Below are 144,179 nucleotides of genomic sequence, written 5' to 3'. Positions count from 1 at the left end.
TGTTGATATCTACTGCTCAGAAAAAGATTCCTTTCAAAATATTACTGTTCATTGACAATGCACCTGGTTACCCAAGAGCTCTGATGGAGATATCCAAGGAGATAAATGTTGTTTTCATGCCTTCTAACCCAACATCCGTCTGCAGCCCATGGATCAAGAAGTAATTTTGACTTTAAAGTTTTATTATTTAAGAAATACATTTCATAAGACTGTAACTGCCATGGATAGTGATTCCTCTGATGGATCTAGGCAAAGTCAGTTGAAAACCTTATGAAAAGGATTTACCATTCTAGATGCCATTAAGAACATTCTTATTCATGGGAACAGGTCAAAATATCAACATTAACAGGGGTTTTTGAAGAAGTTGATTCCAACCCTCATAGATGACTTTGAGGGGCTTAAGTCTACAGTGGGGAAGTAGCTGCAGAGGTGGTAGAAGCAATAAGAGAACCAGAATTAGAAATGAGCCTGAAGATGTGACTGAATTGCTGCAATCTCAAAATAAAACTTGAACAGATGAAAAGTTGCTTCTTACGGATGAGCAAAGAAAGTGGTTTCTTGAGGTGGAATCTACTGCTAGTGAAGACGCTGTGAACATTGTTGAAATGTCAACAAAATATTTCAAATATTACATAAACTTGGTTGATAAAGCAGGGGCAGGATTTGAGAGAGTTGACTGCCATTTTGAAAGTGCTACTGTAGACAAAATGCCACACAACATTCTTACAGGCTACAGATAAATCTTTCACGAAAAGAAGAGTCAATCAATGGTGCAAACTGCGGTGTTGTCTTATTTAAAGAAATTGCCATAGCCACCCTCACTTTCAGCAACCACCATCCTGATCAGTCAGCAGCCATCAACATCAAAGCAAGACCCCCCCACCAGAAAAAGATTACAACTCCCTGAAGACTCAGATGATCGTTAGCACTTTTTAGCATTAAAATATTTTAAAATTAAGGTGTGTATTTTTTTCAGACATAATGCTACTACACCCTTAAGAGAGTACAGCATAGCGTGAACATAACTTTTATATGCACTGGGAAACCAAAAAAACTTCTGACTTGCTTTATTGAGGTATTTGCTTTATTGAAGTGGTCTGGAACTGAACTCACAATATCTCGGTGGTATCTCTGTGTAGACATGCTTTCTTTTCTCTTGGGTAAACACATAGGAGTAGAATGACTGGGTCATAAAGTAGGTGTTAGCTTAACTTTTTAGAACCTGCCACATAGTTTTCCGAAGTGGTTGTGCCATTATATATACTTGCTTGCTGCCTATGAGAGTTCCAGTTCTTCTATGTGACTCGGCATGACCAGTCTTTATCATTTTAATTTTACACATTTGTGTGTGTGTTTGTGTGGGGTTGGGGGAAGGATTTCTTGTGATTCTTTTGGGAGAGAGTCACTGAGGTGATAGGAACATTTTAAATATTTTGTTTCATGTCGTAAATTGTTTTTTTACAAAATTCTGCTTTCTGTTTACTTTCCCACCAAATATTTCATCTTATTGGCCTTCGCATCTAAAATCCCCTTCATTTCCCTCTAAATTCCTATACTGCAAGGCCCCGTGTACCAACCTTCAGTTGGGGTAGCACGTGTAGAGAAGAAAGGCTTTGGGGGGTTTCTTGATATTATGGTTGGCCTCCACTGTGGTCCCCAGCTCTTCCTCGAATCTTTTCAGGGGTAAAGATTTCAAAGCATAAGGTAGGATGCAGTTGATGAGGTAGAGATCAAGGAAACGCAGACTGTGGTGGGAATGGGAAGGTATTGTTATGAGCCTCCAAGGCTGATTTCCAGACTATGAACTGGTTTTTTGCCCAAGAGTAGGATTTAATTGGAGTTCCTAAAAGCCTGATTAAAACTGCAGCTTTTATTTTTTGTCTCTCGAGCACCACTTCAGTATTTGTAATCATGAATACACTTTTTAAAAATAATTGCTCCATCTATAATATCTTTTTGGAAAAATTCAGCCCAGGGGTTACATTAGAAGGTCATCTTTCATGTCATTTCCAGTTTTATGATTCTCCTAAGGCTATGTTCCCTTAAAAAAAAAAAAAATCAATGACTACTGCATCTGTCTCTTTAGCAGTGAAGGTTTCTGCCCTTGTACAGATGTTAGAGAACTTTATCATGGCTGTAGCCCCATCATCTTACCTGAGCACTGAGCTTGGGGATCCAAAGATTTATTTTTCCTGTCAAGTTTTAGCCCATTAGCATTCTTCATATGAGCAGTTTGGCAGAATGTGGAGGTTTATCTGCTTGGACAACTGGCTCAGCCCAACCTCTAAAGGACTGGATGGGATGATTCTTTTCAAGCCCCAGCCAGACCCAGCCAAGGGCCTGCACCAAGGCTGATCCCTTCCCAGCCTGGCTAGCTCACAATGGGGTCTAGGCAGGCGGAGTCTGACATGCCTCCTTGTTTCCATGGTTACAGGGTGGCATCTGAGTTGGCTTCTTCTATGCTTTGTAGGCGATGTGAGGGCCTTGACTTGGGGAAATATGGGAAGATACAGGACGAACTATTAATGCCTGGATGCAACTGTTCTTTTAACTTACGATTCAAGTTATTTATTTATTTATTTATTTATTTATTTATTTTTAGAAATGTTGGTCTCCCTCTATCACCCAGGCTGGAATGCAGTGGTTCGATCATGGCTCACTGCAGCCTGAGACCCCCGTGCTCACGTGATCCTCCCACCTCAGCCTCCTGAGTAGCTGGGACTACAGGCACCTGCTGCTACACCTGGCTAATTTTTAAAATTTTTTGTAGGGATGGGGTCTCACTGTGTTGCCTGGACTGGTCTTGAACTTCTGGCTTCAAGAGATCCTATGGCCAAATAGATGAATTTGTAAGATCTTCAATAGTCACCACTAGTAATCAAGATTCCTGAAGAGTCTCTGTCATGTTCTCCTTACCACCATCCTTCTGAAATATCTATGGGGTTATCTTAGTCTATTTAGTATTGCTATGAAGGAAGGCCTAAGGCTGCGTAATTTATAGAGAAAAATTGTTTATTTGGCTCACAGTGCTGGTGTCTGAAAAAGTCCATGTCTGGGCACCTGCATCGGTCAGGGTCTCAGACTGCTTCCACTCCTGGTGGAAGTTGGAGGGGAGCCAGCGGGTGCAGAAATCACATGGAAAGGGAAGAAGAGAGAGAGACAGAGGAAGTGCCAGGCTCTTTTTAACAACCAGTTCTTGCAGGAACTAATAGAGAACTCACTCACAACTCCCTGCAGGGAGGTTATCAATCTATTCATGAGGGGTCTGCCCCCGGGACTCAGCACCTCCCGTTGGGCCCCACGCCCAACATTGGAGTTCAAATTTCAGCTTGAGGCTTGGACAAACATCCAGACTATACCAAGTCTTTGTATTTAGCTAATACTTTGCTTCCAGAGGCTAAGCCTTTCTCAAGATGGCCAAACAGCTTACTTTAGGAGGTTTTCTTGAATTTTAGCATGAGTTTTCCCTGACAACGAGCCCTCTGCTGTAGATAGTGGTCCTTTCTTCTTTCCTCTTCTCACATTATCTTTCTCTCTCACCCTCTTTGGCCTTCTCTTGATTTCCACCTGCTCTTCATTTCAACCCATTATTCCATGAGTGGGGAGACATTTCCACTTATTAAAATCCCTCCCCCAGAGTTCCCTTCATCCAGAGGAATTTTATCTAGCTGAGTCAGCCGCCCTGTCTGGGTGGCCAGCTCTCAAAGGGGGCTGTGCATTTTCTGAGCCTACTCACCTTCCTAAGTAAAGCTTCGAACCGGAAATCCTAACTCCAACAGCTAAAGTCTGGAGAGGAATTTATTTCCCACAGCTGGTCTTTCCCGGCCATTTATCAGGTCACTCCAAGTCTTGCTTTAGCAAACTGAACCCTTGTGACTTTTTTTTACTATGATGCCACCACCACTTCAGTGTTTACATTTCCTCTGTTTCCTTCTGGGAGGTGGCAGGAGATACCATTAGCTCCACTTCAAATCAGAAGGAAACTGAAGGACATCAAAGTCCCCACATCATCTGGTTTACACGACTCAGAGGCTAAGGAAAGACCTAAGTTTTAAGTGTTCTATTCAAAGCATCATCTTAAATCAGTAGGCTTCATTGTGTTCTTTGAATCAATCTAACCTTTCCGTTGCCCGTGAGAGGGCTCTTTTTTCATATCTATACTGGGATTTTCAGCATGGACTCATGAGCATGGAGAAGGTCCCCACCACCACCTTTGCTTTCCTGGTGTTCTTCCAAGCCTGGCTGAAGGCAGAGGCTCCTTTGGCAGCCTGTTTTCACCACACAGAGGCCTGGGAGCGAGAACACGTCCTGTTGCTCTACAGGGGACACAAACAGTGCGGCAGGATCCCCATAGCCTTGCTCCAGGGACCCAGCCTTCCTGGTCTGTGGGTGCCTCTGAGTAAGCTTTGTCTTGCTGCTCCGCAGAAGGCTCTGAGAAGGTACGACTTGCTGAGTTCCTAGGGAAACAGCCTACCCTTAGAAAGTGGGTGTGAGAAGGAAAGCAGCAAGCTGGGAGTGGTCATGCACTGGTGTCCCCAGTGCCCCTGTGGCCCAGGGCGGAGGTGACTGCTTAAGTCAGCCTCATGGAATGCCTCCGGGTAACCCTCACCCCCCGTCAAGGTCGATGAGTCAGAGGATAGGAGAGAAGCAGTGAGCAAAACTGCACACCAGGTGAAAGAAAGGGAGGAAATCCTCATGGGTCCTTCACTCCCAGCAGAGAACAGGGGGTGAGTCACTCAGCTCCGCTCTAGGGCACAGGGCAGGACTCTTGGCGCAAGGCTTCATCCAGCGAGTCCAACATTCTCCTCTTCAAACAAATGGAAACTTTCTGCCGCTCTGTGATGGGTTCACTCTTTCTGGGCTCCTTGGGAGCAAGTGAGAAGAAACCCTTACCTGCACCAGCAGCCTCCATTAGGAAGGGAGCATCTGATCAGAGGTGGACAACAGGAGGCAGTGTCCTGCCCCTGGCACATGGGGTCAATCTACAAATATTGATTCAGGGACATGAAAAATGGGAGCTTTGCACTGGAAGCACTTTCCAGAGATCTTGCTTTCCAGTCTTTGCAAAGTCACGTTTTCTCAACAGAATAGGTTAGAACTTAAAAAAAAAAAAAAAAAAAAAAAAGGTGCTGGCTCAGAAATGGCACCGATGGCTCAGCACTTCCATTTATTTTATTTTATTCTGTTTTTTGTTTTTCTTTGACCTCATCTTTCCTTTGAGGCACTTCCAAAAAGAAGACTCTGGCAGCTGAGAGAAGATGATGGTGACCCTGATGGGGGAATATGGTTTGTGACCCAAAAAAAGAGTAGTTTCCACAGAGGTGGCACAGCCCTTCCTAAGTGGGCTCCAAGGCCATGGACCTGAGGCCACAGGCCAGGGTGAAGCTGTGGGGGTCCCACACTGCAGCTGAACAGTGAGGCTGCCTGGAGCCCTGGCATGGTGCCCAGGGTTCTAAAGCCACTGCTATGAGCAGGGCAGATCATCCAGGAGAGTGCCCAGAGGTGGGGAAACAGGCCTGCAGCAGGCGGGGACATCAGCTGGGCTTGCTGGCCTTTGATTCTCACAGTACTGCTTTTTGTTCAAATGTTATCTTATTTTTATTTTTATTTTTTTAGGGATAGGATTTGTTGCCCAGGCTGGAGTGTAGTGGCACAATCTTAGTTCACTGCAGCCTCGAACTCCTAAGCTCAAGAGATCCCTCCATCTCGGCCTCCCAAGTGGCTACAACTACAGTCATGTGCCACCACATGTGGTTAAGTTTTTTTTTATTATTTTTTTTTATTTTTAGTAGAGTTAAGGTCTCGTTATGTTGCCCAGGCTGGTCTCAAACTCCTGGGTTTAAGCGATCCTCCTGCCTTGGCCTCCCAAAGTGCTAGGATAACAGGCATGATCTACTGTGCCAGGCATGCTTTTACATACTTGGGTCCACACCATTCTCAGCACCCCTCATTCTACTGGGAGAGACCAATTGCACAGTCAGGAAGGGGTGAGTGGAGAGTGGTGGACTTGGTCTTAACCATGGTCAAGCCGTGGGGGGTTAGGTGGAGGAGGGCGCCAGCCAGGCAGAAATAGGTTCTCAGTGTAAGGCCCAGTCGAGTGTCTCATTTACAGGAGGAAAGCCATTGAATTCCGCCTTCCCATTGCCTCCTCCCACTCTCGCCTCTTACAACATCGAGCCACTCACTACGCTGGAATTCACCAGCATCCCATTGCCCTTTCTTTTCACATTGGCAATCTCTCCTCTTGTCAAGTATCTCTTTATCTTTCTTCTTCTTTCACTGAATCCAGCATGTAATTACCGCTGAGCAAGTACCATGTCCCAAACCCTTTATTAGGACCGGGGTGCAAAGTCCCAGCCTGCATGCGCTCCCAGTGGCATCAGGGAAATATCCCCGCATCATCCCAAGAGCCCAAGGTAAGTTCTGTGCTCCTGAGAGGGGAGCACAGAGGGCCAAGAAACAGGGACCAGAGGGGGACATCGGGAAGGAGGGGGTACTTCTTAGGGGAGGATTAAGCCCAAGCTTTGAGCTGAGTCTTGAAAGGTGGAGTATGGTTTTCCCAGTGACAAGTGACACTCAATCCAGGAAGAAGAAACAACTGCACAAAGGCCCAGAATTTGAGAAGCATGCGGCGTTTGGAGAGCAACGGCAGCTGAGGGTGCCCAGAGCGCCCTGAGGCCGAATCTGCGCCAGCTCGGCGCAGTGCTGGACTTCCCTTTCCGGGCTCTCCAAGGGGTGGTGAAAGCCTCATGTCATCCGTGAATCTGGAGGAGGCTGTGGGGAGCATCGAGAACTCTTTTTTTCAGCCGCCTCCTCTTCTTCTCTTCCAGGATCATTTATTTCTACATCCTCTCACCTGGATCCTGACTCACTCCTGCTCCTCCTCGATTTGACCCTGAAGCGCCACCTACCCTCCCATTTGCCCAGAGCAGGGAGGAAAAACTGAATGAGATCAGCAGCTATGTGAACGGAGAAACCAACCATGTCAGGAATCCTAGCAAAAGGGCTCAACAAAAGCAGGAAGGATTAAAAAAAAAAAAAAAATTCCTCACACAGGAAGTAGGGAGGCAAAAATTAGAAAGATAAAAATAAATTTAGGTCACCTGTGGAAACTACTAAGTTGTCTAATGAAATCCAGGATATGACAGCATGAATTAGAAAAAGCTGGGAAAATAATAATAGCTAATAATTACATAGTAGTTGCTATATAAATATATTTCTAAGCATAAAACATTTGTTAACTCATTTAAGCCTCACAGAAGTCCTATGAGTTGAATACTATTATTATCCCTGCTTTCCAGATGGGGAGACTGAGGCACAGAGGAGCGAACCTGTAGCTATATGCAATGGATTAGAATCAGTAATCTGGCCGGACGTGGTGGCTTATGCCTGTAATCCCAGCACTTTGGGAGGTGAAGGCCAGAGGATCACCTGAGCCCAGGAGTTCGAGACCAGCCTGGGTAACACAGGCGGACCCTATCTATACAAAAAATAATTTAAAAAAGCTGGGCACAGTGGCTCATGCCTGTAATTCCAGCACTTTGGGAGGCCGAGGTGGGCAGATCACCTGAGTATAAACTTTATATCCAAACTTCTAGACCAGTTTAATGGAGCACAGCCCTCAACGGGAGGCAAGAATTCTCTCCCACTTTTCCAAGGAATATTATGCAGCTCGGCATCTTCTCCCCAACCCTGAGGTTCCAGTATCTCTGCATCTGCTATATGGGCTCTAGCGTGTCTGCAGTGAAAGCAGCTAGTTGGAGGCAGTGATATCCAGCAGGGCCAGAGAGGGTGGCAGGGGCTGCAGCACCAGCAGCCAGGCGGTGCTCAGCTCGCGCATAGCCAGTGCACCCTGTGTAGCATCTGGGAGAGACAGCGCATCCCTACCAGAGCTGCGGAACCAAATACAAGCCACCTGGGTATCTGGAAGTGAGGGTGGGGCTTGGTAATAATTACTAAAGCATGCAGCATAGCAACAGCCAAAGAGAAGAAAGGGAAAACAGTGAAATATGTAATCTTATTCACAAATAAATATAAGAACAAATTCCACCGAATCCCTGAAAACAAAATGTGGGTCAAGGGCAGTAAACGCAACTGATTACTGTAAATGCAACCTCACCTTAAAAGATTACCAACTAGCCAAGCATGGTGGCCCATGCCTGTAATTCAAGGACTTTGGGAGGCTGAGGTGGGCGGATCATTTGAGGTCAGGAGTTCGAGACCAGCCTGGTCAACATGGTGAAACCCCCATCTCTACTAAAAATACAAAAGTTAGCCAGGTGTGCTGGTGTACATCTGTAATCCCAGCTACTCAGGAGGCTGAGACAGGAGAATCGCCTGAATCCCGGCGGCAGAGTTTGCAGAGATTTCACTACTGCACTCCAGCCTGGGTGACAGAGTGAGATCCCATTTCAAAAAAAAAATTACCAACTACTAGCCTTATGGGGGAATATTTAAGTTGTTTTTCTTTTGACTTAGACTTTAGGCTAAATCTGTGTTTTAACAAAAGAAAAATGTGTTCATAAATAATTATATTCCTCAGAAGAAAGAACATATTTTATTTTATCATGATGCCAACCCAAAGGAGAGCTCATGTTTAAAAAATCACAGTGTTAGTTCATGACCACCCTAAGCAACACAGCAAGATCCTGGCTCTACCAAAAAAAAAAAAAAATTATTAGCCAAATGCAGTGGCACATGCCTGTAGCCACCACTACTCCTCAGGAAGCTGAGGTGGAAGGATCACTTGAACCCAGGAGCCCAAGGCTGCAGTGAGCTATGATCATGCTACTGCACTCCAGCCTGGAAGACAAAGCAAAAACAACAACAACAACAACAGCAACAGCAACAAAAAGCAAAAATCATAGTGTGTCTTAGGACTCATGCCCGTTTTCACTTTTTTAAAGCTTTGCTAATTACTGATTAACCTTTTCTATTCCCTGTTGCTTAAACAATATTAGAATGTTTCTGTGGACAAAATCCAAGACTCAAAAATACAAAATAAAATTGGATGGCACTTAAGCAAAAATTTGTTACTCAACTTATTTTTCCCCTTGATTTAGATTCATTGTGATGTCGGAGGCATGACCTTATCTATTCATCTGAATGAAATTCTGTTTCAACAAAAGGGCGGTGCTCTCAATGTCAAATAATAAGATAGAAATATTTAATCCCTTTAGTCCTTCTGTGTACCTAGGTCATTTCAGTTTAGAGTGTATGTGTACAGAGAGTGTACTCAACTAACCCTCATAGTAATTACACTGGTTATACCTAATGCAACAAATACTATTCAACTTTAACAAAATAAGAATTTTATACTGTCTGGCTTATTCTTAATTCTTCCCTAAGGGCCTATTTGGTTTAGCATCAAATATGAGATTAAGAGACTCTAAACTTTAGCTGAACAGCCACTCAAGGGATTTAGACATGATCTCTTTACACAAAAGAGTTAGCATACATCTGATATCTCCTGCATGGAGAACACATGTTTATACACACAACAAATCTCCTTTCCCTATGGTTGATTATTTATTTGCAAGCAAAATGAAAAACAACCCTATATCCTCAAAAAATCTACTCTGGTAGTTAAAAATTTGGGGCAAGGTAAATGTCTATTAATTTGCACTGAACAAAGCAAAAAAAAAGTAAATGAAGATTGTAGGAACTATATACTTCCATTAAAATATATGTGTATATCTACAAGTGTTTATGTGTGTATTTATGAGTGTATTTACATGTACCTTAATATTGCATGACACAAATGAAATGGGTAAGCATGGAAGAAATCCTTAGGAGGCTAACTGACTTGTCAAACCTAGTAATAGCCTCAATAGGAATTCAACCGTTGATCTTCTAAGATCAATTCCAGTGCCCATTGCATTACCCTGTGCTGTAACCCAAACGGCAATAGAAACTTTTAGGGCAGAGAAGAAAAAAATGCAGGGTAATATTTCTTAGTCCTGCCAGGTGGCTAATGATTCAATCTTTTTGCACGTGTAGTGAACCACAATATGCATTTTCCTCGTATATTTATATTTAATAAAATCATTTTAAAGGTCTTAAAGAGATAGCAAGGGTAGAGAAACAGGAAAGGAGAGACAGATGGTAACAGAGATAAAGGGAACCTCTCTCCTTCTGTCTCTTTCTGCGGAGCAGCTTTTCTCCAGAGTTCCACAATTCCAAAATGTTACCCTATGAAGATAAAAACTGGAGAATCAGGCTTAGAAATAGACAAAGGAAAGGAGGAATGCGACAGGGAAGGTTCAGGAAGGCAGTGAAGGAGCAGGCAACAGCGTGCAACTTGGCCAGATTTGGCTGAGTTGGAAGAGTTCAAGTCACTGTCAGCGTGCCCCAGCAGAGCAAGCTCACTCTCCTAGTTTATTTGCATATGAGAGGAAATGTATTTTTTAAACATTTGGCTATTATTTTTGCTGGGTAAATGCAACTATTTGTATACATAAACACATTTAAACCATGCTGGTGTGATAGTTATGTTTTCTAGAATTCATTATTTCCATGTGCATAGTGCTTGGGTGCACATTGAATTGTCTGGTGGAGGGCGAGCACAGGAACAGTATACCAATCCTTCATTTCCAGAGGACGGAATGGATGTGGAAAACACATATGGTTTGCATATCTACAGCTTAAGTAAAGTTATATTTTTAAATGTGAGGGAGTTACTAAGCATTCAAAAATTATTTAGACTTTCTTGGCTTTCTTTGCTTCTCCAGAGCCCTAAGTGTTCTACAAATGGAATTAACGTGGTAGCCTTTGTGGCAACTTCATCTCCTCACCAATGCATCAGCTCTTCCACTCAGCAGGCCTCTGGCCCTGGTAAGAAATGCTAATCCTATGGCAACAGCAACCAAATAAAAGATTAGGTGATGTGGGGGAACGAGTATTAGTCATGACTTGGTATACATCCTGTTAGTGATCCCTCCTGATGCATAGTGTGTGACCGGAAACAAGGACGTGATAAAACACCTGGACAACTCCACCTCCGTGGAGAAGGCAGGGCAGTTGAGTGATTGCACACTGGGCACCTTGCCACATGCATGCCACACAGGAGGGGCTGAGTTCATTCATCACAGACCCCGCTGCACACAGCCTCTGCTCCGTTATAAAGTGCAGGTCTAAGAGGGTTTGATATTCAGGTCTGAGTCAACGAGCCAAGACTATAAACAGCCCAAAAGGAATGTCTTGTCGCAAGCCAAAATATTAGTTAAAAGATCAAGATGATAATTATGCAAGCAGAGAATATAGCATTGCTTATGCTCGAGGTCAGGAGTTTGAGACCAGCCTGGCCAACATGGCAAAACCCCATCTCTACTAAAAATACAAAAATTAGCTGGACGTGGTGGTGTGCGCCTGTAGTACTAGCTACTCGGGAGGCTGAGGCAGGAGAATCACTTGAACCCAGGAGGCAGAGGTTGCCGTGAGCTGAGATCACACCACTGCACTCCAGCCTGGGTGACAGAGTGAGCCTCCATCTCAAAAAAAAAAAAAAAAAAAGCATCCTTTGTTCATTCTCATTTTCCAGTTTATAAATATCAAGATCTAATCAATATACAGTAAGTCTATTTTTCCATATCTCTGAGTTTGTTAATGGAGAGTAAATAACTTAATTTTAGAATTCTGGCCAACCCAGAATTGCAGGTATCCTGGTGGCCTTCACATCTAAGTTCTCACCCAATGAAGGGTCACCCTCTCTAACGCCCCGGATCCAGTTACTCCCAGAATATCGCCAGCATTGTGGGCAAACCATGACCCAACCAGCATGTAATTCTATGTTCAAACAGTTCTAATGATTAAAAAGGACTTCTATGATAGGATAGGCTGATTTTGAGTATTTCTAAAAGGTTACATCTCCTTCATCAGGTATCTATGTGAATAAAGTGATATCATTGGAAGGTCTGTTTTGATCAAAAGGGAGAAGAGAAATGGGAGACAGAGAACAGAGGCTACATGGTTTCCTATCTAGTCCTTTGGCCTGGTTGGAACCCCAGTGGAAATAAGGATTAAGGGCCAGCAAATGAAGGACTCTGAGCACAGGCACAGGCATGCTGCCGTGGGACTCAGTAACAAACTGGCCAAGAGAGTCTTTCCCTGCAGCTGTCCCTGGAGGCCAGCTCTGCCCCACTTCATTGAGGAAGGGCGGCTTCGGGAGAACTGGGTGAGAGTACCTTTGCGCAGACATTGGGCTTGATGTGGGATTCCATCCGCTACAGCAAGAATGTGGCTCCTTCAAGTAGGCAGCTGACATGGGAAGAGGGGAGAGTGGGAAGTGAAGCATGTAGCTGATGTCTTGGGGGTACTGATGTAGTCAGGCTTGTTTGGTAGAAAAGTGAATGTCTGGAAATTCCCAGAAATATTTTGGTCGGGAAGGAGAGGGACAGGAGCACTTTATGCAGGGAACTGCGTGTGTGGAGCAACGTGGGCGGAACAGGCTCCCTGAGTCACTGATGTTAAAGTATATCCAGGCTGGGGAAGAGAAGCATTTGGGCTACTTCCTTTGCAACAGAGGCTAATTAAATTATTCCTCACATCTCCAGATGGGGATCAAATGTGTTACTAACTCCCCGAATAATTTTTCTTCCAAGTCACAAATTGTTTTTGTTAATAAAAATAGTGACTTCTATTTTTTTCCATAAGATACTCTCTAGTCTTAAGCCAGATAAGCAGAGAGAGGCACTGCTGTAAAGGCAAAAGCTGTCACTTAAAGGAAGAGTGACCGTACCATCCATCATCCAAACCAGGACAAGATAATTATGCAAGCAGAGAATATAGCATTGCTTACACTCGAGGTCAGGAGTTTGAGACCAGCCTGGCCAACATGGCAAAACCCCATCTCTACTAAAAATATAAAAATTAGCTGGACGTGGGGGTGTGCACCTGTAGTGTGCACTGAGAGTGAAAGGGGATGTTATTACTCATTATGCTGGGACAAAAGGCAATAATAGGGACTGTTCTGGGTAAATGAGAACATCCAGTTACCCCACCTGAAGGTGATGGGTGATGAGTACAACTGAAATCAACTGGCCATACTTGTATTTATCCAACAACGTGGAATGCAGCCTGAATAGAGGCGGGCTGACCTGAAGCCAACCTCTGCCTGCTACAGCCAGCCTTCCCAGTCAACAAGAATAACAAAGAAAGAAGAAAAAAATGCAGACTATTCCAGAAACCTCCAAGAGTAATGTAGATGTTTCTTTGAGGTTTTCTTGAAAGGGATTTAAATGAGTGCATTACACCTACAGCCAAACATCCCAAAGCTCTTCTTTTCTGCTCCTGCTCCCCAAAGTCTCCATTGCAACAGCCTGCCCTGTCCTCCCCATCCCCAAAGACTTCCTTTTTCCCCACAGTTGTCTGTCTCGTTGTTGTCCCCTCGGATCTGTCCTCTCCCCTTCTGCCAGCCTCTCCCCGCCACGTAAAGGTGTGCGATGGGGGAAAGACGGAGACTGTGAATATCATTGCGATCATGAATATGCATGCATTAACTTGTGCTGTGTGTGTGTCACATTTTTTAGATTCTTGTTACAATAAAAATGAAAAGTTATGTTAGAGAGCTTGGTGATCCCAATTTGAGACACAGGCAGCGGGGGCTGAAATTCAGACGGAAGAACAAGAAGCAAGAAAGCCGGTAGTTATGAAACAGTCCTGTGATGGGCGCTTCACTCACGCAGTGTGAAAATGGCACTTCCTGTCTGGGTTTGACTGAGGTGCGAGTACAGTAGACACCATGTTTCTCTCCTATGGAAACATTTTTATTTGATTTTATTATTTTTTAGAGACAAGGTCTCACTCTCTCACCCAGGTTGGAGTGCAGAGGCACAGTCATAGCTCACTGCAGCCTTGAACTCCTGGACTCAAGCAATCCTTCTGCCTTAGCCTCCTGGGTAGCTGGGACTACAGGCATGCACCACCATGCCTAATTTTTCTTTCTTTTTATTTTTTATTTTTTGAAGAGATAGGGGCCTCCCCATGTAGCCCAGGATGGTCTCAAACTCCTGGTCTCAAATGATCTTCCTGCCCTGGCCTCCCAAAGTGCTAGGATTACAGGCATGAGCCACCACACCCGGCCACCTAGAAATTTGAAGCAAGTTAGAGATTCACCAACACCAAGGGTGAGAGGGATCAGGTTGCTGGAGACTGAAGAGGTTTGTGGAGATGATCTGGCAAAGGCTGCTGGAGTGTAATGAGACCCACCACGCCTGCTCCTTACTTCGAGCAGAGAGAGGGGCCTTCAAAGGAAAGGGGCCTCGGAAAACTCACATCCCTGAATCTAGCTGGATGCAGCTGACTTGGATTTGACTCATGCCTGCGGATCTGAGATTCCAAACTGGCCGGCTAACTTGATGGCAAACTAAAGTGAATTCTCAGGAGAAGGATCAGCCAGATGCCCAGAGTCTCTGATTGGGGAGGCAAATAATTCATGAGAGTTTCCTGTAGAACTGATGTCATGAGCCCATGATGAAGAGAAGGAATGGGGATGTATTCCAGAACTTGTTCAAGTGGCCATTAGAAAAACACCAGGCTCCAGTGGGGGAGAAGCTAGAGCTGCTCTATTCTTTCCCAAAGGGGTAAGGGGAGTTCAGCAACCACGAGCTAGATTCCATGAGCCCAAGCCAATGGACCTTGAACGCCCGAGACTGGATGGATCAGGGGTTGGCAAACTGTGGCCCCTGGGTTGGCTGGCTGTTACTGTAACTGCAGATTTATTGGAACACAGCCACACCCGTTCACTGGCGTTATAAGGTCAGAGTTGAGTAGCTTCAACAGAAGCTGTGTGACCTGCAAAGCCTAAAATATTCACTCTCTGACCTTTTACAGAAGACATCTGCTGACCCTCAGGATAGGTTCTCGGAAAACCCCACAAAAGTACTGGGGCAGCTGTGACAGATTTGGACTTAAAATAGTTTTCACACTAGGAGTGCATGAAACCATCTTAAAACATTACCATTCAAGTAGAAACTTTCCATCTCCTCCTATTTCTTGCTTTCCCTTCATCAGCCAAATACGGTGAGAAATTTCTGTGGGAGGAGGAGCAAAGAAAGAAATGACCGGCTTTCCTTACCCACTGGAAGATTCCAGACCTCAGCAGACCCCCGTGTTGGGTGCATGAATGGGAGGAAGGACAGTGTGAGATTTTACTCTAAGTCAAATTTGAAACTTTGCTTATTCTATAGGCCTTGCCACTAATTACTACATTGAGAAGCATCTGATTTAAAGTACATATGTTTTTCATTCAGAGATCAGGAAACATCTTCCACTCCAGGAAAACATACAGGAATGGTGGGAGACGGAAAATAAACTTCGCTTTAAGATAACATCCCAAGACTCCTGCATGGTTTTTTGTTGTTGTTCTTGTTTCTGGTTTTGTTTTCTTGTTTTTGTTTTTTGAGATGGAGTTTCACTCTTGTCTCCCAGGCTGGAGTGAAGTGGCACAATCTCGGCTCACTGCAACCTCCGCCCCCAGGTTCAAGCGATTCTCCTGCCTCAGCCTCTTAAGTAGCTGGGATTACAGGCGCTTGCCACCATGCCCGGCTAATTTTTATTTATTTATTTTTATTTTTAGTGAAGACAGGGTTTCGACATGTTGGCCAGGCTGGTTTTGAACTCCTGACCTCATGTGATCCACCTGCCTCGGCTTTCCAAAGTGCTAAGATTACAGGCGTGAGCCACTGTGCCCAGCCAAAGATCATCTTTTCTGGAGCTCAGTTTTCTCCTCTGCAATGTGAGTGTTGGACCAGCACTAAATGATTCCCGTCAGCACTGATATTCTGTGATTCTGAAGCTCAGTGTCTGTCCTTCAAGATGGTTTGTGTCTCTGTGACTCTTGGAATTCTGCATGCCATTACTGCTGTAGCCTGTGTGTAGCTTGTACCCAAACATTCAAGAAATGATCCACCTAGGGGCCCCACTCTCATCTCCAAGGTAGTCCTTGAGTGCTTAGCTAGGAAGCTGCTCTTATTTGCATAGAGTACAAACAGCTGAGACAGGTCTTGAGCCTGAGCTTCTATGTTGATTTGGCCAGGAGTTAGGCTGTGTTTACCGTTTGCTATAGCTGTGGTGTCAGCAGCTACCATTCCCTTAGTGTCCTTGTTTTTGTCTCCCCGGTGGTCTTTGTCTAGAGACTCCTTAAATGGGGTCTGAGGCTTGCAATTCTTTCAGATATATTCCCCTGCTATTATATAAAACCTCTACTGATGTGGTGGTGACGTGTTGGGGGGAGAAGAGGCATTTATACTCCTAAGATTAGGTCTCAGTCCTTTCATGAGCCTCACTTGGGTATTTTCCGTCTCCTTGATTGGTTAGACTCTGGTAAAACGTTTCTCGAGGAGGGAAGGGCTTTTTAAAAAAAGAACAGAAGGAGCCAGGTGCAGTGGTTCAGGCCTGTAATCCCAGCACTTTGGGAGGCTGAGGCGAATGGATCACCTGAGTCAGGAGTTTGAGACCAGCCTGGCCAACATGGCGAAACCCTGTCTCTACTAAAAATACAAAAATTAGCTGGGCGTGGTAGCGGGCACCTGCAGTCCCAGTGACTCAGGAGGCTGAGGCAGGAGAATCTCTTGAACCCAGGAGGCAGAGGATCTGGGTATATTTCAAATGGTTTTTATGTTCGTCCCAGCTGCAAGAAGCACAAGGGGATTTTTTCTTAATCTTCACAGTGACAACCTGTTAGGGGTCCTGGAGGTAAAACTCTTGAAAGTGTGCCCCTCCCAAGACTGGGCCCCCGGAAATGTTTCTCTCAGGCTGGTCCATTGAGCCGCCAGCAATTCAAAGGTTAGCAGTACCAGCGTTCTGGCGGATACTGGCTCCAGCCACAGGCTTCTTGTGCTCCTGGGCTTCTGTTCCAGGAAGCTGTGATTCTCTGTCTGCCTTTCTCTCCAGTTGTAGGGCTTGCAGTGGACCCTGTGGCCTCAGTTCTCTGATGGAAATAAGAAGAGTTGATTTTCACTTCGTTCAGTTTTTTCCCTTGTTGTAAAGACAGGATTAATAACTGTCTTTCTTTCCTTTTTTTTTTTTTTTGAGACAGGGTCTCACTCTGTTCCCTAAGCTGGAGTGCAGCTGGAGTATGATCTCAGCTCACTGCAACCTCTGCATCCCAGGCTCAAATGATCCCCCCTGCCTTAGTCTCCCAAGTAGGTGGGACCACAGGCACGTGCCACCACACCCAGCTAAGGAGCAATAACTTTCAAGCTCTTTACATGTCAGACCAGAAACCAGAAGTCCTCTTATGTATACAGAAATTATCTTGTATATGAAATTGTATATAGTCTACAATATGTTTCAAACAAACTGGTAATTTCATCTATTCGGGCAAATAAAAATAATTCATAGAGTGCAGGGAAATGGTGACATTTGAGATTCAGAGCACATTTTCCAGGAGACTCTGGAATTATTTTAAAAATGTAATATAAAATTCTATTTTGGAAATTCAGTTATGTAAAACTCTAAAGCAATTTTTAACTATGACACCCCAGCACTGTTCCATCAGATTCTTACTGCAAGTCCTTTAAATAATATGTGACACATATTTTATTTAAAAATAATAATTACTTCCAGCCCTTTACACAGATTTTCACATTTCCTCAAAGATGGGTAGAAATCTGTGTGCTTTGCAGGTATCTTTGTCTCAAGACCTTCACAACTTCCTCTGACAATGGAGCCAGTATGGTGTGTGGCCACCCTGGGAATGCGTGTTGCTATTCTCTAACAGATATTTGTAGAGAATATGCATTTGCAAACCTAAATTCATATATAGAAGTAATGCAATGATTCCTATATTTTAACTTAAAGTAATTGTGATTTAGGATTCCTATTCTGAAAGGGACCAGCAGAAAATTCCACTTCTATCATTACAAAGGCCCCTGTCCTCTCTGAGATACAGAGAGCCTAGGAAGTCTATGGGGTACTCAAAAGGGAGGACCCACATGTGTTCTTCAGCCCGGCAGAGTTGCCATGATCACATAATTCTCTGAGCCTATGGGCCCTGGAAGTGAGCTATTCTCAGCCCGAGCAGAGTTACCTTTCTCCTTTGCCAAGGAGCCCAGGTGTCTAGCTATACATGGCAAAGTCCCCCTTAGAAGTGCTACCAAAGATTAGGGTATGGGTCTCCAGTGCACTTGGACTGCATGATCTCCCTCCAGAAAAACAGGAGAGAGAGAGAGAAACAGTAACAACAAAAAGTCTTTCCTTCCTTCCTTCCTTCCTTCCTTCCTTCCTTCCTTCCTTCCTTCCTCTCTCCCTCCCTCCCTTCCTCCCTCCCTCCTTCCCTTTCTCTCTCTCTCTCTTTCTTTTCCTTTTTTTCTCCCTATGGGCACAGAGCATATTGTCCTCAGTGAGCTCCAATTTTTGAAAAAGAGTGGTAGCAATATTGTCCATTATTTTATGCTTTCTGCACTGCTAAAAGTGTCAAAGGCAAGGGATCGGCATCCATTATCGCTAAAAGCTAGGGGAGAAAGAGAAAGAAGAAACACATTTTAATGTTTCAGTGAATTATCCTGGCACACATTCAACACATCAGTTAAGAAATCAAAATTTGCCCAGAATAATTACATAATTTGATTTTATTCCTGAACAGTCTTTCCCTAATCTCCTAGATTGGAATATTAATTATAGAAGGCATGTGATGAAATGATGGAATGCAAATAAATCTGCAGAATAATACTTAATAAAACTCAAAGAAAAATTATAAATTTCTTCTGATTAAAGTCATCCAAAGACAAACACATTAGAACATGTGATTCAAGAAAGTGGAGAAAAGTTAACAAATATTTCCTTGAAATTAAGACAGAGCAGTACACATAGAATTATATTTTTAAAAACAGATGGCACCATTAGCTTGATAAGAAGACTCTGTTGTAGCTTTAGATAGAAAGTGACTGAAAATTAGAACATTGTGAAGAAACAGTAAGAAAATTCAGAGTAAGGAACAAAGCCTTAAATGTAAGTTAATTACTTTATTAAAGAAATTATCGCTATTTTGCTTTAATTGCCATTGAGTGTGGGTCTATAGGAATTGAGAGACGTTTCTTGAATATATGTAGCACGCCTAGACAGATTCTTTTCATTACTTAAAGTGCACATCAAATGATCTTACATTGAGTGTAATTTTAGTTATCTAATATCTATCACAATCAATCATCAATGGTCAATAACCAAGTACACTACAAGACTTAACGATTTCTATGTTTTCGTTTACTGACATGTACTTATGTTTTCTTTCATGCCTTTATTTCTGTGTTTTGCACCATTCATTTGTTAGTATTATAAAGTTATTCTGTACTCCAGAAATGCACTGAAGCATGTTATTCTAATTTTGCATGCCTACTGGAGAGCAGTCTCTGAATTCTCACTACAAGATATGCGAAAAATCAATCTATCTTAGAACACTTTCAGGGTATCAGAATAAGATAGAGGAGGGTGAGGCAGCCCAGCTGAGGCAGTGAGATGACTCACATGTTAAGATAAGGCACTGTGAAGGGCTGTGAATATTTCCTTGAGCAAATCAACAAGCTTTGTGCACATATGCACACACACACACACACACACACACGACCAGTTCAATTTCTAGTAATATGGCAGATAAGATATTCAAATAAACTTTTAAAAGTATATCTCACTTTAAAATGCTAAATGTATATTTACATAAATATATGTGTATGGATAGAGAGATGGATAGATAGATAGATAGATGTATATTACATGACTTAGCTGGTGAAAAGTAAGGGATTTCGTGTTCAGAAATGACAAGAACTATTGAATCCAAGAGGCAACACTTGCACTGGAATTTTGCCTGGAGATATCTGCGTGGCCTGGTAACCTAGAGCCTTAGTCACAACAGGCCACACGTGGGGACCAAGAGATGAAGCCTCAAGCCTGAACATCGTGAGAGGTCACCTATGAGACCCACTGCATAAAGTTGTACCTCTGTAGGTGACACACACAGTTTGAACTAAGAAAGAACTTGCCTTCAAGAGGAAAACAATGATCAGACATGCTTGTGTTAGTTTTGGTTGTGGTGAGAACTAGAAGAAGGTAGGAGAAAACTCTCCCATGAAAATTTCTAACCACAAGATCATACTAACAAGTCTGCAAGGCCAGAACTTCTATTGTCTGTTCTGGAAGACAATAAGTTTAAACTTCTGGTAGTCCTGAACTGGTAGTGCCCATAAGGTGATAGTGTTCCCAGACCAATGGAAGAAAACTCACCATTTAAAGCAGACCTCCTGTCCACAAATGAGGAAGGAGCACATCGGCGTTAAGCGTGAGACTCAGCAGAAACAAGAAATTGTAGATTCAGATAGACAAAAACAATAGGTGTTGGAATCGCTAAAAATACAAAATAAGCATGTGTACTACATTTAAAGGAAAAAGACAAATTGAAAGAACGACCGACTAATAATAGATTATGAAAATTGACCAGATCAACTTGAAAAAGAACCGAGTGAATATCTAAAGATGAAAAACTGGAAACTAGAAACTCAATAACTGGATACATCATAGATTACGGAAAAACAGAGTTGGTGAAATTACTCAGACCATAGCACAGACAAACGTGGAAATGGAAAATCTGAGCAGTTAAGCTACATGGAGAGTAGAGTAAAATCAGTCAACATTAAAGCACGTCTAATGCTTACTAAAGGAGACAACAGAGAAAAAGGAGAAAAGGTAAGAATTTGAAAGATAATGATGATTGAGCTCTTTCTTGGACTGCTAGAAAAATCATGTCTTAGATTCTGGAAGCCCAAGCAATCCCAAGGAGAGTAAATTAAAAGAAATTCAACACCAAGACATACAATAAAATTGCAGAACACCAAAGTTTATTTAAAACAAAACAAAACAAAAAACCTTAAAAGTATCCAGAGGGAAAGGATAAACTGCTTAACAATTGGCTAACTATATAATTTATTGGCCAAATTTATTGACCAAACCAGGATACCAGGATACTCTTATTTATTATTTATTTATTTATTTATTTTTTTTTTTTTTTTACGGAGTCTGTCACCCAGGCTGGAGTGCAGTGGCACAATCTTTTCTCACTGTAACCTCTGCATCCCAGGTCCAAGTGATTCTCTTGCCTCAGCCTCCCTAGTAGCTGGCACTACAGGCATGCACCACCATGCCCAGGTTATTTTTTTGTATTTGTAGTGAAGACAGGGTTTTGCCATGTTGGCCAGGCTGGTCTGGAACTCCTGACCTCACATGATTTGCCCACATCGGCCTCCCAAAGTGCTAGGATTACAGGCAGGAGCCACTGCACCCAGCCAAACCAGGATACTCTTGAGAATGAAAGGGGTGCTAACCAAACAGGGGGAGAGCATCACAGAAATAAATAGGAATTATGGCAGGCAAATTAGGGCATATGTCAAAATCTATAAAAAAATAACAATTCCATTGACAGCAAGGACAATGAAGGTCAGGAAGGCAATGCATAATATCTTCAAAGTACTGAAAATATATTCAGCTAGAACTGCATGTAACCAAACTCTCTTTTAGTAACAAGGGACAAAGAAAAACAAATTTAGAGAAGCAAAAACTGAGAGGTCATGATGAACAGACTCCTCCCAAAGTAATTTCTTCAGAAGAGAACAAAAGAATCTCAGAAAGAGTCTAAGATGCATGAATGTGAATAAACAAAATTTATATGACTGATAAGGTTATGATAAAAATGTTCACCAGACCACAAAAATTAAGATATATACATAAATTTATGTACAAGAAAAATAGCATAAGTGTCAGGAGGAGAAGAAAATGGGAGAAAAAAAACTGAGGCTCTTTAATTTTGGGGAGGAGGGTAAAGATGTTGATTAACTTTACATTTTGTTAAACATGCGTGTTATATTTTCTGGGTCATTACTAAAAACGGAAATAATTTATTGTTAAGAAAATACTAAGGAATGGAACAAAAACTTAATCCAAAGGAGAGCAAGAAAGGAGTAAAAGGGAGATAAACTTGGGAGAAAATTAGAAAATACAAAATAATAATAATCACATTAAGTATAAATGGACTAATATCTGCAATTCAAAACTAGATTTTAAGAAATCTAGTTATATTTTGTTTAGAAGATGTAAACTTAACACTTTAGAACACAGTAAGGTTTAATAGGAAAAGGTATATTTACAAAGATGAAAGTAGGATAATTATTTTAATAATAGACAAAATAGACATCAGAAATAAAAACATTAATGACAATGAAGATTACTACATGCTCATAGAAGTTTCAACTCACCAGAAAGATGTATCAATTCTAAATTTATACACATTCAATAAAATAGCTTCAAAATATATAAAGGTTAATTTGGGAGAATACAGGAAGAATTTTACATACCAACCATGATAGTGGGGGATTCCAATGTACTTCTTTAGAAATTGATAGATCAAGCAGGCAAGAAAACATAAGCTGGATCTAAAGGTCATTACATATAAAAATTATATTTTGGGCCACAAAGCAAATGTCAATGAATATTTGAAAAACCTATTTCATATAGACAACAATTTCTGGCCATAGCAAAATTAAATTAGACACCACTAGCAAAATGGTCATTCTACGCACTCAAAAATCAAAGTTTTAAAAATTAAAAATAAGCTGAATTATCTATGGGTCAAAAGAAGTTCTAACTTCTTCTTCTTTTTTTTTTTTTTATTGAGACAGAGTCTCACTTATCACCCAGGTTATAGTTCAGTGGTGCAATCTCAGCCCACTGCAACCTCTGCCTCCTCGGTTCAAGCGATTCTGCTGCCTCAGCCTTCCAAGTAGCTGAGATTACAGGCATGCGCCGCCATCCCCGGCTAATTTTTGTATTTTTAGTAGAGACAGGGTTTCATTGTGTTGGCCAGGCTGGTCTCGAATTCCTGACCTCCCGTGATCTGCCTGCCTCAGCCTTCCAAAGTACTAGGATTGCAGGCATGAGCCACCGTGCCCAGCCTAGAAGTTCTAACTTCTTAGAAAATATTTGGAATTACAAAGTAAGGAAAATGCTGTACATGAACACTTGTGTATTGCAATAAAAGCCATACTTAGCAAAAGCAACAACAACAAACAAAAAAACCACCCATAGCCTTAAATTTTAAATTTTTGAGCTTAAAATGAACCCAAATAATACAGAAGAAAGAACACATTAAATAAATACACCTCTCTTATTACTTTATGGCTACTACTTAACATTGTTATTCCTCTGTTTCTCTTCTTGTTTTTGTTGGTCTGCTTGTGTTGCTATATATCTTATCTTTATCTTGTTGATTGAGGAGTTCTATAATAATATTCCATTCAGTTAATGACCTGGCTTTCTCCTCTTCTCTAAATCAGACCACATGACCCTATTGTCCTATTATTTTGATGCTATGTCTCCTTTTGAGTTCCACGGTCTCTTCTACTGATTTCTTCTTGATTCCTTTATATTTTGCTCACCACCTAAGGGAATGAAATCTTTAGAATTCTTCATTTTCCCCGTTTCTGTCTTCTCTCATATCCCTCAGCCCTTAATTAAACTTTGAGATGATTTTACTTCCTCTTGCATTCTTAATTCCAATGTATTGCTAAAATAGTTTAATACAACAGATTTTCACTCACTATCTTTTTGTTCTGAGGGTCCACATTGGGGACTTATGTAACACATTGTGTCTTTATCCGTGAACATTTAATGACATATTCATAGAGCCAACACGTTGTTCATCTCCCATTCTTTCCTGCTCACCTTCCCCCTTCCGATGCCTCTGATCCAGTTCATTTGGTCCTTGGAAAGCTCCTTTTCTCAAGTATTTACCTCAGGTGAGGTACTCAATGATTTATTCTCTGAATTAAGGCATGTTCTCAAATATCTTTGTTTCTGTCTGTTTTGTGTTGCTATAACAGAATACCTGAGGCTGGGTAATTTATAAAGAGGTTTATTTAGCTCACAATTCTACAGACTTGGAAGTTCAAGAGCATGACCCTGGCTCCTGGTGAGGGCTTTTGTGCTGTGCACAATATGGTGGAGAAGGTAAAAGGGGAAGCAGATACATGAGAAGAGGCAAAACCTGAGGGACACCCTGTTCTTATAGCAATCCACTCTTCAGTAATTAATCCATTCCTATAACTAATCCAGTCTCACTAGAGCAAGAACTCACTCACTACCTAGATAATGGCACCAAGCCATTCATGAGGGATCCACCTCCATGATCCAAACACCTCCCACTAGCCCCCACCTCCCAACATTACCACTTTGAAAATCAAATTTCAACTTGCATTTTGGAGGGCACAAACCATAGCCAAATAATAGTCCTTTCTCTCACCTTAACAGATGAACAACTGCCTAGTATAGAATTCTTGGGGGTTTCTCTCAGCTGCATGAATTTACAAATTCAGTCTTCTAGTTTTCCGAGTTGCAGTTAAGAAGTCCAATGACAGTTTTATTTTTTTTCTTCCAAAAAAGAAAAACACCTGTAAATTTATTTGACCAGGATATGCCCACCTGTGTGTTTTTCTTACGAATTCAGCTAGGAGTTCTGAGCCTTTCTACTTTGAAGACAGGCTTAGGAAAACTTTCTCCTACATTGTGTAAAATTATTTCTTCTACTCCATGCGTTCGTTCTTCCTCTTTTACAATGTCTGTTATTCAAATGATAGGTATCCTGCTTCCATTTTCCAAATCTCTTACCTTTTCCATTATGATTTCTACCTCTGTATTTTGCTCTGTGATTTGTGATGCTGATTGTACTTGGCCTTCCAGGCCACTCATTCCATTCTCATCAATCACCATCCATTTTCTTAATCCCTCCACTGAAATGGTAAGGTTTTCAAAAGCTCTAGGAAGCCTTTTTCTTTTACCTGTTGTTCTGTTGTTTTGTTCTTAAGGGTTCTTTTTAACTTTTTATTTAGGAACCTATTTGCGCCACCAGGTCTGTGCCACTGCTTGTGTTATCTGATGGTTGTATCGATTTGTCCTCTCTTTGGCTTCTGAACAAACTTAAATATACTATTATTTTTCTCTGTTGGCCTATTTGAGCTCAGGCTTTTTTTTTTTTTGTAGTACCCTAAAAATCATGAAACTTTCAGGCAAAGGGATCTCCTTCCTGTGAGCCTGGGTGTAGAAAATGACACAACTGGGGACACATCCTCTCAATGGCTCAGGTGTCTCAGAGGCATTTAGAGGAAGCATCCTTGCTCCCAGGATTATCTTAGGCTCTCCCAGTGCTAAGGGCAGGAAAAACTTGTCCAAATCTTTGTGTCCCTTGGGGAATCCTGGCACACTCAGGTAGGACAGGGTTGACAATCTCCCCCAAGAAGTGTGCACCTAGCTTTGCAAGCCATGCTCTTGTCTCCAGCTCATTCGGCTCAACACCACCTCTTTCTGTGAGGGAGGGGAGCTCCTGAGATATAGGGTCCTGTCTATATCCACTGTGGGTCCTGACTCTTGAAAAGCAAATGGATTTGGGTGTGGAAGGGAAGAGAATTTCACTCAGAGGACCATTTTCTGAAAATTACCTGCCCAGATGTTTCTCCTATAAAAATAGAAAATTTAGACTAGTGTTAGATAATACTCAAGAGCTCTTTCGGCTCCAAAAAATCTATACATTGGACAAAATAAATATTCACAGCTACAGTAATTGATGGGATTAGAACATGTCACGAAAGGAACATTTTAGGGCAGGCTTTTTTACGAAGAGAAGAGTTTTGGGGCTGTAATGCTGATAGGAAAAATCGGGAGACAAGAAACTGAGCTTGAGACTGGATGACAAATGCCTCCAGTTTTTATATCTTCAAATTCTGATCAGATACAAAATATAAAATATTTTCTTCCCATAACCTAGAGAAGAGACAGAATCTCACTCTGTCGCCTAGGCTGGAGTGCAGTGGCGCAACCTCGGCTCACTGCAACCTCTGTTTCCTGGGTTCAAGCAATTTTCCTGCCTCAGCCTCCTCCAGTAGCTGAGATGGGGGTTTCACCATTTTGGCCAGGCTGGTCTTGAACTCTTGACCTCAGATGATCCACCCAGGCTCAGATGGTCTCAGCCTCCCAAAGTGCTGGGGTTACAGATGTGAGCCACCATGCCCAGACTGGAAGTTCTCAAATTTTAATGTGCACATGAATTCCCTGGAATCACATCGCTGCAGGTTCTGATTGAGCAGGTCTGGGGTCAGGCTGGAGATTCTGTTTCTTACCAGTGAGGATACCCACACTGCTTACCTGTCATTGCGTTTCAGTAGCGAGGCCTGGAGTATTTGTAATGGTGCATAGCCCTCTGGTGGCCATAGCAAGAATGTACAACCATTTTGTTACACCCTGGTATGTTCTTTTTCTGCGAATGTTAAAAAAAAAAATCCCTCCCCAAAGCCAGCAACTGATGTAGCTCTAACAGCATAATATTGGCAAAGCCAACATAGTTTATTAATTTGGACTCTATTAGTTGGGAATTTGGAGTCGTTCCAGGCAGACCACACTGCCAGTGATGAGTAATGCAGTGACATGTTTAGTCTACCTAAATGCTAAGGCAAATGCCTTTTTTCCAAAACAACATGAGAAACCAACCTCGTAGTAGCCTTTATACACAAACAATAAGTGAGTTACAAATGATTCATTTTTATTAGTTTTTTAAAAATTCTCTAAGGCTTTTAATTTGATTCCCCTATCCCATCAAGTTCTGCCATAAATCGCATTTTTTATACAGGGTTCTCCAATTCAGGCCTGTCTCTATGAATCAGACTAGCCTAGTCTTTAATTAAGAAAAATGAGGGCAGTTTTATAGTAATTTTAAATTTCTCAGACTTTTGGCTCCTCTCAGTCTGTGCTTCTCAAACAGAAAATTAAAAAAGGGCTATGACACTTGACTAACCATTGTCAGTGGTTCAGGTTAAATAAAGAACCCATAAATGTTTGAAAGGTATTCAATTTAGGAAACACTGCTTTTTTCTGTTTTTTTTTTTTTTTTCTAGCTACAAATATGCTTTTTATTTTGAATGTTAATAGACACATTTCCTGGTTTTGCCATGGTAAACAGATAAATGTTCCAGAAATCATTCAATTTTTTGAGATAACAAAATTATTATCATTCTAGGATGGAAAGTGAACATCCTACCCAAAGCATGTGCCTACTCTCAAACTTGAAGGCCACCTCATTGAAATAAATTTGCAAACTAATGTCAATATCAACTTGACGCTGACATAAACCTCTCACCTCATGTACCACCCGTCATCACTGGACCGTAGCCCTGAGCAGATACTGGAAAATCGTTCATTGGCTCATGGGAATTTTCCTGAGAATACTCATGACAGTGTCCCTGTCTGTATGTGGATATTAAATGAGATCCCAAAATGAGTCTGTTTCCTTTGCTGGTTTTCTGTAGTATCATTATATCCCTTTATGTTATAAGAGTTACACAGATCTTATACATTCTAGGAAGTTTTGTGTGTTGATTCAAACCTTTTATTTATCAGCCTTATAAAAACAACTGAGTAATTACTACTAATGATCTGGGCTTGACAATTATTGAGAGAACTGTCTGCATAAATAATTTCAAAGGCTCTTGTTTGGGGGTTTAGGAGTTGGGGTGACTTTTTCTGTAAAGGCTTGGTGGGAACTACAGAAAAATGGTTATTTATAGATGTTTCCATATTGTTAGAGCCTCTAAATTCAAACAAAAGTTTATATGCATTTCTGACTCAGGTTTGTGTGGTTCATGTATATAACCAGACGTCACCTATTAATGGCCGTGATAGTTTATTAAGCTTGATAGTTTCATTACATTTTAAAAAGTCTATCACAGAGGTAAAGTAGGTGAATATTCCCCATACCAAGCAGCTGGTTTTGCTTATCTGCAGTTCATAAATGTTCATCACATCAAGGTATAAGGAAGGAACAGGACCTAGATTGATACCTAAAATTCAAGACATCAGTCACTTTCTACTTTAAAATCTAATTGATCCCTTTCTTAAGTCTAATTTTATTTTATTTTTTGTTTTTGGTTTTGTTGTTGTTGTTGCTGTTCTTGTTTTTTTGAGGTAGGGTCTCACTCTGTCACGCAGGCTGCGGTGCAGTGGTGCAGTCTCAGCTCTCTGCAACCTCTGCCTCCTGAGTTCAAGTGATTCTTCTGCCTCAGCCTGCCGCATAGCTGGGACTACAGGCACTCACCACCATGCCTGGCTAACTTTTGTGTTTTAGCAGAGGCAGGGTTTCACATGTTGGCCAGGCTGGTCTTGAACTCCTGGCCTCAAGTGATCCACCCATCTCAGCCTCCCAAAGTGCAGGGATTACAGGCGGAAGCCACCATGCCCTGCTTAAATCTAATTTTATTTCCCTCCATGTCTTTCATTCTGTGGAGTTTTTCTACTGAGTGAAGCTGAGAAAACAAAAGTAGTAATTGCAGGGATGTTTAAGCTAGAATTCAAAGCCAATAGTTCCATATGCCAGCTTTTTGCAACAACTTAAAAGAAATAGTGAAGAAGCAACGTTGGTTAGAACAAATGTGTATTTCACTACCCAAACCCTCAAATCACACAAGAAATGGGACACCCATGTTCTTCCATACCTTTGATGCCCACTATGACAACCACAAAAGCCACTGAAAAAAAAATTAAACATGTATAGGATCTGTGTATCCAGAAGTTGAGTAAGGAAAGAGGTGGGGACAAGACACAGTTCCCAGTGGATGTGAGGAGTTTCCATCTCCCAGGAAGGAGTGACTAACATCAGCTTGGGGCTTCTTGCACCCCAAATATTAAATATTTCATTCTGTATTGTTACATTTCCTGACTTCTAAAAACCAAACATATATTTAAGATATAACTTGAAGTGTTAAGTGGGTAACGGGTATCAGTAATTCCCATAGGAGATAGAATCGGTTCACTCTGATGGTCTCTCTCCTGCCTCTGTAAGGCACTTAAGGAACAGCAACTTTCACAAAGGAGAAAGAAAGGAGGAATGATTGTTGATTATGGACTCATCTGTGCCTCAGGGGAGCCTGGCCACAGTACACATTCAGTCTGTGGGTAGGGTGGGCCAGAGGAAGGAGGTATTTCTCTCTGGGAGTCGTGGTGCAACGAACAGACAGGTAAATACTGAAAATCAAGTCCCTGGAAGAATGCAAAGTCAGGGCCAAAATAAACATTTCAAACTGGGACAGCAATCCCAGGAGCCAAACAGTGAATGGGAACTAAGGTAAGGTGCCAAATGGGTTAGAAAAACAAGGCAGAAGAGAACTGCTGAGAGAGAGGATTGGGCAAGACCCAAAGAGGGGGCCATGGCTTTGAAGTCATGCAGACCACATTTAGGAGAACTAAAATGGTTCAGAACTAACACCCACCCCCCACCCCTTCCACACCAGGCTTTCTCCTTTAGAATTTCCCTAGGTTTGCCTGGGACAAGGTTCTAAAGAATTCTGGAGCTTGCATTTCGAAGAAGGAAGGCGGGCTCATTGTCGCAGCGGATCAGTCACTGGAGCGCCTGTTGGGTCCCCAGCGGGTGCTCTTGGTGTCGCAGGGAGCTATGCAGCGTGGTGTGGATGTTTTCAAAAGAGGGAAGCTAGAGGCAGAAAGCCACAGGGTTGGTGGCCTCAGATACCCTGAAGGGCCCAAGAGGCCCCCTGGTTTCTGGAATGTCAGCTCCGCAACAATCTGAAGGAGACCCAGGTATCTTCCATTAAAATGTGTTCCCTGGGGGACGGACAGCTACCAGATGATGATTTCTTCTGACCTTAGCACACCACAGGGTTGACTAGGGATCTTTCGAAGTGGAACCCGCCATCTCCCAGTACCCATCAACTGCCAGGCCTGTTGTTATAGAATGGGACATTCTTGGGGAGGTACACGGGACATTGTGACAGCCAAGGCCACGACGTGGGGATGGTGCACTCGGCATTTTGGTCCCTGTAGAGCTGCAGAAGCTTCCTTTGAGTTTGCCCTTTTACCAAGCTAATGATTAATTATGTATATAAGTCAAGCACAGTAATAAGCAATGTATGAGCAATTCCCACTGAATCTATAGCAGACCCTCCCCAGCATCCACGACCCTGTTTTTCTCTCTACAGCACCCAATTCTGTTTGGTTCTCCACCTCCCCCCACCTTGTACCCCAGAAGCAGGTTGCCTCCTTCTCTGCTGTACAATGGCTCTGGTTTGTCTGAGGGTCCTCCCATTCCTTTGGCCAATTTCTCTTTCAGGAACAAGCACACGACAAACTTTTGGCTAACAGGACCTTGAGGGGATGTGTACCAGAGATCTAGGATGCGTTCTTAGGAGAGAGCTGTGAGAAGGGGGAGCTTCTCTTCTTTCCCTGTTGCACACTGTGCCTAAATCTAATTTTTATAGCTGCCATCTTGCTACTTGCCTGAGGTTGAAACCTACATTTTGTGTAGAAAGATGGACCAAGAGAGCCACAGAGCAGCCAGGGATCTGCTATTCCATCCCTGGGGTAGATTACGTTTTCTATAAGATAATGCATCTCTTTATTTTTTAACCAATTTAAATGTAGGTTTCTGCTTGCTGCAGTCAAATCATCCTAACTGACACAACAATATGAGGCACACTTTTTTTCCCTCCCTACTCTATAGATGAGGAAATTGCAGCTTAGAGAAGTTAAGCAATGTTTCCAAGGTTATACAGCTTCTTAGGTGGGGTCAAGACTTGAAGCCAAGGTGGCTCAACTCCTAAGCCTGTTTTCTTAACATGCAATTCTGAACCCACATTATATCACACCTGGGTGATATGATGCATCTGATTCTGAGTCAGAAGGTCATAGGCTATGGACACGGATGCAAAGGGCTTTGAGTATGCTGGGGGCTCTCAACTCAGTGTCGCTGACTCCTTGTCAGTGTGCTGGTCCTGGAGCTGGCCCAGTGGGGATGGTGACGATAGAGGCCCAGGACAGCTGGAACCAGGGAGTCACATGTGAATGAGAGGAGTTCATATGGATCAACAGGAATCTCTCTATGTTATACAAAGACTTTCATTCATCCTTCATGAGTCATCTTAAATGCCATTTCATCAGAGATGGTTTCCTTCTACACCCAAGATTTGGCCAATCCTGGCATCACATGCCTTTGGAGCACCCTAAACTTATTATATGCATCTCAATTGTAATCAGGTGATTGGTTCATATCTGCCTTCCCTATAGACTATAAATTCCTTCCTTTTTTCCTTCTTTTCTAGAATCCTACCTAGGTCCCAGCCATTTATATGGTTCTCACACCAGGTGAGAAGGATGTATTTGTCAAAATGGACAATACAACTACAGGCAACGAGCCAGTCCCGAGTGCAGTGCTACATGTAGGCAAGGAAGTGGGGGTTCCAAGGTCAGGCTGCAGGAGAGGGCTGAATCCCTAGGGTCTAAAGAGAGCATACCACCATGACATATACAGCATGTATACCTGACAGCATGGCAGAGCAAAGACAGAAATCAAAGAAGATCAAAGATAACCCCCATCTGTTTCAAAACTTTGTTTGTAAATTCCATATGTGGAAAAGAAGGAGCAGCATTACACAACCTCTTTAACACACACACACACACACACACACACACACACACACAGAGAAAGGAACTTGAACTAGTTCTTTTGTAACTACAATCAAAGTAAGAAGATTTTGGGGACTGCTTTAAAAACTTAATTGTCATTTGCAATTCAATTCTTATTGGAAAACACTTTGAGAGTTCCTAAAAATATGTGCTGCCTACAGACTTCATAAAATACAATTATTGCTTTGTGTTGAAGTGAATTTTGTTGATTTCGGCTCCTTCCAAAGACAAGTGTAATGCCTGGAACCTAGCAGATGCTCAATAAATAATTATTTTAAAAGGAAAGAAAATTGAGTATTGACTATGTGTTATATCTATGCAGAAAATAAAAGGAAAGAAATGCATTTACTTTAACAAAGAGTGCATATGTTACTAAGGATATTGTTGCAAATGGAATTCTCTTCAACCAATATTGGCTGAAGAAGAAGAAAGAAAATAGCTAAGAAACCTCAATGTTGGTAGAAGCAAGAGGAAGCTGTAAGAAACTAAGGCCAGTTTAGGGCCTGCTGTTCCTTCTTTCATCACGAATAGGTGTCTATTCAGCACAACATTCATAGTACTCCTCTAGGTATTACTTAATTGTGAAGTGCACATAAAGAGGTATAATACATGATATAATACACCGCAGTCACACTGGCCTTTTAAAGTCATAATATGATCATGTTATTCTCCTGCTTAAAGATACCCCATTGCCCATAGGATAAAGAGAAGAATCTTTAGTTTGCAGGTTCAACCTAACTCACCAACCCCTTCTCAAGTTGTTCTCCTGCCCACTTTCTGCCTTTCAAACCTACTGGGCTTTGGGTCCTTTGAATGCTTCATTCTCCTTTCCACATACAGTACAGTTTTATGTACATGACATGATCACCCTCTCCTTTCACCTAGGTCACGCCTACTCACCCTTCCGAGGTCAAATGGAACCTCGTTTATGCAGGAAGACCTCCCTAAATCTCCTAGACTGGTTCCAGCTGCTCTGCCATGACCTGTTATGCAAGTTCTGTGCCTCTTCATCCAAACAGTGATTAAGTACACACGCAGATTACATGTTTAATGTTTGTCTCCCCTCTAGAATTCAAACTTGAGGAGAGCAAGCATGCTTTTCTTATCTCTGTTGAATTTGCAGGGCCTAAAAATTGCTTTGCATATTTTCGTTGAATGAATGAAAGAACAGATGCTGAATGCAGTTATCTGCTCATGCTCAAGCTTCTGTTGTGGGCTTCTTTTCTCAAAAAAGTCAGAGTTGTTTGGGATTCTGCCCCGAGTCCTTATTTTTCTGTCTTTAGTTAGCCTTCCAGTGAGATGCCAGGGCATTGTTCACCATCCTGATATTTATTTATTTATTTTTGGGAGATGGAGTCTCACTCTGTTGCCCAGGCTGGAGGGCAGTGGCTCACTTGGCTCACTGCAGCCTTCACCTCCCAGGTTCAAGCAATTCTCATGACTCAGAGTAGCTGGGATTACAGGCGCCCACCATCACATCCACCTAATTTTTGTATGTTTAGTAGAGACGGGGTTTTGCCATGTTGGCCAGGCTAGTCTTGAACTCCTGACCTCAAGCAATCTGCCTGCCTTGGCCTCCCAAAGTGCTGGGATTATGGGCATGAGCCACTGAGCCCAGCCTCATCCTGATGTTTATGACTGCAAAATGTGTATCTCCTGCCGAGATTTCTCTCCACAATTTCCCACCCTCAGAACAACCGCCTCTCAGACACTGTCATGGTCTCACACACAAGTACCTACACTTCATTTTTGGTACAAGCACTTTTGTAAAACTCTCATCTAGTTATCCCAGTAATTTCGTTGTTCACTTTCTTCCCAGGCTTTCAGAACAACTGGCAACTCTAGAATGCAACTTCTCCCTGTCACCGATGAGCCTTTGCACAGCTGTGTTCAAACACATAGAGAGGAGTTGCAGGAACGGTGAAATGCAGGATATTTTGTAGGAGAGTAGCATAAGGACAGTCTTTCAGGCAGCTTTATTTCACTTATTCTGGAATCTTAAGCATTACATTTCCATCAATGACTTGGATGATGAAATAGAGAGCTATATTCAGGAAGTTTGCAGAATATATTTATAAGCTTTTGATTGAAGGACAATTCATGAATTGGAAAAATAACAAAAACATGATTAAATGAAATGAAAGGAAAAGCAGAATACTGCAAAAAGGGGAGAAACTTAAGAAAGGAAAAAGAACATTGGCTCTAAGCAAGCGTGGCTATCAAAGATTAAGAAAAGGAAAATGGGGTGTGATATGGTTTGGCTGTGTCCCCACCCAAATCTCATCCAGAATTGTAGTTCCTCTAATTCCCCTGTGTCATGGGAGGGACCTGGTAGGAGGTAATTGATCATGGGGGTGGTTACCTTCATGCTGTTTTTGTGATAGCAAGTGAGTTCTCATGAGATCTGATGGTTTTATAAGGGGCTTTTCCCCACCTTTGCTCTGCACTTCTCCTTGCTGCTGCCATGTGAAGAAGGACATGTTTGCTTTGACTTCCACTGTGATTGTAAGTTTCCTGAGGCCTTCCCAGCCCTGCAGAACTGTGAGTCAATTAGACCTTTTTCCTTTATAAATTACCCCATCTTGGGTAAGTCTTTATTAGCAGTGTGAGAACAGACTAATACAGAGTCTTAGTGGAAAATGCCACAGCATCACACTTCCAAAGCTGATCTGCTTCTGGTTGCATAAACACAACGTAGGGAGGAAGGAAAAGGAATTGATTGGTGCAATGAAAACATCCCTGATCCAGGAGCCTGAAGACGGAGATAAATTCAAGTCCTAGTTCTTCTGTATGTGAAACCTCAACAGAATAGGAGCCCATTCAATTTGGGAGAAAACAGAGATCATCTAATACAAACTCCTCACTGAAGACAAGAAATTTGAGCCCACAGAGAAGGAACTTCCAATGTCACACACCATGAAGTTATAGCGAGAGACCCTCTTTCTTCCAAATCTGGCTATCTCACAAACTTATAGGGAAAAACAAATGAGATTCTGTTTGTGAGCAATTCTTTCAGCATGCAATTGCAATGGAAGTATTGTTGAAAGGAGCAGCCACTGGTAATCCTCATTTATAAAGTAACACTGGTCAAATTAAAAATAGCTGTCAACACTAAAATATACAACTGGAGCTATTCCACTTCTCAGGAGCCAAGAGAGCACCTAAAAGAGAGCCAGAGAACTGAGGAGCAAGTGGTACAATAGAAAGCTAGGAGAAATAGTTAAGGACACTTACGTTTATTAGTGGATGTTTATTAAGCACTTAAGACATTGAATTAGGTGTTGGGGATCCAAAAATGACAGGCACAGCCCCATCTCAACAGAACATACAATCTAGAAAGAGCAGGCAAATGTGTAACAAATACATTCACTAATGCAAAAGAATGAAGACAGAATTGTGCTCTGTGTCACAGAATTCTGTTCTGGAACCAATGGGGGCACTAAGGAAGACAGGACAAAGGCTCCCGTGAGTGGTGATCTCATGAGAGTAATTATTATTATTATTATTATTATTTTTTTTTTTGAGACGGAGTCTCGCTCTGTTGCCCAGGCTGGAGTGCAGTGGCCGGATCTCAGCTCACTGCAAGCTCCGCCTCCCGGGTTCACGCCATTCTCCTGCCTCAGCCTCCCGAGTAGCTGGGACTACAGGCGCCGCCACCTCGCCCGGCTAGTTTTTTATATTTTTTAGTAGAGACGGGGTTTCACCGGGTTAGCCAGGATGGTCTTGATCTCCTGACCTTGTGATCCGCCCGTCTCGGCCTCCCAAAGTGCTGGGATTACAGGCTTGAGCCACCGTGCCCGGCGAGAGTAATTATTAAACCAGAAATGTGTCCTGACCAGGAGTGGCTCCTTTAGAGCAATGCCAGACCTAGTTACACTTGAAATTAGGAGACAGGATGAGCTTTTGTTGTAGCATGAAAAGAGATGGGCAATAACGAGGAAAAATAGCTTTACAATGAAAGTTACTCCAAAGATTATTTGCTATAAATGGTATAGAATCTTCTTCTCAGAGAAAGGATACACTGTCATCTGACTGGGGTGGCTTAACTATGTTCACTAAGGTTCTCAAGACTCCTAAACTGTTATTTTTACAAAAACACAATAACTTTAAAAATTGACTGTAAGCATGCTTGCTTAAGCACTCTAAAAGCAATTACTTGCTTATATAACAGTGACTCAAATGCTATGGTGTCTCCTAAAACCTGACTATTCTCCAAAGCCTTCTAGTTATAGATGGAAATTCTCATACTTAAAAACTTGTAACTTACAAGCCATCACAGGAGCAAAGCTATTATTCCAGAGCAAAAACCTATCAACACCGTCTGCTAACAAGACACGCAGTAACAATTATGCACCATCCTTTTAGTTCAAATATACTTTTGCCTCAGGCATTAGCCATTATTCTAGTGTGTACTTGCTATGTTTACACTTAGTTTTGAGGTACTTTATGAACATTTACTCCAGTGTCTCCAATAAATGCAAAAACAATAAAGCTGGTAAAAAAAAAAATACTAGATTGAAGAAGCAGACAATCACAAATGAAACAAAAGCAGAAATATGGTATTAGAAAAAATTTTAAGAAAATTATGTGTGCATAAGACATTTCTCTTTGGCTCATAGGAATAATTCAGTATGGCAAAGCAATGTGTCAAAACTGCTGCTCTAATCATCTTTAGCAAAAGATGAGAAAGAATAACTACCAAAATGAAAAAAAAAAAAAAAACCAGAACAAAAAACCACAGTGAGCGTGGCAACATTTAATGAAGAAGCAGCCTGGAAGATTATCCAAAGCTTCAGCATGATAAAAGTAGCCAGACACTAGGGTGGCCAGGCATACTTGTAGGTGCCCAGGTCTTTTCAGATCTGCATAATGCAAAAGTCATTGGTGACATGTCCATCACAAGCAGAAGTCAGTGGTGACATGTCCATCACAAGCAAAAGTCAGTGGTGACATGTCCAACACAGATGGGCAGCTGTTCTTTGTCAGTAGACTCCATCCCATACAGGGGAACAAGACTTAGTGAGTAGAACAAGGCTGCAATTCAGCTTCCATTTGTGACCTCAGTTGGGTGGCCAACCTGCATCTACTAGTTGCTTGCTAGAAAACTCCTCAAAACACAAGTGGCACTCACCCTGAAGTGGGGATACCTACCCAGAATATTTTCATTATAGTGAAAATTCATCCGGTCTGGAACCAGATGCCAAGTGGAACTTACATTATCAAGGAGGAAAAGACTCTAATTGTAAAGCTCTCAGAAGAACAATTCACTGTCCTACTGGATGATAATGCACTGAGGAACCACAATCACAAGCCTCTTGTAGCCATAAGAACTTATGTGGGACAAATTGGTTTATTTACAACTTTTTAAGGTGTGGTTGGTGGCAGGCAAACATGTTCACCAACAATTCCTTCTACCACTGGTTGCATGTGCCATTTCTTTCCATTAAGAAATGAAGTTTATTTCCTTTCCCCTTGAACCTGGCCAGATCTTGTAACTTGCTTTACTTACTTTGATTTCTGCCCCTAAAGAATGTAACAGAAACGATGCTCTGGAACTTCTGAGCCCAGGACTTAAGATTGGCAGTTTCTGCTTTCTCCCTCTTGGAAGTCAGGTGCCATGTAAAAAGTCCAACCAGTCTGAGATCAGTATGCTACAAAGAAGCTCAGGCTACCAAAGGAAAGAGCACCTAGAGGAGAACGAAGGTTCCCCAGCTCTGCCCCCAGCTCTGCCCCCAGCTCTGCCCCCAGCTCATCAGCCACCTGAATGCAGTTGTTCCAACAATCCTAGGCAAGACCATCAGGAAAACTATACTAGTCAACTTACAAAATCATGAGATATAATACATTGCTTTACTTTTAAGCCACTAAGTTTTTTGGTTCTTTGTTTTGCAGAGCCTAATTAGATCATAAAAGTAGAGGAGCTTCTGTAGTAACAGGTGTGTGAGCCAACAAACAGATACTTCCACAAGATTCCATAGAAACCACAATGAGCAGCAGGACGGCAATAATCCACACATGAAGAAACAAAGGCAAAAAGGAAAATTTTCTATCAGAACCTCTGAAAAGAGAAGGGCTGCACTTGTTCCTCACTGGAGGAACAGACCAATGACCACTGACTGATAAAGCCTGCTGGAAGAAGATTCCTACATGAGGTAGGAGGTTTGCATAGATCAGTGGTTTTCAAACTATTTAGCAACGGAACTCCAATTGCAAAATTAATAAAATTAGATTTTATTAGTAAATTATTTTTAAGTTTAAAGCCTTCCTTTTACTTCTTATAAAAGCCACTGATATGGTTTGGTTGTGTCCCCACTCAAGTCTCAACTTGAGTTGTATCTCCCAGAACTCCCACGTGTATGGGAGGGACCCAAGGGGGAGGTAACTGAACAAATGGGGATCAGTCTTTCCTGTGCTGTTCTCGAGCTAGTGAGTACGTCTCATGAGATCTGATGGGTTTATCAGGGGTTTCTGCTTTTGCTTCTTCCTCATTTTTCTCTTGCCACCACCATGTAAGAAGTGCCTTTCTCCTCCTGCCATGATTCGGAGGCACCTCCCCTCCACCCAGCCACGTAGAACTGTCAATTAAGCATCTTTTTCTTCCCAGTCTCAGGTGTGTCTTTGTCAGCAGTGTGAAAATGGACTGATACAGCCACCATCCATGAGATCAGTAAATGTATTTCAATGCAAACAAACCAAGTTTAATGGCAGCTATATTCCTTTTTTTTTTTTTTGAAACCGGTGCTAGCTCTGTCGCCCAGGCTGGAGTGCAGTGGCACGATCTTGGCAACCCCCGCCTCCTGAGTCCAAGTGATTCTCCTGCTTCAGCCTCCCGAGTAGCTGGGATTACAGGTGCATGCCATCACGCTCTGCTATCTTTTGTATTTTTAGTAGAGACAGGGTTTTGCTATGTTGGCCAGCCTGGTCTTGAACTCCTGACCGCAAGTGATCTGCCCACCTTGGCCTCCCAAAGTGCTGGGATTACAGGCGTGAGCCACCACGCCTGGCCTATGGCAGCTATATTCTTATTCCCACTATCCATTTCATGTCCATATGTTGTTTTGGATGTACTGAATAGAGGAAATTCACATTAACCCAGAAGCAGGCTGAGGGGAACTCCAGTTCAAGGGCATGTCCCTCAGGCAAAGCAAAACACCCAAGACATGATGGGTGCCCAGTGAATACTTCCTCAATGTGCAAAAGAGAAGTAGGTTGCAGGAACGGAGTTCCTGATCAGGTGCCTGTTTCCAAAAGTGGCCACTTGTGTGGCAGCTGGTGGTGATGAAGAGCCCTTTGGCTGGAACTGGTCCCAATCTGAGCCCCTCCACTTGCTGCTTAGTTCTGGAGCCACTTAAGATAATCCGTGCCGCCTTTATCCACTCAAGGCATAAGGAGCTCTCAGCCTCTTTTCCTTCCTTTTTCGCCAGGGAGGATGCCCTCTCTGGCACAGGCACAAGATGAGCACTGTCTCCTTCTGCAATTAGCCTGTTTCTTTCTCATTCCTCTGCCTGCTTTCACACAACCAGTACAGCTATTTTGTTATCTTTGCCATTTTATTTCCAAAGTTGCAGCTTATGTTGGGTGAACCTTCCCAAAGGAGATAATTTCACTGATGTCCATTTCATTCATTTTAAATTCATTCATTTAAAATTCAGTTTCATTAATTTCCATTGTGGAAGTTTAGGTGATGAACAAAAATCAATGGAGTTACTTTAGAGCCTCATGGGTTAGTGGTCTCTGAATAGTGATTTTGTTTGATTCACCTCAGCTGATGATAGGAATTCCATGCAGCAAACAATCACTGAGTACCTGTTTTGTGGAAGGAAGGCACTGGTGTACACAAATGGAGGCTGTGGACTTCATATGTCATACTTAGTTTCAGACTTTAAGTACCTGTTTTGTGGAAGGCATTGGTGTACACAAATGGAGGCTGTGGACTTCATATGTCGTACCTGGTTTCAGACTTTAAGTACCTGTTTTGTGGAAGGAAGGCACTGGTGTACACAAATGGAGGCTGTGCACTTCATATGTCATACCTGGTTTCAGACTTTACTGAAACAAGTATAGACACTAAATTGCTGTGGGCTGCCTGTATCTGACTGGATATTAGTTTCTTAGGCTATTTTCACAAGGACCGTTCTATCCACATCAGCACATGTAGTGCCCTGTGATGCAAAATGACTCCACTGATGGAAATGCCTTTCTCCTCTTTCCCTGCCTTTTGCCAAGGCTAAGGGAGCTGAAGGAGACATTAGGTAAAGGGACTGAAGAAAATGTAACAGACAGCAGCTCTAAACAGAATGACCTCTAAGAGATTTGCTAAGAGGAGGTCCTTCTGGGCTGAGTCAAAGTTTCCATTATTTTGGAGATCTTCTGGAATCTTCTGCTTTGTCTGTCATTCTGCCCTCCCTCAGGGTCCATAGCAGGGTACATATTACCTTTTCAAAAGCCACTTATCACTTTGCATGGCCACTGTGAATGTACAGATCTCTCACATATATTGTGAACTCCTTGAGGGAAGGAACTCTGCCCTGGACTTGTTTATAACCCCTGTCCCTAGCTTAGTAGATATAAGAGGCCTTGCTTAAATAGGATTTTAATAAAGAGCCCTGTGTCCTCTACAGTTAAAAGATAAAGCAGGGAGTAGTTACAGTCTTGTGGGAAAGGTGGGAAAATTGGGGAAGATGGTAAAATCTGTTCCCTGATTCTTCTGGTGCCTGCTGGTATCTTCTCTAGGCTGATAAACAAGTGTCATTTCCGGTAAGGAAGGGATGCTGTCCTGCTGTCAGGCACACAGACGCTGAGGCACACTGCTGCCCTGAGCTTTCCATCTTTTTAGCTTAATAATCCTCAACATTTTGGAGAGAAATCTTTTGATTTCCTTCAAGGTGTACATAGAAATTTTACCAAGATAGATCATATTCTGGGCCATCAATTACATTTCAATGAATATGAAAAGATTAAAATCCTACAAAGAATGGTCTCTGATCACAATGGAAATAAATTAGATATAAATTAGAAAAAGATATTTAGAAAATCCCCAAGCATTTGGAAACTAAGTAATACAATTAAAATGTCCCAAAAAGATGTGGTAAATATTTGAAAAAGAAAATGTATGAGATGCAATTAAAATAGTGTTTTGGGGAAATTTTATAGCACCAAACACCTACATTAGAAAAGAAGAAACATCTTACTCAATATCTTCAGCTCCCATTTGAAGAAAGAAGTAAAAGAAGAGCAAAGTAAACCCAAAGTAAACAGAAGAAAGGAAATAATAAAGAATATAAATCAATGAGATAGAAAACAATAAAACAATGTGGAAAAATCAATAAAACCAAAAGCTGTTTTGTTAAGGAGAAAAATTAAAATGAGAATCTGTAGCCAGTCTTATCAGCAAATGAGAGAAAAGACACAAATTACTAATATCAGGAATAAGAGAGGTAACATCACTATAGATTCTATACACCCTAAAGGGATAATAAAAGAATGTTCTGGCTGGGCACGGTGGCTCATGCCTGTAATCCCAGCACTTTGGGAGTCTGAGGTGGGTAGATCACTTGAGCTCAGGGGTTTAAGACCAGCCTGGCCAATATGGTGAAATCCCGTCTCTACTAAAAATACAAAATTTAGCTGGGCATGGTGGTGCGTCCCTGTGGTCCCAGCTACTCAGGAGACTGAGGTGGGAGAATCACTTGAACCCAGGAGATGGAGGTTGCAGTGGGCCGAGATCATGCCACTGCACTCCAGCCTGGGAGACAGAGTGAGACTCTGTATCAAAAAAAAAAGAAAGAAAAAAAAAAGAATGTTCTAAAAACTTCATGCTTTGATGCTAACAAACATTCAACAACTTAAATGTACACATTTCTTGAAAGACACAAATGAGCAAAGTTCACTCACAAAATACATACTATGAATAGCTCTCTATTAAAGACATTGAAGTTGCAATTAAAATCCTTCCTTAAAAAACAAAAAACAAAAAACAAAAAACTTCAGGCCTACATGGCTTCACTGGTGAATTTTACCAAATGTTTAAGAAGTAGTGACACCAGTTGTACACAAACTCTCCCAGAAAAGGAAAGAGATAGAACTCTTTCTTAACTCATCCAATGAGGCCAGCATTACCTTCCTACCAGACAACAACATGACTAGAAAAGGAAACTACCAACCAATGTCCCTCATAAACATAGATGCAAAAATTCTTATCAAAACTTTATTAAACTGAATCCAACAACATATAAAAAGGATAATAGATCATGACTCAGTGAGTTTCCCCTCCCAGGAATGTAAAGTTAGTTTAATATTTTAAAACTGATCAATGTAAGTAAATATATCAACAATTTAAAAAGTAAGAATCATACTATCATCTCAATTGATACAATAAGAGCATTTGACAAATCCAACACCTATTCCTGATAAAAACTCTCAACAAACTTGGAATAGAAGGGCACTTCATCCACCAGATAAAGGATTTACCTTTATCAGACAAGAAAAACCTAGACTCATCCCTACTTAATGGCGAAAGACTGAATGCTTTGTCCCTGAGAGTAGGAACAAGACAAAGATTTATGTTACCACTTCTTTTCATCATTGTCCTGAAGGTTCTAATCAGTATGATAAGGAAAAATAAATAAATGTAATAAAAGACATTCAGATTTGAAAGGAAAAAATAAACTCTCAATTCACTAATGACATTTTGTTAAAAATGCGATAAAAATCTACAAAAAAACTATTAGAACTACTATGTGCATTTAGCAAGGTTGCAAGATATAAGGTCACTATACAAAAATCAGCTACAATTCTATGTACTAGCAACAATTGGAGATTGAAATTTTAAAAAGCCACTTACAATAGTGAAAAAATGTCAAATACTTTGGGATTCATCTGTCAGAACATGTACAGGACGAGTAAACTGAAAATGTCAAAATATTCGTGAGAGAAATTAAAGATCTAAATAAATGGAGATATATACTTTGTTGGTATATCAAGAGACTCAATAGTATTATAATGTCAATTCTCTCAAAAAAAAAATTTTTTTTTGAGACAGAGTCTCTCTCTGTCGCTCCAGGCTGGAGCGATCTCAGTTCACTGCAACCTCCATCTCCTAGGTTCGAGAAATTCTCCTGCCTCAGCCTCCTGAGTAGCTGGGATTACAGGTGCCCACCACCATGCCCAGCTAATTTTTGTATTTTTAGTAGAGACAGAGTTTCACTATGTTGGCCAGGCTGGTATCGAACTCCTGACTTTAAGTGATCCACACACCTCGACCTCCCAAAGTGCTGGGATTATAGGCCTGAGCTACCGTGCCTGGCCATTTCTCTCAAAACTGATCTAAAGAGTCAATGCAGTCTGCAGAAATTTTTGTTAGAATGTACTAGTAAATGTATGTAATAATTTACATACTTTATAAGGAAATATAAGTTATCTTAAAAAGCCAACACTTTTGAAAAATAACATAGTTGGAAGACTTACATTACCTGACTTCAAGGGAAATGTTAAAGCTAGACTAGTCAAAACAGTGCAGTATTGGCATAAAAATAGACAGATCAATGGAAAAGAACAGAGTCCAGAAATAGGCCCCCACACATACAATCATTTGTTTTTTCACAAAGCTGCAAAGGCTATTTAGTGGAGAAAGGATAGTCTTTTTAATAAATGGTGTTGGAAAAATTACATATTTTTATTTAGAAAAATAACCTCATTTCATACATACATCACAATATATACAAATATTAACTCAAAGTGAATGAGGCCTACTTGTAGTGTCATGTAAATGTAAAACAAAAACTATAAAATTCCTAGAAGAAAACATGCAAGAAAATTTCTGTGACCTTGGGTTAGGCAAAGATTTCTTAGATATACAACCCACAAGTGAAAAGCTGATAAATTGTGCATCATCAGAAATACCTTCTGGTCTTTGAAGAACGGTGTTAAGATAATGAAAATTACATAAAGAAGCTCAAAAACATAGCATTCAGATTATATAAAGAACCTCAAAAACACATTATTAGAAAACAAATAATGCACTTTAAAAATGGGCCCAAGATTTGAATGGTCACTTTACCAAAGATGCCACACAAATGGCAGGTGAGCAAGTGAGCTGATTCTCAGCATAATTAGTCATTGGGGAAATGAAAATTAAGGTGATTTCGGACCACATACTTATTAGAATGTTTAAAATTTAAAAGTCTGAACATACCAAGGACAGGATATATCCATAAAGTAAGGATAGGGAGGAACTGGGACTCTCATCCACTGCCAGTGAGAAGGTAAAATGGTACAACCAATTTGGAAAACAGTTTAACAGGTTCTTTAAAAATTGAATATCCTTCTTCCATATGACCCAATCACTCAATCTCTTGTTATTTAGCAACAAAAAAAAAATGAAAGCATATGTTCATACAAAGACTTATATACAAATGTTTCTTGCAGTTTTATATATCATAAGTAAACTGGAAACAAGCCAAATGTTTATCACCAAGTAAACGAATAAGCAACTTGTGGTGTATTCATGTAATGGAATACTAGTAAGAAAAAATATGAAACAACATGAATTAATCCCAAAATAACTAGGCTGAGTGAAAAAAGTTAAGCAAAAAACAAAGAATACTTAGTGTATGATCACATTTACATAAAATGCTAGGAATTGCAAACCAATCTCAAGTGACAGAAAGCAGATCAGTCAGCAATTGCCTGGCTTAGGCAGTGGGGCAGGAGGAAGGGCGTGAGAAAACATTTGGAGGGGGTGGATGTGTTCAGTCTTGACTGTGGTCATAGTTTTATGAGTGTTATCCAGAAGTCAAAACTTATTAAATCTTGCAATTTAAACATGTATAACTTTTGCATATGAATCAAAGGAGTTTTATCTATAGCTGCTAATATGGAAAAATTTCCAAAATACGTTTTATATAGAAAAAGAGAGAAGGCTTGTAGCAGTATTTATGGTATACCACATTAGTTGTTTGGCATTTTTTTAGAGACATCCATATGTAGTCTGGTCATCGAATGAAATTACTGTCAGTAGCAGTTCTCTGTAGGTAAAGGGAACTGAGGTTTTATGGGGGTTTAGAAGGAAAATAATCTTGTCTTTCATTTTGCACAGTTCTATACTATTTGAAGGTTTTACATGATTTACATATTACTTTTATAAAAACAATTCTCCAAAAAAGGGATCTGGAAAGACTTGGGCAAACAAGAAACATTGTAAGAGTAATTTCTGCCCAAAGCAAATGGTACTGGGGTTTGTGCTCAGTGTCTATGTAGGTATCTGTAAAGCTTGACAGTTGTATGTCTTCTGGAATTTAACTTTGTGTTTTACTAAATCACACATACAAAAGCTTGAACATCGGTGAAAACTGCTGCACGGCTGCATATATTAGGGTGGAGACTGCTATGTGTCTCCCAATATGTTTCAGAGAGCTTCCTGCCTTCCCATCTCTCTTCTGCTGTATCTTTTCCTTGTAGAGATCTCATGGTAGTCAGACTTCTTACAGGATGGATGAAGGGTCTTAGCATGAGTTTCATTTCCTACCTTCCTGATGAATCACACAGCTTCACTTCTGCCACACTCTGAAGGGCTGCCCAGGTTTGAGTGGAAGGGGCATGTTCCCCCTTTCTTGATGGAATGTCCAGGGGTTCATGGACACATTTTCAAACCCTCACAGAGACCTTTTTTTCTAAAGATAGTGTATGCATGTGCCCTTTCCCACTTCCTCATCATCCAGCCCGCTGCCTGGACTGTGGCTTTTCCCAGGCTGGACCATGCGGCTGCCTCCAGGCCCTGCCCAGGAACAAGATGGAAGGGCTCTAGGTCATGTGGGAACATCACAGCAGCCCCTCCACACCTACGTAAGCTCTGGCTGCTGGTTTGTTTGAGAAAATGTAATTTCAAGTTTTCCATCACTCAAAGCCAAACCTAATCCATAATGATGAGCCAAGTCAGCAGGACTCGATAGTGAAGGCCCTAAAAGGATTGGTCAGTAAGAGTAATCCGATGAGAACACAGGAAAAACAGCATTCCAACAGCCTACCACTCTTGAAAATGTGGGGTTATTTTATCGACCTTGCAGGGAGAAATCCAATGTTGACTTGTGATGGGTCAAGTCCTCAAGCATTGGGCTACCTTTGTTGGATCTGAATTGCTGTGAGTCTAACGCATGTCTGGGGGTAGTGTGTGTGTCTTGAGGGTGGTGAAGCTGAGAGCCTGAGACGTATGTTTATCTGGCTTATCTCATTAGATTCTTGGATCAAAACTCACAAATTCTGAAGTCAGAGCACTTTCATCACCTCTTAACCCAAAGCAGCTTTTCGAATCACAAATGAGATTTGGGGGCAGATTCCAAGGGCTGCTTAAGGTAGGCAATTATTCAAGTGGGAGAATTATATGATGAGTAGTTATATATAATTTATATATGAGTAACACAAGTTCAACTCACTCCCACTAGGATTAATATTTTTCTGTGTAAAATATTCACGCAGTTGCTTTTTTGAGAAAAAAACTTAACAAAATGCCTCTGAAATTATTTTGTGAATTGCCTATTATTTGCCCACTGGTCAGCTGGAGTTTTCCTCTGTGTGGTATCCATTTGTTTCTTTCTAAATCAAGGGTTCTAGCAGAATTAATTTTGGTGCATCAAATGTCAGTCTTAGAAAATCACAAATGTTCCATGTTGGGTATTGCCAGATGTTGGGCATATCAAAAGATGAATAATCTTTTGGTTGATAATTGCTAGAGAGACTTATGGTTTACTGACCTGCTGGGTACCTGCAGATTTATTGACTTAGTGCTAATTAAATTGTTGTCTGCTGTTTTTGAGATTCTGCCATAGAATCATGCCTGTCATTAGCACAGACTTTGTGCAGGAGGCTTGAATTGGATTGACACAGACATTTTTCCTAAGTGCTTCCCTGGAGTGCGGCAGAGGTGAGGAGAGAGGAGAGTAGGATGGCTTCACAGAGGTTAAAGATGTACATACAAAAACTTCAACTTGGGCATTTGTTTTAGTTTCTTGGGGTTTTGTTTGTTTGTTTGTTCTTTTGAGTTTGGTTTTTGGTTTTCTTAGATTTTGAAGCTGTATGTCTAAGCTTGCTGCATTTCCCTCCAGAATTATCTCTTTGAATAGGAGCTTTGTTTGACGGTCATTCTGATTTCTTTCAGCATATAACATTTAGGAAAAATTTAAGTATATACTGTGCTGCATGCTGCTGGGTTGTGAATAGATAAGTCATTTGGGATAACTTTACCAAAAAAAAAAAAAAAAGTATATGTTTTTCCATTTAGGATATAACTGAAGAAAGTATAGGAGTGGAGCTAATCAGCATCCGTGGTCACATCAAGTCTATAAAGTCCCTTTGCATCTAGTTTTTAGGATTAGAGCTGATCAAGAAGCCAAGCTGGGAAATGCAGTCAACTGTTTGCTCTGCCGGCCACTAAGGATGTGGCCTTTTCACGGGTGACTGAGTGTTCCTCAGCTCCTCAGTTTCCTCCTCTGGAACATCGTGATAGTAATCATACTATCCTATAGGATTGTTGTGAAGATTAAAAGACCACATATGCAAAGCCTTTAGAATAATAAGTAAACATTGGTTGGTATTTGTATTAATCCATTCTTGCTTTGCTACAAAGAAATACCTGAGGCTGGGTAATTTATAAAGAAAAGAGATTTAATTTGCTTATGGTTCTGCAGGCTGTACAGGAAGCATGGCTCAGGAGGCCTCAGGAAACTTACAATCATGGTGGAGGGCAAAGGAGCAGCAGGTTCATCTTACATGGCCAGAGCAGGAGGAAGAGGGTGAGGAGGGAGGGGCCACACACTTTTAAACAACCAGATCTCATGCGAGTTCACTCACTTCCGTGAGAACAGTACCAAGCGGAGTGGTGCTAAACCATTCATGAACAGTCCTCCCCCATGATCCAATCACCTCCCACCAGGTCCCACCTCCAACACCGGGGATTACCATTCAACATGAGATTTGATGGGGACACAGATCCAAACCTTATCAGTATTGTTCATTTTAATTTTTATCATCATCATTAATTGTGTAATAAAACTCACATTTATACTGATCTTTTACAGTTTGCAAAGTTTCACAGCTGACATCTCATTTGACCTCAATTGTCTGTAATGAAATTGTGTACTAATTTTGCCATTCTGTTTTAGAGATGAGGAAACTGAGGTTAGAAAGGTTAAAAATCTTTCTCAAATGACTACTAAGTGATCAAAGCTGAAACTCATAATGAGCTCTGCTGAATCCAATCTTAACTCTCTATTTACTGCTTCACCCTGCTTTTCCACAGTATCGTCAAATTTAGAACCAGAGGAAATCTCAGAAAACATTTAATTTGCGCCTTTCATTATACGGATGGAAAAAATGAGGCTCAGAAATAATGAAGACTTGCCTAAAATCGCATATCTTGGAGCAGACCCAGAATTCTTGATTACTATCTAAAAGCCCTTTTTCCACTACCATATATCAGATAGTAAAAATTCCAGTAAGGCATTGAGGAAGTGGTGATAACATTTCCACACAAAGAATAAGGTTTCCTTTTAGTAACTTGAGATTCTTAATGTCATTGCTTTTCTGCAAGCCAACTGTTATAAAATTGCTGTAAAAGCCAAATAACATCCTTTCCATCAATGAGTTATTGTTGTACATAGAGGATTCCTTTAATTTCCCTTTTGTAGCAAAGACTTCAGTTTCATCTAGTAATTTCTCTCTGTCTCATGGAAAACAGAGAATGTTATGGTGTGATCACTCTCATGTTTAGTGTTTCCAGGAGCTATGAGGTGTGTCTGAAACACAAGGAGATCAGTTTTCACATGTGGCTTCTGGAAGCAGAAAAGGAATAAGGACATGTTGGAACATGTTTCATCTTGCAACCTCAGCAGAATAAGCGCACGTGGTTTTGTGGTAGCAGTTTTCTTATGCATTTCAGGACATAGCCAAATAAAAGTCCATTTGGTACAAACGATAGGTATCAAATGTTGCATAAAGTCAGCTCTTTCAAGCCTGAGCCTGTGTTCTGGGAGACACAGGGAAGAAGTAATGTCTAGAGCACGTGTGTATGACTGGCGTAAACAGTGCTTTAAAGATAGACAAACAAACCAAACAAAAGCAGGTGTCTACCACCACGCCTAAAGGGGTGATCTAATTGCTCACTAGAATGGAAACATTTCTGGGAAGGGCTTCATCTCCCAACTCGTCACCAGATTACTCTTCCCCTCTGACTAATGGGAAGGGCATTTCTGAAAGGTGACCTTCCAGCTTTCAAATATCTCAAGACCTTTCCCACCTTAGAGACTTCACTCATCCTGATCCTGTCTTTCCATCTGCAATGCTCCTTCCATGCCTGGGCACATCTCACGCCCATCAGAAATGTTTTCCTTGACCACTCCATTTAAAATAGGTCACCCAGCCCTGTTCTTTAAATTCACATCCTAGGCCAGGTGTAGTGGCTCATGCCTGTAATCCCAGTACTTTGGGAGGCCATGGTGGGTGGATCACCTGAAGCCAGGAGTTCGAGACCAGCCTGACCAACATGCTGAAACTCCATCTCTACTAAAAATACAAAAATTAGCTGGTCGTGGTGGCAGGTACCTGGGAGGCTGAGGCAGGAGAATTGCTAGAACCCAGGAGACGGAGGTTGCAGTGAGCCAAGATGGTGCCACTGCACTCCAGCCTGGGTGACAAAGCAAGACTCCATCTCAAAAAAAAAAAAAAAAAAAAAAGAAAAAAATTATATCCTATTTGCTTCTTGTACAGCACTTATCACAACCTGAAATTACTTGCTGTTGTTGCAATGGATAGTCTATTTCTCCAGCTAGATGTTAATATCCATGAATGGAAATAACATTTAGCCTAAATTCAGTGCCCGGAAGGTGCTCAGTAAACATGTGCTGAAAGAAGATAGTCGGTTTGGTCAATCAGACAGAGATGTGAGATCATTGCTGAAGAGTTAAATTTAACTGAAGCATTTAGAAAAAAAAATTGAACTAGATGAAATTATGGTATGGCTATAAATCATCAGCAGCGATGGGTATTTTTGTTTTTGTTTTGTTTTGAGACAGAGTTTCACTCTTGTTGCCCAAGCTGGAGTGCAATGGCGCAATCTCGGCTCACTGCCACCTCTGCCTCCTGGGTTCAAGCAATTCTCCTTTCTCAGCCTCCCAAGTAGCTGGGATTACAGGTGCCTGTCACCACACCCCGCTAATTTTTTGTATTTTTAGTAGAAATGGGGTTTCACCAGGTTAGCCAGGTTGGTCTCGAACTCCTGACCTCAGGTAATCTGCCCGCCTCAGCCTCCCAAAGTGCTGGGATTACAGGCGTGAGCCACCATGCCTGGCCAGCAGCTGATGTTTTTAAACCACAAAGTTGATTTATTTAAATTTGTCCTAGAAGTGTAATTCCAATGTCATAAGTAGCTTACCTTTTGAAATCAAAGTAAAACCACATGTGTGTAGTCATAGCTCTAAATCCCTCCAATTCTCTCCAGATTTAGGAGAGGAAGCTGGTTTATAGTGATCTTTGGCCTTCTCTGGGTCCACCTTTCATTTTTCTTGCATTGGTATAGCTTGTAGATATTGATCTATATCTATATTCATATCTATCTATATGTACACTCTCCTATCAAAATTTCACATATATGGAATGAATGTACATATTCTACTGTCCAATCCTTCCACATCTAGATGTGGAACTTAGTCTGGTTCTATTCCCTGATCCAGATGTGGAACTCAAGTACATACAAACACATAAACTGTGTTGCCCTTCCCCACTTTCAAATTCCCACTCTTTTCTTTTGTAGGAGTTCACTCTCTCTTGTCAAGTTATTCCTTAGGGATTTTACCATAAACTCTAAGCTACTTTTTAAGGTATTTTTCTCAGGCAAAACCAATTCCATCTCTAAAAGAAATTCTGGTGCTGTTAAAATAATTTATTATTAACAGTTCGTTGCATTAGTTAAAGTTCATTTGGTTTTAAATAACAGAATCCAAATTAAGCTGAGGTAAGCAGGTTAAGGAATTTATTGTAAGGATACCATTTCTTTTTCTTTCTTTCTTTCTTTTTTTACCTCAAGGATACTGTGGTTTTAAGGGAACTTAAGGAAGAACTAAATAGCTCGACCTTAAGACAGTGTCTCATTGTAAAAATGCAGATGTTAGATGCATAGTCTCTGAGGATCACAGGTAATTCCTATAGAAGGAGAAATTAGTGTGACCTGAACAGACACCCCCAGAAATGTTTATGGTGTGACCTAATGAGTGTACAAGATTTTATTCCATTTCTAGAGATCAAGTTCGAGTGAGTCACTGGCAACAGAACACTTCACAGACTCCAGAGCACAGTCACAGAAAATCACTTTCAATTTTTAGAAAATGTAGTCATTGTTTCACCTTATTTTTTAAAAACTCTTTTACCATGCAAGTGAAATATGCATGAGAGTGAGAAGAAACACTTTTTTTTTTTTGATACGGAGTCTCACCCTGTCACCTGGACCGGAGTGCAGTGGCGCGATCTCGGCTCACTGCAACCTCTGCCTCCCGGTTTCAAGCGGTTCTCCTGCCTCAGCCTCCCCAAGTAGCTGGGACTACAGGCACGCACCACCATGCCCGGCTAATTTTTGTATTTTTAGTAGAGATGGGGTTTCACCATATTGGCCAGGCTGGTCTCAAACTCCTGACCTCAGGCTATCCGCCCGCCTCGGCCTCCCAAAGTGCTGGGATTACAGGCATAAGCCACCGCGCCTGACCAATAATTCATTTTTAAACAAAATGGTGCCAGAAATTACCTTGACCTTTGAAGTGATCATCTTAAAAGCTTCTTTATTCTAATGAAGTTATCGTTTTTAGCATTTTTTTGGTACACGCACTCTGTCCCTATGAGGGATGTAATAAATACTTCACTCCTACAAAACATGATATATATTATATACTATCTTATTACAGATGAGAGAATTCAGGCTTAGAAAAGTAAAGTGACTCAGCTAAGATTTCGTATCTAGTAAATATTTGTAAGAATATTCATTCATGGTTCAGGCTCCAAAGATATTATTAAAAAGTGTTCTACTTCTAATAAAAAAAATAGTTCCTAAAAAACACAATGACCATGTCTAAGCTCATATTTTTTTGTCCATATGAGAGAAAAGACTTTAAAACATGTATCAGCCCAGTTCCCTTCTGAAGCTGTGGCCCCGCGTTTCATCTTGCAGATGTCGCAGCACCCTCTAGTGGCACAATGAAGACATAGACCTTGAGAGCGATTTTTTTCATTTGAAAACTGAGCCCTTCATTTTCAAGGGTAACAGGGATTAATGGGGGACTTCTAATTAAAAATAAAATGACCAGATATGTTTATCATCTCTATTTCAAAAACTCCACTAAAATGGAGATAATAAGATTAAAATGTTATTAATCCACAGAGGCAAAGAGAACTGGAGATGATCCCATAGGGCAGTGGTCCCCAACTTTTTGGCACCAGGGACCCGTTTCATGGAAGACAATTTTTCCATGTTCCAGGGTGCGGGAGGAGAAGATGGTTTCAGGATGATTCAAGCACCTTACATTTATTGTGAACTTTATTTCTACTGTTACATTGTAATATATAATGAAATCATTACACGACTCTCCCACCGTAGAATCTGTGGGAGCCCTGAACTTGTTTTCTTGCAACTAGATGGACCCATCTGGGGCTGATGGGAGACAGTGACACCTGAAGTGTGTCGTTTATGTCCAGTCTACTCCATAATCTCATTTTGGTCGCTGTCACTGCAGAAAACCCTGCTTCACAAGGATAGGGTGTTGGAAATGGAAACAGGCTTTTCAGTGCTTTTGTGGCAGTTTTAGGATATTCGGCATTGACTTTAATCCAGAACATACGGAGATTTGGAGTTGTCTCAAACACACTTTTTTTTTTTTTTTTGAGATGGAGTCTTGCTCTTTTTGCCCAGGTTGGAGTGCAATGGCGCGATCTCAGCTCACTGCAACCTCCGCCTCCTGGATTCAAGTGATTCTCCTGCCTCAGCCTCCCGAGTAGCTGGGATTACAGGCATGAGCTGCCATGCCCAGCAAATATTTTGTATTTTTAATAGAGACGGGGTTTCACTATGTTGGCCAGGCTGGTCTTGAATTTCTGACCTTGTGATCCACCAACGTGTTAAACATACTTTTAAGGGCACCAAATGCAGCTGTGCAACTGAAGTACATCAACTCACTTTCCACTATAAAGCCTGCCACCAGATGCAGCTTGTCACCTGCCACTCACTGATAGGGTTTTGCTATGAGTCTGCAAGCAGTTGATTTATTTGGTCTCTGTGCCATAAAACCTCCCTGCTAATGTTAGTCTGTATTTGCAGCCACTCCCCAGCATTAGCATCACGGCCTCGGCTCCACCTCAGATCACAGGCATTAGATTCTCATAAGAAGTGTGCAAGCTAGATCCCTCATGTATAATTTACAATAGGGTTTGCACTCCTATCTGAATCTAATGCTGTTGTTGATCTGACGGGAGGCAGGGATGTGAGCAATGAGGAGTGGCTGTAACTACAGATGACGTTTCACTTGCTCACCCGCGCTCGCCTCCTACTCTACCGCCTGGATCCCAACAGGCCACTGACTGGTACCAGGCCATGGCCCAGGGGCTGGGGACCCCAGCCATAGGTGACAAAAGACTTCAATAAAATCCTTAGAAGACAGAAGGAGGACAGATGGGGGTGACTGACCTAACAGAACCGAGGAAGTTAAGATTAGTGGCCTGTACGAGGGACAGCTGATGAAACTGGTTCTGTCTTGCTCTGAAGATCACCTACGGGGTTCAAAGCTTGAAGTCACTATAATCTGTGAGCAGAGAGATGAGGCAAGGGGCTGCAAACTGAGCGGATTCAAATTCTGTTCACCTGGCTACTCACATTGGAGTCAGGAGGTTCACACTCAGGACAGTTTCAGTCCTACTGCTCTGAGCTCAGGGATAGCAGTCCCAGTATAGACTAGGAGGGCAAAGGGAGGGAAATGAGGGAAGATCCACACACTGAATGGCGGGTCTCCAACCTCCTTCACGCACTGCTCCCGCGCTCCTTTCTGGAGAAGCCAGAGTACAGCCATTGGAAGTCCCTCAGGAAGAAGGCTGGCTAACTGCTGAGTCTTCTGTGAAGCTAGCCTTCAACAAACCCAGCCCTGCTTGTTTAGGTTTTTTTCTAAAATATGAATAGATGCTCAAAGTGAAGGGGCATCATTTTCTGGGGTAAATACCTGAGATTCCTTGTCTCACGGCCACGGAAAACTGGGACACAGACACACCAAGAGTGAGCTTCAGGTGCAAGCTGAATAGACGAAAGAAAGAGAAGAGCTCCCTCTGCTGCAGAGAGAGGGGTCCTGAATGGGTTTCCGCTTCCATGGTGAAATGCAGGGGGTTTTACAGACAGTTTGAGAAGGCGGTGTCTGTTTTACATAGGGCATGAAAGATGGGTTAGTGTGCCATTTTATTGGGTGTGAAAAGGTGGCTGCCCACCCGAATCTTTTATTATGCACATGGTTCTCTACTTGGCCAGCGCCATGCTGCCTGTTTCTTTACACGTGGTGATAAAAGAGAAGATGGGGCCTCCATGTTGAACATGCCTGGCCCCCAGGCAGCCTTTTCCTCGTGGCACAGCTGCCGTCAGTCACCCGTGCAAGCTTCCAGCTTCCAGCTTGCTTAACTATGTTTGCAGCTCGATTTTTTCAGGCTGCTCTTTGTTAGAAAAGAACAATTTCTTGGGCTACTTTTTGTCAGAAGTGAAGCCTTGTCAAGGACTGTTTTACCGTTAATATCCGCGTACACAATTTCTACCTTCAGTATCAAGAGGTCATCATACATTTCAGGAAAGTCATCACCATGAAAAATGCAAACCAAAACCAACTTAGTGGAAACAAAAGATGCAGGAGAGAGTCAAAAGCTACACTTAAATCAGAAGAGCATGTTATGTAAAAATACATAAATTTTAAAAAGTAGAGACTTCTTCAAAGTTTATAAAGATGGTAACTAAAGTAACAATTCATTATAAATTCTGAAGGCTGAAGTTGCAAAATTTTCATAAATGCTAAACATTTTTTTAAAAACTAGGAGTTGCTCTGAACCTACTCTGGTTCTAGGGGTACCTGATTCTCCAGTTGTTTTTTGCTCACTTAAACTCCGTCAAATTTAATTTGTTTAAAGTTTTTCTTTTATCAGATGGTATTGTAAGGTTCTTGTAACAGTTTGAATCTCGAGAGCATGCCAACAGACAACATGAGCCAGTGTGGAGAGCAACATGCTGGCTTTTTTGTGTGTGTGAGACGGAGTCTCGCTCTGTCACCCAGGCTGGAGTGCAGTGGCGCAATCTCAGCTCACTGCAAGCTCCGCCTCCCGGGTTCCCGCCATTCTCCTGCCTCAGCCTCCCGAGTAGCTGGGACTACAGGCGCCGCCACCGCGCCCGGCTAGTTTTTTGTACTTTTAGTAGAGACGGGGTTTCACCGTGTTAACCAGGATGGTCTGGATCTCCTGTATCTTGTGATCCGCCAGCCTCGGCCTCCCAAAGTGCTGGGATTACAGGCATGAGCCAGCGCGCCCAGCCTAACATGCTGTTTTAATGAGGCCCTGGGTGCAGGCGAGCTGAGGCCTAAAATGGCGTCAGCCCCAAGTGAGGACGCGCAACGGTTTGATAGTCTCCTGTAAACAGGAAGTGTCCTGGTCTGACATACCTGCAACATTGTACCCGGATGGCCTCTGTCTCGACCCTCAGGGGTACTTCTTTCTCCGTCTTCAGCGGTGGTTGTTTTCCTGCCGCTGTCTTCCTGCTTCTGCTGTCTTGCTGGCGCACCTGCTCACGCACGCACCCTGCTGACGGCAAGCGGCCTTGCGCAAGCCTTGGGGCTGGGCATGAGAAGGGAGGAGTTACTCATCCTCTTAAGCTCTCGGTCGGGGAGAGAAACTGACAATACCAGAAGTGGGATTCACATAGCGCTTCCAGTGACCCTCCAGGAATACCGAGTGACTCGACAAGGTACTGTGACCACCCTATGGGTTCATTTTGCCCGCTGCCCAGATAGAGACAATTTATCAAGACAGGAAAATTGCAATAGAGAAAGAGCTTAATTCGTGCAGAGCTGGCTGAACAGAAGAGTGGAGAGTTTTATTATTACCCAAATCAGCCTCCTCCGCGAAAATTTGGAATCCAGACTCTTTCAATGATAGTTGGGGAAAAAGAGGGGAGGTGACTAGGCAATAGGTTCTTGCTTCTGGTTGGTTGGGGGTACAATCATAAGGATGTTGGAGATGGTCCTCATGCACGCTGGGCCGCTTCTGGATGGGGCCGCAGGAGTGGTTGGCAGGTCTGGGTGGAGCCATCAGTCATCAGACAAGCAAAAACCTGAAAAGACATCTGAAAAGGCCAATAATGAGTTCTACAATAGTGATGTGATTTGCAGGAGTAATTGGGGAAGTTGCATGTCTTGTGACCTCCAGAATAATGCCAGGTAACCATTTATGTCTACACCTTAGCAGAAATCAGGCTCCTCCCACCCTCTTAGCCTGGTGGTCTCTCATCAGCTTTACAAAAGTAGTTGAGCTTTGGAGAAGAGCTATTATCATTTAAACTATAAACTAAATGTCTCCCAAAATTAGATTGGCCCATGCCCAGGAATAATGAAGGGCAGTTTAAAAGGTGCAGGCAAGATGCGGGGTGGTTAAATCAGATTTCTTTCACTGCCATAATTTTCTCACTGTTAGAAGTTTTGCAGAGGGAGTTTCAGTACCCGCCAGCCCACTGTGTCCATTGCTGTCTCACAACTGGGGATTACTGCTAAATTCTCTCTCAGATTCTGAAGCCCCGCGGATTTGTGTTTTGAGCTGAGTTTGTTTGAGCAAATTTTTAAATCCAAACTGCATTCAGAAGTTGTGACAGAAACTGGACTGGGTCCAGGATCAGATTGGATCCAAGAATTAACTAGCCTGGTCTGACTGGGTCAGATGGCAACTGGCAGTAAATGGCAAAATTGCAGGGGCGGGGGGGGCGGTGTGAACTTTGGCTTTTGGAAACTCGCAGGGATTTTTGTATTCTCTCACCTTTGTTTCTTTTTCTTACATGCTTAGTAGGGAAAATCATTGACAAAGTTGATCAAGTGGATCTGAGAGCCAAAGGCAAGATTCAATGCAAAAATGAAACCCTCAATTTCTGAAGAGCTGAATATACTCCACCTTCCAGCTATGCCTACATTTACATGGACAAATATGAGTCCCTGGAAGCAGCAAACGCTTACAAAACTGTCAGAATCTTCCTAAAGATGATTTAAAACCACAGTGGAATATTCCAAATGAACAATACCGCACTTTAAGAAGTGCACTTAGAAATGAGGTCTCTCGGCCGGGCGCGGTGGCTCAAGCCTGTAATCCCAGCACTTTGGGAGGCCGAGACGGGCGGATCACGAGGTCAGGAGATCGAGACCATCCTGGCTAACACGGTGAAACCCTGTCTCTACTAAAAATACAAAAAACTAGCCGGGCGAGGTGGCGGGCGCCTGTAGTCCCAGCTACTTGGGAGGCTGAGGCAGGAGAATGGTGTGAACCCGGGAGGCGGAGCTTGCAGTGAGCTGAGATCCGGCCACTGCACTCCAGCCTGGGCGACAGAGCGAGACTCCGTCTCAAAAAAAAAAAAAAAAAAAAAAAAGAAATGAGGTCTCTCGAATTGGGCTAATCCAGGGATGTCTGTTGTTGTGCTTCTAAAAAGGTTTCAATACTTTTGTTGCCTCTTTTAAAAGACTCTTTACAAAAGGCATATGAAAAGCTTAAAGGACTAGCTGATTTTACAAAATTGGCATAATTACTCTACCCCCAAAGGCCTAAAGAAAGCTGGATGAAATGTTTATAAAAGGTAGGCCCTTTTATAAAGGTAGGCAGTTGGCTTGCTTGTTTTTCAGAGCTATCCATGCTGAGTCCAGGCAGAGAGACTGTTTCTTTGCCCTACTCCTTAATTGGCTCTGCCTATTTTATTTTCTGTCCCTTTTAGCTAAGACATAGAAGCCAAGTTAAAAAGACCACCTATTGAACTAAATTGGTCTCAAAGTACACCTTTCTAGCATTTTGCTGGCTATTTTGAAACTCTTTTGTAAAAGAAATTTACATGCGTAGAAGAAACCTCCTTTTGCAAGGATGTTTGCCTGTGTGCACTGGGAAAAGAAAGAGGACTCAGTCACTAGAAACTCTGTCCATGGGGTTGAAATGTACATGGCAAATCTTACTTTTGTTTAAGGTGTCTTTCCTGGCCATCTTAACTGGGTTTTTGCCTATACCCTTCTTTATTGAGTTGAGCATATGATGGTACAATATGTAGGCCTGAGGTCTTAATTCTGTGATTTTGATCACAGCATGAGTCTGATCATGCTGAATGCTATGTAATCAAGCTGAAACTTTAAGGAAGCAGATCCCAAAATAGACCAATTTTTTAATTCCCAGTTTTTTTCCCTGATACAGGAAATTTCAGCAGAATAGGAAAATTCTCTTTGCTATAACCCTGAAGTAACCATTTTTGTTTTGTTTTGTTCTGTTTCCTTCTTCTCACTTTATAAAACCCCCTGTTCTGCTATTTCCCTGTGGAATCTGAGACCAAATACGTCCCTTCATGATGGTGTCGGGGTGATGTCAATGCTTACACAGTTTTGCTCAATCTCTCAAAATTGAGAATTTGACCAAAATTGAGAGGTTGACCAAAAGAGATGAACTGTTAAATTAAGTTTGGTCTAAAGCCGCCTTCTGACATGTTTTAGGTACAGCCTAAAAGTATCTGCGTCCATAGTTAACTTTTGATGAATAGAGTCAAACTCTGTAAGATATTTGAAGGGATTTATTCTGAGCCAAATATGAGTGACCATGGCCCGTGACACAACCCTCAGGAGGTCCTGAGAACATGTGCCCGAGGTCGTCGGGGTGCAGCTTGGTTTTATACATTTTAGGGAGACATGAGACTTTGATCAAATATTAGGTTCATGCAAAAGTAATTGTTGTTTTTGCCATTCAAAGTAATTTAAATACATTTGAAAAATACATTGGTTTGGTCCAGAAAGGCAGGACAACTCAAAGTTGGGTTTTGGGAGCTTCCAGCTTTCAGGTAGATTTTAAAATTTACTCATTGACAATCGGTTGAGTATATCTAAAGATCTGGGATCAATAAAAAGGAATGACTGGGTTAAGATAAAGGATTGTGCAGACCCAAGTACTTATTTGCAGAAGCCTTCAGATAATAGGCTTCACAGAGAATAGGTTGTAAAATGTTTCTTATGAGACTTAAAGTCTGTGTTGATATTAACGCCTGACAGGTATCATGAGGCATATGTGACCACCACTTCCTGGCAAGGCCTGAAACAGTGTCTCAGGTTAAACTTTGAAGCAGTCTTGGCTGAGGAAGAAGTCTATTCAGATGGATGGGGGGCCTTAGAATTTTCTTTTTATTTTACAGAACTGGCACCGAACTGAATGTGTGAATAGAAAACACCTAGGTGCTCAGGAAAATGGGTAGTGAATTATTCATCTTCATATACCAATCACAGAGTTTTGGCCTGTCACAGGTAGCCAGCTGTTCAAACCACGTTCAGATAAGGTGAATGCTGAGCTGTAACCAATCTGGCTGCTTCTGCACCTCACTCCTTTTCTGTACATCATTTTCCTTTTTCTGTTCATCAATTTTCTCTCACTACACAGCAGCGCAGAGCTGCTCTGAACCTATTTTGTTTCTGCGTCTAATTTTTGAGCCTGATTTGTGAATCATTCTTTGCTCAAATTCTGTTAAATTAGGCCGAGTGCGGTGGCTCACGCCTACAATCCTAGCACTTTAGGAGGCTGAGGCAGGCAGATCATTTGAGGTCAGGAGTTCAAGACCAGCCTGGGCAACATAGCAAAACCCCATCTCTACTAAAAATACAAAAATTAACCAGGCGTGGTGGCGGGTGCCTGTAATCCCAGTTACATGGGAGGCTGAGGCAGTAGAATCGCTTGAACCTGGGAGGCAGAGGTTGCAGTGAACCAGGGTTGTACCACTGCACTCCAGGCCAGGCAACAGGGAGATTCCAGCTCTAAAAAAAATACAAATTAAAATTAAATTATGTTAAATTAAAACTGAAGTAGATGGGAAATAGGAGATGAGAACATTGGAAGCTGAGAACATATCTAAGTGAGGAGAATCTTCGGTCTAGTATGATTTTCAGAAAGACAAACGAGAAGAGAAAACAGAGGTGCTGTGTGATTTCAAAATGACACGCCATGCAGGACTTTTCCCTCTTATAATGACCGGTACTTGGTAGGCCTTCAGCAAAGAGACTTGGGACATTGCATTCTGGGAATTGTTCTTGGAGAGCTTTCCTTGTAAGCAGAAACAGAGCCCATTCTTTTTAAATGCTTCATAATACTCTATTGTCTAGAACTGAATAGCCTACTTCACTACCCATTCCTCTGTTCAGAACTTCTAGGTGTTTCTATGTAATATTTTTAAATACTTTTTGGCATTACAAACAATGTTGTAATAGATACCCTAGAATACTTCTCCTTGAAGATGTTTGAGTATTTCTCTAAGAAATATACCTCAAAACAAGATTTCTGGGTCATGGCATATAAGCATTTTAAATTTAAAATTCAAAGTTTGACCTTTCCGCATGACACACAAATTTGCACTTCCACTAGCAGAGCTGTAGGGGTCCGTTTCTCTAAACCTTAGCCACTACTGGATGTTAAGAGTCTTTTAAATTGTTTTTCAATCTACTAAGTTAAAAAACAACCTCTCATTTTTATCTTAATCTGCATTTGCCTGACTAGTATTGGGGCTGAAGTTATTTTTTTGTCATTTGTATTTTTTTGTTCTGTGAATTTGGCCATTCTTTCAACATTTTTATTAGATTATTTGTCTTTTTTCTTATTGGTTTATAGGAGCTATTTTTTTTTTTTTTTTTTTTTGGAAATAGAATCTTGCTCTGTCGGCCAGGCTGGAGTGCAGTGGCACTATCTTGGCTCACTGCAACCTCCACCTCTCTGGTTCAAGCGATTCTCCTGCCTCAGCCTCCCAAGTAGCTGGGATTATAGGCACATACTACCACATCCAGCTAATTTTTTTATATTTTTGGTAGAGATGGGGTTTCACTATGTTGCCCAGGCTAGTCTCGAGCTCCTGACCTCAGGTGATCCACCTGCCTCGGTCTCCCACAGTGCTGGGAGTACAGGCGTAAGCCATTGCTGCCAGCCCTTATAGGAACTGTTTTATAGTGTGGATAGGGACTTTTTCATCTTACATGTTACCAGTATTTTATTCTAATCAGTTTTGTCTTTTAACTTTGTTTAAGGTAGCTTTGATCCTACAGACGTGTTTATTAAGTAATCAGAATTATCTGGGATTTGTGTCTTGCTTGAATAAGCTTCCTTACCCACAAGATTGAATAACTGAACCTTTTCTCCCTGAGGTTAAATTGACTATATATAATAAACGGGGTGTGTGTAGCGTGGTTCTTTCCACTGCACTAATTATCTGTTCTAGGCCAATATCACACTTTTTAAAATTCCTTCTCGTTTTATGGTATATTTTGATATCTGATTGGGAACATTCTCCCTCCGTTTTCTTTCTTTAAAGGTTTTATAAATGGAACTAATTTGTACTTTTATTCCTTTTTCCTTTGGGTGTTGGAAACCATTTCAGTTGGTTTAAACAGTCTCTCCTGCCATTTTCTCTAGGATTGCTGTAGATGGGAGGGTGTGGTTGGGCAGAGGGCACCATCTCAGGGCCCTGCCCATATATCACTCTAGTATATCCCCTGCAGTGCACACTACCTCCTTCCTAGAAAGCCCAAAGTTTGACTTTTTCTTCCCATATCTTGCTAAGCCATTGTTTCCAGTAGGGCTGCTGCCCAGTGGAGGAAAAGCCCCAGCACACACACACAAAATACATAAAATACATTGGTAATATATTGAACTGTAATTCAACACATTACCACAAAAGAATAAAGTTTATATTCCTTATTAGGAGCTCAGATGGGCTTTTCCAAGACTGTGTGGCTCTTTTACATTTAGTGACTCTCGGGCCCTATTTACTTTATATACTTCTTCCAAATACCCACACAGCCCAATCTACCTGTTAACATGGCATTACCGTATTCCTTGGAAAATTATAATCATGGCCTTTCTGTGCTAATGGTGCTTTGGACTCGTTCCTGAACTGGCCCATTAGAAAGGATCTTTACATTATCTGAAAATCCCTCTCAATGAGTTACCAATTTAAGTATTATCATCCTACAAATTCCTCTCTTGGTAAATTCCATTTGCCACTCAAACATATGGTTTTGTCCATTTCACTCAGTCATTCCATATAAATTGGTAAACAGGCTCTTCTCTTCAGCTACTAAAGATAAAATCTCCATGGCTTGACCACCTTGGTTTGCCCTAAAATTAAAGCTGTTAACACCAAACATTGTCCAAAGACGACAAATTAATTAATAAGGTTTTTTTTTTCTTCTCATCATGTTTCACACCTAACATTCTTTTTATCATTAAGCAATATGATATTTATTCTTTAATAGTGAAGTTTGAAGCAGAGGTGAATTTATGCATTTCTTTGCATTTGTGAGATAAATCTAACATTATGTGTACTTATAGTTGCAATGAAGATGATGAAATTCCAGATAGCATTTGAATTTCTTGTCATCTAGGAGAGGGGCAGAACCATCACAGGTAAGAGTTTTGTGCCCAAAAGGCCAAGGCATAGCTGTCTTCCTTGGTAGTTACTGTTCTTTACAAAGAAGAACCCCAGGCCTTTGTTTACGCATCTCCCTCTGTCTAGTGTTCACTCCCTCTCCTCTTCACCTGGTTAAACACTATTCATCGCTATGGTTCCATCACCACCCAATGTTCATACAGATTAAGTGACTGCCTTTGGAGCTTACTTAATAACCCAGGTGTATGCCGTCCTTGGCCCTGGTTTTTAATGACCTGCTTCTCCATTTATCTTTTTCACTGCAATGAAAGTTCCCTGCACGCAGAAACCTGGTGTTACTTATAGTTTGGATGTGTGTCCCTGCCCAAATCTCATGCTGAAGTAATCCCCCATGTTGGAGGTGGGGCCTAGAGGGAGGTGATTCGATCATGGAGGCAGATTTTGCATGAATGGTTTATTACCATCCCCATGGTGCTGTCCTCGTGGAAGTGAATGAGTTCTCACGAGATCTGGTCACTTAAAAGTGTGTGGCACCTGCTGCCTCTGTCACTTGCTCCTGCTGTCACCACATAACATGCGTGCTCCCTGTTTGCCTTCCGCCATGATTGTAAGCTTCCTGAGGCCTCCTCAGAGGCAGAATTAAATCTGTTTTCTTTATAAATTACCCAGTCTTGAGCATTTCTTCATAACAATGTGAGAATGGCCCAGTACACTTTATTTGTGGCCAAGCATCTGGTGGGACACAGAGTAGGTGTCTATCGTACATATGAATAAAGAGAAATAATGGGCTTCATAGCAGACATGCACAGGTAGCTCTGTGGCCAGAGCACTCAGATTGCCCTTTGCAGATCCAAGGGCAGAGGCAAGGGGGATGGGAAAGGAATGGCTTGAATTTAAGACATAACAGACATCATTAGTAAAACACAGGAATGACAGTGACATAAATTCACAAGGGTTACGAGACATAAGTGGACAATAACATGGTAATACGTCACTGAGGGAGAATCCTCTGGTTATCTTCCTTAGCCTAAAACTAGTATCTAGTCAGTAGTACTGATGTAGTGAAAAGAGAGGATTGTAAGATTTGACTAGCTGACAGAGATGCGTATGTCTTTAGGACCAGAGAACTGTTAGAAAAGTTTGATTTCACCAGGGACAGTGGCTCATGCCTGTAATCCCAGGGCTCTGAGAAGCCAAAGTGGGAGAATCACTTGAGCTCAGGAGTCCAAGGCCGGCCTGGGCAGTATAGAATGACCTCATCTTTACAAAAAAAAAAAAAAAATCCAGGTGTGATGGCACATGCCTGTAGTCCCAGTCACTCAGGAGGCTGAGAGGGAGGACCACTTGGCCCAGGAGGTTGCGGCAGCAGTGGCTATGATCACACCACTGCACTCCAGCCTGGACGACAGGGCGAGACCCTGTCTCAAAAAAATAAGGAATTTTTTAAAGTTTGACAACTGGGGTCAGATACGGTAGCTTGTGCCCATAATCCTAGCACTTTGGGAGGCTGAGGCGGGCAGATCACTCGAGGCCCGGAGTTTGAGACCAGCCTGGCCAAGTTGGTGAAACCTCATCTCTACCAAAAGTAGAAAAGTTAGCTAGGCACAGTGGCACACCCCTGTAGTCCCAGCTGCTTGGGAGGCTGAGGCATGAGAATTGCTTGAACCTGGGAGGCGGAGGCTGCTGTGAGCTACTGCACTCCAGTCTGGGCAACAGAGCAAGATCCTGTCTCAAAAAAACAAAAATAAATTTTAAAAAGTTTGACAATTATCTCATGTTGACTTTATATAGTTTAATACCAGTGGCAAGGAAGTTTTCAGCAAATGTGGGATAAACTAGTAGAAAATTGTAGTGAGGATGAAAAGTTTTCACATATATTCTTTAAATGGTGCTGTTTTAATACCCAAAAGGAAGCCTGAGAGTTAGTATTTATTCATACATTAGTGTCCATTGTTACACATTTCGGATCTTTGAAAGCTTGTGAGGGGTATTTTTAAATTCATTAATTGAGGCATTTCTACAAATCAGGAAATGTAGTAGATGGTGCTTCCTGCTGCATTATTTTTTCCAATTTTCTGCCAGTTTAGTAAGAAGAAGCCTCCAACAGGCCTTTTCTGTCTGAAGACGCGTCCAAACAGTGAACAGACGTTTACTGTTTACAGGACTGGATAATAGGAATGGTGTGGGGGGGAACAGTGAGGACATTTCATTCTTTGTTTTTTAATATGTCTGTATTATTTTTCTTTTAAAAGTGTGTATTATACTTGTGATCATATTAAAACAAAGCAAAAAAACAACCATCTAAATCGGTGTGCATAGGGGCCTGGCGAGGAGCGAGGCAAGAGGTCAGCCTAACGCTCGGCAGCCACTATGGGACCAGCCCTTTTTAAGGTTTGGTAAGTATTCTTCACTACATTTTCAAATATTTCTGGCTTCCAGTGGAAGGCAAGAAGGGAAATCTGAGTCTGAATATTTACGGGCACATCTTTCTATTTTCTTTACTTTTTTTTTTTTTTTTTTGGTCAGGACTGTGCAGGAAAATAGAAAAGGCTAGAATGAGACTTCCAAAATCTTGGTATTTCAGCCTGCAGTTGATCCTCTCAACCACCAGGGGACGCTTGTGAGTCTTTGCAGGAGAAGATGGACGTGAGCAACCTTAATCTAAACTTTCGTAAAACATTATGAGAATTTCTTACAATTTTTTTTTTTTTCTTAGCTCATCAGCTATTGTTAGTGTTAGTGTATTTTATGTGTGGCCCAAGACAATTCTTCCAATGTGGCCCAGGGAAGCCAAAAGATTGGATACCCAGATCTAAGTATACATTTTTAGAAATTTCGGAAATTTGACAAATCACCAGATTAACCCACGGAGAAATGAAGTATAGGTGTTTCTTTAAAAAAATATATATTATATCATATTATTATTATTTTTTGTAGAGATGAGGTCTCATTATGTTGCCCAGACTGGTCTTGAACCCCTGGGCTCAAGCAATCCTCCCACCTTGGCCTCCCAAAGAGCTGGGATTACAGGTGTGAACTACTGCACCTGGCCAGGTATTTCTTGATGCATTTTTATGAGCAGGTCAGAAAAGTTTTATATTGGTAAGTAATTCCACTTTCTCCTCAATTAGGAAACGGTGATGTTCTGATTTCTGCCTGAACATGTCCATCATCTAAACTCTAAATTCATATTTAAGATTATGGACATTAAGCTGACTTAATCAAAATGTGTAAGGTGTACACATATTCATCTCATTCCAAAGCTTTTGGTTGACCCCATGCAATAAAAAGACAGACATATCTCAGACTTGCCACCTACCTACAGCATAAATGAAAAAACCTTTGTTTCCTTCCTGACCATGGGTGGCATCGCATAGCAATCTTGTATTCATTTAGCCAAAAACGGCACAAAACTCAGCCCCCCAACCAGTTCCTCCTGTTTTTTCCAACAGCTGACAGCAATTCCACCACACTAAGACTCAGGGTCTTTTTTGACTTCCCCAATGTGTATATAGAGTTCTCATAAAAACATGTACACAAATGCATTACGCATAACGGCAAAAACATAACAAAAGCAAACTGAAATGACCCAAATGTCTATCAACAGTAAAAGAAATAAATTATGATAGGTTAATAAAATGGAATACTATACAGCAAAGATAATGTAAAAAGTATAGATCACTCATCAACATTATATTGATGGAAATAAGCCTGACACAAAAAGGATTCCTTTTTTTTTTTTTTTTTTTTGGAGACGGAGTCTCGCTCTGTCGCCCAGGCTGGAGTGCAGTGGCCGGATCTCAGCTCACTGCAAGCTCCGCCTCCCGGGTTCCCGCCATTCTCCTGCCTCAGCCTCCAAGTAGCTGGGACTACAGGCGCCCGCCACCTCGCCCGGCTAGTTTTTTTTTTGTATTTTTTTAGTAGAGACAGGGTTTCACCGTGTTAGCCAGGATGGTCTCGATCTCCTGACCTCGTGATCCGCCCGTCTCGGCCTCCCAAAGTGCTGGGATTACAGGCTTGAGCCACCGCGCCCGGCCAAAAAGGATTCCTATCATGGGATTCCATCTATATAAATTCAAAAATAGGCAGAAGTAATCAATGATATTAAAAGTAAATGGAATAGCCACTTTTGAAGAAGAGGTGAAATGTGTGTTATATTGGGGGAAATCTGGCTGAGAGAGCAAATTCTCCTTAATTGAGCCTTTTTTGTTTTATTCAGGCCTCTGTTGGATTGGATGGGGTCCACTTTTACTGGGGAAGGCAACTGACTTTACATGGTCTGCTAACTCAAATGTTAATCTTATCCACAAACACCCTCACAGGCACTTGGCATCATGTTTAGCCAAATATCTAGACCCCTTGTGGCCCAGTCAAATTGATGTAAAATTAACCATCACAGTTTTATACATAGTAAAAGCTCAATAAATAGTAGATTGGTTGACTGATTTCATCTACAAATTAAAGCTATTTTGATATCAAACTAGCCCTGAATTTTTTTGTTCTGGCTAAAATATTTTGTTATAAACTTTTAAATGTGGGAATACTATTGATTAAGTCAAATGCAATGTAGCTTTTTGTGGTTGTCATATATGTAAAAAAAAAAAAATCTGGGTGAAATGAATATTGGAGCAGGGCTGCTTTCTGTAGGATAAAGAAATTCCTTGTAGGCTGGGCATGGTAGCTCATGCCTGCAATCCCAGCACTTTGCAAGGCTGAGGCAGGTGGATAACTTGAGGCCAGGAGTTCGAGACCAGCCTAGACAACATGGTGAAACCCAGTCTCCACTAAAAATACAAAAAATAGCCAGGCGTGGTGGTGTGTGCCTGCAATCCTAGCTACTCAGGAAGCTGAGGCACAAGAATTGCCTGAACCCGGGAGGTGGAGGTTGCACGTGAGCCGAGAGCATGCCACTGCACTCCAGCCTGAGCGACAGAGTGAGATTCTGTTTTAAAAACAACAAAAAAGAAAAGAATAAAAAAGAAAATTCCTTGATAACTGGCACCTGCCCGCTACTTCAAAGTCTCATCTAGAGCTACTTCCTTCATCACCCACTTTCTTTTTGGCCACATCGTAAGCAATACAAAACTCCATGTGGCTGCCTAGTCCCATGCTGATCCCTTTGCGTGGACCATTCCCTACAGTCCCCACTCTTTTTTTCTTACCTGCCCAAATTTATGTGCTTATGTAATGTGTTATTTGGTTAGTATTTGTTCAGCCTCATTTCTTTATCTGCTTCACAGTTCCCACCTACTCTTCAGCCAGCACAGTCTATGAGGGCACATTGATCACATGTGTGCCCACATCTTTTTTTCCTACTAAAATGTAAGTTTCTAGAAGGCTGATACCAGTATCCCAAATAGCCGTCCCAGTGCTAGCAAATGGTAAATGCTAGTAGAAATTTTTGGAACCAAAGATTTAACTCTAAAAATAGTGCTCTTATTTAAAGGGATCTAAATCTTTCCCATTTGTCATTTCTAACCTTCATAGATTGTCAACAATATGTTGCAAAGGTAGCATAAGAATCTGTAAAATTACAAATAGAAATAAATGAAGGACAGATTGAATTATCCTAGTAGACACATGGATGCCTTTTGAGTTCATGAAATGTCTATTCCCCTGTAGACTCCCTTACTAATAAAAAGATCAACCCCTTGATACTTTAATTTGTAAAATCTTAAGTTGGTGGTAACATAAAATCATTTATTCATATTTATATCCATATACCCATTCTATAGGTATTATTTATTGGTATTTATTGAATAACTACATATAAGCTGCTTGAACTTTTCAGATATTTTGACTTGGGTTAGGAGTGTGGATTTCCTTGTCTATGTGTCTTACGACTATCGGCCAGACTAAATAGATTCATGAATAAATGTCTCTGAACCAAAGGCATAGTTATTTTGAGTTTGATCTGCTGATTTGTCCCTGAGTCTCTACTTTCCCCATTTTTGGCAACTTTATCTCTACCTGCAAATTCTCTACCAACTTCAGTTTCTAGAATCCATTGCAACCTGGAAAAGGTTGTTCTTAACCGGTTTCAGCGTCACTTCCACACAGGCATTGCATCATCATCCTTGTTGTGGGCCTGAAATGAATGCTGTAGGAGTTTGCTCCATAACAAAGAACCACAAAGTGTGAGTGTCTTAAACAACAAAAAGTAATTGTCTCACAGTTCCGGATGCTAGAAGCTCAAAATCAAGGAAGCGTTAATACCACGCCATGCTCCCTCTGAAGCTTCTAGGGGAAGGCCATACCGATCTGTTGCAGCTTCCAGTAGCCCCAGCCATTCCTTAGCCGGTTGGTGCAGCATTGCAATCTCTCCTCCTGTCCTCACCCGGCCATCTTCTCCTTATGTATCTCTCTGGCTTCACATGCTTCTTATTCCACGTGCGTCCCTCATCTCTTCTTCTATGACATCAGTCATACTGAATTAAAGACCCACCTTCCTCCATTGTGATGTCATCTTAGCTAATTACACCTGCAATGATCTTATTTCCAAATAAGTTCACATTCTGAGATACTGGGGTTTAGAACTTCAACATATGAATTTTGGAAGTATACAATTCAACTCATGACAAGCAGTTTAGTCATCATAGCCCAAACTGGAAACAACCCAAATGTCCATCAACTGGTGAATGGACTAATAAAATGCTGTATTTGCAGACAGTGGAATGTTACTCAGAAATATAAAGGAATGAGTTACCGACACATAGAAGCATGGATGAATCTCAAATGTGTTATGATAAGTGAAATCAGACTCAAAAGGCTACATTATCAAAAGGTTCAAAAGCCTTCATTTACAACATTCCAGAAAAGACAAAGCTATAAAGATAGAAAACAGATCAGTGGTTTCCAGAGACAGGGGAGAGTCTGACCACAAAGAGGCAGGAGGGACTTTTGGGGATTGATTAATCTGCTCAAAATCTCGAGTTTGATGCTGGTAACATGACTGTATGTGTTTATGAAAACCCATAAAGCCATACTGCAAAAGGGTGAATTTAACGTGTGTAAATTATGTCTTAAAAAGCTTGACTCCCCCGAAATGGTATATACACAAAAATTAACTCAAAATTGATGATTGATCTAAAGAAAATTTGAAATTAGCAAAAATTCCAGAAGCAAACATAGGAGAAATCTTTACAACCCAGGGAGAGGTAAAGTTTTCTTAGATAGGACACACAAAGCACAATCTGTAAAAGGGAATAAAAGGAGAAATTGGACTTCAAAATGTTAAATGTTTGCTCTTTGAAAGACACAGTTAAGAAATAAAAGGCAAACCACAGGCTAGGAAGAAATATTCGTAGCACATGTATCTTACAGAGGACTTACATACAAGATATTTAAAGAAATCTAACACCTCAATAGTAAGATAACAAATGACTCAAATAAAAATGGGCAAAAGATCTTAATCGACATTTTAAAAAATGGATAATGAGCACATAAAAAGATGCTTAAGGTCAGTGGATATTAGGCAGTTGCAAATTAAAACCCAGTGGATTAACGTTATGTTCTCATTAGAATAGTTAAAATTTAAAACACTGACGAAACAAGTGTTAGCAGACGTGGCGTCGCTGGAACTGTCATGCATTGCTGAAGGGAGTGTAAATAGTACAACCACTTTGAAGACGTGTTTGGAAGGTATTTAAACGTATACTTAGTGTACAACTCATTTTCAGAAAATTACCCAAGAGAAATGAAACCTTGTCTGCATAAAGACGTATATACCTCTTCTGGGTATTTACCTAGGAATAAATTCCTGGGTCATGGGACAACTATGTCTAGCCTTGTGAGTAACTTCTAGACTGTTTTCCAAAATAGCTGCACTATTTTGCACTCCCAGGCTATGTGGATTGCGATTTTCCCACATTCGCAACAAAACTTACTTTCCATGGGTTTTTTGTTGTTCTTGTTTTGTTTTATTTTTATAGCAATCCTAGTGGGTGTGAAGTGGCATTTCATTATGGTTTTGATTTGTATTTCCCTGATGACTAATAATGCCAAACATCTTTTCATGTGCTTATTGGCCGTTAATGTATCTTTTTGGAAAAATAACTACTCTAATCCTTTGCCCAGTTTTTTGTTTTGTTTTGTTTTGTTTGTTTTGTTATTGAGATGGAATCTCACTCTGTCACCCAGGCTGGAGTGGAGTGGCACAATCTTGGCTCACTGCAACCTCCACCTCCCGGGTTCAAGCAATTCTCCTGCCTCAGTCTCCTGAGTAGCTGGGACTGCAGGCATGCACCACCACAGCTGGCTAATTTTTGTATTTTTCATAGAGACGGGGTTTCACCATTTTGGCCAGGCTGGTCTCGAACTCCTGACCTCAGATGATCCACCCTCCTCAGCCTCCCAAAGTGCTAGGATTACGGGCGTGAGCCACTGTGTCTGGCCCTTTGCCAGATTATTATTTCTTTATTGTTGAGTTATATGAGTTCTTTATTCCAGAACTAAGACACATATAAGATTATATGATTTACGAATATTTTCTAACATTCTGAGAGTTGTCTTTTCCCTTTCTCGACAGTATCTTTTGGTGCACAAAGTCTTTTTCATATTGATGAATTCCAGCTTATTTATTTTTCCTTTGGTTGCTTGTGCATTTGGTTTCATGTCTAAGAAACCATGACCTAATCCAAGGCCATGAACACTTGCATCTGTGTCTTACTCTAAACGTTGTACAGTTTTAGCTCTTACATTTAGGACTCTGAGACATTGTGAGTTAATTTTTGTGTATAGTGTGAGGTAGAGGTAAAAATTCATGTTCTTGTTTGTAGATGTCCAGTTGTTCTAGGACCATTGGTTGAAAAAATGATTCTTTCCTCCACTGTTTGGACTTGGACCTTCATTGAAAATCAGTTGATCTAAAATAGGAGGGCTTAATTCTGAACTCTTAATTGTATTCCATTGACTTATATATCTATTCTTTTTTTTTTTAATCAAGAAGTGTGAGTCTTTCAACATTGTTCTTTTTTTATGATTATTTTTGTATATCCATTAATTTTAGGATCAGTTTATTTCTGCAGAAAAGATAGAACTTTGATAAGGATGGCATTAAATCAGCAAATTAATAAGGGGAATATTGCATTATTAACAATATTAAGTCTTCCAACTCAAGGCAGCCAGGCATCTTTCCATTTATTTAGTCTTAATTTACTTCAGTGTTTTGTATTTTTAGGTTAAAAGCCTTACATTTCTTTGGTTAAATTTATTCCTTTTGGCTATTACATTCTTTTTGATACTATTGTACACAGAAGCTTTTATTAAGTTAATTTTTTGATTGCTTATTACTAGCGTATAGAAATACAACTGATTTTAGTATTTTGATCTTGTGTATCTTAAAACCTTGTTGAACCTGTTTATTAGCTCTAAGTTTTCTTTCTGATTTTTTAAGGGTTTTCTATATATAAGATCGTGTCATCATAAACACAGTTAATTCTACTTCTGTCTTTACAATCAGAATGCCTTTTATTTCTTTTTGTCATTAATTGCCCTAGCTAGAAACTCCAGTACAATGTTGAATAGATATGCCAAGAGTGGACATCCTTTCCTTGCTCCTGAACTTAGGGGAAAGCCTTCAGTCTTTCATCATTTAATAAAATGTTACCTGTGGGATTTATAGATGAACTTTATCAAGTTAAGGAAGTTCTCTTCTATTTCTAGTTTTATAAGTGTTTTTATCCTGAAGGGGTGTTGGATTTTGTCAAATGCTTTTTATATCTTTATTAATAGAATTGTGTAGTTTTTAACCTTCATTATATTAATATGATATACTACATTGACCAATTTTCATATGTAAATACAAGCTTACTTTACCGGGATAAATCCCAGTTGACCATAGTGAATAAGCCTTTTTTACATGATGCTGAACTCAGTTCACTAGTATTTTGTTGAGTATTATTTATAAGGGACATTGTTCTGTAGTTTTTCTTTTTTTGTGATATCTTCATCTCATTTTAATGTCATGGAATAAAATTAATTTTTTTTTTTTTTTTTTTGAGACAGAGTTTCGCTCTGTCGCCCAGGCTGGAGTACAGTGGCGTGATCTCGTCTCACTGCAAGCTCCATCTCCTGGGTTCACGCCATTCTCCTGCCTCAGCCTCCTGAGTAGCTGGGACTACAGGCGCCCTCCTCCATGCCCAGCTAATTTTTTTGTATATTTAGTAGAGACGGGGTTTCACCGTGTTAGCCAGGATGGTCTCAATCTCCTGACCTCGTGATCCGCCCACCTCGGCCTCCCAATGTACTGGGATTACAGGCGTGAGCCACTGCGCCTGGCCAAAATTAATTTTTAAGAAACCTATGAAGCAGAAGAAAATAACACTGTAATACTCTGACATGAATTTAATAAGTAGTATTCGGAAAAATTTAAAGAACATTTTTAATCAGGCATTAAAAATTCATGATAGGAAAGGGCAAACCCAGGAATATGTGAAATCCAAGTTGACCTGAATGAGGATGTAAAGGAAAAGAAAATTATCTTAGAAATAAGGCCTTAATTCCATAATGCTCACAGAAGAATAGATTTAAATGAAAGCATAATAAAAGACTTTGAGGAAAGGAATGAAAACCGCCTAGAGAATGAAACAGAATGAAAAGGTGTCAAGTGAGAGATATTTAAGAGAGAGAAAGAAATGGAATAGAAGATAATAACTGAGAATAATTGAAAGGGTCCACTATTCACCTAGGAAAATTGCACTGTAATGTTCAACCTTGGGTCCTAACAAATTATTCAACTTGAAAGATCTTCTAAAATAGGACCTCTCAGTAAACATCTAGATTATTTAACAGAACAAAAATCAACTTGGCTTTAGACCTTCAGGAACAACAGGTATGTATATCTCTATGTCTACAGACATATATGTGTACATGGTGCCTGTACTCTTAGTACTTAGGAAGTAGTCCCAACTCATGGTACCAATTGCATGCCTGTTTTCATTTGCATTGACTACCCGGTTCGGGGGTTCACTATTTGAATATAAGAGGTAATTCATGGGTCTATTCTAACTCTGCTGATGTGGAAATATTCTTGGAACTAAAGAAGTATTTTGCTTTCACTCTCTGGCTTGCAGAGGATTTTGTTTTCTTTTACTGTCCTTGCTTAAATGTATTTCAGCATGTTAAGCTGTTCAACAGTGATTTGCTCTGAATGTTGCTACATCATTCATCTCCATACTCAATTTGTTGCTGACAGTAAAATTCACCCCAGGAACCCAAACCAACATACATACACACTCCCTCCCTCCCTTTCTTCCTTTCTTCTTCCTTCCCTCTCTCCAACTCTCTCCCTCTCTTCTTCCTTCACTTCCCTTGCCTTTGGGAGGGTGTGATGGTTAATATTGTCCACTTGATTGAATTGAAGGATGCAAAGTATTGTTTCTGGGTGTGTCTGTGAGGTGTTGCCAAAGGAGATTAATATTTGAGTCAGTGGAATGGGAGAGGCAGACCCACTCTCAATCTGGGTGGGCACCAACTAACCAGCTGCCAGCACAGCTGGAATAAAGCAGGCAGAAGAACGTGGAAGGATTACACTGGCTGAATCTTCTGGCCTACATCTTTTTCCCATGCCAGATGCTTCCTGCCCTCAAACATCAGACATCAAGTTCTTCAGCTTTTGGACTCTTAGACCTTTGGCCACAGACTGAAGACTGCACTGTCGACTTCCCTACTTTTGAGGTTTTGGGACTCGGACTGGCTTCCTGGCTCCTCAGCCTGCAGATGGCCTATTGTAGGACTTTACCTTGTGATCGTGTGAGTTGATACTCCTTAATAAACTCCCCTTCATACATACATCTATCCTATTAGTTCTGTCCCTCTAGAGAACCCTGACTAATACAGAGGGCCTGACCTATCTTGCTTCCTTGCAATATCTTGACTAATTCCAGTGGCATTAGTTTATAATTAAATGAAGTGGATTAAGGTTTGGGAAGTATTCACTGAGGACTCGGCAATAAAGGCATTTTGAAGAACACAGAAGATATCATTATCAGGTACATAAGCACGGGAGATTTTCCTGATTTAAATATTATTTATCGTTCTGTTTTTGTTTCTTAAATTTTGGTTTCTGCTCGTTAATACTACATGGAGGGATAAGAACACCGTATAAGAAATTTGGGTGAATAACACAAAACATGTAAGAATAATTACAACATCTGATGAATACTATAATCAGGACAGGAAGCAAATGCTGGGAGGCAGAGTGGAGACCGATTTTATGCTGCTTGAGAGGTTAGGTATTTACTTGACAGGGACGTGATTTTTTTTAGTTCTTTCTTGGAGGATAAATAGAATTTCACTATTTAGAGAAAAGGAATGTGGCTTCTCAGGCAAGGAACCAGTGCAAAGAGGAACAGTGAGAAGCTCTTTAAGATTGTTTTAGGGTAGTTGAGACAAAAATGGAGTAAAAGGCTGGGAAGCACTGTAGGCTGAGGACACAGCCCAAAGTTAGACTTCATCCTTCCTTTGACAGGGACCATCACAGGGTGTTAAGCAGGAGGACAGGATTAGATCAGTGTTTTAGAGAGATTATTATTGAGGTGGCAAAGAGGGTAGATGATGTGGCTGGAGAGACTGCCAGAATAATTCATGTACGACAAGATAGTCTAAATACGTTGTCTTCAAACATTTTGGTCGTGAATCCCTTAAAAATTTTTGAAAAACTATGTTCCTTCTTGCATATTTTTAAGTTGAAGCACACATTTTTATCATAAGTTTAAATAATGGCAAAATGTTATTTTCAGTTTGTCATAACAATTGATATTTTAAGATGAAACAGTATAAAACTATTTTAAATGTATCCAATAGAATAAATATGATAGCAATTTTATTCTTACCCACGAAAAAATATACAATATCTTATTTAATCTTTATATCCTTTATTCCTTTCTATCCTTTAGCTTCTATTTCTATGCTGCTTCTCTTCCAAAAATGTTATGATCATATATTTTACTTGAAAGTCTTTTATTGTTCATCATGTATTTCTTTTCAACAAAAGTCTATATATACACACAAAATATGAAATTTTATTTCTTAGACAATAAAGCTCTAAGAGTGTTAAATTTTCCTCTGGGTTGAGTTTTCATGGTAACTAGTGATAACACAAAGTTCTTTAAACACACTACAAAGTTTGATAAATATTTATTAATTATTGTTATTATTATTTGAGACAGAGTCTCACTCCGTCACCCAGGCTAGAGTGCAGTGGCACAACCTTGGCTTACTGCAACCTCTGCCTCTGGAGTTCAAGCAATTCTCCTGCTTCAGTCTCCCGAGTAGCTGGGATTACAGGTATCCATCCCTGCACCTGACTGATTTTTGTGTTTTTGGGAGAGACGGGGTTTCACCATGTTGGCCAGGCTTGTCTTGAACTCCTGACCTCAAGTGATCTGCCCACCTCGGCCTCCCATTATAAGCGTGAGCCACCACGCCCAGCGAAATTTTGATAACTGAGACATAAAAAGTAAACAGTTATTAGTAGGGCATTTGCTAATGAAAGTGATGGAGGACTTTTTTCCAATTAGTTCATGTATCCCAGGATAAATATTGTTTATGTATTGACTGGATGATACAAGATTCATTAGCAACTTCGTAATTATATCTCTTATTTAGTTATTTATTATTTTTTGAGATGGAGTCTAGCTCTGTCGCCCAGGCTGGAGTACAGTGGCATGATCTCAGCTCACTGCAACCTCCGCCTCCCAGTTCAAGCAATTCTCCTGCCTCAGCCTCCAGAGTAGCTGGGATTACAGGTGCCTGCCACCACTCCTGGCTAATTTTTGTATTTTTAGTAGAGATGGGATTTTGCCATGTTGGCCAGGCTGGTCTCAAACTCTTGATCTCAGGTGATCCGCCCACCTTGGCCTCCCAAAGTGCTGGGATTACAGGTGTGAGCCACCCTGCCTGGCTCATTTTTAAAGATTTAAGCATTAAGAATACTTATGAGTAGTTCAAGCATAAGTATATGGAAATGGAAGAAGTTTTGATATAACAATGACAATAAACTCTTTGTACTCCTTCTGAGTTACATACCAAAAATCACGGAGTTACATCACTAAGTATAATTTTTAATGGCCCATAGATAGACAAGTCAGGCCTCTTTCAATTCTGGAGAAAGCACAGAATTAGGAATCACCTGATTTGCAAATAATTTTTAAAATCCAGTTATTAGAGTAATTCACTTTCTCATTTTTTTTTTTTTTTTTTTTTTTTTGAGACGGAGTCTCGCGCTGTCACCCAGGCTGGAGTGCTGTGGCCGGATCTCAGCTCACTGCAAGCTCCGCCTCCCGGGTTCACGCCATTCTCCTGCCTCAGCCTCCCGAGTAGCTGGGACTACAGGCGCCGCCACCTCGCCCGGCTAGTTTTTTGTAGTTTTTAGTAGAGACGGGGTTTCACCGTGTTAGTCAGGATGGTCTCGATCTCCTGACCTCGTGATCCGCCCGTCTCGGCCTCCCAAAGTGCTAGGATTACAGGCTTGAGCCACCGCGCCCGGCCGTAATTCACTTTCTCAACACCAATATCAATATTTCAAATCATTCCTTTATGTGATGGCTTGAAAGTTTCATAGGATTGCAAATAGATGGGATATATACAGTTCCTTTGAAAGAAGACTTATTTTAAGAGGGAAAGTGAGCTTGGGTACCTCTCCTCCCACCACAGGTTATTTCTCAAGCAGACCAATTTTAGGAGACATTACATATAGAAATTAAATGTGAAAATGGATTTCCTTAAAACTATACATGTCCACCTATCCCTCAGAAAGCTTGGAATGTTTCCAGGGCACACCTGTCCCATTGGTAGATCATCCACCTACCTTAAGACTAGGAAATAGATAATGGAGAACAAATGGCAGGGCCAAGAGATTTAGGAAGAAAATTGACCTGATGGTAAGGAAATGAGAGAAAATGGTGAAATGTAACTACAGAGTTTCTAGGTGGATGGGGATATCACTGATCCAGGAAAGTGAACATGTTTTGAGCCCATGTGTTTTAAGCTACATTAAGTTTAAGGGATGTGTGAAACATTCAGCTGGATCTATTCAGAGGTAATATACATATGTGGCTCTGGTCTTCAGGAGAAAGATCTGAGTTGGAATTATAGATTTGGAAATCCTCGTTGTTTAGATTATTATGGAAGGCACAGATGTACTTATCTTCTTAATGAGAACATTCAAAGTTGGAAGAGTTTTGCAAACATTTTCCCTACCCCTAGAAAGTAAACACTTTGAGAATCTAACTTATACCTTTAATTTTCCCAGGGACCCCAGTACAGGGTTTGGGCAATGTGAATGAGTAAATATCCCTTGCATAACAAGGAAAGCAGAGTGGGTGACTACAGCTAAGCCTTATGCAAGCATCTGGAATCCACAGATTCCTTCCTTAGGCTCCATCCAGACCTGGATGAAATTCTTTTTTGGGGGGGACGGAGTTTGGCGCTTTTTGCCCAGGCTGGAGTGCAATGGCACGCTCTCGGCTCACTGCAGCCTCCACCTCCCGGGTTCAGCAATTCTCCTGCCTCAGCCTCCCGAGTAGCTGGAATTACAGGCGCCCACCACCATGCCCGGCTAATTCTGTATTTTTAGTAGAGACGGGGTTTCACCATGTTGGCCAGGTTGGTCTGGAACTCCAGACCTCAGGTGATCCGCCCACCTCGGCCTCCCAAAGTGCTGGGATTACAGGTGTGAGCCACCGCGCCTGGCCAGATGAAATTCTTGATAGCTGATAGCAGCCGATGGCTTCTGGAACCAAGGGAAAGTATAGTAATACATTCAGCTTTGTATTCTAACTCTGATTGAGGAAGGCGGTAGTTGTTACTTTACATCTAGAATAGAGATTTCTAAGACAGCAGAAGTTACATAAATGGAAAGTAAGCCTGAATTCAAGCCTCAAATTTCTCCACTTCTCTTAGTTCAACTCATGGACAAAGCTTTAATCATTGCCACATTAAATAATTTAAAGAATTGCAGCACATCCCTGAAAGCAATGACAATTCCCACATTTGTCTTACAAATAAGGATTTTGACTACACTATGTAATAACGATTGCATTTTCCCTAGCTTTCTTCTTTCAGGACAAATCCAAGATTTACCACATGAATGCCAAATCAAATGGCTAAAGAGAATAGAGTGTCACTCGGCAATGTCAGGTCGAATTTTCTTTTCTTTTCTTTTCTTTTTTAATGTAGAGGTTTTTAAAAATTCCAGATTGTATAGCATAGAACTTTCTCTACTTTTAAGCACCTCTGTATCTTCCTAAGTACACCTGCTTAATGATTCCATAGGAGTCCACTTTAAGAGGTTCATTGTTACAGATTTAGTCATAATAGTAATGGCCATTTCTCATTTGCGTATCTACTATGCTGTTGCATATTTTATATATGTTGTCTCTAATCTCCATTTTGAAGAAGATGAAACTGAGGTTCATGTGTATGAAAACTTACCCAAGCCCTAACAGCTAGTTAGTAAGGGAGCCAGGATTTAAACTTTGTTCTTTTACTATCCCTACTGACGCTTAAAGTCACTGAAAATATAGTATAGGTACTTAGAGAAAGAACACACTGAAGTCTAGGACGGTAGTTTGTTTGTAAAACTGCCAGCCTTATGAAGTCAGTTCTTTTTGTTTTTTTACATCACACCAATTATATAAAACAATGTTAACTTTAAGAATATTCTGATTCCTATGGTTTAATATTCTTATTGTTATGATAGGTTTTCGTATTGACTTTTCTTTGTGGTTCCATTATTAGACAGGGCAAGGACAATAGCAAAACCTGAGGGTGTTTTTAAAGGTATATACCTACTTAACCATTCTTTACTGTTTTCCTGTTTCCAGTTTTAGGACTTCAAGTTTTTATGAACCTCAAATATAACAGAATTTATCCATTAACCTTACTGTTCATAAAGGCACAAGCATGCAGTCACAATCTCAGATGCTAAGACCCAAGTGTAGTGTGGTTATAGACTGAGCAGATTAGCCCTAGATGGCTAGCTTTCCCTACAGGAAAACAGATGATTTCTACAGAAAAACACAATACTTATTAATCTCACTGATTTCATTTTTGCATATTATCTTCCAATCTTTAACTGTATACATACAATCACGGTATGACCACAATTTTGAATTACATGTTTTCACACATTAGTCTCTCTTATTTTTAATGACTGCATAATACTCATTTGAGTTTCTTCTATTTGTTACCTATGGTGGGCATTCGATTTTTCCAAGTTTTTGCTTTCTAGAGACATTGTAAAGAATATCATCATGCATGTGGATCTTTAAAAAAATATTTCCCTAAGGTAATTCCTCCAGTAGCGAATTGAGTTAGAGTATGAATAGTTTAATGATCATTGATTCATATTTGGAAATATTCCTTCTAAAAAGATAATCAATTTATACTGTTACTAAAAATAAAGGGCTAACCCTGACTTGAGCAACTTACAATGTTGGTGACGTGCTTAAAAAAACATGTTCTAATCCCACAGCTGTGAAATGCACCCCTCATATGTAAAGCCTGCTGTCAGGGAATCATCAGTCTTCCAGACCCTTCACTCACTGAATTTCTTAGATGGTTTTAAACTTGATGTCAAAATAAGGTGAAGCCAGACTGCATAGGTTCAAAGTCAGTTCTGCCATCTATCAGCTGTGTGATCCTTTGAAAAATTATTGAATGACTTTGCATTTCCGTTTCCTCATCCGTATAAGCAGAGTACCTACTTCACAGGGTTTTTCTGAGGGTTAAATGCGACGCCTACCACATTTTGAAATTAAGCATATGTTCTTTTGAAATGAAGCCTGTATCTTTTTTCAGTATCCTAAATTGTGAACAACAGCAACAACTTTCAGGATAGATTGAATTTTGGTGAACAGCACAAAGCTATTTGGAGGCAGGTCTACAACAGAGTTCATTGACGAAGCTGGGTCATAAATATCTCATCTATCAAATATGTTTAACCTTTTTAAAATGCTGGCATTTAAGCATTAGCTTGGGAAGAAAATTTACGTCTTTGGATTCATATTCTCGAGCCCGTCATTTCATTGCTGATCAGTACCAAACTGAGTTACTGCTATTTGATTTGTCCCCAGTCTGTGTAAGTTTGCCTTATTGGTTCCCCTTTAAATGGATGGATGAGCTTGATCCCAAAGAAAGTAAGTAGAATATTTTATTAGTCTTGAGCTCTGAGAAAATTAGCTTGTATTATTTACTTGTCTTCTACTCTCCTTAAGAAACTTCTATTAGACAGATGCTAAAACTTTGTATCTATCCTCCACGTCTCCGTTTTTCTCTCATACTTTGAGTTTTTTGCTCTGTGTGCATTGTGTTCTATAAAGGAACCAAACTTAGCCCTCCACCTCATTAATTCATTTTGTATCTGCATTCATTCTCCTGTTGAGCTCATCTGTCATGTTTATTTTCATGATTTATTCATTGACTCAGCAAATTTTATCAAATGCTTCTGTGGTGACAGGGGTTGTCTGAGGAACATTTTTTTAGATTCCCAGATCTTTTGGGGGATTGTAACATCCTCAAATCTAAGCTTATTTTGTTGTCTTGTTTAGGGTGCTGATGTTCCTCAAATTTCTCAGATTTGATTCACGACTTTGTCATTTGAGAATGCCTCTGTCGTCTAGGATCATCCATGTGGGATCGGTTCAGTGAAAGGCAGCCCATGTTGATCCTGCAGAACGCTGGCTCATGCTGCCACATGAGGGAGGCCAGGAGCCCGCTCTCTGTGCAAAAGGGCCTCTCATCTCATTGGGGAGCTGTAGCTACTGAAGGTTTTGTGGGTATTCTCTGGCCCAAGGCCCACAGTCAGGGCTTTGGCCTGAGAACCACTGCTGCTGCCACCTCCTGCTCAGCCGAAGTGGGAGAGATGGTCACATGATCCAGCTGTTTCAAGCGCAGCCTCTACAAGGGCATTTTCCAAGACCTGCTCCTGGTTTGCGGCTTCCCTGTGGTTACTCCCATTTGACCTACACTCATCATTTCTGCAAAGCTATGCTTTCCTCAGGTCTTATTTATCAGATCCTGTTTCTATCTTTCAGAAACCCCTCAAAAGCATTGGTCAATTGATGAGATTTTGGTTGCACAATGCCATTATTTCATTTTTTTGTCTCTTTTTTTTTTTTCCTTTTTGGTGAGGGAGGTTTGGGGAGGAAGAGAAGACAATGACATTTGCTCAGTCTAACCATCTTTATCCCATCTCCCTTCTTAAATGGCATTTACTTCAATTCTGTTCACTGGTCAGCCTAGGTCTTGGAGCTTAAATCTGTCTAAACTGCCAGATACCAGTAATAATACTCAGAAGACTGTTCATGTATTTAATTCTCCCTTATTTCATGTATTTATCTCCCTTAAGTGTCATAAGTGAAGTACAAGGAAAGTGCTCTGATGTTCTGAGTTCTAGTTGAGTGAAGGCATCTGAGTTACACCTGGAGAAAAAGGAAGAATTTGACATGTAGGACAGGCATATAAGAAGATAGCAACTAGGCTGGGCACAGTGGCTCATGCCTGTAATCCCAGCACTTTGGGAGGCCAAGGTGGGTGGATCACTTGAGGTCAGGAGTTCGAGACCAGCCTGGCCAACATGGTGAAACCCTGTCTCTACTAAAAACACAAAAATTAGCTGGGCGTGGTGGCGGGTGCCTGTAATCCCAGCTACTTGGGAGGCTGAGGCAGGAGAATTGCTTGAACCCAGGAGGCGGAGGTTGCAGTGAGCCGAGATCTTGACACCGCATTCCAGCCTGGGCGACAGAGCGAGACTCCGTCTCAAAAAAAAAAAAGATAGCAACTAGTTTGGTTTGAAACCCTAATTGATGACAGAACTTTTAGATACTTAAAGCAATAAGGAAAAAAATTTGCCAATTTTTGGAAAAAAATAAGCTGTGTGAAAGATGCAATAGAAAAAAATTTCAAAAACTTAAAAAGTTATAAACAATAATCAGATGATTTATCACAAAAGTAATCAAGTGATAAGGCTAATATTTTCCATTAGTGTGTGCATAAACATATACAAACATATATACATGTGTATATATACATGTATATACACACACATACACACTAATGGAAATATATTGGCCTATATACATATATACACGTAGTGTGGGTGTGTCTATATATATATGTAAATTCTTCACTTATATTACTAAGTCATTTTTTTAAGCAAGCATCTGTTTTTATTACAAGAGAATTTAACCTAATACCTTAGAAGATACTGATAAGGTGCTTTCGATGGAATGGCCCACTCTTTAGATGTTTTCTGCAGAACCATTGGATAGATTCTCAATCTCAATTGGCATAATTGTGACAGGGTTGATCCTCTAGGGAGTCATTTCTGAATATATAATTTTATTTTAAAAATTCCATATTAAAAGATGATTTATGGCTGGGCATGGTGGTGCATGTCCGTAATCCCAGTGCTTTGGAGGCTGAGGCAGGAGGATTGCTTGAGCCCAGGAATTCGAGACCAGCCTAAGCAATACAGCAAGACCTCATCTGTACAACAAAAAAATTTAATTAGCCATACACCTGTAGTCCCAGATACTCTGGAGGCTGAGGCAGGAGTGATGGCAGCAGTGGCCTGTCTGAAGCATCATGCTCCGTGGAGCCAGTAGGGGTGGGAACGGTGGGAGGCCCACCCCCTACTGAGTTGACAGGGCAGGAGCCCCACACTCTTGGGTGCAGTTGCAGCCACCCAGCTATGGCTCCAGACATGGGCCTCCCTGCACTCCTGGAAGCCCCTCTGCCACCACAGGCTCAGAAGTGCCTGCTCCTGCTTCTCCCCACTCCGCACCTGCTCCAATTCTGGAGCAAAGTTGAGGCTGAACCCAGGTGCTATCTCAACCTGGCTGGGTGTCCGTGTGTCAGGTGGTGCTGACACACCAGTCCCACCACCTTGGCCCCCTTTGAATTCTGGGCACCAACAAGCAGGGGAGGGAGGCCAAGGCGGCACTGAGGGCAGGCTGGCACAAGCCTGCAGGTGCCCCTTGGTAGGAATAGCCTGGTTGCTGTGGATGGCATGTTGATGGTGGCAGGATGGAAAAGGTGGGTCCTGGTGAAACCTGACGTTCAAGCCAGGGATGGCCTGAAGCCTGGGGCCTGAGCCGCACGTTCCAGGTGGAGTCCACTGTCTGGAGGGAGAACATAAGGTGCTTCTTCCCCCCGACCCACCCATGGCCGTCCATGGACCAATCAGCACACACTTCTGCGTCTGAGCCCATAAAAACCCTAGACTCACTCAGACTCAAAACAGACCCTCAGGACTACCAGCTGCAGGAAGAAGCTACTCACTGCGGGCCTCCTTGACTCTTCTGGAAGATCTGCCTGTGGAAAGGAGCTACCCACTGGAGGTCTCCTTGACTCTTCTGGGTGACCTGCCTGTGGAAAGGAGCTACCTACTTCGGGTCTCTTCTCTGCTGAGAACTGGACACTCTTTGGGATGACCTGCCTGTGGAAAAGAGCTACCTAATGAGGGTCTTCTCTCCACTGAGAGCTGGACACTCATCAGGATGACCTGCCTGCAGAAGGGAGCTACCCACTTTGGGTCTCCTGAGAGCTGTTCTATCACTCAGTGAAGCTCCTCTCTGCCTTGCTCACCCTCCAGTTGTCTGTGCACCTCATTCTTCCTGGATGCAGGGAAAGAACTCAGGACCTGCTAAATGGTGAAACTGAAAGAACTGTAACACAAACAGGGCTGAAACACGCACCCCCCTCGCCCCACCACTCACCACATTGTGCGTGACGAGAAGAGGTGCAGCTATCTGGGGAGTCCAGACCTAAGGGGTGCCTAAGCCAGGGCCGTGACACCCTCTTTGGAGCTCCGTGGTTCCTGGCATCTCCAAGCTTCCGGGTGGCAGTGTCCCCTTGTCCAGATGTGGGTGCCTGCAGTGGAAGCCACATGTGGCACATCTGGTCCAGCTGCAGCCTCTCATGAAGCTGCCTGCACCAACACAGCACCTGGTGTGCCTGGCTGTGTGCAGTGTCTGGACCCTGCGTGCACTTGCCCACACACCCCTCGCTGCTCCGTGCCTGGCTCGTTCTTGGCAGGTGTGGGATCTGAACTGGAAGCAAAAGCCAAGCACAGCCTGCCAGGCTGAGTGGCCAGAACAAGCCCGGTGGGCATGAGCAATACTCAGGCAGAAGGCACCACCGGCCACAGATGTTTCTGGCTGGCAAAATGACACCCCAAGGATCCTGTGACAGGAAGATGACTTGATCCCAGGAGTTTGAGGCTGCAGCAAGTTATGACTGTGCTACTGCATTCCAGCCTCGGCAACAGAGCAAGATCGTGTCTCAAAAAAAAAAAAAATGATTGACTGACATTTGCAAAATCCTAGCTGAGGAACTGGGGGCAGAAACGGTCAAGTCTGTGTTACCGAGAGAAGTCTCAAATGGTGAGGCATAAAAGTAAAAATTTTAGCCTTACCCTAAAGGGACATGGATTTTTAAAAGGTTGAAAAATAGTGCTTTAGGGATGGTTCTAGGACCTAAATCCTCAATAAATTGCTTTTTTCCTCAAAAATTAAAAATGACCAAAGTTTTTGGAAACCACAGCATATATCTAATGCCACCAAACCATAAGCAAAACTCATCTGTTCTTTAACATACGCAGTTTGGTTCTTCTACTGACTTTTTAAAATAACACTGACCTACAATTTAAGAAAAAGTATTAGGAATTTAGCTTTTATTCAAAATTAAATAAGCAAAAGCAAAAATTTTAAGAAATTTTTACAAATTACTTACATAAAAGAAAGTTAATAAGGACAGTCACAAATTTGCAACAAATAATTACAAAAGTTTCTAGGGCAGCATGAATATAAACCATGTCGCAGCATGGTCATCTAACTGTGATATGAATAAGGCATAACTAACATTTGCACCGAGACCAGAATTAAAAACAAAAACAAACTTTAAAAGCTTAGTTCTATATTAAACTTCTTCTCTTCTCCCAGATCCTTAATGGGTTTATACTATGCATTTTTTTTTAAACACATCATGTCAAACTATAAATTACATAAATGGGCAGTTAATGTGAAAAGCCCCCTAAAATGTACAAACTAACTGGTACTGAATTGAGTTCTCCATTTACCTTTATGTACAACTAAATGTAAACCATATTTTCACAGTTTTGAGTGTTTTATGAATAGATGCACAGTACCATGTCAGGTTTACAATTGTTCCTGAAAACTGGCTCTAGGTTCTGCATCCAATGCCTGTCGGCCACTGTGATGCAAGTATTTACATAAATAAGAAACTGTGTCATAGTCAATGGTCAAGACAGTTCAGCAAGAGCAGTATTTCCAACAAAGAATGATCCTCAACACGATATTTTACATACTTGTGCAAATATAAGCATTAGGACAGATATATCTGAGGCAAATTCAATTTCCAAAAACTTGTATCGCTACTCTTGTAAACTTGGGCAACAAATGACCCTCAGCAAGTTCTGCTCTCTATGGCTTTTTTGTTTGTTTTAAAATTTTAAAGCCAGAGAAAATGCACACACACTACCCAACCCCCACAAGCACGCACGCACGCACACACACACTCTCTCTCACAGAGTTCTTATTTCATTTTAGAGTATGGTACATAGTGCAACTTCACAATGTAGAGGTTTAACACACATTCAGTGCGTGTTTTTCTGTGCAAGTTCTTAGTGGTCTAAATCCTAGTCGAAGGTATTCATTTGCAGAACCACATGATTCAGGAGGTTGAAGGAAAAAGAAAAGTTTCATTACATTTCTGAAACCAGCACTAGATGTGCAAAGGCAGCGGACAATCTGGCCATCGATGCAACCAGATTAGGGTAACTTTAAAGGGAGATCCAAGCAGTTACTTAGATTGGTCTCTAGAAAAATAGGTCAGTATATGCTGTATCTTTGTCAACCGTTCTTTCAAAGACTTCATTGACAAAACCGCCAGCTGGTACCGTGGATCTACAGGGAGAACTGCAAGAAGCCACCAGCACCATGCGGGTCCATTAGGGGTTGCCTGAAAACAACGGGCAGTTCACAGCATTAATAAAACAAGGATTCATGTCATAACAACAGTAGCAAACCACCAAAAAACTACTATTTATTGAACACTTTTACTGTGCACCAGGTGCTATCTCCAGTGTCCTTAACAATGATGCGCAGTATAAAATGGGGGAAATTGAAGCTCAGCAATGTATGCAAATTGTCCAAGATCTCTCGACTCATATGTGGCAGAGCCGAGATTCAAATCTAGACCTGACTCGCCATCGTCAACACGCTCTCCTTCCTCCTATTGCACTGCCTGAAAGCAAGGCTTCTCGACCCCAGGGTACCGACACTTTCAGCCAGCTAATTCTTTGTTGTGTGTGGCTGTCCTATGCACTAGAGTACATTCAGCAGCATCTCTGATCTCTATCCGCCACATGCCAGTGGCACCTTCCCACCCAGCTGTGACAGCCAAAAATGTCTCCAGATAATGCCAAATATCCTGTGGGGGCAACATGCCCCTAGCTGACAGCCACTTTCTTGGGCTATATATTTAAAGCATTAAGAAATGTTAATTGAGATTTAAAATTTCCTCAAAGTATGATGGAACCCTTGGAAAGATAGAAGAAAAAGGCCCCAGCTTCCATTTTTGTTCAAAAAAGAAACATATCTCCAGTAAAAAGATCCCATTGATGTTGTAAGGGCTATATTAGCTATTGAAAAAACTAGAAATTTCCATAAAAGGATTTGTAAGCCACCTTCCGTGAACCTTGAATTGCTATTTTATCGGACTTAAAATATAAAGCTTCAGAATGACAAAAGGAGCTTTGGCATCAGTGCTGATCTCAGTAGGCCCCTCTAGAATCAGATTTGGTTTCTCTATCTGTGTATTGTCTGCTGTCAGCTAGGCATCGCTACCTCCTCAGCTGCATTCCAGAGACGTCAGAACCTGTCTCCCAGAATCCCCTCTGCCATAGGGTTCCAGGTTAGAGTTGGCCGATGAAAGGCACTCTTGTGGGGTGTGGAAGCTGGAAGAGAAGTCATTATCCTCTGAAGATTGTTGCAAAGTATGGGGAGGAACTTTCCAGAGGGCTCCTGGAAACCCCTTCCTCCACTGCTGTAGACTGAGATAGTGGTGGGCACGCACCACGATTCCTAAGAATGATAGCCACTTCCCCGCTAGTTCTTCAGAAGCACCCTGTTGGCTGTTTCTGATGCAGGATCTCTGCTGGCAGATTCCCTGACTTCTGCAGGTGACACCCCGACCTTCACTCCACAGCTCTCCCAACCACTATATCAAGTCTACATCCTGCATTAAACCCTTCATTCCGGGAAGATGAAGAGTGGTTGCTTTTGCTTTCCTGCCCGAATCCTAACTCACACATCGCTATCAGAAAGCAGTGATAGAGGACAGGGTAATCAAAGGCAAGGGTGGTGAAGGTGATGGGCAAGTTACGTTGAATTTTTCTATAAACTGTTTTGTTATTTAAAATTTGTTATTCAATATTGTTCTTATCAAAGCCTATTTCTATAATGTTTAATCAGATTCAAGTAATCAGTTAAAACAAATAGATAGCAACTGATAATATGCTAAACAGAATGAATACTAAATTCGGAGATGGCCTAATGTTGCTGTTTCAAGTTGAGGTGAAGGATTCACTTGGGATTCAGACAGACGTAGACCAACCCTTGAAAACGGGAATGAGGCAATGTGCATTACAATGAGATCTCTTATCTCTCCATCTTCACATATTTACTGACAGCCATTCCTTTGTAAAGTCTATCACCTTCTGATCAAAAACGTTTAGTTCAATTCAAAATGCTTATGCCTAAAACGAAGTGCTTTAGTGAGTCTATGATCCGATTTTCCAGGAGCCAGACCCTTCTTTTATGCCTCCTGCAGTTTTGCTTGCACAGAAAGTGCCAGATACACATTTATTAGACTAAGCTTAAGTGTAAACCCTAAGTACCAGCAAGACTAAGAGAGTAAGTTTCATGAGGAGTGAGGTATTAAACATGAAGAGACAAAAATGAAGTGGTGGGGTCAAATGTTGGGAGATACAAAGAAAGGTGAGAAAAGATGTTTTAAATGTATAGAAAATGGTAAGTCTCACTGCTATCAAAGAATAACAGCAACAGGCAATGGGCTTGAAGGCATGGTTAGTTGTCTCACAGTCACAGTTTCTAGATGGTAACATCCCATTTTTAATTCCTTACCCCTCCTAAAAATCCTAAGGCCTTGCTCCCTCTCTGGCACTCTCTGCTACAGGCATCTCAGCTGACACCTATTTCCAGCCTCGACCTGTACAGAATGTAGTGGATACCACTGCTCTAGAACACTCATGATTCTAAAGACCAGGTGGGGCTGGTGTGGGGAAGCGGGTAGTCAAAGAAAATGTAGTGCAGAAAGGACAGTGAAAAAACAAATGTAGAAGTTTGCAAATTTGGGTTTACAAAAAAGTGACTTTTGGAAGAAGAGAAAAGCCACCATACCTGAAGGTTTTCCTCCCTCTCGGGCATTGATCCAAAGTGCTGAAGAATTTGGCTTCGAAATCTGTCTCTTAAATTCTGAAACCAGCTGCAGGCTTGAGAGTAAACCAAATCATGAAGCTCTCTGAGATTCTTAATCTCATCTTCATCCTCAACCTAGAAATACAATAGTCAGTAAGACTTCTGTATCTAATCCCCCATCCATATGCCAACCGACACAAATGGAAAAAGGCATCAGAAGAACAGGGCAATATCTGTTTCAGTGCTGACCTCCCAGAGAGTATTATTCCTATGCTATACTACATATTTCTGTCTCATATGGGGCTGACCAGACTAAAGAAAGACAGCAAGGCCTGACCTGTGCCTAACCTTGCTGACTTAGCAGTGCAACATTGCAGAACCCTACTAAGAGCCCCCAAGCGGGAGGAGTAAGCCTGAGAGTGCGTTTTGGTTCAAAGGTCTACACTAATTTGGAATTCCTTTTGTCTTTATGGATCAATGGCTTTTGAAAGCAGTGGAACAAAAAAGTGGATGATAGTTGCTACAAAAAAGAAAAGATGAGTGGTTAGGGTGTAGATGACATGACAGAAAGTAGTAACAGGAGGAGTCCACGCACAGTTACATCTTTTACTAGGGAACTGGGTCAAAACACAAACAAAAAGCTACAACAAATAAGTTAGCATATAAAGCCAGTATGTCAGAGTCACACAATGATGAACCTCTGCTGGAAAGGCCCAAGGCTGGCCGGGCGTGGTATCTCACGCCTGTAATCCCAGCACTTTGGGAGGCTGAGGTGGGCGGATCATGAGGTCAGGAGATCGAGACCATCCTGGCTAACACGGCGAAACCCTGTCTCTACTAAAAATGCAAAAAATTAGCCGGGCGTGGCGGTGGGCGCCTGTAGTCCCAGCTACTTGGGAGGCTGAGGCAGGAGAATGGCGGGAACGTGGGAGGCGGAGCTTGCAGTGAGCCCAGATCGCGCCACTGCACTCCAGACTGGGAGACTGAGCAAGACTCTGTCTCAAAAAAAAAAAAAAAAAAAGGTCCAAGGCTATGGCTACCTCTGGAACCCCTCAGTGTATTCTTTAGACTACTGGGTCACCAAACTGCAAATGTAAAATTAATTGCATCAGGCTTCCAGCCTAAGATAGAAGGGTGGTCTCAGAGAACACAGGTGGGAATATCTAAGTTTAACTCATCCATCTTATATTGATTTCTTTAATGCACACTTACATCCCACTTGCTACGTGCCAGGTCGTGCTCTGTCTCATATGCTCAAACTCATCTGAAAAAATACCAGGCCTGACTCAGCCTTTCATACTTCAAGGATGACTCATATAAAAACAACAAAGGGACTCTGAAAACATTTTGAAACATAAAAATAAGACTACAGCACACCAGAGACTAAAAAGCATACTTTTTACTTTGGAAAGATTTGAAATGAAAATTAAAACTAAAGTTTAAAGAGCATCTGCTTTTTGCATAACAATGTGAATGTACTTAATGCCACTGAACTGTGCACTTAAAGATGGTTAAAATGGTAAATTTTATGTATATTTTACCACAATAAAAATAAACTTTTTAAAAAAGGTAGAGGAGCCACACAATTGAAGAATTTTGGTCCTAAAATGACTACGTAAGATTCGGGCCGTTGCTAACATACACTGACAGGAGCAAGAAACAAAACTTATGACTTGTTCAATCTTTTTTTTTTTTAAAGCATCTGCTTTGCACCCTCACAAAATTCAAGAAAACAAATGACAGGCTCTAGTAAACAAGGAATGATAACAATTATAAGAGTCTGTGATGACAAACGGAGCTGGCCAAAAAGCAGGCAGAGATGCTTTTAAAGTCTCTGCCTGCTTTTTGGCCAGCTCCATTTTAAAAGCAAGCTTTTAAAGTCAAAGTACTTTACTGTGATAATTTTAACAGAACTTAAAATTTCATTAGAAGTCACAGAAAACAGAATTATTGTAAGAAGAGGAAAATTTGCTATAAAAAACAAATCTGAGAAGGTTTTCCAGAATGGACAAGAAAATCATTATATAGATGAAGACATTATGATGAGGAAAAATTACTGGACATTCCGAGGACCACAAAGAGGACTCAAGTTTATAAATAATTTATAATTATTTATTAAAAAATTTATTTAAAAAAATTTTATTAAAAAATTTATAAAAGTTTATAAATATCAAATCTGTGACACTTTTAGAATGTGATTCCATTGCCTACATGTTTATCAGTATTAATACACAGTCATGTAATTTAGCCATATACTCAAGTGATTTTGTCATCAAATCCAATATGTGAAGACATAAATTTACATGAAACTGAAATAGGATTATTAACTCTACAAAGGAGAACCTTTAGCAAGTGATTCCATTAATCAAGTATGCTTAAAGTTGGCACAGATTATACCAATCAACTCAAAATTTCAACTCACACAATACTTTTGGCCAACTGCACAAGGCAAAGTACCCCAATGCATTTTTATAATAAGATAGGACAGCCAACGTCAGACTAATCAGGTTTATCAGCAGAGAGCCAAATGGCATAATGATAAAGCTCAGAGCCTGAGTCAGAGAGTTTGCTTTAATCATTTTTGTTACATTATCTATAGGATCTTAGGCAAATTAATTAACACCTCTGAATTATACTTTCCTCATCTACTATTTCACAGAGTTGTGAAAATTCTATGAGTTAATGTTTGTGAAAATACCTAATGCCAATATCCAATAAATGTTGACTGAAATGAAGGGCCTAAACAGATCAATGAACAAGTGACGGGATAAGATCTGTTTTTTAATGCCTTTCCAAAAGAAATTGCCTTCAATTTGGTATTTATAGCATCACAAATCATTTTTCTGGTTCCTAAACTAACTGTAGTAGGTAAACTGGGTATTGCAAACCTCAAAAGGGCCACATTAACCCTATTCTAGAAAGACATCACAAAACCACTACCCTGGTAAGATATCACCAACATGTACACTGACAGTGCTTTCTATGTCTGCCCCAGGGTCTCCACACAGCATTCAACTCTATTTTATCATTAAGGTTATCTTAGGCACAAGAACAATCTTAGTATATAAAACAATTCTTACAAGACTTAATGTGTTTACATTTACATGAAGTTTCAATCTACTAATTCCATCAGCTTCAACTACTAATGCATTCAATAAAACAGGGCAGAAATGTAAACCTTTCAAAACTTAGATGGGCTGGAAGTTCAACTTAACCACTATTAAGTACCTATCATGTGTATACACACATGCACATGTGTACATATACACATTCTAGGGCACTGGGCTGGTTGTTGAGCCTGTAGAAATAAAGAGAATCTACATTCTAGTCTTCCAAGTTCTCTTAGAATGTGCAACAATTGCAGAGCAAGATACGAAAAAGGTAACTTGGAGCGCATTCTCAACAGTGGTAAGGCTCTCTGATAAGAAGAACTGGTTCATGCGCCTAGAAAATAGCCTGCATGCCTGTACCAATCCCTGGAACAGGATACACTAAATTATGCTGGCAAAGCACATTTTAAAATACCTTAACATCTTCCAGATATTCAATGTCGGCAGTGCAATATCCATCTTTCATTCCTCTTTTTAAAACCCTAAACCGCTTTCCTCCAACTGTATCAACCACAGACCTTCCATCAGGTAAGAAATGCACGTTTCTAATTTGTAACATACAACCATAATCTGCAAAACTAAAAGAAAACCTTGATTAGTAACAAAGTTGAAAGATAAACATGCAAGTTCTCATCCATATTGAGAGGTCTAACATAAATACAAATATTTTAGTTCACAAAAAGCATACCTATTTTGTGTATCACTGACACACATGCCAAACTGTTTGGTTCCAGTCTGTATACTTCTTCGAATCATCAATCTATATCTTGGCTCAAATACATGGAGAGGGCAAGGCACAGTGGGGTAGGCCATAGTGCAAACAAATATTGGAACATTCTTGGTCAAGCTGAGGGAAAAACAGTTTAATTATTGAGTTCATACAAGAAAAATATTACCAAACACATACAAAAAATGCGTGAGGTTTATAACAGTAATGAACTAATGTAAAACAAAAAAAGAATAAGTTCTAAATAAGGTGGTTTTTATTCTTGGCAAGAACAAGAATCAGCACCCCGTTCATTAAGCTCACACTGATGAAATATTAATACTAAAAATCTGCTGTGATCCTCTTTATAAGAGTAAATTGAATTTTAAGACACCAGATTATCTTACAGAGCTAAGTATCTTTATGAATCAATTTATTATAAGTAATATTTTATATTAAAATCTGTTTAAATATTTATAACATATGACAATAAATATATTTTATTCAAACACTCATAGTTACTCTTAGATAACAGTAAGAAAAAGTGAACTCCCACAACAGACAAAAAGCAAATAATTAAAAATTCTCAGGCATTAAAATATTTTCAAACGCAAGATCAGAAAACATATTCTGATGAGATAACATTTTTTCCAAGTAATTAAAATGATGTAACATTTTTCATTGCCAGATTGGTGGAAAGGAAGAGAAGGATAAAGGCAATGCCCAGTCCTGTCTGAGATATGGGAAAACTGGCAGCATGGGGGCAGTCTGAAACAGCACAGGCACACTGAAGAACATGGCTACAGACAGCAGAAACCTTACGTTGTTGGCAGGGAATGTTCATGTTCTTGGAACCAACCAGCTTATTTTCAGACATGAGTGGACAAGTGCTACATGAATGTTCACTGCAGCAATGTGGGTAGTAACCAAAATGCAGAAGCAGAAAGAGGAGACTAGTAAGATCAATTATGGTACATAGGTAAAACAGAGTACTATGTTTCCATTAAAAGATGATGTGTATGAACTGAATTAGAAGAAATGCTTATATCAATGAGAGGAACAGGTTTTAGATATAGATCATGAATAACATGATCCCACCTTTGTTTAAAGCCTGTTTATACGTACTGCATTCAGGTTTGCAAATACGTATGCCAAAATGCCAATAGTTGATTCCCTTTGGGTTGCAGATTACAGCTTTTTTTTAAATGCTCATTTGTATTTTTGAGTTTTTTTCAAAATGACCATCAATTACTTATATAAACATACGGTGAAACATGTTTAAAATATGTGTTTTAAAAAACAGCCCCACTAGTAAGCAGCTGGACACCCTGACGCTTCTCTTCTCTCCAACGCGCAGCTCTGTGTGTGACTCCCTCCTCTGTCCTTTGAGTCTACCACTCCTCTGTGGGCGGGCTGGTCGTGTCACTGTGTTTCAGTTTTCAAAAGTATAACTGCAGCTTTCTTAACTCTAGATGCTTCAGCATTGATCAGAAAGGTTCATAATTGTCACATCAGAGTATTTTGTAAATCACACAATAAAATACCAATTCTGCGAGAAGACAAATCAATATCTATTTCTATAAAGAAAAGAATGGCAATCTTTCTTCTATGGAAGGCCCCTGGCTCGCTGAAGACATCTGATGGACACATGTTGAAAAAGGAGAGTCTACAAGCACAGCTTTTGATAGAAAGTGACATATAAAATGTTCAATTTATATTTTGAAAAGTAATGGAAACAAAAAGTTGTTAAATAAAACAGCACACAAAAATTATAATTTTGCTTTTCAGTGTGTTCAATTAAAAGAGAGTAAAAGAAATAGAGTAAAGAAATTTAAAACCCGTGAATAAAATTTAAAGAGACCCAAGTAACTGGTCAGAGGGAAAGATATTTAGGGAAAAGAAAGGGAGAAAAATGGGAAAGAAAAACAGGAAAGGGACAATGAGCAATGCCTCGCCCTGCCTACCCAGCTCCATCAGCTGCTGTGTTCTCTGCAGAGTGGTCTAAATTACCAAATCCCAAAGTTACCTCTGAGATTTTCACCCTCCCGACACCAACTCAGTTGTGCTCCCAGTCAGTATCTTCATTAATTGAGGATGTGGCCCTAAACACCCCTCTTCCAATTTCGATCTCAGATCTCAAAGTTTGGAAAGCCCCCTTCCGGGCCTCCATGTGACAGAAAATCCCCTGCTAATCTAGATTACTGACCCTCAACCTTCCTCTGGCCGTACCATGACACATGAGAGCTGCCATCACCACCAATGTCACTGTCACCAGCGCCCCCTCTCTATTTCCCATTCCACTGCCTGATGGCACTGTAGGAAATTCCTCCTCTGCCTAAAATACTGCTTCAGCCCACAGAGCTGAGTCAACAACTCCCTGTAAAACATCCGGATGTTACCAAGTGAACTTTTATAAAATTCTGTCTGTTGAGGACCACAGAAACTGACCAGTACTTGACTAGACTGAGATGAACTAAAGACAGGATCCAGCTTGCGGTGAGGTTTTCCCTTACTATTAAAGGATAGTAGTTCATAATTTTTTTTTTATGAGAAGAAACTTACTGTGAGAGTTCAGCAGTTTCTTCATCATATATTTTTTTTCTCTCAGACAGTTCATCAGGCAGATACTTCACTATTAATTCTTCCAACAGCTGTGTGACACAGTACCTCCTATCTGCTAGATACTAAAAGACAGTATTATTTTACATTCCAGCAGTGGTTTTCCTACAGTATAAAACAGGCAACACAGTTAACTGATATATTAAAGCCTTTATTACATATTTATACCATCAATTCTGGATTAATTAGTGAGGGGAACATTACAATGGATGATGCTAAGCAAAAAAACCTGTCTAAGGCTTTGCTCAAGAGCATTAAAGATAGTTGGCTGCAACCTGAACCAAGCCCTGTACAGAAGAACTGCTTCCTGCTGTGACCACAGCTCCTCTATGAGCTGCAGAGGGCCCTGCCCCGCCGTCTTCCATAACAGAAGCCCTTTTCCATCTGACAGCTCATGGGCACTAAACTGTCATTTTAACTGAGATACAAAAAGGACATAAGGAATAAATAAAGTAACACATTTGCCTTATATAAGAAAAACAAAACATCTGTTCTGTTCCCAATTTCAGACACAGTCTCTAGATAATTTTTCTTTCAGATTTTTCTTCCACTATCACCCACTACTGAGTAGAGGAGTGGACCTTGACTCTGTCCTTGAGTGACCCAAGGACGGTGCGTTTCTTGGGACACTATCACTCAGACCTTATCAAGATACTGCTTTTCCTATATGACCCATCCACCCCAGCTCTATATAAAGTCGTGTATTTGCGCTGCCCCCTAAGTATTCTGAAAAAGTACTATCCTCATGCATTTTTGTGTCATTTTCTATTCCAACTTATAAGTCATCTCTTTCACTCCTGCCTATGAAAAACATGTCTATCCTTCAAGGTCTGACTCCAATTTTACCTTTTTCACAAACTCTTCCTTAGTTATTTTTTTCTCTCCCAAGAACCCATATTTTACTGTTTTCACCACACAGGAGGCATTGTAGCATGTAGTAGATGTACACAGATACATTACATCTCTGTAGTTAAAACTCAAAATTGCTTAGGGTAGGGCCAGGGACATGGTCAGGGTGTGTGCACATAACTTTGTACAAAGAAAATGCCCAATACATATTTATTTCATAAAATTAGTGAGGAAAACCTCCTGGGAAACAATCAAAAGATGAAGCCATCCTTGAATCTGCAGTCAGTAAAAGCAAGGGTTTTGTCATTATCCAGTGAAAAATAGATGGGGAAATGCGAGAGGTTGGGAAATTGGTGGTGGTTTTCAAAGTTGAGCATGAATCAGGGCTTGTTAAAATACAGACTACTGAGTCCCACACCAGAGTCTCTGAGCATCTGGGGCAGGATCCGAGAATCTATGTTTCTAACAAGTTCTCAGGTGATAGATGCTGCTGGTCAGGGGAGCATGGGGACAGGTGGCCTTGAGCAGGTAATACATACACAGATAATAAGTGTTTATCATAAAATTAATCAAAGTAGACATTATAAAAGCAATTCCATTATCATTTTCTATTAAGTTTAATGAAGATGTTTCAAAATCTAGGGAAATACAACCTCCCTTACGTTACTGATAAAAATCTGAATCAATGTAACATTTCAGGGGATGAGGCAATCCAACAATTGGTTTCAAAGGCTTTATAAATATATGGCTTTTGATCCCATAATGCACCTCCCAAAAATTTAACCTAAGGAAATGGTCAAAGATGCATACAATCATTTATTTTAAATGATGTTGGCAAAAGCATGGTATATGAAAAAGAGAACAAGAAACCTTATATATCCAACAACAAGGAAATGTTAAATCACTGGACTATTATGCTGCTATAAAAATCATGTATCTAAAGTGGATGGAAATGGAAAAATGAGCAAAATAAAATGACAAGTAGGAAAAATGTAAAACTGAACAGCATACCAATATTTTTTAAAGTATATGTATTTTGAATTTACAAATTATATTATGCAGGGTATCTTCAAAGTTGGAAACAGGATACTGCTAAATAGTATGTTAGTTATACTTTCAAAAAATATGCTTAATATATATTTTGCAATCTCCAGGCATTTTTTAAAGAAGGAATACCCCTAATCAAAGCAATGGATCTAATATTATGCCAAAAACCGCAATTACTTTTGCACCAACCTAACAGTTAATCTGGAAAAACAAGCATCATAGTTATCCTGGGGAGTATTTAAATAAAGTCTGGAAAAATAACATGTTTAGAGTACTTCATCTAAAAACATTGAGCATATTAGCTGAAAATGGAACTAACAAACTCTTTTAAGAATAAATTTATCTGATGTTTCCTGACTTTGAAAACATTCTAAATATGCTTTTGTTTTACATATCAGCTTGTTTTATATATGTATATATATATGTAAGACACACCTCAAATGTAGCAACAGACATGCTATTATGACATCCGTACTGAGTTGTTTTCTATATAGGAAACACTGTATGTATATTCATAATGGTTTCATGAATTTTTCAATTCATATTTGGAAGGTACTTTTCTTTAAGCAATCCTGTCAATCATCAGCATCACTTTCCCCAATCAGTGCTACAAACTGCAACGGCCTCTCAGAATCGCAGGCTGTAGCCTGACCGTAGGTGATCTGCAGTCACTCGAGCATGATTAAGAGGGTGCTCTCTTCTCATCAATTAGAGATGACACCCACTGAGATCTAGCTACTTTCCTATCACAGGTTATTAGCACTGATCATTGACTCTACAAGAAGGGGTATAGGAAGCTGTACCTCCCTCTCTTCTTTCCAGTCTACCACTTTTCTAGAGCTGCACTGTCCAATGTCGTAGCCATTAGTCACATGTGCCTACTTAAATTTAAGTTAATAAAATGTAAATATAGTTCCTCAGTCGCACGAACCACATTTAAAAGCTTAATAGGCAAACATGGCTAATGGCTAATACATCAGACAGCAAAGATATGGAACATTTCCATCAATGCAGAAAATTTTATTAAAGGAAGTTGTTCTAGATGTTAAGGAAGCTGAAATGGCCCTCAAATCTGGTTTATTATTGGGGGTTGGAGGCATGGCAATAGGGTTTCCCCAATATAGTCATCACCAAAATTGAACTTATCCCTGACCAGATAACTAACCATACCCACTTTTGTTTAAAAAAAAAAATTAAGTACAAGGGGTTTGGTCTTCAGCATCTGTCTTCTTTCCCCCCATCTTCTTCAACCTCATTTTTCTCCAACATTAGCATATGGGTAATAAAACATTATCCTTGTTAGTCACTCAGCATACAGAATGTAATTCTGAACATGATCATCACTATTTCTATGGCTGAACAGAAATTAAACCATGCTGCCAAACTTAAGACCAACAAACAGACACATATACAAATATTTACCTCTTTTAAGCTTTCTTTGCAAAGAGGACAATATGGTGCATGATCTAAACAACGCTCAAGACAATTCTTACAGAATGAATGTCCGCAAGGGGTTGTTACTGGCTCAAAAAACAACCTGAAATCAACCAAAATACATGTTAGTTTTCACATTAAACTATCCACTGGAAAAGCTTGTACTACTATAGAACCATAACACTAATCTCTATTTAAAGGAGGAAGAAGGAGGGCCCAGCAGGCAGGAGAGGAGGGAAGGGGCAATGATAAGTGTAACCATACCCTCCAGAATGTTATAAAAGTTCTCCATCAACAGAGGTTCCTGCCAAGGGCCTAGAGCTGTCCTGACTAATGCAACAGCCCCTGGACACTATGGCTACTAAGCACTTGAAATGTGGCTAGTACAAGCTGATATGTGCAGTGAATGTAAAATACATACCAGATTTCAAAGACTCTGCAAAATAAATAATGTAAAATACATCATTAAAAATTATTAGTTAGTTTTTGTATAGCCTTTAGAGTCCCATTTTAATATCAACTTAAAAATGATTCCTTAATAGGTTTATAAGAGCCTTATGATTTAAAACTCATAAAAAGATGATCTAATAAATAATGCAGTTGAATCTTAAAGAAATGTTAAGCTTAATACTAAATGTATTATTCAAACATTGCAGAAAAACTAGTTTTACTTATTTTTTGAAACACGATAGTTTTGAATTTGCTAGAAATAGATTTAGAGGTACTTTAGGAACTGTGCAGTATAATCCCCTCACTTCACAAATGAAGAAACCAAGGCTCAGAATTAAGACTTGCTCAGGAATATAACTGCTACCAGCCTAGAGTGACCAGCACTAGGCCTTCTGTCCCCGTATAAATCTTTTGATCCTACACAATTCATGTAAATGAGAAATGTTATTTCAAAACATTTAGTCTTCTAGAATTATAGCATTCTGAATAATGGAAATCCTTATCCTTATGTTACTTTAAAAAGATTTTATGGTTAATACACATTAATAAGATAGGATCATATACATAAAATACATAATTAGAATTCATACCCAAATTTAAAACCATGGAGATAGGTAAGTTTCAATAATAATATCTATAACTTTCCTAGTACTTTACAATTTCCCAGATTCCTTTTATACTGAAGCCATGTGATTCTCACGACAATAAGATGTAGGCTATGCAAAGCTTGACCCCACTTTCTAAATTAGGAAACCTGAGGTTCAGAGATTCAGTTATTTGCCCAAGGCATGAAAGGTAAACCCAGGACTAAAATTCATGTCTTTTTATTTTTATTCCAGCATTCTGTTACTTTACATTGTCTATTATTACCTTTATCTACACTGTATTTTATTTATACTAACATAAAATATTCATCTTCTATAAAGAAGATATATGCTTACCTCATGCAGAGAGAACACTCGAAATCTGAGACATCGATTAATTCTTCTGGAATATCACCATAAGCTAAGGAAAACATACAGACTTCATTGGGAGTTTCTATTAAAACAAACACATGGGGTTTTCTTCTTTAGGAAAAACTTTAAAGACTATTCTGACTAAATAAATTTATTTTATATAAGTGTAGAGCAAAATGTTTACCTCCTTGTTTTTTAAGCTTATTTCTTCCATCTTCATTTACAATCATATCCTGTTCTAAAAGAGACAACTTTCTTTTCAGCAGAACACCTTTTTCTTGAACAGACAGAACAGGTTCTGAGAACACTCTTTTTAAACAGTCCTCTCTGGCAGGCGTTTCTGTTGAATTTATAGACTGTGCTGACTGAGCACGGTTTAAGCTTCCTTTGACGGGCTCTGAAGTGACCTCTGGTATTTCTTCACTCTACAAAAATACAATAAACAAAGGTAACCGTATTTCTTTACTATCCTTTATTCCTCTCACCAAGAATCAAACTGAAATGAAATTTCAATGCCTTATAATGCTCATTTTAATGTTCATTTAATAGCACTAACTTGATTCCAATACTGTGACAAGTAAATGATTTTTGCCAGCACAGTTGGCCCTCTGTATCCATAGGCTCTGCATCCGTGGGTTCATCCAACTGGGGATAGAAAATATTCTAAAAAAAAGCCTGAACATATATAGACTTTTTTCTTGTCATTATTCCCTAGACAATACAGTATAATAACTATTTACATAGCATTTACATTGTATTAGGTACTATAAGTAACCTACAGATGATTTAAATATACAGGAGGATGTGCATAAGTTATATGCAAATACTGTGCCATTTTATTAATAGATCAGGGACTTCAGCATCCTTGGATTTTCGTATATGTGAGGGGTCCTGGAACCAATCTCCCACAGATACAGGGGATGACTGTACTTACACAGCCCTAGAAATCAGGCTGACTTTTGTTATAATGAGGTTTAAAAGTAGTTATGCTATAACACAGCTGTTCCTACCCTGAGGAAACATAAATGCAATGTTCTATACATATTTTTAAATACCTAAAAGTTTCCTGACATTCACGTGACCTAAAATTATGATTCATTAGCAAATATTTTACATAAAAGATTTTAGTGTAAAATAAAGGCTATAGAAAAAATTCTACTAAGATAACTAACCAGGTTAAAAGTACTTAAGTAGGTGCTAGTACTTGAAACTAGGAAAGTGAAGATCGTAGCTTGTAAAGAAATAGATACGCTAAATTCATAATAACCTCGTCTCACCCCGTACCTGCTTTGGGCTAGGTTCACTGGGAGACTGAGACTCTTCCATCACTGAAGGAAAATCAAAAGGTCTGTTTTTAGTACATGGTAATGAACTCCAGGAAGATTCCTTCAGGCCTTCTTTTAAGTTTTCAGGTAATAATAAATCACATAAAATCTGTAAGAGAAATATTAAAAGTAGAAAATATAAAATATTTGGTTAAGGATAATTTCATATAAATTTACCTAATTAAGAATATTTAGACAGTTTATAGCAGACATTATGTTTAATGAGCAGGAGAGGAACAAGGTAAGCAACACTGTAAGTTCAAAAGTCTTGCAAAACTAGGTATGCCTCATGGGGTCAAATCACCCACAAAGAAACTATTCAGAACTTTGAAAGGAAGGCATGGGAGACTCAGGATAAAGGCTGATCTTTTAACACAAGGAATATAAAAAGATCTTAAAAAAAATATTAAATATTTACCTCTGAATCTTAGTGAGCCCTATCCTATCAAAATAGTTCATGGTTCACCTCAATGTATATTTATGAGGTTGGCCTTGGGGCATTTATGTAAACTAAACTTGGACTTCTAACTACAAAACTACAAAATTCCTCGTATACACTCAATTTAATCTCTCACTGAACAACTAACCTGTGTAGGCAGTTACTGCTGCCCAATACTTGGTTAGGAGCACCCCATGGCAGCTTCCCTATAATAGCTAGCAAATAAACTGGGAGACAGCTGGAGAATCAAATTTCTGGGTGCTTATCTCAGGAATACGCCTAAAACTCCAACAGAAACAGGCTAAGATGGGGCAATAACGTGGCTAGAATAAAATGAAAGGGATTCTGATTATTTTTGGTTGTCAAACAATCTGTATTTATAGGTATAGCACATATTAAAGTCTAAAGTGGAGGTTCGGTTTTTCAGATGCTATCTTTCAAATACACAAAAATCAGAATAAATCACAAATCATTCATGGAAATATAAACAATGTAGATAAAAGCATGTATCTTTGGTAGGTGCTCAGATACTCCATGTAATAAGCAAACATTTAAAAATCTGTATATACACATTTATATTTCCTCTGTTTTAAAAAATGTATTAAACACACATCCACCCTAGAACCCAGCAATTCCACTCCTAAGTTTTTGCCAAAGAGATGTAAAAACATATGTCCACAAAATGACTTGTACAAGAATACTCATAGCAGCTTAATTTATATCAGAAAAAAATACTGGAAACAATCCAAATGAAAATCACTACTAACTGAAAACCACAAATTCCATTATGTTCATATAATGGAATACTTAGACAACAACAAAAAATTGACTTGATGTATCTAAAAAAGATTATGTTCAGCAAAAAAAAAAAAAAAAACCCAGACACAAAAGAGTAAATACTGTATGATTCCATTCCAATGAAGTTCTAGAATAAGCAACACTATTCTACAGTGACAAATCTGAACAGTAGTTGCCTCTAGGAGCAGGGGATGGAGGATTTACTGGAAAGGAGATGAAGGTACTTTCTAGGGTGAAAATATTCTCCGTTTTGACTGGGATGCTGTTACACAGGCATATACATTTTTCAAAATTCACTGAAGTGTAAAATCCACGCATTTTATTATATGTAAATTACACCACAACTTAGAAAAAGTATATTGGAGAAAAACAAAATATTCTAAAGCATTATTTGTTTTGCATCCACCTGATCCTATTAACCAGCAAACAAATAGTTACAGAAATAGAAGGATGTCTGGCAGCATGCAAAATACAGAAACACATGCTCTTAAAATTAAAGTTTGCAATCTTACCAAGAAGATAACACTAATGAACATGGAACAGTCAGAAAACAGACAATAGTAAACATTTTCTCCTTAAATCAGTGGGCTACAACGTATAAGCAAACAAACCTCATAGAGGCTATACCAATGCCAGCTGGATTCTTAAGGGGGTTGAGATCTGAGAATAATCTCAAAGTTCTCATGCTTCAGGGTACATAAACATCTCTTGGGCTGGTTCTTAAATGGCTGCTCCGATTTCAGAGATTCTGAATCAAAGACTTGTAGTTGGTGGGCCCAGGGCTCTTCAGGTTTAACATGATCCCCACATGATGCCGACAAAAAGCCACACTCTAAGAAACACTGCAACTGTGATAAATAATGTGGCATGTTTTGAGTATATGGAGGAGAGCATCATGACTGGGACCCCGAATTTGTATTAGCATAGATTTTCTCAAAGAATTTTTTGAAGACCCTACTCTTTCCAGATATTCTGTGAATAAGTCTTGCAAGAGCTGAGTGCTATTTTATTTCATGCTGGCATATCAAAAGCTATGAGATGTTCTGGAGAAACCTAATTAACTTGGCTTAACCCAGTGCTTCCCAAAGTCACTTCATCAGACAGCTCCCTTCCTTCCCCCATCCCCTATTTTAAAAAATTAATAACTACTAACATACCACAAACAGAACAAAGTATGGAAAGTGACATATGGAGTATTGAAAAATATAAGGCAAAACAAGTGGACTGGGAAATACTACTGGCAATCCTGGGGAGTGAGCAAGGATAGACCTGAAGTAAAAGGCAAAAGGCAGGTCGATAAGGCTTCTGAGCAGGAACATCGTGATAGCAACGCTTAATTAAGGACCATCGGTCTGGCTCAGATTGAACAAACTATTAGAAAACTGACCAAAAAAATGCATTGAAATATCTGTGAATGAAATGTTTCGATTTCACTACGAACTCAATATAGTAAGTATATGAACCTGAAAACCACTCAAATTGTCACATTTGTTCCTAAGTTAGATTTATTTACTACTTATGTTCTTATTCCAACTTTTATTAGCATTTTTTTTTAAAACCCCGCCTGTCTCTTAGCCCTACCTTGAACTGTAATTGTTGGTAAACTGATTACCTTTTGTACTTGCAGCTTTGCAGGTGCAAAATCTTCATCAAGGGCTAAGCACTGAAGAAAGAGTTGTAAGGCATCACCTAAAAAACCAGCATCGTAGAGTACTTTTCCTTTCCTGAAGTAGACCTTCAATAAAAGCACATATATAAAACCTTTGTGGTAAGAATTGCTTTTTAAAAAATCATTATCAAGTAAAGAAAAACAACAGTTTGCTCAGCAATGCTGATTTTGGGCCGACTGCGGTAGCTCACGCCTGTAATCTCAGCACTTTGGGAGGCTGACAAAGGTGGATCACTTTAGTTCAGGAGTTCGAGACCAGCCTGGTCAACATGGTGAAAACCTGCCTCTACTAAAAATACAAACACTAGCCAGGCGTGGTGGCATGCCTGTAATCCCAGCTACTCGGGAGGCTAAGGCACGAAAATCACATGAACATGGGAGGTGGAGGTCGCAGTGAGCTGAGATCACACCGGTGCACTCCAGCCTGGGTGACGGAGCAAGACTGTCTCAAACAAACAAAAAAAGGAAATGCAGATTTTAAAATTCTGAATACTTGAGGCCAAAGCATTTTAAAGGCATACCTACACACCACCCTGGAGAAATACTAATAGGGGAACTGAGGCTCAGACAATGACTTTTTGACCAAAGTTCCACACCAAGTCAGAGCTTGGCAGGATCAGAAATACCATGTCCCCACACTTTAAGGAAATTACTGATTTAAATATTATTGATTTAATAAGAACTGTTTGAGGGAAAAGGAAATTACATGTAAAATTATACTGACTTTAAGAATGCATCAAAATTAAAGAAATATTACAATGTGAGAAACATTTTGTCCTAGATTTAGGACAATATGGTAAATTTCTTCCAAGTTATTAGGACTCTATAATCGCCCATGCTATTTTTTAAGAAAGTACTTATAGACATAACACGTTTCATAAATCCCTTTTGTCTTTCACTTTTCTCCTTTGTAATGTGAGTTCAGCAAACTCTATGACAAAAATTAGAATCCCACTAATTATCACCGATAAACCCAAAATTCAGTTTGTGGGTTGGTCCGCCAACAAAGCATCAGCTGATAAGCTTTAAATGTTCCTTGCTGATGTGATCAGAATGAAAGAGATTCTTAGTATTAACATCAGAGGAGCCGAAAGAACGTTCTAGTCAAACAGTTTTTTAGCTACCACTTTAATGGCTGAAGAAAACCTTTCTGATGACATCACTTCTGTGCTAAGTCCAGAAGATTCCTTTTCAGTAGTTTTAAAGCCATGCATACCGACCACTGCCCTCTTATTCTGAATATATTTGCTTTGTACTAACCAGTCATGCCATCATGAAACTCCGTATCATTTCTCTCATTAATTTGTAATTTTTAGAGCAGCCTTACTACACTGTCCTCAAAGGCACAGTTTGAATGGAGGGAAAAAGTCACGTAAAAGAGTAACTTATCTCTTAAAGAACACATTTGGACTAATTTGCCTTGACAATTTGATAAAAAGGAGAATCCGTAAACTGATGGTATGTCATAAACACTCCTAAGTCTTTTTAAAAGCCACAAGAGCACGGCAACTTCCTTTGTCCCTATCTTCTGAATTAAATCACTGCCTAATCACCTAGTTACCATATAATACCTCACAAAGTTTCCAACTTTAAGCACCTATTCTCTTTCCATTAATAAATCTCATTCAATGAAGTCCAGTTTGCATCCATCTTCACAATATGGCAAGTTGTATTTCTTTGCAGGTATTTTGTATAATAAAGTCTTTTTTTCCCGTACCATGAATTGTTTGTTCCTAATTTATGAAAGAAAAGTCTCTTATAATTAAACAAATTGTGAGATGATACTCATCCTCTCAAAATACTGAACCCAGATTAGTTTTTGAGATGGGGTCTGTCACCAAGGCTGGAATGCAGTGGTACTTCAGGGGCACAACCTCAATCTCCAGGACTCCAGTGACCTTCCCACTTCAGCCTCTCGAGTAGTTGGGACTACAGGCACAAACAACCATGCCAGGCTCATTTTTGTATTTTTTGTAGAGACGGGGTTTCACCATGTTGCCCAGGCTGGTCTCAAAATCTTGGGCTCAAGCAATCCATCCAACTCAGCCTCCCAAAGTGCTGGGATTATAGGAATGAGCCATTGCACCTAGCTGAACCTACATTTCTGGAGCACTAGGTATTTTATTCGGAGTCAACCATCTACTTTGTCAAAATTCGTAACTGTGAATGAATGCATGTCCCCTATAGTTGAGATTTTACACTTTATGCATACATAAAACAGTAATTTTACCTCAGGCCAATCTGGAAGTTGAAAAAGAACTGCATTTAAATCATCTATGGCTGCTTTAAACTCTTGGAGACCAGCATATGATTCCGCTCTGTAAATTTTTACAATCAAGTCCCTGGGCTCTGAAATAAATATGTCATAAGGATATGATTACTTCTAAAAGATTATTACATAATCCACAAAATATGATCATACCAGATTAAGAAATGACTTAGTGATTCCAGGGTTAATAATCACCAAACTAAAGTCTATAAGCCAAGGGCAGTACAGGCACAACCCATTTTACATGTTGAATCTTATCTAGAAGTTGTATCAAATCATTGTAAGTAGATCATTTTAGTGGAGGACACTGTTTTCCAGAATATTGTAAATACTTTTATGATATGAATAATCACTCCTAAGAAAACTTTTTTTTTTAACAAAGAGTAGTCTATAAAGATTTTAAAGACATATTTCTTAGATGTTTACATTTGCCTTTTTATAGTAAATCTTATATTTTTACCCTACTTTCTAAGTCCTCATTTATGGAAATAGCCATATGTGTAACTATTGCATGTGGAATTCCCACAGTGACAAGGGACTGACAAAGGCTCAATCTTATGAGGGTATACAGTAGTCTTGATTCTGGAGGAAATGAGTTAATAAGAGTCAGCTTTTAAGAGATCGAATTGTAATTCCTGCCACTAGCAAATACGGTATTGGCCCACTTCAAGATATATTTAATTTAAAATACTCCTGAGAAAAAAGGCTTTGTTATTCGTTTCACTATCATCTACATCTGTACTTAAGAAACCAAATTATTATCTTATGGCATTCAGAATTTCAGACACTTAGCTGGTTCACTGATATTACTGCAATCAATTACTACAGGTACGCAGATTCTAAAACTGATGTCCAAGCAAGAAATTAATTTTTAATATAGCAACAAATGACATCAACTTGACTCTTATTTTAAAGCTATCTTTGAGATCTTTAAAAGCATAAGGTATTCACTGTAAGATGGGCATAAAGACCTTAATGCCTCTAAATAAAATTTAATAAAATTCATCAATAGCTGCTGGGTTTACTCTAGTTTTTAGATGACTGCTTTTCTATTGACAACTCTCACTTGAGCAATTAATTTAGGAAGGCCTCTTTCCGTTGCTGGTGTCTGAGAACTGGAATTACAATGTTCCCACAATTTTATATCAATGAAAACATTTAAAGAGTAAAATTAATATTTTATAAAACTTTTTACTTCTTAAAAAAAACATGTCTAGAGTATTTTGTCTGGTGCTTCTTAAAGCAATGAAAAATTATCTCTGAACAAAATGCATATGAATTAAAAGTTCAATATGATTAATCAATCAAGAATTAAGAGTTCCTAGCACAAACCTAGGCCCTGCAGCTATTCAAAACTGGTTTACATTATTCCTGTCTTTGAGGAGCTTATAATCTAGCTAGAAAATTTGACTGTGAAACAGCATCATGCAATACTGACTTGTCAAGTACAACTGGAGTTGAGAAAACAGAGCGATGTATGGCAAAATAGTCTAACAACGAGTAGTAAAAGCATCAGCATCAAAAACTCCAGGCGATAAAGGACTGGGCTCAGAAGTGCAGTTTTCCACCCACAGCTCGGGTGCTTCCAAAAGCATCCTTGAGACAGACTCCGCTCAGTACCTCCAGCGAGAAGGAGTTCACTATCGCAACAAGCAGCCTATTCTTGGATTTTTATTTTTTTTAATTTCAATTTTTTTCTTATATATCAAGTTCTCCCTTCTTTATATTTGATCCCATGCACGTTCAGAACTGTTGAATATTTCCCCTTTTATCCATGCCTTCACTGCTCCATCACCTTTATAGTTTCTTTATGGCAGCAGTGAAAGAAGTGACTCAGAAGACCTGTCTTTGAAAAAACAAACTATAAAATGTATCCACTCTGACCAAAGCAAAAAAAGACATATTCCTTCCCCTCTCCACACAGAAAAATTCAAGATATTGAGATCTCCCTAAAGGCGGTCCTAAACAGTATATGTTGGGGTAAGAAGAGAAGATGCACGCTCTAAATAGAGATAAAAAGAGCCAGATTTTAAAACTCTTGCTCCCTAACTCCTTGTCTGTAATGTTCTTATTGAGAATTTCCAATGTTAATGGATTATTTTGAATGATTATTTTTTTGAAAAAAAAAAACAAAAAACAAAAAACCCCTCATCAGGTGAGTTCAAACTTCCAATACTTTTTTTTAAAAGATTAGGACCATCACACTTACTGATCTCAAATTCTTTTTAATTCTAAAAAAGAGCCAAGTGCACTAGAAAAGCATACACAAGGTCTGCCTTCCATGTAAACTTTCACGAAAGACAACAAAATGGCAATCAGTCCTGACTGTATCATTAACTTAAGTTTGAAAGAGTCAGTAAGTATTTACTGTATGCTCTCTATGTGACCTTGAGGACACTAGAGAGAACTAGTCAACTCGCTGCACACGCCATCAGGGAAGATCCTGGTGCTCACTCCATTACTGCAGGTATCTGTAGTACCCAGCAAGTGCCTGGCATATTATATACTTTCCATTTTTGAAATTGACAACATTTCAAAAGTTGTCAAAATTTGATAAAGTTGTCAAAATTGACAACTTTGACAAAATCCAAAGACAACATGGTTTGGGCTAATTGTATTGAATATGACTGTGGTACTTAACTCTGTGATCTTATTCTACATCACTTGGTGTCTCTGGTCTTGTTTCCATATCCACCAGAAGCAGGGACAGATGTACTAGTCGTCATTATTTAATTAACTCCCTGATCTTTATCTTTAGTCCTGATTTTTCACCCTAACTTCAGATTCATCAAATTTCCAACTGCCTGCCATACTTTTTCTCAAACTCAGCATGTTCTTCACCAAAAAAGCATTTTTCACTGTATTCTCTATCACTGACACCACTAACTTCCCAAATCAGAATCAACTTTGTAAATGTCACCTCCTATGATATGCCTCAAATCTGCCCTTTTCCAATCCTATTGCTAGTAACCCTGGGTTAGGCTCCCCAAATCTCTCTCTAGTACTATTGCAATAGCTTGCTAACTGATCTCCCTGCCTTCAGTTCTACTCTACCTACATCCTTACCATCCACAAGATAAAACAGGTATTATTTAGTACAAGTTCCTCCATGCCTGGCTCCTGCCCATCTCTCCAGCCTTAATTATCATTATGAACCTCCCACTCACTCAAAGTCCCAACTATACCTCACTACCCACACTTCCCCCTGCATACCAGTCTATTTCATGCCTCCTTCCTGTGCTGAGCTCCTCCCTTATCATACCATTCTTTATCTTGATAACATTTTATCATTCAGCAAGACTCAGCTCACCAATCTCCTCCCAAGATGCTTTGCTTTAGGTCTTCCTCCACAATTTATGATAACCACCAAGAGCATGATCTGGCTCCTCCACCTACTCACTGTGACTTGGGGCAAATTGCAAGTAATATCTGTACTTTAATTTCCTTAGCTTTAAAATTCAGGGGCTTTTAAAACATTAACACCACTATGTGCTGTTCTAAATGATTTACAATCTTCAGCACAATTCTACACGGATCTAGGATTGCCCACATTTCTATAGAAAACAGCGGAGAGCTTGCCCATGATCATACAGCTAGTAATTGGTGGATTCGAGATTCTAACTCAGGAAGCCAGCTCCAGAGTTCTAGCTGTTTACCGCCACACTATTAATATGTTGGTAACAGTCTCTACCTCAAGGGTTACTCAAGAGAGTAAGTTAATGGGTGCAAAGTACTTAGAACAGGGCTTGGTACATTGAAAGCATGGCGTGTTTGCTATTACGATTCTGTACCTTCATTGCATATATATGGCAATTATTAAAGTAATTTAAAGATTTTTGAACTCCATTATTTCCTGCCTTTTATCCTCAGATCCTGGCTTTGATAAATGTTTCCTGAACTACGGAAAATTCATTAAAATTTGATTCCTTAAGCTCAATGCATGTTCCCATTTTCTCTTCTTCTACATCCAGTATGATCTGTAAGTCATTCGGCAAGTAAAAAGATTTAAATAAGACTCTGCTCCCAGAGGAATCTAATCTTCAGCTGTCCAAAGCATTTATTTCAAGGGTTGAAGAGAGAGTTGGTCACGGTTTCCTATCTTTGTTCCAATCCTTAGGGATCCGTGATTAGTAACAGGAGTCTTAAAGTTGTTTCTTTAGTTCACCTTCAAGAAAGTTTTTTTCAAATCACAAAAGCTTAAAAAATGTTTAGTCATAAAATTTGAAAAATATAGAAATAAGAAACAGCCAGTGTTGGTATTAACAAAAGAAAAAAATTACCACAAATTTAAAGTTCGAATTGGCTTTTATTTGTGATTCTAGAAATGGGCAACACCTCATTCTACAAAATGAGTGTTCTGATGAGCTAAGCAGAGGAGGTTAGGCTTCTAGGCAGAAAAGGGCTGAAGAAAGCAGAAATAAGGGACACAAATTGTTTCAAAGCTGAAAACTTTCTTTACAGAGTTAAAACAGAGAGGACTTTCTTATTTCACTAACTCAGGTTGACTGAAATCTTTTTTTTTTTTTTTTTAAGAAAACTGGCTCATTTCAATTCAAATTCAAAGTTCAGTTTGATTATGTGGCACTTAGCACAAGGGCCTCCACTCTAATTCTGTCTGGTCTGCTGGTGCCTAGTGCAGGAGGTCAGTCTAAAACAACAGACTCCCATGTATTTTTGTTCTTTATGTGTGAAGTACATTATTAATATGTAGTTTTATAAAATATATCACATATGCTGTTTATAATCTGCTTTTTTCTTCCCTGTAATACTAGTCCACATGATTTTTAATAGTTGCAAAATATCCTACTATATACACAACCTATTTAAAAATTTCCTACTCTGCAATTAAGTTACTTCCAACTTTTGGCAGTATAAAAAGTATAACAAATGTCTATCTATCTTTATGTATCTGCTTGCCTTTTTAGTTATTTGCTATACAGTATGTAGAAAGTTATTTATTTACTGTACTTTATTTTGTTATTTATTTGAGAAAAGATCTCACTCTGTAGCCCAGGCTGGAATGCAGTGGCATTATCATGGCTCACTGCAGCCTCGACCTCCTGTGCTCAATAGATCCTCCTGCCTCAGTAGCTGGGACTCCAGGTGCATGCCCCCACACCTGGCTAATTTTTAAATTTTTTGTACAGATAGGGTACCACTATGTTGCCCAGGCTGGTCTCAAACTCTTGGGCTCAAGTGGTCCTCCCTCCTTGGTCTCCCAAAGTTTTGGCATTATATGCATGAGCCACCATGCTGGGCCTACAAAGTTATATAGATATACAACATTTCCAACACATTCTGCCAACCCTTCTTTTATAAAAACTTTATTTTACACTCCCACAAGCTGTGTTCTCTTTGCTAGAAATAGATAAATTAAAAAGTTTCATAATTTTAACAACCTCTATTTCTTCATTAAGTTTGACCTTTAAAACTTTGTGTTTATTCAGTATTTGCGCTGTGTATAAAGTTCTCTATTCATATCCTTTTTCTCATTTTTCTGAGTGTCTTTTTCTTAGATTTATATATCAAGCTATCAAAATTTTCAAAGGCTTACCAGAATATCAATTTTTTTTTTTTTTTTTTTTTTGCTTCTATTGCTTCATTAAGTTCAGTATAGTAGGACTTGGTTACCAGGGCTGAGCTCAAAGCTGCCAACTGATAAGTTGTTGATGATTGATTAAGAATGTTCAGGAGTAGGAGTTTGGGATAGTAAGATCATAAACACTGGATACAGAAATTGGGTTCACATCCCCTTTTGGTAGTTTAACTGTTTGAACTCTCCTTACCTATAATATGTTTACCCCTAAAACACCTACATTTTATAACTGCTGTGAGGATTGAATAAGATAATGCATGTTAAACAGTTAACACCACACCTGGGACATACATGCTCCATCTATAATAGTTGCTGATAACATTCCAAAATATCTCAAAACAAGGTGATGAAGATATTAGATTAGCCCTTGATACAAGGTACAGAAGAGTATTTTCTACCTTGTCTTTTACCCATATAAATGGTAGCCTAGATAAGAAACATCTGTAGGGATCAGCAGAGCAGACTGGACAAGAGACAGCACAAAGGTGGGTCAAGGGGAGGGGAAGCAAAAGAGCTTACCAAAGGGAAAGAAAAAACCAAACAGAAGCTTCCATCTTGCATTTTAGAGTTCCCTGAAGTCATTCAACTTCAATAATAAAACAATCCCAATTTTCAGAAATACCTTTGGAAAGAGGCAGAATACTACACAAAATCATTTAAAATTTTACCTGAGATTTTCCAAGCCTCTTAGAAATATTCCAACAAATACAAAAATGATTCTGAATAAACAAAAAGTTAATATATAAATAACTTGAAATCTAAGATAATTCAGTTTTGGTAAATTCTGCATTTGATGAATGAGGAACAGATTAAAAAACAAATTATTCATTTGAAATGGGACACTTCAATCAGTTTTTTTATCATTTATATCAATAGCCATTATAGTTGATCTTTTTAGTAACCCTGAGCCACTAAAAAAAAAAAAATCCTTAAAGTATCTTATGAATCAAAGAAAATAATTAGAGATACAGTCTTGGTTAAGAAGAAGTCAATTAGGCAGTAAACCCCACTTTCTGGGGATTTTCAATTTGCTGCAATTATAAAACAAACAAAAAATACAAACTCTACAAGGACAGGGACTTTATTTTACTCCTTTTTCTATTTCTAGCGCCTAAAACAATGCCTGGTATATAGTAGCTATCAATAAAAAATTGTTGAATGGTAAGAATAGATTTATGTTTTATATGCTAATTTTAAAATAAACTTTGCATTTAGAATCAATATGCACATATTTGGGTTCTGCTTTCAGTTTTAACTTGGTCACTTACTTGCCTTAAGAAAGTCACCTAAAATTCTTGGGACTTTTCTTAAATCTGTGAATTAGGTATACTAATACTTGCCCTCCTATCTCAGGTGAGTTTGTGTATGGATCAATTACGATAATAGAAATGAAAATACTTGTGAACTATAATCACCATACAGACATCAGTGTTTACTGTTTCAAGTCCTCTGCACAATAAGGAAGGACATAAGTAAGTTACAGGAGCCTCCCTTTATCCGGGGGGATACGTTCCAAGACCTCCACGGATACCTGAAACTTCGGAGAGTACCAAGCCCTATGTATACTATGATGCCTATGATAAACTTTCATTTATAAATTAGGTATAGTAAGAAATTAGTAACAATAACTGATGATAAAATAGAACAGTTATAACAATATGCTGTGATAAATGGTACATGAATGTGGTCTCAAAATATTTTATCATACTGTACTATGTGGGTAACTGAAACCACAAATAAGGGGAAACTACTGTATTGTTTAAATTCAAATTTCTTCATTTTAACCTAGTTGAGTTACGAAATAAAAACCCTCCACATTTTCTTTAAATGTATTCAGTATTTACCTAGAATTTGACTGATCTTCTGATAGCTAAAGCTTTTCAGTAGCTATAGTTTATTGATGAATGCTAAACTGCTAGTTAACATGCGTAGACTAAAATCGGGACGTAATCTTTACTCTCTCTACCAAGTGACAGAACAGAACAGGATGTAAAATCCCAAGGTTTAGATTCCAGTTTCAGTGAAATCACCTTCTGGCCAAAACACACTTCTACATTTTAAAAATATTTCATCAATATTTACTGGGCATTACTGTGTGTCAGGTACTATTTAAAGCACTTAGCATGTTTTTACTCATTTGATTCTCCCAACACCCTATGAGCTAGAGACTATTCTCATTTTTCAGATAAGGAAACCAAAACACAGAGAGGTTAGGCAACATGCACAAGGTCGGAGAGAAACGAGGGCTGCGCTGGGAATGAAAGCCAGGTGCCAGCTTCCAGCATGCAGAGCTTTAATCACTAAGCCACACTGCATGTCTATCCATAGGTGCCTCAGTTTCCCTCTGAGGATAATATTATGGTACTCCATAGAATTCTCTGTGAAGATCAAATGATATTAATATGAATAATGTAAAAATACTGGGTAACAGTCAAGGATCATATTTTTATTTTTATTTATTTTTTATTTTTATTTTTTGAGACTGAGTCTTGCTCTGTTGCCCAGGCTGGAGTGCAGTGGTGTGGTCTCTGCTCACTGCAAGCTCCACCTCCAGGGTTCAAGCAATTCTCCTGCCTCAGCCTCTGCAGTAGCTGGAACTACAGGCACACACCACCACGCCCAGCTAATTTTTTCTATGTAGATACAGGGTTTCACCATGTTGGCCAGGCTGGTCTCGAACTCCTGGCCTCAAGTGATGCGCCCACCTTGGTCCCCCAAAGTGCTGGGATTACAGGTGTGAGCCACCATGCCTGGTCAAGGATTACAGAATTAATATTAAAGACAAAATTTTCCTTACCCAAATATTTTAAAACAAAATGTTCTCCCCCTTACAACCTTTATTTTTCTTTTAACCTGTACAAATTGTAAATTATACTGTTCTGTTGTCTTCTTTTAGAGGAGAGGTGAACACACGAAGGAGACAAGTCAGTGTAAAAAAACGTTAAACACAAAAGGCAGACAGCATGGCTTAGTGGGATCATTTCAATAGGCTCAAGTACAGAGATTCAGCGCAGGAAAAAGTTTACATAATATCCTTGAATACTAAAAAGACAGAAAGTTATGAAACATCTGAGAGTTAATACCAAAAGATCAATGGTTTAAATGTTATCTAAATATATTTCAATTCAACAGAAACTTATGTAATCTAAATGGGAAACTTCTGATTTTGGCAAAGGTTTTCAAGCTTTCTTTTGCTGCTGGCAGGATAAGTTTGGATGTGTGTGGGCTAACTGCAGACTAGATTTTTTCTAGTTAATAGTATTTACTTGTTTCATTATAAGAATTATATGAAAAAATTATAGTGAAGATCTTTTTTTCATTATCAACAATAATGACAGGGTCATTAATAACTACAACTGTACAGTTATATAAATACATGTCAAATGCCTAACTTGCCAATTTCAAAGAAGTTAAAGCCTAACGATTATACAAATAGATTATGACTGTACTCGTTAACATTTTGATTTATACCCATAAATTGTGAAACACTTATAAATCGGCCCTTTACCAACTCTAATAGCTCTAAGATTTTCTTCTCATTTTACTTCACATTAATAATTCAAAAGATTTAAAAAACTTATCCTCATTAGTGCCATTCGGACATTTTCAAGTATGGAATTAATGATTCTTGAAAGAACTAAAAATGAGGAAAAAATTAGCTAATGAGGTGAAAGTCGGAAGACTCGGGTTCTATTCCTGCAAGAGTAGAATTAAGTTGCTTAGTGCGCAAAATCCCCACGTGCAATCTATGCAGCTTGTAAAAAGCAGAGATTACATCTTTCAGAGCCTTTTCCTGTTAAACATAACATCCTCGATACAAGAACCAGAATCTCTGTTAATTATTATTGGTCACAGAATGTTAAGCTAGACCTCAATTAGCAAATGTGTTCACTGTTCTTCCGCGGAACAGGACCTGGATTCTTGTGAAACACCTAATTTAAGGTCGAATCACTACATCAGTAGTACTGTCCATAAGTTTCAGCCTCAGTGACCAAAAAAACTTCCTTGGATATGTATAATAAACATTTTCATTGGATGAGCTATAAGGCAGGATGAACCCTAGACCAACGTTTAGGAGAAGTGGAAGATACAGCGCTGCCTCTCAACCAGTTAACAGTGTCACTGTGCGCAAGTCTTCACTGCCTGGCATCTGCTTCCTTGCTTTAAAACTCACACCATGGTCAGTTACTAGGTGGTCTGTACAGCTGAGTCCAGTTTCCCTTCTCTTTATTCACCCAGAGAGGCAGAGTCATCCATATCAGAATTCTGTATTCCAAACACTTCTTTTGTTCTGAGCCTTTCTATTTTATAACTGCCTACTCCTCATAAAGGCACTGAAAGAATACAAAAATCTCCGGTGTTTGTGCTTCGAACTCTAAAGATACTAAACAATGCAAGATCTTGACATTAGTTCAATATGACTAAGCACTTGGGACAAAAGATGACCCGAAAGATGATCCTTTCAGTTACACAGTCTATAAATTTACCTGTAATACCTAAAGTCAGCTGCTATTCTAGGTGTCTATTTTCTTGGGGATTATTCCCCCAACTATCATTTCATGCCAATGGATAGATACTAAAATCTTGAAATACGCGTAACACAAGGTTTATCAACAGTGGCACTTGGGGCCTGATAATTCTTTGTTGTGGGAATCCTGCTGTGCCTCGTAGGATGTCTGAGCAGCACCCCCGGCCTCTCCCACTAGATGTCGGTACCAGCACCACCACCCACAAGAGGTGGCAACCAAAAATGTCTCCAGATATTGCTCTAGATAATGTCCCCTGAGAGAGGGGAGGTAAATCCCGCTAGTAAAGAACTACCGATTTAAAGAACAACTCTTCCTTTTACATAAGAGAAGCTTGACACTGCCCCTTTTCAGCGCCTAAAACCACCTTAAGAAGAAAGTGTTAGCTAACCTAGGTTAGGAGGCCGCTTCTTGGAGACTAAGAAATGCACTCAAGACCTACAAGGCCTTTCCCCACAGCTTGATCCTAAGTGGAACGGCCAAAAGAAGCGTGGCAAAGAACTCTGGATCAGGAAGCCCCTCTCATCTTTACCATAAGCTAGGTGCACTGCAAAGTACATAGGAAATAAGCATGATCTGAAACAGGCCAGCTGAAACTTTCGAGAGAAACCAGTTCAGGCATTTCCAGGTAGCAAGGGACCACCGGGGCAGCTCCGCCCCAAGCCCCAAGCCCAGCGGCCTGCGGGGCCTCCCGGGGCCGGGTGCCCGCGCGGAGCTCCCGCCACGCCCACCGGACGTCACCCGTTACACAACGACCCCCGCCCCCAGCTTATGCAATTCTGCCCTCCCGCGGCTCCCAATTGTCCCGGTGACTTTTGTGGGTGAGGAAGGGAGACGCCGCCTTCCCGGCCTAGTTGTCCTCGCGGGGGATTCTCTCCCCACCCCGGCAGTCGTTTCCCCGCGGCGGGCCTGGCCCGAGAGAGTCAATTCCCGGAAAGCGCGCGGCAGGAAGCCTCGGGATAGCTCAGCTCCCACCCATCCCGCGCCGGGGCAGCCACGGTCCCGGTCACCCACTCTGCGCCCGGAGCGCGCGCCCGACGGCCAGGCCGCGGCCGAGGGAACCCCGCGCCGAGCGCCCCTCCCCGCGCTGCGTCACAGTCGGCTCCCAGGGCGATCCCCATTGTGACCGAAGCACCCCGGGGCGCCGCCCCCTCCCACACCCCCCAGCACCCCGAGACCCGAAACGCCAGTGGCCCAACGGCCCCGGGGAAGCAGAGGAGACTCCCGGGACGCAGACAAGCTCCGGGTCCCCGGCCCTCGGGGCCAGGAGGGTGCGGTCGGCCCGGCCCCGCCGCATCCCCGCGCGGTCACCTGCTCGCAGCGCCTCGCAGGCGGCGGCCAGGGCCTCCCGGTAGCGCCCCTGGTGCAGCAGCTCCCCGAGTCTGCCAGCCGCCCGGGCCCGCTCGCGCTGGCCCGGGAACCACTTCTCGGCCAGGTGGTTGAGGACGACGCTGGTTCTGAAGTCTGAGGCGGCGATGGCGGCGGCCAGAGGCGGCGGCCGCGGGGCGGTCCCTTCAGCATCAGTGGCACTGGCGGTGGCGGGCGGCAGCCGGTCCCGGCAGAGGCGGCAGCGGGCGCGGAGTTCCCTCCGCAGGCAGCGGCGGCAGTAGCTGTGGCCACAGGGCACGGTCACCGGCTCGCTCAGGAAGCCCCGGCAGCCCAGGCATCTGAGGAGCCCGCAGGCGCCGCCGTCCGCGCCCGCAGCCGGGACCGCGCTCCAGCTCAGCCCGTGGCGGAGCCGGTAGTTGAACACCAGGCAGTCCACCAGGGCGCCCAGGCACTCGGGCCTGGCCGGGGCTCCGCGGCGCAGCGCCGCCGCGAACGCCTCCAGCGCGCCCTTCAGGTGGCCGCCCAGCGCCAGCAGCTCCCCGCGGCGAAGCAGCAGTTCCCAGCGCTCCGACTCCGCGGCCGCGCGCTCCAGCCGAAGGCCGCTGCCGCCGCCCACTTCCCAGAACCGGCCTCGGCCCTGCGGCGCCGGGGCCATCTCCCGACTCCCTCCCGGGGAACTCCTCGCCACCGCCGGAGAGGACATGGCCCGCGGAGGGCTGCGCTGCCGCCGCCCGCCGCCACGGTCCGGGAGCCTCCCGGGCGCGCGGCTCCGCACGCGGCCCGCGAGCAGGGGGGCGTGGCGCGCGGACACGGCGGGGCAGCGCGCGCCCGGGAAGCCCCGAGGGCGGGGCCTGGCGAGGGCGGGGCCGGGCTCGGCGACGGCGCCGGGACTCCCCCACGCAGCCCGCGGCCGCGCTCCCGAGGAGCCAAGCGCTGGGCCCCGCCCCTCCCGAGCCCCCTCCCGGCGGGGGCGCAGGTCAGATGATTCCTCCGTCGGAGATCTAATTGGCTTCTCCGGAAAGGAGGGCTCGGTTCGTGACGGAACAAAGCCCGATGGAGCCCGGAGCCTCAGTCCCCGCTTGCCTGCTCGCCGACGCCCCCACCTGCGGTGGCACGCGCCCCTGCCGCGCGGGACTCAGGGTCACCACCCCTCCCCCGACGCCCCCGCCCAGGCCGGACCTGCCCCAACTCCTGGCGGACAGGGGTCTCCCGGCGTGTCCTCACGCTTGTGTGGGTCTGCATTTTCATTCCTCTATGCCCAGGTTCCAGGTGGGCGCTCCCAAGCAGGGGGCCTGGGAGGGCACCTTCGGCAGATGACTGGGACTCTTCGGTTCTAGAGGACTCAACTTTAAACATGAACACAAAACCCACGTTCCTGGGGCGACTCCCTCCAGAGAGCAAGGAGTTTTTCCTGGTGCCAGGTGACTGCTGCCCATTGCTTAAAACTCATCGTAGGCCCACCTCGAGGGAGAAAGCCCACAGGTTCCTCAGGTGTCTCCACACCTCAGGCACTGCCTTACAGCTGCTTAAAGTCTGTATTTGGCATATTTAAAAGAAAAATGTTTTTCACGTGGCGGTCACCGTATTACTACAACCCAAGCAGGGTCTGCAGTTTTGCCAACAGAAGAAAATGATGGGGTTGATATATAATAGGTGCTATTTCCCTTAAACTTCACAGCGGCAAGTTTAAAGCTCTCCGCTGAAAATATTTATAGATTTGATTATAGGGTATTAGATTGTTAATGTTGGGAGTCACTTAGAACTTTTAGTCCTTTTTCAAATGATTGGAAACAGAGGGAAAGTTATTTGTCAGAAATCACACAGCTAATATAGATTTTAAGATCACGTCTATTCCACTATTTTACTACGTTAGACTGATCATATATAATATTTAATAAAATAATAGTAATATTTCATAGAAATATATGAGATTTTCAAAGTAAAGGAAGTTGCTCATTGGAAAGTTCACCTGAGCATGGTATGTCTGAAAATGGTATAAGTTTAATATTTCTCTTTATAAGGAACGGCAATTAAGGCTAAAAAATGTTTTGAGTTAATGTGTTTTCACTACACAAGGAGCAAGTCGTGTAACGTCAGAAAAGATAGATATATTACCCTAAAGGGAATGAATAAAAAAGGTGCTTGAGAAAAAGCTAAGCCTCCTGTTCCAACAGGATGCAGACAGAGACAAGTTCATTTATCATTCACATTGCACCTGAAGCAAATTGCAGCTAGATCCAAGGAGCACCTCCTCAGCATTTGGCATGGGAAGCACTGGCATTAAGTCATGAGATCACCTTCAATCCAATCCTAACTCACGAAATGACTGCCTTCCCTCAACAAGCAGCACAGTGACTTTCATCTGATGTCCACGTACTGCCTTGAGACTTGAAATCACAAATAATGTAACAAATATCCATGTGTACACGCACATTCATTTTTGTAATGCATTCTTGTTCTTAATGGCAACTTGCAAAATGTACAATAGTAAATAATGTGTTCATGTTTATTACAAGGAGCATAATAAATTAATAAACACTCATAAACTTCTTTTCAAATATAAAGTCGGGTTCTATTACGGGATTTCTGCAAAAGTACAATATGTGGTTCAGAAAAATAATGTGAAGTATTATTTGTCCTTTGGAGTTCCTTTCCCTAATAAATATGCAGATAACCACATCTGATTCTGATGTGAAATAAAATGGCACAATTATGATAATGTGCGGGAGAAAAAAATGGGACCGTAGGAGGAATCTTACCGTGTTCTCCTTGGCATTTGTGAATGGTTATAATTCATGTTTGCTGGTTTATACATTTACATAACTTGTTCTCATTTATGTAACTTATTTATGTAAGAGGCTGTACTGCCGCTGTGGCCTTTGTGTGCTGCATAACTTCCCTCTGAATCAGGAAGTCTAGGCAAAGCAGTCACTGGCACTGTCACAGGTCACCCTTCCATCATTCTCTGCCACCCAAAAGTTGCACGATAATGTGACTGCTTGTTTAAATTCAAAGGCGAGAAAAATTAATGTCCTTCTACTTTCATTTCCTAAAATTTAGACAGGTCTCTGAGTCACCCAGCAGGCTGTGATGGAGAAGAGGGAATCCTGCTAAACTGCCCCTGGCTAGGAGAAGTACAATGGAGTGAAGAGCTCTCCTTTTCCTTCTGCATTACTTGCTTGTGTCATTCTTTGCTAACAAAGTAGTAAAATCATGAGATTTGTATTCTGTTTCGGTTTTTGAGTGTTGTCTTCTAAAATAGATCAGTTATGTAAGAGAGTAAGAAGAAAAGCGTATCTGTTTCCTAATTTGGAAAATGCTTATCACCATCATTGCCTGCCTATCCCTGCCTCCCACTGCCACACCATAAGACTTTTCCTGATATAGTTTGGTAAACTCCTATTTAAGAGTAACATAACACAGTGCTTTTCTTGTATACAACTCAGCTGAAGATGTGTATTTGAACCTCTTTTTTTTTTTTTTTTTGCTGTGGGTGAATTTACCATTTGTTTCTTTACATTCTTATTAAAAAAGAAACTGAGTTTGTCAGTCCAAGCAAAATACGTCCCATTCTTAATTCATTTCAGTTGATAATGTTCTATTCAAAGAGAGTAAACTATAACATTTCATATAAACAGTACCTACCCAATAGCTTTTTTTTTTTTTTTTGACACAATCTAGCTTTGTCACCCAGGCTACAGTGCATAGTGAGTATATAGCTCACTGCAGCCTTGACCTCCTGGGCTCAAGTGATCTCCCACCTCAGCCTCTCTGAGTAGCTGGGACTACAGACGCATGCCTCTCTGTCCAGCAAAGTGCTTTTTTTTTTTTTTTTTTTTTTAAAAAAACCTCATTGTAGAAGCAGGCCCCATTATGTTGCCAGGTTGGTCTCAAACTCCTGGCCTCAAGCAATTTCCTTGCCTCAACCTCCCAGTGTGCTGGGATTAGAGGCATAAACCACCACACCTCGTCCCCACTAGCATTTTTCAACACAATACACAGATGGAGAGGGCTCTAGAGACCACCTTGTCATACCTCTCATTACATATATATAAGAAAATTGAGATCTGAGAAGCTGCTAGTTTCATAGAAGTCATACCAGCGAGGGAATCTGAACACCTGGTGCTGACTGTATTTATGCCTCTATGCCAGCGAAGAAGTCACTTGCATTCCCTAGGCCTCATTTGCTATCTGTAGAAAGAGGGAACTGGAACTACCCCTAAGGTGCCTTCTGCCTCTGGAGCCAAGCCCCAGGGCTTGGTTTGAACACAATAAGAGGAGACAGAGCGTCTCCTAGACTGAGGAACACAGCAATGTGATACCTGCTGAAAATGTAACAGCAGGTGAGGGCTGAGAATAGAAGGGTATCAAGAAACACATTTTGTTGGTGCGTACCCATCCCTGTTTAGAGAGGGGGAACCAGTCTCTGAGACCTGAACACCTGCAGTCACTGCACAGGGATCCCCTATTGCACTCACACCTCCTTGCCCCTACTGTAAAACTGTGGGAAGCTGAAAGAAAGCCGAGGGTGGGGGGGCCGAGGGGGGGCTGATTATATAACTATATAACTTGGGCATTTGTGGGAAACTTTATATAAGATGCTAAAAATACAATATATTATTGCTATAATAGCGTTCCAAGTGAGAAGCCCTAATGAGGACAACCTGAGTAGGTTAAATAGCGCTTATATGAAGTGTAAGTCTAAAGCCAATTGCCTACAATGACTACCATCTAACCAAGTACCGTTTACTGCGCGTTCTTTGTTATCCCTACAGGGTACACAAAGTGCGCAAGGGCCACTACCCTTACAAAGGGTGCTATGCTTCATTCTTCATTTCTAATACTCTGAAGAATCTAGAAATACTAAGTGTGTGACCCATGACCTATTTTGCTGGTAGTCAAAGTGATTAAATGAATACATTTCCCTATATCAAGCTGTTTAAAAAGTAGACATAGGAATAAACCTCATATATTATTTAACAAATTCTAAGAATTTACTACATATGAATCCCTCTGGTACTTTCCAGCCTCCTTCCTTGCTGCCCCCCCGCCCGCACCATGCCCTTGCCTTCAGTACTTACCATCTGACATATTACATACACATTACTTGTCTCCACCCTCCAGAATGTAAACTCCTTGAGATTTGGGATTTCTGCACCTCTTGTTCACTGACATGTCTCTAGCACATAGGCACCAAGAAGACACTAGAAAATCATTGTTAAATGAGCCCACCCACAAAGATATCATGTACTATTCTTCATTCTTGTTAGTGATAAAAACCTGGTGGGGTGCGATGGCTCATGTCTGTAATCCCAGCACTTTAAGAGGCCAAGGCGGGTGGATCACCTGAGGTCAGGAGTTGGAGACCAGCCTGGCCAACATGGTGAAACCCCGTCTCTACTAAAAATACAGAAAAATGAGCTGGGTGTGATGGCACATTCCTGTAGTCCTAGCTACTCTGGAGACTGAGGCATGAAAATCACTTGAACCTGGGAGACAGAGGTTGCAGTGAGCCAAAAATGTGCCACTACACTCCAGCCTGGGTGACAGAGACTCTGTCTCAAAACAACAACAAAAATCCACTTACCATTAATACATTGGGGCAATTTATTTTCTTTATTTCTCCTCTGTTATGGATTGAAGGTTTTTGTCCCCACAAAAATTCATACGTTGAAATCTGATCCCCCAAGTGATGGTATTAGGAGGTGGAGCCTGGTTGGAAGTAATTAGGTCATTAGGGTGGGGCCCTCGTGAATGTGATTAGTGCCTTATAAGAAGAGGCCGGAGGCCGGGCGCGGTGGCTCAAGCCTGTAATCCCAGCACTTTGGGAGCCCGAGATGGGCGGATCACGAGGTCAGGAGATCCAGACCATCCTGGCTAACACGGTGAAACCCCGTCTCTACTAAAAAATACAAAAAACTAGCCGGGCAGGGTGGCGGCGCCTGTAGTCCCAGCTGCTTGGGAGGCTGAGGCAGGAGAATGGTGTGAACCCGGGAGGCGGAGCTTGCAGTGAGCTGAGATCCGGCCACTGCACTCCAGCCTGGGCGACAGAGCGAGACTCCGTCTCAAAAAAAAAAAAAAAGAAGAGGCCGGAGAGCTAGCTCAGTCTCTTTCCATCAAGTGAGGATACAACGAGAAGTAAGCAGTCTGCAACCCAGAAGAGAGCCCTTGCCAGAATCTTACCGTGCTGACACCCTGATCTCAGATATCTACCCTTCAGAACTTTGAGAAATAAATTCCTGTTGTTTGTAAGCCACCCAGTCTATGGTGTTAGGTTGGTGCAAAAGTAATTGTGGTTTTTGTCATTTCTTTTCATCGCAATTGCATCAACCTAATACTTTGTTACAGCAGCCCAAGCTGACTAAGATAGCCTGTCTTTCTCTGATACTTCCCATTTGGTGTGTCAGACAGTCCGCTTGACCACTCTTACCCCTTCTCCCCCACCACCACCCTGGCCCAAGACAGTAGCATCTCTTGTTTTATTTATGTATTTATTTAATTATTATTATTATTTTTTTTGAGACAGAGTCTTGCTCTGTCACCCAGGCTGGAGTACAGTGGCACGATCTCGGCTCACTGCAACCTCTGCTTCCCGGGTCCATGTGACTCTCTTGCCTCAGCCTCCCGAGTAGCTGGAATTATAGGTGCCTGCCACCACACCCGGCTAATTTTTGTATTCTTAGTAGAGACGGGGTTTTGCCACATTGGCCAGGCTAGTCTCGAACTCTTGACCTCAAGTGATCTGCCTGCCTTGGCCTCCCATGTGCTGGGATTACAGGTGTGAGCAATCGTGCCCAGCCTACATCTCTCGTTTTAAAATTAAGACAAGTTTAGGTATTCTTTAGGTAAGATAAATAATTTTGCACGTGGAAACAGATATAAAGAAAGTTATGCCGGGCGCGGTGGCTCAAGCCTGTAATCCCAGCACTTTGGGAGGCCGAGACGGGCGGATCACGAGGTCAGCAGATCGAGACCATCCTGGCTAACACTGTGAAACCCCGTCTCTACTAAAAAATACAAAAAAAAAAAAAAAAAAACTAGCCGGGCGACGAGGCGGGCGCCTGTAGTCCCAGCTACTCGGGAGGCTGAGGCAGGAGAATGGCGTAAACCCGGGAGGCGGGGCTTGCAGTGAGTTGAGATCCGGCCACTACACTCCAGCCTGGGCGGCAGAGCGAGACTCCGTCTCAAAAACAAACAAACAAACAAACAAAAAACTACTACTAAGGGAAGTCAGGCTCTACAGGACTTCAGGTTAGTCAAGAAAAGCAATGATGTTTTTTCATGATCTATCCGTTGATATTTCTGTCATTAAAAAAATGCCAGGCTGGATGGTCCAGAGGGCTAACATAGTAGGATGTTTCCCACATTCTTATTTTTAAATAAGTATTTAAAACTTTCATTAGCTTTGGGGGTACAAGTAAATTTGGGTTACATGCATGAACTATAGTGGTGAAGTTCGAGATTTTAATGCACCTGTCACTGGAGTAATGTACATTGCAGCCAATATTTAGGTTTTAATCTCTCAACCCCCAATATTCTTCTGTCTCTACCTAGTTAATGCCATCAACTCCCTTATGAAACCAAATCACGAACATGTAACAACTTGGAATAAAATGCCTTGCAATTGGAAATATCTTGACCAGACAAGTCTAAGTAAAATGTAGAGCGTAGAAAGATGTTCCAGCACATGTAAGTTTATGGTGACCTTTTCCACACCCAGCTCCTGTTCATATGAGCCTTCAGAATTCTGATCACCAGTTTAATCCGATGCTCACCCTGGTCTTTGTGAAAATTCCAGACAACTCTTCTAATCCAGTGTGGGGGGAACCAAAGTTCCCCATGGACATGTTATTCCCAGAGTAACCTTGCTACAAGTGCTTTCGGCTTTAGAGGATTTACGAAGCCAGTTGCCACTATATCATTGTCCCCAATGACATCAACTCAGGCCTAAAAAATTAAGGTCTCTCCCATATAAAGTGGCTTTCCTAGATTTAGATCAAACCTTTCTGAGCAGCATGGGGGCATTCTGAAACACCTACTTTTTTGTTTTCCCTAAATTTGATGATTCTAAATATGAGTAGACAGCTCCAATACAGCCAGCAGTTACTGAGTGTACTCAACTTTCATTAGTATCTACTTACATAAACAGGTTGCTTAAAAGAATGCTTTGGAATTGCTTATATGATAAATCAAGCTTGTTATGTGTCTATATGGAAACAAAATAGATCCCTGTATGTGCATAGGAAAATTGGCAACTGCCAAGATGGTATTGTCACCTGGAATCCTGCCTTGGGATGGATCCTTTAGCCAAGGAGATCAACAAAGTTGGATCTCTGGGCCAGCAGTCTCGGTTCTCATGATAGTGAGCAAAGAATTGCGAACTAACCCCGAAATGCAAGCTCAAAACAAGGCTTTCTGAAGCACAGTAATGCACTCTCAGAGGGAGGCTGGGCTGACCTCTGCGAAGTGAAATCAGCCCCTCTTTATAGAGCTCAGGATGCTTTTGTGCAGTTTGTGGGGAGGAGTTGAGGCTCCAGCTGTGTTTGAGTGACAGGATTGTGTCATGTGATTAGCAGGTTATGCTTATATCACTGAACTTAGACTGCACGTCTTTACTTATACTTTGTTAAGGAAAGTCCACTCAGGGGGGCAAAACCACATGTAAATTTTATTATAATGACTGTATAATGAGGATGAGGTTACCCGGTTTTATGGCCTAGATGGACTGGGCACGCGCCACATTAGGGGATTTTTATCTGTGCCCAGTTCTTCTTTCTCCAGGATGTGCTGGCCACAGACTTTACCACAAGCTCCACCTATCAGGGTGGAGTTAGGGTGGTCTTGGGGGCTGAACTTAGGTGGGCCAGGCCCTTCTGCCCTCCTCTCTTGCCCCCTCCCAGTTGCTAATGTCTATCTAACCACCTAACATGATGAGGGGGACGCTATGTTCCTGCGGTAACGTCAAAAACTGTATTAGCAAACGCTAAGTCTCCTTGATTCTGTCCAGCCATGGGAGAAATTTCTCCAACTCTATGTAGGATGAGAGTGTTGTCATAGATTATTTCTAAGGTCCTTTCCAGTTCAGGGAGACTACAATCTCTGAACAAACACGTTCCTGTCATCCAGTGGAAATGAAGCCTTCAGGGCCCAAGGTGATACCTTTTATTTTGCAACTTAAAACAAAACCACCCCTGGGCTGGCCCTCTACACAGGCCTTGCAGCTTCCACCCGGCACTGGGCAGGGTTTCTGTTGCATTGCGGGGCAGGACCACCACGTTGTGGGTGTGGGGAGGGAGATGTGAGGACAAAGGGCAGAGTGACGGTGACAGGTGATAGGTCACGATGGGTAGAAGGATGGTTTAGGTGGAGACGTTGAAGGAAGGCGAGCAGTGGCGGATTGGGCTCGGGCTGTTGTGAATGAGTGTCTGCCTGGGAGGCCCTGTCCAGTGCACCCCCACATCTATGCACCCCCACATCTGTGCACCCCCACATCTGTGCACCACCACATCTGCCCACCCTCGATGGGATGGGCACAGTCTCGATCCTGGCACAAGCATCGACCTCAGCTGGCACCAAAGGCCTGAGTAGAGGGTAATCGTTGTCCCCATTCCAGGCCAAGCCCTCCCTTCCTGGGTGTTCTTGAGCAAAATGGGGGCCTGCGCAGGAGCCCCGGGTTCCAGGGAGACCTGGCGCAGCAGGGCAGCCTTTGAGATGTGGTGAGAAAGGTATGAAGCAGCCACCAAGAGCTGTCTTAATGAAACATTACCATGAGCTGCGGATCTATGTAACCATATTACCCTGTGGAAAACTGCCAGCAGAGGGCAAGTTTAACAGCTCCACGGGGAAGATCCAGGGACAGCTGTGCAAGAGACAGTATACTGTTTTCAAGTACACATCGTTCTGTTGAAAGAAAAAACTTTAGACAAATTAAATTGAACAGAGTTTAATTGTGCAAAGAATGATTCATGAATCAGGCAACACCCAGAACAAGTGGAAGTTCAGAGAGCTCCCTGGGCAGGGATTATTTATAGACAGAAAACTGGAAGTACCCTACAGAAATAGCTTGATTGGTTACAACTCCGGCATTTGCCTTTTTTGGACATGGTCTGATCAGTGGGTAGCCTGTGATTAGCGGAAGTTCGGTTGCTATGACTGGCTGTGACACAGCTATTTGTTACAAAAATATGCTCCTAAATTAGGGTTTCAGTTTGTTTACCTACTAAGTTAGGTTGTGGCTCCTGACACAGAAACTCAAGGTATGGAGGCAGCCTCAGGCCAAAATTAAGTTAATTTAACAGATTTTTGAAAGAGACTTTTTCCACATAGCAAAAGAAGAGTGATAATCCATCTACACACCATGGGAATGGTGGCTGTGGACTTTGTATCCACCAGCCCCAGCCGGGAAATATCTGATGCCATGCTGCTGGCATGACCAGAAGTGGCTGAGAGACTGGGCATCGTGGCTCACACCTGTAATCTAGGCACTTTGGGAGGCTGAGGCAGGTGGATCACCTGAGGTCAGGAGTCCGACACCAGCCTGGCCAACATGGTGAAACCCTGTCTCTACTAAAAATACACACACACACACACACAAATTAGCCGGGCATGGCAGTGGACACCTGTAATCCCAGCTACTCAGGAGGCTGAGGCAGGCGAATAACTTTAATCCAGGAGGTTGCAGTGAGCCGAGATTACACCACTGCACTCCACCCTGGGTGACAGAATGATACTCTGTCTCAAAAAAAAAAAAAAGTGACTGAGACATCCAAGGTAGAGGCTGTAGGCCGATAAAGACCTTCGAGGCAACAGGGCTGCCTCCTTGAGGTTTTTAAAGATGGCCATCCACAGACAACAGTTCCACCTGAAGCTCGCCATTGGCCACTCATTTCACCTGCAGCTGTGCCCCTGCAGATGCAAAGATCTGGAAAAACCTTGTTTATCCCCTAAGACCACCAACGGAGGCTTACATCTGTACCCAGGCCATCCCAGCTGAGGACACTATGGGGATACCTGTGTGGGAGGCAGAGCCCAGTGGCCATGGTGTTCCATGGAGAAGGGAATCTGCATCAGGCCAGCATTAGGAACTTCCCACGGTCCCTGAGGTGCTTGGGGTCACCTCCTCTGATTACGCTTATGGGGAAGAAATTCAACACGTCTCTGGCACGTGTGTTCATGGACGTGCACTCTTCTTCATTCATTCATTCATTCATTCATTCAATGCAATCAGTGCTCAATGAAGGGGCAACAGCAGCAGTAGCAACAGGCACGAAAGCAGGTGCTATGGACACACAGGCCACCAAGTCTGCAGACTCAGAGCACATTAACACAGCACCAGCAAGAGCTGCCTCCATGGATCCAGTAGGATGTGGAACCAGCACATCATGGCAGGTGTGCTCAGAGGATCTTTAGGTAGTTGGAGCAACTGCTTACAAGCATGTCCCTGTGCTCAGAGGGTATGTCCAGCATGCCAGGAGGAATTTCTGGTCTCTCCCCAGAGAGCAGCCCGAGTGTGATGGCTGAAGGAGCAGAAATGACTGGCAAGCCTGCTGCAGGAATTGTTAAAGGCCTAATGGCAGGACCCCCTCATCTGGGCCTTGCAGATGAAGGCTACACGAGTGAATGAATGAGACAGAAGCCAGAAAAGTCTCCCATCCCAAGACTGGAGCCCAGAGAGAGAGAGAAAGATAAAGGACAGAACTCCCACAAGACGCCACTGCCATCACCAAAGGACTGGGGCACACAAGTCAACCCTATGAGCATTCACCTTCTGGTCCTTAGCTGAAGATGGTCCCTGCAAGGGACCAATAGGGATGAAAAAAGGAAAAAGCTAGAGCAGTCCAGGAGGCTGAGGACACAGCTTCTCCTCTCTATGAAAACACCAGTCCCATTCGCACCACAAAGGAGTCTAGGTTACCTCAAAAACTGCGGGAGAGCACACACCTATACTCACAGTTACTCAGGAGACTGAGGCAGGAGGATCCCTTGAGCCCAGGAATCCAAGACAAGCCTGGGCAACATAACAAGACTTGTCTCAAAAAAAAAAAAAAAAATTAATTAAAAAAAAAAGAGGGGGAGTCAAACTACAACAAGTTTAGGGTCTTCAAGCGAAAATGACTCTTCGCGAAGTTCAGAGCCTGCTTCATTCACTGGAAGAGAGTGACGAGGTGGGATCAAGTCTGAGACAGCAGAAAAGAGCAGCATGGAACACCGCAGTGAGCAGAGTGTGGCAGGGCCTAGGGATCACTGGGACCATAACTGAGATGAAGGGGACAGTAACTTTAAAGCCCATCAAAAAAGGAATCAGAGCATGGAGACCAAGGGGTTTCTAGTTTAGGTGGCCTTGATTTAAGTAAATAAATATAAACAAATAAAATACCTTCTCAGAATGAAAAAAATGGTTAAGTATCATCCAAAGGCACGTGTCATTTCATTTCATCATGAAATTCACATATATGCATTGGGAAGAAGGATTGTTTGAGGTAGGGAAGAAAGAGTCACACACCTGAGTGAAAGAGTGACCATGGCCTGTGCTGGTCTGCAGGAGTTTCTTACCTTCCTTCTTTTTCTCCAAAAGGCATACATTTCACTATTGAGCTTTGTGATTCTTAAATTGTAGTGGGTCTGAGAATCATCTGGGTGGCTTTCTGAAATGCAGATTCATGGCCCTAGACAAACTGAACCAGGATCTTATAGAGTGGGACCATCTTAGGTGATCCTCATGAGATGATCCAAGGTGTGGACTCAAGGCTAACATTGGTACATGGTCCAATGTAAGAAGTGGTCTTGAGAGTTAAGTAGGTTTTCATGTAAATGTGCCCATCCTTTTGGACTATGCATTGGTTCATTTCAATCACAGCTACTGTCAACATTTATTCATTAATTAACCAATATTGGAATAAGAGTTTACTATGTGCCAGACACTGTTTTAGCTGCTCTACTAGTTGAACCTTACATTTCTTGAAGATCTGGTTTTTCGAATGCTACATGTAGATTTGCCTGGCGCTCTTTAGATGCTGGCTGGCATGTCATTGTATGAGTGAGTGTTGTACAACCGACCGTTCCTCCTAAGGGAGAGGGCATGGGAAAGAGAAAAGGGACAATGACCCTCTTTATCATTTTCCTTCTGACAATAACCTTTGCAAAGTATAGAACATTCACTGACTTTCCAAGGCTTTATAATGTGTTATTTATTTAGAAATATAAATACACTGTGAAATATGTGATGGGGGAGGTTGTGAAGCAACCGTCACATGATACATAAGAAATTATAAGTCTTTCTATTTTGAGACAACGTCTACATTGAGAAACAGATAAATCTATGTACCCCTCCCTTTAATCAGTAATCTTATCTCCAATAACACTGGATTGCACTTGCAGTAACTTGCAAGACTGGAAAATAGGTTAATGAGTAGAACAGCATACATATTTCAGGAAAAGAAATAGAATGCTTTATTGCCTCAAGATACCAAATAATTGCTTCTTTCTCAGTATTATCTTGTCTCAGCCTTGTAGAAGTTAAAAAAAAAAAAAAAAAAGTCCTTCATCAAACGATAGTCACCTTTAGAACATTGTTTTGCTCTGGTTTTATACATCAAGAGAATGAGAGGTCTGCCATCTTGACATGTGTGGTCTAAGGTCTAAAATTAAGGCTCAGTGTTATGCGCTGCCTTGACATCTGTTGAAAATGGGAGGCCTTGAATGTTCTCACTGCAATTTCTCCTCCTTGCTCTGCTCTTGTGGATAAGGTCCCTTGGCTGAACAACCTTCCTTTCAAGAGTACGAGAGGCGGTTCCTACTTATCCTGGCGTATCCTGGGATTTCAACTTCCTGCTAGTTTTCCAAATTGTTCAAACAAGCCAATCACTTCCTCCTATGAACCAACAGACACCTCACCCTCTTGATAGTACAAAGCCTGCCTCCCGCAGCCCCTGGTTGTCCACTCTGCTCCTGAATACAACCCTCCTTGGTCTTAGGGGGACGGTGTCCCCCTAACTCCCCGGGCAGTGAGTATATCTGACTAACAAATTGCTGTTGATCTTATCTTTCCAGCATTGGTAGTAGCATCTTCAGCCATCCTTATAACCCTAGGGCAGGAGTCCCTCCCTCACCAATTGAATGAACAGGAGGTGATTAAAACATGTTTTATCCACTGAAATAGGATCTTGATTTAAATAAAATATATATGTGTAATTTTAGAAAGCATTAAAAATTAAGTATTTTTTTTCACCAGTACTAAGATAACCAGCAAAAGGGCTACTTGGATATTTTCTTTTTACTGTAATAAAAAGTAATATTTGTCCTTGTAGTACTCTGGAAGCAAAAATATGAATGGTAGACCAATTGCACAGTGTCTTAAAGGACCATAGGTTATCACAGTCACTAGTGAGCCCAGAAATTAGTCAATTCTGGATGAAGGAGGAACTTCTCAGGAAGCTAACTAGGCAAATACAAGAAACAAGGCCTCCCACAAGTTTATTTATATATGGATTAGGAGTATGATAACACCTATGGGTTGACTCAATAAAAATAAGAGCACAGGTCACAAGGCTCATAATAGGACAGCAGGCATCATGGCTGTAGAAGAAAGGTTTGGTGGGAAAGAAGGGAAGAGAGTCCCGGGAGCTATTTATTACCATCCAATCACTTCTCTGACTCTACTGTACATGCCAAGCAGGGGCACAGCAGCCCTTCTTGATTTCTACCCAGGCATGACTTTCATGCCCTAGTGCCAGGCAGCAAGGCCATCAAGGCTCATGTAGGCTCAGTAACGATTACATTTTGTAAAGGATAACCTAGGAGGTGAAGCCAGCAACAGGGAAGAGGGCTTTGACCCACTGAAGGCAGCACTTGGTTTGGCGGTTGCCTTCGCTTGTGTTTGTGACTGCCTTCAGAGTGCAACGCTGAAGTGAATCATACAACTTATCTGCACAACATCAAATGCAGCTGGCTTTTCTCGTAGCAAAGTCGCTACCATTTATGAGCAACTACATGGTTGCTAATCACACACTGGTTCATTATCTTCTTTAATCCACTTAATTTTTTGAGATAGGTACTCTTATCTACCTACACCTTGCGAATGAGGAAACGGCATTAAGCAACTTATTCAAAGTTGCATAGCTAATAAGGAGTAGAGCCTGGACTCAAAGCCAGAGCCAGGGTTCAATCTTTTTTTAAAATCAATTTTATTGTATATATTTGAGGTTTACAACATGATGTCATAGGATACATATAGATAGTAAAATGGTTACTCTAGTGAAACACACGAACATATCATCTCACAGAGTGACTGCTTTGTGACAAGAGCAGTGAAAATCTACTAATTTAACAAAAATCCTTAACACGGTACAATTTTATTAACTATAGTTCTCATGCTGTACATTAGATCTTCAGACTTGTTCATCTGTACGTATCTGCCACTTTGACCTACATCTCTTCATCCCACCCCCCTGCCTGTTGACCTTTATGTTGTTGTTGTTTAGATTCCACATAAAAGTGAAATCATGCAAGATTTTTCTTTATATGTCTCGCTTATTTCACTTAATACAATGAAAATGGTGTGTGTATACACACATATATGTATGTATATATGATACGTAATATATGTAATGAAATATTATTCAGCCTCAAATTAGAAGGAGATTCTGCCATTTGTCACAGCATGAATGAACCTGCAGGATTCATTCTTAATAGCACCCAGGGTGTGTCTGAGCATTTCTGGGGAGAAGGGACTAGAGAAAGAAGGTTACCTAGGACAATCAACTCCAAGTACAGTACTACTAAGAAAACAGGCCATGTCTTTAATACAAGTATAGGCAAGTTTGTTTTTGATAGAGGAAAAAAAAAAAAACTCAACCAGGTGTCCCACAAGCATATACCACTGGGACCTTTTCATTGTAGACTAGATTTCAATAGACTAATCATAATAGAGCTGAATCCTTTAATAGAAAGTGATGTTATAACTAAATAACATGAAATAAATGCATATTTACACTGTGTGTTTTCCTGTCACTTCCAAATAGCTTGCAACTTATTGTACAAATTTATTGAGGCAGTATTTTGTGTTGTACAGAAAGCACAATCCAAAACATGGGTGCTCTGAAGGGCATCGATCCGCAGCCAGCACCGTTCTGCATTGGTTATGCGTTTCTCTCTCTTTTCCTTACGTAAGCGTGTTTATGTTATATAACATCAATACCCAGAGCAGTAGCCAAATGATGTTATGCTAACTGATGGGAACAGAAAAGTACTGCAGAGCTCAGCACCTCACAACAGCCCTTCCTTCTGATGGTATCTGGTAATTAGAAGCTACTCACCTTGAGAACACACCCCCTGTAAATCTGTAATTAGTTCATTTAGTTTTACTGCTTCTTTGACATTGATCATAATCTCCTTTGAAGTACCAAAAAAAAAAGAAGAAGAAGAAGAATAGAAAAAACTGACCTGGCTCATACCTGGTGACTTTTATCAATGGGTCTTGTATGAATCTATTGTTATGAGGTATTTTGGACATAATGATTTATAATGGCATTTATGGAGCTTAATGTTAGGTCTGAAAGATTCACTTGTAAATTACATAACTTCAGTACATTCATGCTAATTGTGTTGGTTCAGAAAAAATGTTTAAATTGACATGAAATCACTATGTTTTGGAGACACTGTCTTTCATTAAACCTGCTCATGGTAAAACCAGACTACTTTAGTATCCTTCAGTACTTCAGTACTTATTATAATTAGTATTTATGTACACTATTTAAACATATAATTATCTGCACACATATGCTCTATAACCTCTAATTTGCTTTGACTCCTTTTTTGTTGTTGTTGTTGTTGTTGTTGTTGAGACAGGGTCTCTCTCTGTTGCCCGGGCCTGGAGTGCACTGAAGCACAGTGGTGCAATTGCAATTAACTGTAGCCGTGACCTCCTGGGCTCAAGCGGTAATTCCTTTTTAGCCTCCCAAGTAGCTAGGACTACAGGCACATACCATCACACCCTGACTCTTCTTTAATACATTGCAAGTTTTATGTTAGGATGGATATATATCTTCTGCCTCCACAGGCTTCACAACTCCAAGCAGAATTCTCTGAATATTGTAAACACACACACACATACACACACAACAGGATGTTGTTGGACAAAAGAGTTTCAAATCAATTTCAAGTCAATTAACAATATTGTAGCTTTGGAAGTATCTCACAGGAATCAAACCTACATGACTTTTCCCAAATACAAGCCCTCTCTTGGGTAGTTTTTTTCTTAGAGTAAAACACTTTCAAATTACTTGTTTGTAGTTTATATAATCAAATGGCCTTATGCTTTGCTCCTCTGAGAGCAAACGTTAAAAGGAAATTCAACATCTAAGTATTCATTTGCAAAACATCTTACTGTATCTAAAGGTTAAAGATAGTTTAAATGTATATCCTATTTCCAGGTTATGCTGATTTATCTACTCACCTTTTTCCCAGCTTTTTTATTCAGCTCCCATCAGTAATATTTTATTTTCCCAGCCCATGTATGCAAGTATTTCTAGATCCATCAGTTACCTTAGAGGTGTTCCTTATTTAATAAAATCATATATATATATATATATATATATATATATACACACACACACACATACATACATATACATATAAGTCCAAACTTCCCCAGTGGTTAAACTGGGAGAGATATTATTTTACATTACAAATAAATTTTCACTTTATAAAAAGGACCTCTCATCCCTTTTTTCAATAAATATCATTGATTATATTTGTAAATGAAGAGTTCTGTGGTTGGATGGTGGTGATGATAGCACAACAATGTGAAAGTATTTAATGCCCCTGAATGGTACACATAAAAATGGTAAAGATGGCAAATTTTATATTATGTGCATTTTATCACAATTATATATATATAATTATCACAATATATATATAAAACTATCACAATTATATATATTATATATGTGTGTATATATACGTGTGTGTGTATATATACATGTGTGTGTGTGTATATATGTGTGTGTGTGTGTATATACATATATATAAATAATTGAGGCATCTCTGTGGGCCTGCACTGTGCTGGGTGCTGGGTGCTGGGGCCAGGGCACTGAGTGAGCCAGAGGTCATCACTACCCACATGGAGCCTGCAGTCTAGTGGGACAAACATCTAGTCCACTGACCACGTAATCCAGCAAATGTGGCCTAGTGCTATCAAGGCAGGAGATCAGCAGGACTTGTTTTCGGAACACTGGTCATGACCCCAGTGACGACCCTGCTGATTAGAGCAGAATCTAGTCAAAACAGGGTGCAGTGAAGACGCTGGCCAAAACCAGTAGATGGTGATGAAAGCAACCTCTAGTTGCCCTCATTGTTCATTAGCATAAAGACAGTCCCATTAGTGCCATGACAATTTACAAATGCCACAGCAATGAACCACAGCAATGGCCCGTAAGTTACCTCACATGGTTTCAGAACATCCCTGCCTCATTTCCAGAAAGTTCTGAATAACTTGCCTCTTAATTAGCATATCATTGAAAGTGGGTATCAACACAGCTGCCAACAGCCCATACATTGCTACTCTGGGCACACTGCCTATGGGTTAGCCCTGCTCTGCAAGGAGCAGTCCTCTGCTGCTGCTGTACAATGCTGCTTCAACAAAAGTTGCTGTCTAATACTGCCAGCTCACCCTGGAATTCTTTCCTGGAAGCCAAGAACCCACCCCTCTCAGGGTGGTGATGTGAGAGATACCTAAGCATTGTCATCTTACCTAAAAATTTCCAGCCCTTTCTCCAATGTCTCTACATGCCTGCCCAGATTCAGCAACTCTTAGAAAATAACTGAGAAGTAAAGTGTAGATGAAGGAAAGTGTATATTGGTAAAAGCATATTAACTTCTGAAACAAATGAACCCTACCACTGCAGTTAACTCAGTACACGTTTTTCCTGCCTCACAGTCATCCAAATGAGAATGTGGTGCTGCCTGCTCCTCAGAATCATTCAAGAATCCAGGTTGCCAGAGGCTCTGTCCTCTTAAGTAGTTGGCTTCCAAAATTGTCCTAACCATCAACATCCAGCAAGCAGTTGTTGGAAAGGAATAGATTACATGTGGGAACTTTTGCTTGCCCAGACCTGGACAAAGTGTCCATCACTTTCACTCACATTCCTCGAGATAGAATTCCACTTGCAAGGGAACTTAGAGATGTACCCTGGCTGTGGGTCCAGGAAGAAGAGGAAATGAGTTTGATGATCACTTAGCCATCTCGGTCTCATCAAAGATGCTGTGGTTCTCATATACAAAGAGTTATAAAAGTAGGAATGGAGGACAGATGGTTGGAAATTGTATTTTATTTACTCATTTGCTTATAGCTACAGGGATCAGAAATTAGGAGTCGAAAAACAATAATTTATTGTTTTATAATAGAAGAATATGTATTAGAAATTTGGAATAGTCATCAACTTCCCTCAACTAAAGATCTGGACAAGGAACTTGGTTACAACCTACATTCAGGAAGGGGCTCAATAGTGATTCATATATAATATATGTTGGCAAACATTGAATTAGTCTCTACTTATTACAAGTAAAGATAAGAAATAAATGGATCCTATAAAAATTTGCTCAGATGAAATGAAATGAAATAGCATATGAAGAGAAATTAAAAATGCACCCCTGAATGTGACTTATTACGGAAATCAGAAGAAAAGCACCCTCAGTAGACTGTAAGACTGCAAAGCTTCCAGAAAATAAAAGGTGTAAGTACAAGGAATGAAAAATCAAGAATGAAAGAATGGTCACGTAGAGAAAAGGAAAGGAGAGGGTTATGTATGACGTCGGGCAGGATCAAAAGGACTCTAAAAATACAATGGAATAATTCACTGTTGAAGATGTGTAAGGCACAATTGGAGTAGATGAAAATGAGTTAGGGATATGGAAACAAAGTTGAGTTCTCACAGAATGAAAGTAGAGTGGATGGATGTAAAAAGATGAAAGAAGGGAAGGTAGCTACGATCAGAGAACTCAGAGCATCACACGAGGATGAAAGAAAGGGGCCGGGCGCGGTGGCTCAAGCCTGTAATCCCAGCACTTTGGGAGGCCGAGACGGGCGGATCACGAGGTCAGGAGATCGAGACCATCCTGGCTAACACAGTGAAACCCCGTCTCTACTAAAAATACAAAAACTAGCCGGGCGAGGTGGCGGGCGCCTGTAGTCCCAGCTACTCCGGAGGCTGAGGCAGGAGAATGGCGGGAACCCGGGAGGCGGAGCTTGCAGTGAGCTGAGATCCGGCCACTGCACTCCAGCCTGGGCGACAGAGCGAGACTCCGTCTCAAAAAAATAAAAATAAAAATAAAAAAAAAAAAGAAAGGAAGATAGCTATGATCAGAGAACTCAGAGCATCGTATGGCTAAGTTAGGTTCTAGACAAAAGGTCAGAGAAATACTTTGCAAAAGTGATCATATATACATATACATATATATGTGCATATAGAGAGAGAGAGAGGGAGAGAGAGAGAAGAGGTTAAGAATCGTTTAATTCCAGGCAAAAATCAAGTACAAAGAGAAACAAAGAGCTACATCCTGGTGACACTCATTTTGAATTATAAGGATGAAAAATTTAAATCATATCCAGGCTACAAGACAAGGTACTTAGAAAAAAAAAAGGACAAATGGACAAGAGTCACCTGGCTCTGAAAGTTTTGAGATCAGCTGGGACAGTTCTATCTAATATTAAGACAAAATTATTTCAGATCCAGCTCTTTATAGGCAGCCAAATTGTCCTTCAGGCGAAATAAAGATGTGTACATAAATGCCATAGCTTACAGATAAGTATCATCCACGTAAATTTTTGAAAAACTGTTACTTGATTATATAATCACGTTTATTACGAATGAAGCAAAATTATTAGCTCAGGAACAGGAAAATAATGGTGCAAGAGTACTTGGAGTGAGCACCAAAAGCATTTGTATGTAGATTTAAATCTAACCCATATGCAAAACTACATGATCTAAACTATTTCTTTAAAGAGAAAATATATAATGTAAGATAATTTAAAAACAGTAATATTAACCTATATTCTCAAGTTATACTAATAAAAACTGAAAAATCAAAGGGACTGTGATTGTATTTATATCATTAGCTTAGCTAGAAGACGACCCAAAGGATTTATTTTGGTTCAGATAATTAAGGAAATAAAAATCAAAGAAGGCTTTTGAATCTTAAAGCAAACCATGAATAGTTTAATATAGAGCTGTATCTCCCAAATCAGTAGAAAAGATAAAAATAAAACCATGTCTGCATTTTTAGCAGTGAGAAACAAAATGGAGTCATTGTTTAAAAAAAAAAAAAGCACAAAACAAGATGACATAAGTGAGACCACACAATACGGCATAAGGAAAGATGTCAGAAAAGATGTCAGAAGTTAGACTAACCTTATTAGTTATAAAAATAGATGGAAATGTACAAAAATAAAAGTAACAAAAGCAACATCAAATGGATCAAAATTCCCAAATTAACCTCAATAAATGGTTCCCGACTTATGATAGCTGGACTTACGATGTTTTTGACTTTATCATGGTGCAAAAGCAATACGCATTTAGTAGAAGCAGTACTTTGAATTTTAATTTTTTCCCAACTGTAGGTTAATGTCAGTGTTCTGAGCACCTTTAAGGTAGGATGGGATAAGGTATGATGTCTGGTAGGCTAGGTGTATTAAATGCATTTTCGACTTAAGAGATTTTCAACTTATGATGGGTTTATGTAGATGATACGTTTATCATTTATGCAAATAAAGAAGTTTAAAAGAAACATGAAACAAAACTATGAAAAACAAAAGTATGGAATTCATAAAGGTGAAAGCAGAAATTCGATAACACTAATACATTACATCTTAAACATTCTCATAAACTTTATAGATGTAACACAAGAAGTACTTAGATACGAGTTATCTCAGGGAAACAATATTTACCTAAAGCCATATAAACCAATGTTATGTTCACTTATAAAGTGTCAATATTTGCTAACAATGACGGATTATGACCTTTTCTTGTCAAAATGACTTACCATCACCTATGTAGGTGTAGAGTGGCTTTTAAAATTCGGATATTCACTATTGCAGACGTGTGAAACGAATCACCTGTGAGGATACTTCTCATGATATTTTTTTCACTGTGAAAAATTGGAAAACACCTACATTTCATAAAAGGTGGATTTTAATTTAATGATTCTATCCATATGGACTAACGCTGTGCAATCAATAAAATGTTACTACAGAAAAATATCAGACAACATTGAAATGCTCCCAATATATTAAGATTCCAAAAAGCAACTCGCAAAATGTACTGCAATCTCATTTGTTTAAATACACACACGCACAGAGCAGAGAGAGAAAGGGAACACTAGATACTGTAGATAAAAATTACAGTGGGGAGGGGAGGGAACTTAGAAGATGGGTCAATAGGTGCAGCAAACCACTGTGGCACACATATATGTATGTAAAAAACCTGCATTTTCTACACATGTATCCCAGAACTTAAAGTAAAATAAAATAAAATAAAAATCTTTAAAAAATTACAGTGGGATTGCTAGTGATCTTTTTTTCTTTGTATTTCTCTGAATCTTTCCATTTCAAACATGAATTTATTTTATATTCAGAAAAACAAATCATAAATATTATATTTTTAAAAATATTAATGCCTCCTGTACTATTTTATAAGATGAGAAAGTCAGGTAAAGTAATACCACAATTAGTCTTTCTTTTATATTTTTTAAAATATTAATGCCTCCTGTACTATTTTATAAGATGAGAAAGTCAGGTAAAGTAATACCACAATTAGTCTTTCTTTTACTTAGCATATATTTATAGGGTGTGTACTAACTGGTAGGCACTGTTTATACACTGGAGACACAACAGTAAACAAACCAAGTCCCTGCCCTCCTTTCACTATAGAGAGAGCGAGAGAGAGAAGATAAATAAAAGTAATAACATTTGGTAACAATGTCATGAAGGAAATTATAGCAGCACAAAGAATAAGGAGTCATAAAGACAGATGTGTTATTTTATAGTATAGTTTTGGCTTTTTTCCTTTTTTTGTTTGTTTGTTTTTGAGATGGAGTCCTGCTCTGTTGCCCAGGCTGGAGTGCAGTGGCACCATCTCATGTCACTGCAGCCTCCACCTTCCAGGTTCAAGCGGTTCTCCTCCTGCCTCAGCCTCTTGAGTAGCTGGGATTACAGGTGCCTGTCACCATGCCTGGCTAATTTTTGTATTTTTAGTAGAGACAGGGTTTCATCATGTTGGCCAGGCTGGTCTCGAACTTCTGACCTCAGGTGATCCACCTGCCTTGACCTCTCAAAGTGCTGGGATTACAGGTGTGAGCCACTGTGCCTGGCCTATTTTTTCCTTTGATTTTCAGTTGACACACAATTGTACATATTTATGGGATATAGAGTGATATTTTGATACATGTATACATGTGTAATGACAAAATATATAAAGATAAAAATAACAAACACCTCCAACGTTTATCATTTGTTTGTGTTATGGACATCCGAAATCCTCTCTTCTTTTTGAAAATATGCACTAAATTATTGTTAACCATATTTGCCCAACAGTGCTACAGAATACTAGAACATACTTTACCTATCCAGCAGTACAATGTAACTTTAACCACTTTCCCTATCCTCTACCTCCTCCTATCATTCCCAGCTTCTAATGACTACAATTCTTTCTACTTTTATAAGCTCAGCATTTCTTAGCTCTCATACATGAGTGAGAACATGTGGTATTTATTTTTCTTTCATTTCCTTTTGTTTTTTGGAGCTTTTCCAAAAAATTGAAAATAGGAAAAAAACTTGAAAAACCTCCATACTGTTTTCCATAATGGCTGTACTAATTTACATTCCCACCAACAATGTATGAATTCCCTTTTCTCTGCATCCTTGCCAGCATTTGTTATTTTTTGTCTTCTTGATTATAGCCATTCTAACTGGGGTAAGTTGATATATCATTATGATTTTGATTTGCATTTCCCTGATGATTAGTGGTGTTGAGCATTTTTTTCACATAATTGTTGGCTGTTTCTATGTCTTCTTTCGAAAAATATCTCGTGACTGTAGTCGCAGCTACTCCAGAGGCTGAGACAGGAGAATCGCTTGCACCCAGAAGGTGGAGGTTGTGGTGAGTGGAGATTGTGCCATTGCACTCCAACCTGGGTGACAGAGCAAGACTCCATCTCAAAAAATAAATAAATAAATAAATAAATAAATAAATAAATAAATAAAATATACACACACACACACACACATACATATATACGATTGTTTTCTGTGGGTTTTTTTTTTTTTTTTTTTTTTGCCTTTTAAAAAAAAGTTTCTTGTATGTTCTGGATATTAGTCCCTTGTTGGATGAACATTTTCTCCCATTCTGTAGGTTGTCTCTTCACTCTGCTGATTGTTTCCTCTGCTGTGCAGAAGCTTTTGGGTTTTATATAGTCTCATTTGTCTTTTTTTGTTTGTATTTGATGCCTGTTTGTTTTAAGTCTTACTCGTAAAACTTTGTAATGTCCTGAAGCATTTCCCCTATGTTTTCTTCTAGTAGTCTTACAGGTTTGAGTCTGCTGCATTAGCCTTTAATCCATTTGGAGTTGATTTTGGTATATGGGGAGATATAGGGGTCTAGTTTTATTCTTCTGCATATAGATATTCATTTTTTCCAGCACCATGTATTGAACAGGGTGTCCTTTATCCAATGTATGTTCTTGCCACCTTTGATGGAAATGTGTTGGCTGTAACTGCATAGATTTATTCTTATGTTCTCTATTCTAGTCCATTGGTCTATGTGTCTGTTTTTTTATACCAATGCCATGCTGTTTTGGTTACTATAGCTTTGTATGTATTTTGAAGTCAGACAGTGTGATACCTTCAGCTTTGTTCTTTTTGCAAAGGATTGCTTTGGCTATTTAGGGTTTGTGTGTGTGTGTGTGTGTGTGTGTGATTCCATACAAAGTTTAGGATTTCTTTCTATTTTGGTGAAAAATGTCATTAGTGTTTTGATTGGGATTCCATTGAATCTGTAGATTGCTTTGGATAGTATGGTCATTTTAACAGTACTAACTCTTCCAATCCATGATTATGGAATATCTTTCCATTTTTGTGTGTGTCTCCTCTTCAATTTCTTTATCAGAGTTTTATAGTTTTCATTGTAGATATATTTCACATTTATTCCTAGGCATTTTACTTTTCTTATCACAAGTGAGATTGTGTTCTTAATTTACTTTTCAACCAGTTCATTATTAGTGTGTAGAATTGTTGCTAATCTTTGCATGCTGACTTTGCAGCCTGCATCTTTACTAGATTTTTCTATCAGTTCTAAGAGTTTTTTGGTGGCATCTTAGGTTTTCCTGTATATAAGATCATGTTGTCTGCAAAGAAGGACAATTTTACTTCCTGTTTTTCAATGTGGATGCCCTTTATTTACTTTTTTTTTTTTTTTTCCTAATTGCTGTGGGTAGAACTTAGAGTATCATGTTGAATAAGAGTAGCGAAAGAGGCAATTTTGTCTTGCCCCAGTTCTTAGAGGAAAGGCTTTCAGCCTTTCTGTATTCAGTATAGTAGCTGTGAGTTTGTCATATATGGCCTTTATTTTATTGAGGTATGTTCCTTCTATACATAATGTTTGTAGAGTTTTTTTTTATCATGAAGGATGTTGAATTTTATCAAATTATCTTCCTGCATCTGTTGAGATTATCTTTTTTTTGTCCTTTATTCTGTTGATGTGTAGAATTACAAGTACTGATTTGCATTTGTTGAACCATCTTTGCATCACTGGGATAAATCCTACTGGATCATGATGTATAATCTCATTGTGTTGTTAGGTTCAGATTGTCAGTATTTTGTTGAGGATTTTTGCATGTACTTTTTTTTATTTGTTGTGTCCTGGTCTGGTTTTGTTATCAGGGTAATGGTGGCCTCATAAAATGAGTTAGGAAGAATTCCCTGTTTTTCAATTTTTTGAAATAGTTTGAAAAGAATTGTCGCTAATTCTTCTTTAAATGTTTGGTAGAATTTAGCAGTAAAGCCATTTGGTCCTGGGCTTTTCTTTGTTAGGAGGCATTTTACTACTGATTCAGTCTTGTTACTCTGGTCTGTTATTGGTGTGTTCAGGTTTTCTGTTTCTTCCTAGTTCAATCTTGGTAGGTTATGTGTGTCCAAGAATTTATCAATTTTTTTTCCGAAATTTCTGAAATTTGATATGATTTCTATTTTTTATATTTGTTGAGATTTGTTTTGTGGCATAAAATATGATCTATCCTAGAGAATGTTTCATGTGCTGATGAAAAGAATGCATATTCTGTAACTGTTGGATAAAATGTTCTGTAGATGTCTGTTTGGTCATTTAGCCTATAGTGCAGTTTAATTCTATATTTCTTTATTGATTTTCTGTTT

At 40.6% G+C, this 144,179-nt stretch overlaps 1 protein-coding gene and 1 long non-coding RNA gene across 4 annotated transcripts in view; both read right to left on the bottom strand.

The window, feature by feature from the left end:
• The window catches only part of LOC117062881, a 12,011-nt gene extending 9,642 nt beyond the window's left edge, over window positions 1-2,369 (bottom strand). The window contains exon 1 of the long non-coding RNA XR_004428609.1: window positions 2,155-2,369. This is a non-coding gene — a long non-coding RNA (uncharacterized LOC117062881). The remainder of the gene's footprint in view (window positions 1-2,154) is intronic.
• Window positions 2,370-55,594: 53,225 nt separating this feature from the next.
• LONRF1 (LON peptidase N-terminal domain and ring finger 1) lies at window positions 55,595-118,576 on the bottom strand. 3 transcript variants are annotated; one of them, XM_033176762.1, is made up of 12 exons: window positions 117,746-118,576; window positions 106,274-106,392; window positions 103,987-104,109; window positions 101,097-101,246; window positions 99,997-100,237; window positions 99,798-99,894; window positions 98,395-98,509; window positions 95,020-95,141; window positions 92,440-92,598; window positions 92,167-92,329; window positions 88,624-88,776; window positions 55,595-55,876 (listed from the first exon to the last, which is right to left on the bottom strand). In XM_033176762.1, exons 1-12 carry the CDS (start codon window positions 118,464-118,466, stop codon window positions 55,778-55,780), a joined length of 2,262 nt encoding a protein of 753 aa, XP_033032653.1. In that variant the 5' UTR covers window positions 118,467-118,576; the 3' UTR covers window positions 55,595-55,777. The 3 variants fall into 3 exon arrangements, with proteins under 3 accessions (XP_033032653.1, XP_033032642.1, XP_033032646.1); XM_033176751.1 differs by lacking the exon at window positions 55,595-55,876 and adding an exon at window positions 84,838-86,161 and having other exon boundaries at window positions 117,746-118,574; XM_033176755.1 differs by lacking the exon at window positions 55,595-55,876 and adding an exon at window positions 84,838-86,161 and having other exon boundaries at window positions 99,798-99,861; window positions 117,746-118,566.
• Between the last annotated feature and the right edge of the window lie 25,603 nt (window positions 118,577-144,179).

The sequence above is a fragment of the Trachypithecus francoisi genome, unplaced genomic scaffold, assembly GCF_009764315.1.
Source record: "Trachypithecus francoisi isolate TF-2019V2 unplaced genomic scaffold, Tfra_2.0 Contig01554, whole genome shotgun sequence".
Taxonomy (NCBI): domain Eukaryota; kingdom Metazoa; phylum Chordata; class Mammalia; order Primates; family Cercopithecidae; genus Trachypithecus; species Trachypithecus francoisi.
The sequence above is the reverse complement of the archived record's forward strand: the minus strand, read 5'-3'. Positions and strand labels throughout refer to the sequence as shown.

Bases quoted from the DNA above. Each gene is read 5' to 3' on its own strand.
- LONRF1 (XM_033176751.1), bottom strand. From the start codon at position 118,466: ATGTCCTCTCCGGCGGTGGCGAGGAGTTCCCCGGGAGGGAGTCGGGAG. The intron at 101,247-103,986 runs GTAATCAGTTTA...TTTCTCTTACAG, and splicing joins CAAAGCTGCAAGTACAAAAG to ATTTTATGTGATTTATTATT. The intron at 100,238-101,096 runs GTACGGGGTGAG...GTATTTTTGTAG, and splicing joins GTGAACCTAGCCCAAAGCAG to AGTGAAGAAATACCAGAGGT.